Here is a 144,179-nt window from a genome sequence, read left to right as displayed (position 1 = left end):
AATATCACCCAACTTGCGCACCTTAGAACTGCGCATGAGATATGCGCATCCACTATTGGACTGCGCCCTTTTCCCTTGCTCCTCCTTAGAAGTGCGAGCTCTCCAAGTGCGAGTTGTTGGATGTCCAAATGAACCTACGCTAGGGAAAATATATATGCATGCTACTATGGGTGGTGGCCCTCCAGCCGACCCCCAAACATGCTATAACGCACACCCCAAGTGCGTACATATGTGGTCGTCCTTGCCATCGTGCAAGGCTCTTCAAGCCAAGGTATAAACTCCCTTGCCTTCCACGCATTTTTCACTAAGTGTTGCAACGCGCCTCATGTATCGTCGCACTTAGCTCGTTTGTTCGTCGCTTTTCCTCCGCACGTTGGTTATGTCGCGCACGCCCGTCGCACATCGCACGCCCGTTGCACACCTATCGCATGCCCACCGGGCGCGTGCGCGTGGTCACCCGGCACCCAACTGCACCACGGATACGAAGGCCTTACATCCTCCTCCACCTGAAATCATTGTCATCCTCGACAACATACCATCCCAGTAACCATCCACCAAGATCATCATTATCCATGATGTCAACTCCTCCACATAAGGCAAACATCCCTGCAACATATGTAGAACTCCATCTCCATCATGTCTCACCTTAGTGACCAACTGCCACCAAGATAACCATACCAAGGTATACACCTCTACGGTATGTCCTCCATCAGATATCATCTCGATCCATGATCATCGACTCCTCTGTCACAATCTCCACTGCAACATCCCGTGTCGACCTCATCATGTGTCATCATGTGAACCTCTGTCATGATACTCCAACAAAATGCTAACACATCTCTGCACACTTCGCGACCCCATGTCTGAACTAGTTGGGTAGCTAATCCAACTGTCACGCTCAAATCATGAGAGTGAACATCCTCATGCCATCATCAGTTGTTCCTCAAACATCTGCCACATCCTTGACTCATCAAGAATCTATCTCCATAATCCATGCTCAGGTCCATGGAAACTCCATCCATCTGCAACATGCCATGATGCTTGATGCCAAGCCATCCCTGCACCATCATTCATACCTGCTCCATATGTCTAAGGGACTCACTGCCATGAGCAGCTAACAATGAGCCCCATCTTCTCATCCATCTAAGAAGATGTAGAGGGAGTAGATCCTGAAGGCTCTCCCTCACTAATCATCTCGATTCATCTATCAGGATCCTCAATCTCCATCCTTTGTAGATAAGTAACCCGGTCTTCCCCCTGGACATCCGGCCTCACATATACCTCCTCATCATCATCATCATCTTCAACCAACCCTAGCCTTCTTGTCAAATCCAAGATGCTATCTGAAAGTGATCTGTGACCAATGATTGCTCGGTAAGCTTTGCCTCAACAGTAGACAATCGCTTACTCATGTCTCCCATTCTCTTCTCATCCTCCATTTGCATCACTCCCAATTTACAATCAGGCCTTGTCACACCAATGGTTGGCACACCAATGGGTACATCTTCCCTTCCATCATAAATGTAGAGCTTCTTCAAATGTGGAACAATCATAGCATCAAATTGTTTCATGAATTCCATCCCCAATACAGCTTCATAGTCATCAATCCGCACTATAGTGAAGTCCACCTTCCCGGTCCATTCACCAAGTGTAGTGTCCACCCTCTCAACTATACCAAGAATCTCAATAGGAGGAGAATTCACTGTCTTCATTTGTGCCTTTGCTGGTACAAATTTCAGCCCAATTCTTCTCGCAGTATCTTCACCCATGAAGTTGTGAGAAGCCCCACTATCCACCATAGTGAGCACATCAGCACCTCCAACCTTCATTCGAACATACTCCAACTTGTTCCTCTCAGGATCCCTCCTAGAGACCACCTCCGTAGTAGCAGAAGCACCAAGTATCTGCATCATCCCCATAGAAGCACCTTCATTCCTCACATCAGATTGTGCAATAGTAGCCACCTTTGGTTTAGAAGGACAATTCTTCATCGTGTGTGGTCCAGCACATATCCAACACTTCAAGGCTTTCTTCGTCTTCGAACTATCATCTGATTTCGAAGCATCTTCCTTCTTCTTATCTTTCGGTTTATCGGACTTCTTCTTCCTATCATCAGAAGCCTCATCATAATGCTCCACCAACCTGTCAACAGCAGCAAAAGCTTCCTCAAGTGTCCTAATCTTCTGCCTCTTCACTTCATTGCGTGCCCAAGGCTTCAACCCAATAATGAAGTTGAACACCTTGTCCCTCTCTGCCATGTCAGGAAGTTCCAGAGCTGCACTTGCAAACTCCCGCTGATATGCTTGTAGGCTCCCGGTCTACTTTCTGTACTTAATCTTCGTCCTTGCTTCCCATGTTTCATCCTAAGGACTGAAATGAGTCTGCAAAGCCTTCTTCATGTCATCCCACGAAGTAATGTCATCAACACTACCATTGGCAATCTGATCCAACCTCCTTTGCCACCACATCTTAGCATCCTTTGTTAAGAACTGAGCAGCTACCTTGACCTTTGTCTCATCATCAGATAGACCCAGCCATTCCGAGTATTGCTCCATGTCCCATAGAAAGTTGCCAAGAGTCTTTTCATTCCTTGTGCCATCATAAGATTCTGGTTCCTTGACCTTCACATGAGGCACTCCTCCACCTGAGTTATGCCTCACGGCCTTCTTCAACACCGCGATCTCATCCTTGGCTTCATCAAGAGTTTTCTTCAAGTTCACGATCTCTGCAAGACCCTGATCCCTTGCTTCTTCAACCTCCTTGACCCTTACTTCAAGTTGTGTACACATAAGATCAGTGTACTCATACTGTGTCCGGAGTTCATCATGTTGTGTTCGGAGTTCATCGAGCTCTTCCTTCGTCTTCAAATTGGCCTCTTGTTCTTTAGCGAACAAGTCCATCTTCTTATCCCAAGAAGTCTCCATATCCTCCATCTTTTCCAACACCTTTTCAATGAACCCAATAGTAGTATCCTTCACAACGTGACTAGACCCAACCTGAGATTCGACGACCATCTCTAATAGCTTCTTCCTCCTTTGCAGTCTAGTTTCGACCATCCAACAGCTTCACCAAGTCACCTACAATTAGAACTAACCCTTGTTCCACTTGTGTGAAACGGTTTCCTTCACCTGCAAGCACCCTTTCCACTGTCACGAGCAACCCTGCTCTAACACCAGCTCAAACCGAGCTCTGATACCAACTTCACTTCGGTGAAGTTGTGTAGCAGCTTCAACCTTCAATACCCTGAATCAGCTGCTCTGATACCACCTGTCACGATAGTGCAGTGGGATCAGCACTTCATCATCAACCCGAACACGAGCTCTGATACCACCTGTCACGCCCCTACACCTGCGGTAGTCTTTCAACCGCTTATAGCGAGGTGCGGCACCACCGAACACTTTCTTTTCACCAATACTAACATTTGTGGACTACGCCTACTTTCACATTAACATTACTTAGCTTGTGTTTTGCAACCAAGTAAACATACAATTATCATTTATACTTAATGAAGCCCATACTCATTCATTATCCATATAAATCATAACAAGAATATCAACAATTGCAACAAGTATAAAGGGGAGGGGAAACTCCCGAACAAGTCTGCCCGACAATATTTTATAACCAGTCTTTCTTCAATAATACAATACAAGTAATGCTTGGCAGAATCCAAGCCAATACTTAGTTTCTTTTACAAAGCAGGCATAACAGCCTTTACAAAGAACATGTGCACGTCTTGCACGAGAGTGGGTGCTCACATGAGTCACCGAGACACTCTACCAAAACCCGGCACAAATCTGCACTTTAGAACGGCCTTGAGCACACCTCGCCCAACCCACAACCAGCTCTAAATATCACCCAACTTGCGCACCTTAGAACTACGCATGAGATATGCGCATCCACTATTGGACTGCGCCCTTTTCCCTTACTCCTCCTTAGAAGTGAAAGCTCTCCAAGTGCGAGTTTTTGGATGTCCAAATGAACCTACGCTATGGAAAATATATACACATGCTACTATGGGTGGTGGCCCTCCAGCCGACCCCCAAACATGCTATAACGCACACCCCAAGTGCGTACATATGTGGTCGGCCTTGCCATCATGCAAGGCTCTTCAAGCCAAGGTATAAACTCCCTTGCCTTCCACGCATTTTTCACTAAGTGTTGCAACGCTCCTCATGTATCGTCGCACTTAGCTCGTTTGTTCATCGCTTTTCCTCCGCACGTTGGTTATGTCCCGCACGCCCGTCGCCACGCCCACCGGGCGCGTGCACGCGGTCACCCGGCACCCAACTGCACTGCGGATACGAAGGCCTTACAGCCCATGTCCTGGGTGGTGTGGATGCTGACAAGTGACGGAGAACATCTTCTGTCGCCCACAAAGCCTGCTTTCGTAGATGTGGAGAGTGTGGGCGCACCTGACTTGACACGTCCCCACGTCCATTCTGCAGCTGCTGCTCCTTCATCTATTGTTCTGGAGCCCAGGTGACTATGAGCCAATGCTCCGGGATTTCTCCATCTCCTTGTATTATTGGCCGTCTCCGTCTGTTACTCGACGAATCATGGATGTCAAGGATTGAAATTTTTAGCAACTTCATTGTCTCCACTTTCAAATCAAATCAGATTATGAATGAGACCAATGCAGAGGTTACAAATCTAATTGCAATGGGAATTATGTTAAACTTTTGAGCTTCATTATTGTTAGTCACTTTGTAAAAGTAGCCAGATCATTTATTTTCCAAAAATTATCAGAATATATAAATAGAAGACTAGAGATCTGAATACCCAGATAAAAAACAAACATTACAACTCGTCGGTCCTATTATTCAAGGTGTAGATTGGATGTGTCTTTTCACACGTGTGATTCATACTTGTAATTAGGGAGATGTAAATATGTACTATCCAAGGTGTAAATTGGACGAGTCTCTTCACAGTGTTGTTTCGTACTTGAATTAGGAGATTTAAATATATACTATCCAGTGTGTGAAATATGAGATTGCCGTAGAGGTTTGGTCTTGTGGCTAGCGGACGATTTGCTAAATCCTCCGTAAATCCTCCGTGTCGCAGTGCAGGTTCGACTGCGTGTAAGTGAGTATGATACCACTACCATTACCGATTTCTCTAGTCAACAAAAAAATATAAAATCGAAAATACAAAAACTCAGGATACCAACATCAAATATCAAACAACGCAAATCATCAGTGTTATTTTTCAAGGTGTAAATGGGATAAATCTCCTCATCGCTGTTACATAGAGGAGATAGATTTAAGTATATGCTCTTCAGTATGTGAATTTGAATTTTTACGAATTAAGTTGAATTTATGTATTTTAAAAATAAAATATATATATCCTATCTAATTCAGCTTAATAACCATAAAAATAGAAGAAATAAATATATCCTATTCAGTATGAATCTATTTTAAAAACAAAAATATATATATATATATATATATATATATATATATATATATATATACTATCTAATTCAGCATAATAACAATAAAAAATAGAAGAAATAAATATATCCTATCCAGTATGAATTTAAATTTGTATCTCTTATTTTATATATATATATATATATTACACATTAGAAAGATAAGTTTAATATATATTTTAAAAACAAAATATTTCTTATTATTAAATAATTTAGTATATTAGTATAAATAAAAATGAGTAATGAAAAAGGGATGTGCATAATATTATAATATTACTATCAATTGCAAAACATTTTAAAAATAAAATAAAATATATTTTTAAATAGCTTTTAGAGAGTATAATAAATTAAATTTAAATTATTTTTAAATTATAATAGTAAATATTTAATAATAAATTATAATATCCTTAAATTTTATATACATACAAAATGTGGTTAAAATTTATATACATATAGAATATGGTTAAAATGTATGGACATGTAGGAATGAATAAGGGTTATATTTTTTTAGATGATTTATAAAATGCTAGATGTTAATCAAATGAATATTTTTCACTTTATTTTTTTTAACAATATTTATGTTATTATTAAAAATATGGACAATAGTATCAGTTTTATATAGTATATCTTCTATATATATATTAGTAATGTTAGACAATGTCGTTAAATGAAGATGGGAAAATATTTCTATTTTTTATTAATGAGTAAGTTAAATTGTTCTGCATTATCTTATTTTTCTAAAAAATGATTCAATTTCTTTAAAAAATAAATTTGTTTGTAAAAAAAAAAATCTTATTTAAGGGAATTGATGTATATATTCATATTTCATTTTTGATAAAAATTTAGCAAAAAAGATATAAATGTAAGATTTTAAATAAGAGCACAAGCTTCCAATACAAAACTTTCAAAATGTTGCAATACAAGAAAACTTACAAAAAATATATATAAATCAACTCTGTGTAGTTATCATTACATTCATATAATTAATTTATAGTTTTTTTCAAATAAGATGTAATTATTCAAATAAAAAAATATAGGATTATTTTCAGAAGAAAAAAAATTAATTAATTAATTAAAAATTAAAAATTAAAAAAATTAAAAAAAAATTGAAATAAATTAAAATAAAATAATAAATAAATAAAAATAAAAAATAAGAAAAATAATAAATAATAAATAATAAAATAAATAATAAATAATAAAATAATAAAATAATAATAATAATAAAAACAATTTAAAAAAAATATATAAAAATTAAAATTAAAATTAAAAAACAAAAACAAAAACAAAAACAAAAACAAAAATAAAAATAAAAATAAAATAAAATAAATAAATAAAAATAATAATAATAATAAAATAAAATACATTTTAACATGCACAAAATATTGTTAATATTATAAATTGAAAGTAAGATGAAGTGAATATCAAAAGTTTACCAGATATATTTTATCTATTCAAATTAACCTTTGTGTTAATAGAAAAAAAAACAACAATTTTCCACATGCACAAAATGTTGTTAATATTCCACACTAAAAGTAAAACTCAGTAATATGATAACGGAGATAAAAGATAAAAATAAACTCTATCCACCAAATATATTATCCCCCTAATTATGTTCAAATTTGTGTTTTTAAAAGGAAAAAACAATTTTGCAACAGGTACAAAATGTTATTATTATACATTAAAGGCAAGCCAAAGTATGATAAAAGTTAGAAATCAACTTTATCTACCAAAAATATTATCCCCTCTATTTATTTTATAGTGTGTAATTGGCATGGTCAACTAAGCATGTAGTTCTTCGCTAATCAATTTCATAATTTAAAAAAAAAAATCATTTAATAAAAAAATCAATTAATTATTAATATTTAATTAGATTTATAATTATATTATCAAATTAATTACAAAATTATTTTAAACTAAATTTATTAAATTAATTAATTATATCTATATCTATATCTATATATCTATATATCTATATATATATATATATATATATATATATATATATATATATATATATATATATAGATAGATATATATATATATAGATATATATATATATATATAATCAATTTAAATTTAAATAAATGAATATACCTATTTTAAAGAAATCATATCAATGCTGATATAAATAAATGAATATGATTATTTTATAGAAATCATATCAATGCTAATATATTACTGAAAAATAAATTCATGCTTCTTTTCGTTAGTTAAAAAATCAAACATACTTAATTTCTAAATTCTATTAATTAATTAGATTTGTGTTTATGTTTTTTTCACCAAATTCTTATAAATAAATGTAAGAATTTAAAATATATTTATTAAAAATAAATGTATTTTTATATAAATTGAAATTAATTATATATAGAAAGAGAGAGAATGGAATCACATTATTTTGTAATATTAAGAAAATAAATTTAAATGTTTATTTTTTCTTAATGTTTAAGATATTTATATTTATTTTTGTGAACACAGTTTTAATAATAATTTGGATGCAAAACATTTCATTAGAAATTGATTATACACATCAAATCTGAAACACAAATCAATGGCTAACAATAACTTTTCATTGTTAAACATTAAGGTTATATACTTAATATTCATCCATTTTAGCATCATATATAGTCACTTTATGAACATCTAGTGATTTCAATTTTGGTAGAACAAAAGCATGATTATGCTTTTGCAAAATTATGGTTTGATGTAGACAATTTTTAAAGTTGGCAAACTATACATCAAAACTTGAGATAGTTTTCAACTATGCAGGATTATACATAGAGCCTTAGGTTTAAGAAAGACTAATGTTCAACTGTTGTCTATGGTCAAGTTCACACTCTAAGAAAGAGAAATTCAAGAGTGAATAAATTACAATAGAATCGACACATGACAAGAATAATATTTGTGTTTTATGATTCTTTTGTCTTACTATTTTAAGATAATAATTGGTGCATAATGGTTCCTTTTTTTATAGGCTTAAATATTTTTTCCTTTATTTATTAGAGAATGAATGTTTAGAGAGCAACTCTCTAATTGGATATGTATTTTTTATGTAAAGAAGTCATGTTGGGCTAGAGGATTTGATGTCACACCACTATGTTCAGGTTTGCATGCAATTTCATCACATTTGATGGATTTATCCATGGAAGTATTCCAACTATGTTATTTTTTCCTACAATAAAGTAACCATCAAGATGGCATTTGATGGATTTATTTATGGTGTTGTTTCAACTATGTTGTTTCTTCCTACATTAACATAACCTTCATTGTTTGATCTCCAAAAAGATTCTAAAAGCCTTAGGATACACATGATATCCAATCACCAGGTACGAAATATTTTTCTATCTTTAAATTATTTATATTGATGTAACTTCCATTGCTTTAGCTCCCAAAAGATTCCAAGCCATGGGATACACGTAATATCCACTCACTAGGTATGAAATATTTTTCTATCTTTAAATTACATATAATTACTTATATGGACTCGGATCAACATTCAACAGGAGATTGAACTCCTATATTGGAGACTATGTAATTGAAGACTATGCAATTGAGATACTAATACTTGGCATTTAAAAACTTTTATATTTTAAAAATAAATCCTAAAAATATTAGTGATAATAATAATAAAAGTTATCTTAAAATATTTTAACGTGCTGGGGTCCAACAGTATATGAACTTTTACAAATTACATATTAACAAATAATATTAGTGTTTTTACTTACCATGTAAGCAATATTATTAATTACTATATAACCTTTCACCATAAAAAATTAACAAATCCTATATGCAATAAATATTCCATCCTATCTAAATGTTTTAAAAACAATCTATTAAAAAGTAAAGGAAAAAAGCAAATAGATGCTAATGAAGTATTTGTTGGAAATATTAATCCTAACCACCACATTAAACACACTGAAAAACACCATGCATGTCCACTAACTTTTGCAGGTTGCAATTTTGTTTACAGGTGGAAGGACTAAAGTCTGAGTAGAAGTACATGGCTGACCATTCCGCAACACAGCAGAGAGTTTAAGGCATTTAACGAGTTTTGATAAATACGTATGGGCAAAAATTCACTCCAAGACTGTTACTCACACTCCACAACACCTATAAGTTCATAGAACCATTTATTATGTAAAATCACCCATGCTGTGTATTAAGGTTTCCTCTGTCATGAATTAATCAAATGCATGTTTTGTATAAGTAGTGTAGTGAATTTTGGTGGGCCCTTGAAAACAATTGTTTTATTGTGTGAAGTGTGTAAATCACAGTAAGATATTTCTTGTTTTACTTGAGGAGCAGCCTCCAATTTATCATGCTAATGTATTTTCCTATGTTTTGAAATATAATCAAAAGTATGTTATGTTGTGATGTGGTCTTAAACTTTCACAAGTAGATTTACGGCAACAATTTTGTTTTTACTCTGTTTTTTTGCGTGATTTATGTGTTCTAATTAATCCTCTCTGTAGTTGCGGCAATTGCCACAAGTGAATACTTTCCTTACTGCAACTTATTTCTAAGCCGCAGCTGATTAGCCGCCAGAGTCCTTGCCACAAGTGAATACTTTCCTTGCTGCAACTAATTTCTAAGCCGCAACTGATTAGCCTCCAGAGTCCTCTCCTCTGCCCCGTAAAATTTTTCTAACATGTTATCAGGTTAAATTCTATTAGTGTAAAAACAAGTGGTTTTTACTAGCAGTTAAAATTGTTTGAATTTCTGATCGGAGAACCCACAGTAATGGAGTTTTTACACCAACGTTTCGAATCCCAAATGGGATCCATCATCAGGGAAAAGAGAAAGATGAAGAGAAAGATGGGATCCATCTTTCTCTTCATCTTTCTCTTTTCCCTGATGATGGATCCCATTTGGGATTCGAAACGTTGGTGTAAAAACTCCATTACTGTGGGTTCTCCGATCAGAAATTCAAATAACACAAACCACAGATCTCTGAAATCCAGTTAAAATTGTTTTTGAGGGCAGATTGTTTTTTGAGCATATTTACCAGTAGGTAGAATTTTATTTTTTTTTCTCACTCAGAAATGGAAACATCAAGAACAAGCTTGACTAATCCTCAGATACCTCAGTTTAATGGAAAAAATTATGATTATTGAGCCATTACAATGAAGGCCCTATTTTCTTCTCAAGACATTTGGGATTTGGTGGAGAATGGTATTCAAGAACCAACAGAAGCAGCAGCATACAATGCCTTATCTCAAGAAGAAAGGGATTTGTTGAGGGACAATAGGGAGAAGGATGCAAAAGCCCTCTTTTACATTTTTCAAGAAGTTCATGAAAGTATTTTCCCAAGGGTCGTAACAGCAACGAAGTCCAAGCAAGCATGGGACACCCTCTAGATAGCCTACCAAGGCATGGTAAAAGTCAAGACAACAAAACTACAAATGCTAAGAATATTTTGAAACACGTTGTATGAAAGAGTCTGAGAATGTAGACTCATTTTTTACACATGTAATTGGACTGGTTACTCAAATCAGGTCTCATGGTGAGACACTTGAGGAAAGGAGAATAGTTGAGAAAGATTTAAGAAGTTTTCCAACAAGGTTTGATTCCATTGTTGTGGCTATAGAAGAGACAAATGATGTCTCACATTTCTTAGTGGATGAGATTCATGCATCACTGATTTCTCATGGACATAAACTGAATAGAGCAACAAGCTCCGCATTGCATCATGCCTTCAAGACACAAGTTTCATTTGGTCAAGGTAGAGGCAAAGGAAGATCATATGCTGGAGGAAGAGGAAGAAGCCCACACAGAGGTAGAAGAAGCAACCCTTCAAGCTCAAGTGGAAGGGGCAACAATCAAAATCCAAGTCAAGGCCCAAGCCAAAATCAAGCACAAGGTTAGAGGTATGATAAATCTCAAGTTCAATGTCATTACTGTAAGAAGTATGGTCATTATGCAAATGAAAGTAAAAAGAAGCAATATGACATTAGTAACATACCAAGTGTAAATTTACAAAAGAAAATTAGAATCATGATAGCATGTTTTTAGCTTTTAATGTAGCACAAGAAAAACAAAGTGATATATGGTATCTAGCTTCAGGGTGTAGCAACCACATGTCACAAAACATAGAAATGAACTTTCCAATCTAGATGAAAGTGTGAAATCCGAAATGACATTAGGGACTGATAACAAAGTCTCTGTCACAAAGAAAATGAAGAGTTAATATCCTAACGAAGAAGGGGGAGAAGAAGTACATCTCAGATGTTTACTTTATCCTTGGTTTGAAGCATAACCTCATAAGCATTGGATAGATCATGCAAAAGGGGTACAATGTCTCTTTTAGAAATGATGAGTGCACAATTTTTGATAGGCCTCCAAGCAGACAACTGATTGCAAAGGTTAAGATGAAAAATAATAGAATGTTTCCCCTAAAGATAAGATCATACTTGAAAGAAGAAGATGCACAAGCACAACTATCAATGAACTCATAAGAGGATGGAAGAAAAATTGTAGTTGTCACACAACTAGACTTTCAAGCAGACCAAAGATGAAAATTAGTTATGGCATTTGAGATTTGGTCATCTCAACTTTGGAGGTTTGAATTTGATACATAGGAAAGGCATGGTGAATGGGATTCCACTCATAGAAAAACCAAACAGCCTATGTGAAGGATGTATCTTGGGAAAAGAACATAGAGATATATTTCCAGAAGGAAAGTGAGTAAGAGCAAAGGCATCTTTGGAGATTGTCCATTCAGATTTATGTGGACCAATGCAAACACCATCAATAGGTGGTGACCACTATTTATTGACCTTCATAGATGACTACAAATGGAAGACATGGGTTTATCTCCTAAAACAAAAAAGTGAAGTGTTTGAGCACTTTTTCCAAAAGAAGGCTCTTGTTGAGAAGAAAAGTGGACACTACATCAAATTCCTTAGGAATGACAGAGGTGGCGAATACATCTCAAATGACTTCCTTCGATTTTGTAGGGAGCATAGAATTCACAAGAAATTTACATCAAGGTATACACCTCAGCAAAATGGTGTCGCGGAAAGGAAGAATACGACCATTATGGAAATGGCAAGGAGCATGTTGAAGGCAAAGCATTTGCCAAATGATTATTGGGCTAAAGCTATCACTTTTTCAACGTATATCATAAATAGATGTCCAACCAAAAGTGTCAGGGATGTGGTTCCTTAAGAGGCATGCAATGGAAGAAAGCATAGTGTCACTCACATGAGAGTCTTTGGATGTGTGGCTTATGCACATGTCCTAGCTAATTTGAGGAAGAAGTTGGACAACAAGGGGGAGAGATGCATATTTGTTGGATATAGTGATGAATCCAAGGCATACAAGCTTTACAATCCATCAACCAAGAAGGTCATAATCAACAGAGATGTGCAGTTCATAAAAGAGGAAGCATGGGATGGAAGTTTAGAGAAGACAGACAATGTCAAAGCATGTATGCCACATGAAGAAAAAGAAGAATTGACAACAACAAGCAATTCCTCAACAGTGACTCCCTCTACTCCTATTCAAGCGCAACAAAGCAAGCAACATGTAACACCATCAACAAATAATAGGGCAGTGTCATGCAGTCAAGAAAGTGCTTCTCCAAGCACGCCAAAAATCAAAACAGCAAGTGACATGTCAAACCCATCTTCAACAAGCAGAAGAAGACCGAAATTCAGAAAATTAAATGAAATCTATGAGCAAGATGAAGTTGATAGTAGTGCTGGTCTTAATTCATTATTTGCAATATTTTGTCATGTAGATGACCGAATCCATTTTGAAGATGCAGTCAAAGAAGAAAAAATGGTTGCGGCAATGGAGGAAGAAATAGAAGCAATAGAAAATAATGACACATGGGAGTTAGTGAACCATCCACAAGGAAAAGAAGTCACTGGAGTGAAGTGGGTCTATAAGACAAAGAGGGATGTTAAGGGGAAGATTGAAAGGAATAAAGCAAGGCTAGTTGTCAAAGGATGAAAACAACGGCATGGAAGAGATTGTGCAGAGACGTTTGTGCCAATTGCGAGGATGGAGACAGTGCGTACAATTGTGGCGATTACTGTGCAACAGAAATGTAAAGTGTATCAAATGGATGTAAAATCAATATTCTTGAATGGAGCTCTGAAAGAGGAAGTGTATGTTGCGCAACCACCTGGTTATGAGGTAGAAGGCCAAGAAGACAAAGTGTTTTGGTTAAGGAAAGCTATTTATGAGCTGAAGCTAACACCGCATACATGGTACATGAGGATAGATGCTTACATGTTGGACAATGGTTTCGACAAATTTGACGGTGAATCTACTCTCTACATCAAAGAGAGTGATGGTAAGATTCTTATTGCTATCTTATATGTAGATGATTTAATTTTTACAGGCAGTGACGATTCCATCATCACTGATTTCAAAGAATTCATGAAGAGTGAGTTTGAAATCATTGGCTTAGGGTTGTCAAGGTATTTTTTGGGCATAGAAGTGAAGCAAACAAAAAATGGTATTTTATTTCCCAAGCAAAGTACGTAGAAGACATTTTGGAGAGGTTTAATATGCAGAACAACAAGCCCTCACCAACTCCAACTGTCATGGGGTTGAAGTTGAGAAAAGAAGATTGTAGCAGCAATGTCAATCCGGCATTATAGAAAATCATGATAGGCAGCTTGATGTATTTGACCGCCACTAGGCCGGATATAATGTATGTAGTGAGTTTGGTGTCGAGGTTCATGGACACACCCAAGGAAACACATTGGCAAGCAACGAAAAGAATTTTAAGGTATGTCAAAGGGACAAAGGAGTGTGGTATTCAGTATGCCACAACAAATGATTTCAAGCTGGTTGGTTACACTGACATTGATTGGGCAGGAAGTGTCGATGACAGAAAAAACATGTAAGGATATGTTTTTCATTTGGGTTCCAGAGCCATTTCATAGGCCTCCAAGAAGCAGCCAATAGTCTCATTGTCAACATCGGAAGCTAAATAAGTTGTTGCAACAACAACAGTGTGTCAGGCAGTTTGGATGAGAAGGATGTCCAGGGATCTTCGCCATGACCAAGAGGAAACGACAACTATTTTCTGCAACAACGCTTCAACAATTGCATTGTCAAAGAATTATTTCTTTCACAATAGGACCAAGCATATTGATGCTAGATATCATTTTATTAGAGAGTTGATTAACAATGGTGAAATTGTGTTGCAACACCACAGATCACAGGAACAATTTTTTGATATTTTCACAAAGTTATTGGCACATGAAAGTTTTATTTATCTCAAACACTGTTTTGAAATTCTCAATGGTGGCACTTGTGATTAATGGGGAGTGTTGGAAATATTAATCCCAACCACAACACTAAACACACTAACAAACACCATGCTTGCCCAGTCAACTTTTGCAGCTTGCGATTTTGTTTGCAGGTGGAAGGACTAAAGTTTGAGCAGAAGTACATCACTGACCATTACGCAACACAACACAGAGTTTAAGGCACTTAATGAATTTTGATAAATAAGTATGGACAAGCATTCACTCTGAGATTGTTACCCACATTCCACAACACCTGCAAGTTTAGAAAACCATTTATTATGTAAAATCTCCCATGTTTGTATTAATGTTTTCTTTGTCATGAATTAATGAGTCAAATGTATGTTTTGTATAAATATGAATGTAAAATCCATTTGCAAGGTTGAGCGAGAGATAGGGTGAAAGTCTGAGAGGTAAAGAGAAAATCGTGGAGCAAATTTTGGTCGGTGCATGAAAACAACAGTTACTATGTTTTGGTGCGTGAAAACAACAGTTACTATGTTTTACTATGTGTTACTCTGCAACCCTGGTGAAGCATAAATGGCAGTAAGATGTTTCTTGTTTTACTTGGAGCAGCAACCTCCAATTTATCATGAGAATGTATTTTCATGTGTTTTGAAGTATAATCAAAAGTATGTTATGTTGTGATGTGGTTTTAAACTTTCACAGGTAGATTTACCTCAACCATTTTTCTTTTACTCTGTTTTTTTGGAGTGAGTTGTGTCTTTTAATTAAGCCTTTGAGTAGTTGTGATTTCCTTGCTGCAACTAAAGACTTACCTTGCCGCAACTGATTTATGAGGCAGACTCCTCTCCTCTACCCCCTAAACTTTTTCTAACGTTATTCAAAAATATCTAATTTAATTTAGCTCTAAATTTAGAATTCATAAAAATTCAATAATAAATACAAATTCATCCATTGTGGAAATCCTTCCAAATATGATGCATTTCCATTTACATTAAATCACTTACCTGGAAAAATAAATATACAACATGCTTAAAGCCATGTTAAATCAGAGTGAGATATTATCTTACCATGCTCTTTTTAATATTTTGTTGAGCCAAATATAGATTTCCAGAGGAATTAACTTTTCGTTTGGAAGTTGTATGCTAGTTGATGCTGAGACACCGAGCATAATATTACATGTTACCCATGCAATCGACGGGTTCTCACCCATGATTGGGAAATACGCACAATTCCATAGGCAAAATGGCTAACTCTGGTCCCTCTATTATTTGCATTTGGTACCTTCGACAAAGATGGTAAAGTGTATATATTCAACAAAATACCTATCAAGAATGAAGGACCACTCTGAAAAACAATCAGGAGTTAGGTAAATATAAAACGAGTTCTAATTTATATTGAGTCTAGGCAGAGTGCATAAATTTGACCTGAAGGTTTAAGGAAACCATCTGAAATCTAAAACCCTAGGAAAAAAAGTAAGTTGCAAGTTCTTGCGACCTAAAAGATGCAAATCATGGAGAACAGAAAATACCAGTTCCAATGGATGCATTGAACTACTTGTGCTGAATGAACTTCCATCTGTTCTTCTCTTAATTGCTCGGCGTAGAGAAATGACAAAACCCAAAAATCGAAGAGAGGATCGTTGGCCAAGAAATATTGAACCGATCACTGGGAAATCACAAACTAAAACCCACAACAGTGTCCCAGTGTACGTCGTTCCTGCATACCAAGAGAGAGAAAAGTGGAGCCGACTTCACAAGCTCGTTGTTTTCTTTTGAGAAACAATAAAAAAAGTGTTTTGCATACCACTAAGGGAGAAAATTGGAGCCCACTTCACTGCCTTCCCAACAATCGTAAAAGTGTTTTACGTCTAAAAAAAATCTTTGTGTCAATCCATAAAGATACAACTTGCCAAGCCCTGTACAAGATGGATGAGTAAAGCGAAGGGAAGCTGCTAGCCCCAATATTCAACAGTAAAACCTGAGCGAGGGATACTACACAAAATGGTAGAGGATAGAGTCGGCTGAAGCAAATTATGTTCATAATTTCCAAAATCCAATTTGTTACTTGATTTGTAGAATCAAACTTTTGAACATAATGAGAAGAATACATTTTCATAGAAAAATTAACCATATGAATTTTGGAAATTAAAAATTTAATTTTATAATTCCAAGCGATTTTTCTATACTCTATCTGGGATAAGGTTTAAATATTAATAATCTAAACCATTTTTATGTAAAAAGGTAATTTTATCTTTTGGGATTCAAATTTAGGTAATGCTTAAATATTGGCATCTTTTATCTTGGTTATGGTTATGAAAAACATTTTTATGGGACAAAAATATGTTTAAGTTTCTAAGTTAAATTTTGAATTTTGTATAATTTTGTTATGATTTATATATATATATATATAGATATATATATATAGCCTTATCTATAGTTTTATTATTTATATAGGTTGAGTTAACATGAAATTCTTTATCATTTTTTTTAACATTTATTATAAACAAAAATTATATTTATATGACATTTGTATGATAAGTAGGTAATGATTCTTTCTGTGTGGCATTTCAATTATTTACCAAGTATTGTTATGTACCATTTTGGTGATTTTTACTAAAAACATCACAAAATACTTCTAAATACATCTTTTGAACTAAAACACATAATAAAATATGTCAATTATACGTTAAAATTAAATTGACTTTTAATTTGACAATTTAAAGATTTCTTGACTCATCCCTTTATGAAGTAAACAGTGGCACCTTGAATCCTTTGGAAGTGCATAATCATTATTGCAACTTGGTTGTGGCAAACTTTATAACTTCAATAAAATTATCTCTCGGAATTTTTTTTGGTCAATTTGACACCCTTGCAAATCAAGCCAACTTCATTTAATTGAAAGGAGGTCTACCATTCCTATAGGTCTTGCACATATTGAAGTGGTTTTCATTCTAAATAAGTTTTGGTTCCCAAAAAATCTATAAATGAAGACCTCCATCCTCCATTAGAATAATATAAAGAATGCTAATGTTATGCTACAAAATTTATTTCAATGATTGAAATTCCCACATGCTTCAATCGTCTTCTTGAACCATGTTGGTGGTAGAAAGCCCCAACAAAAGCCAAATGTAAGCCCTTCTATACAATAAGCAATCTAATAGAATGTGTGTATGTGAGAGAATAAGATGTAGCTTGGGTGATTGGGAGAAATGTTGTTATTCTTCCCACTCAAGTTCGATTCCCACATGTGGCATGTAGCTCATAGTAAGTGTGGCATGTTGAGCTCATAGTGAGTATATCCTTGTAATGGCTTTGAGCCTTGTTGTTCGATAGTCCCTTAAATGACTAAAATATCTATATTACTCATATATGGATATAAAGATATTTCTTCCTTGTATATATATATGGAGTAGTAGAAGTATGTTTGGTTTGATATTGTATGATAAGTAAAGTACTAATTGTTTCATGTCACAAAAAGGGTTAGGGTTTGTGCATGATACTTTATCATTCAAAATATAACAAAATAGACTGAGATAAGTTCTTATGATCATCTACAGTGGGTTTTTCTTGGCATGTTAAGGTTTTTTCCACTATAAGCTATGGTTTCGTTGATTGCGATATGTTTCTGTATATCCATATTATTTCTAATTAATGTAACAGAATAGGATTTATAGTAACTCAAGGGTGTAGGAATTGCATGTTATGTTTAATTTACAATAGATTAAAGTTAATGGTTATATTTATAGGTAACATTTAGGGGCATTCAACATCAAATTTTCAAATTCTCTCTTAACTAAAAAATCATAACACTAAATACTTATCATAAAAACTTCACTGAGTTTTGAGAGAAACACCCATTAAAATATGTTAAAAATTCAAAATATTAACATAAATAAATATACATTTCTAAATAAGCATAAAATTATATTCCCTTACCTATGATTACTATACTTATTTTTTAACTCTAATAATTTACTATATTCTTAAAAGAACAATTTGTTAGTAATTATATATATATATATATATATATATATATATATATATATTCCATAAGTACATAAATGACTATTTTCTTTGCACGGGATAATTCACTATATTTTAGAAACATGAATTACCTATTATCACTAAGAGAGAACGGAACATACAATTTATTAATAACAACTTCATACACGTAAATTTATAATATGCCAAGTTGAATTTTGTAGATAATGTTCCTTATTTCTATGGGTAGAAGGTAAGCTAATTTATCCCAAGAGTACCTGCTCCATTTTTGGAAACCCCGCAGTGGAGGCGTTGACACAATGCCCAATGGAGGCTAGGTGGGTAGTAGCCTTGTTCCATGATGGATGTCAGCACTCGACATCATGGCATCCAACAATGGAACTAGCTCCTTTATTACTCAGAAGGTATATTTGTTACCGTATGCTAATGATTACATGTTACACTGATTTCATATCGATTTAACTAACCAATATAAGCATTAAAATTTGGTATATAAATGATGGGAGGTATAGTAACATGAAAAGTAGCATAAGTCATGGTTTGAAGTAGTTAAGCCAATAATATTTTCAAAGATTGGTATTTGAATATCATTGGATTGATGTTATGGGTATGGAAAATAATAGTGTATTTTATTATTTTACTAAAAGTTAAAAGTGAAAATATAAAAGGTAGTTGGAGGTGAACATGATATTAACATTGACAATGATGTCAAAATTATAGTAGTTGAGCTAACAATAACTTAAGATGAGATGAAATTATGTTTATTGTATTATCATCAATCTTAGTTTAGTGTAAGAAGTAATTACACTACAACAATTTTTTTGGCAATGGTTTAAGTTAGCAATGATTTTTGATAAAATAGTCTAAAATATTTTTAAAAATCATGATAAATAAAGTTTAGGAAATGAGCTTTTACAAACCACTTTCAAAAATTTATTTTTTTGTGACTTTAGCACTAATTTTCATAAGAATGTTCCTAAATTTAATTTGAGGGTGGTGTTTTGAAATCTACAAATTTATTTAGCTATGTCCATTATGTATGTGCATTATTTATTTGTGTTGCTTGCATGCCTATTTATCTAGGTGTATTTATTATGTGTATGGGACATAAGGTGGGGCACTTATTTACGTCATGTATTTGTGTAAGTTAAATGTGTTGTTTATGTTCATCATTCATGTGTGTGAGTTTTAGGGATGTCATTTATGTGTGTATTTAATATTATATTTATATATTATTTTAAATGGCAAGGGTTAAGGCCTTACTTTATGTGTGTTTAATATACCACTTACAATTCCAACAAATCACAAAAAAGTGTTAAGGGTGAATTTCGTGAAAATACTTTTTCAAGGTTGTTGTCATATTTTGGGCATCAATCCTCATATATTAGAATGTTAGTGAGGAATTTGAAGAGGGAGGAAAAAATTGTGACATGCGATGTTAGGTCCCTATAATACTAGTGATTCCCCCATTACTATTGTCATTGTAGTCCTTATTGTGCCCCTATTGTCCCCATATTGTTATTAGTGTGCCCCATAGAAACCCACTATTGTTATTGTTGTGCCCTTATGTTATTACTGTTATGTCGGCTTGATTATATTGTGACCCCTTAGACTCCTACATATAGAAGGGAGGTTTAGTCATTTGTATCATCCAAGAATTGTTCATTTGTGTAATGTAAAGGAGGTTGCTCCCTCGAAGAAGCTGAATTCTAAGGCGTTGTTCTATCTTTTCTATTTTTTGTGAGCTTGTTTCATAACATTTGGTATGAAAGCTTTGGATTCTAGGGTTTCGCTGCTCCAAACAGGTCATTGTGATTTTCGCTTTAACTTACGTTTCAGAAGCTAACAAACAAACCCATTTGCGTCAAAATCGTTCTGAACTTCAGGTTTGAATTTCAGAGCTTGTCTCGCTATATTTTCGTAGATATGATCTGAGGAAGTTAGGGTTTTTGCGGACTCCCGAACCACATTCCAAACAGGTGACGTGGGGAAAATCGTCATAACTTTTGTTCTGAGCATCAAATTGAAATTTCGTAAGACATTTCAGAAAGAGGACGGGCTGTAGTTTTCTGTATATCAGTTTCAGGTACTAAGGTTGAAAAAGTGACACGTGGCACTTCGTACAAGTTCGCTCTACTGAACTAGTCTACAATCATGTCACCGTGGGAGATTTGGCATAACTCTTCCTTGGAGAATCCAATCTTGATCAGACTTGTGGGGTTAGAAAGATGACTCAAAGGGCTACTTCTAGACGTGATTTGAAATATTCAAGATCCCCAATACAACAGATTCAATATCGAGCTCTTACAAAGTGAAAAAAAAGGAGTGTAGTTTTTTTTTTAATTTTGCATAAGATTGGTTTGAAAAAATAGTTTGGAGGAATTCAAAGGGAATAGTGAAGAATTATGGGCATTAATTGATGCCCCAAAGAAAGAAAATGGAAGCACCTACTAAGCAACCTGAAAGCTCTAGAATGACTCGTGAAGAAGAGGAAGAAATGCAACATGATATATCAAAATTACAAGACCAAGTACAACAAATTTCACTCTCAGAAAAGGTAACTGAAGCCATGATGAATGGTGTGGAAGCTAATATCAATGGAGTGCAAGTTAAGATGGATGGTATGGAAGCTAAGATGAATGGCATAGACGCTAAGATGAATGGCATGGATGCTAAGATGGAAGAATTGAAGATAAATTTGAATAAGTTGCCACAAGAAATGGTTACTAATGGTGAAAGGGTAGTAAAGGAAACTCATGATGAGAACAAAAGAAATGTTAATCATGATTTCATAGACTCTAATGTTGGATTGAAGACCCACCATGTTCCAAAAATTGATATGAGGAAGTTTGATGGTAAGGATCCCGGAACATGGATACTACAGATGGAGCAATTTTTCGATCTCCATAATGTGCAAAACACACAAAAGTTACGTATTGCAACTTTATATTTGGAACCAAATCAGTTTGTATGGTATCAATGGATTTTCTCTCGTAAACAAATTGTCACTTGGGCAATTTTTATAGAAGAAATGATAGCACATTATGAGGATAAGAAAAGCAACACCTTTTTTAGCGAATTGATAAATCTCAAACGAAAAGGTTCAATGATGGAGCACATTGAGGACTTCCAAAAATTGAACATAAGGGTAAAAGATATTCCAGAGGAGCATAGGATTGATGTGTTCATAGGGACTTTAAAGGATAATATCCAACATGAGGTTCAACTTTGGGAACCTGATTCATTGGAGAAGGCATTCATGTTAGCAAGAAAAATGGAAAGAAAAATTATGGTAACCAGGAAGCCTACCACTCACAACTATAAAGATGGAAGTGTTGTTGCCCCTAGCCTTCCACAACCTACAAGGTTGACACCACAACAATTGGAAGAAAAAAGAGCAAAAAGGCTCTGTTACAGTTGTGATAGCAAATACACTAAAGGTCATAAATGTGCTGAGAAGAAATTATTCTACATAGATTGTGAAGAGGAGGAATAAAAGGAACAAGAAATGTTAAAAGAGTAGGATATACTCCAGGAAAAAACCCTAGATAAAGAAGAAATGAATCCGACCATATCTTCTAATGCATTGGCTAGAATTAGCACTCCTCAAACTATCAAGATAGAAGGACATATCAAGAAGAAAAATGTAATAGTGTTGATTGATTCGGGAAGTACCCATAATTTTATTCATTGTAAGATAGCCAAGGAATTGAATTTCTTCCTATATCCAGCACCAGAGTGTTAAGTGATGGTTGCTAGTGGAGGAACCATAAATTGCTCTGGAAAGTGCCATAATATCAAGCTATCCATGGGAGAATATGTATTGAATAACCAAATGCTTTCCATTCCAATGGGTGGTGCTGATGTTGTACTAGGAGTACAATGGCTACAATCCTTGGGTACAATAGCTTTTAATTTTCAAGAACTTTTCATGAAATTTTGTGTCGAAGGAAAGGAAGTTGAATTAAGGGGTATTATAGGGAAACCAGGAAAGATAATCAACTCTAATGGTATGACAAAGCTTCTAAATAAGGAACAATGAGGCTTAATTGCACAATTATGTTCGCTAGAGGTTCCCACATCGAAATCATCTATTCTCCAGATCTCCAAAAAGTCTTGGACAATCATTCCAAGGTATTTGAGACTCCCAAAGGCCTCCCACCTATTCGTGATCATGATCATGATATTCATTTGACTCCAGGAAGTGTTCCTCCAAACATCAGGCCGTACAGATATCCCTATGCCCAAAAGACTGAAATTGTACATATGGTTGCAGAAATGCTAGAGGCTAGTATAATTCAACCTAGTTAAAGTTCTTTCTCTGCTCTAGTAGTATTGGTGCACAAGAATAATGGATCATGACGCATGTGTTCGGATTATAGGGAGCTCAACAAGCTCACTATTTAAGATAAATTTCCCATTCCTGTCATTGATGAATTATTGGATGAATTGCATGGATCAATTTACTTCACCAAGTTGGACTTCGTTCAGGATATCATCAAATCATAAATAAGACAGAAGACATTCTGAAAACAACATTTAGAACTCATGAGGGTCATTATGAATTTTTGGTCATGCCTTTTAGCCTTACCAATGCACCTTCTATATTTCAAGGTTTGATGAATTCCATTGTCAAACCCTTCCTTAGAAAATTTGTGTTAGTATTTTTTGATGATATACTAATCTACAACAAGTCTTGGAAGGATCATGTTCAGCATGTTGATAGGGTGCTCAAACTATTGAGGAGAAATAATTATATGCAAAAAGCTCCAAATGTTTCTTTGGAGTACAAGAGGTGGAATATCTTGGTCATATTGTATCTCAAGAAGGTGTTAAGGTAGACCCTAGCAAAATTAAATCCATTAAGGAATGGAAAATTCGCACATCCATAAAGCATCTGCGAGGATTTCTCGGGTTGATAGGGTATTATCGCAATTTTGTTAAGAATTATGGGAGAATAGCAGCACCTCTAACAACATTATTGAAGAAAGATGCATTTTCATGGACTCCAGAAGCAACAAAAGCCTTCGAACATCTTAAAGAGGCAATGTGCCAAGCACCGATCTTAGCTATGCCGGACTTCACAAAAAACTTTATTGTGGAATGTGATGCTTCAGGAAATGGAATTGGTGTTGTTTTAATGCAAGATGAAAGACCCATTACTTTCGAAAGTCTTCCAATTAAAGGAAATTATTTACATAAAGCTATTTATGAGAAGGAAATGTTGGCAATACTACATGCACTTAAGAAATGGAGACCCTACCTAATGGGAAGACACTTCAAGGTAAAAACGGATCATGATAGTCTTAAATACTTTTTAGAACAAAGATTATCCTCTAAAGAGCAACAAAAATGGGTCACAAAGATGTTGGGTTATGACTTAGAAATCACCTACAAAAAAGGGAATAAAAATGTTGTGGCAGATGCACTCTCAAGAAAGGATGAGGATGTGGAAGAATTGTTGTGCGCCACTTCTATTATCCAACCAGATTGGATAAACGAATCAAGGGATGAATGGAAGAATGACGAAGAAGTGTGGGCACTCATTCAAAAGTTACAACAAGATCCCAGTACATCTGATATATTTAGCTGGAAAAATGATTCATTATGGTACAAAGATCACTTATACCTATGTAAGAATTCCCAACTCAAACAAAAGATTCTTATGGAATTGCACACTTCGCCCTTAGGAGGGCACTCAGGATTTTTAAAAACTTACCACAGGGTTAAGAAGGAATTTTTTTGGGATGGACTTAAATCGGATATTCAAAATTTTGTGGCGGAATGTTTGGTTTGCCAACAAAATAAAGTTGAAACAATTAATACCCCAGGTCTATTACAACCTTTTCCATCCCAAGCCAATGTTGGGAGGAGGTTTCAATGGATTTTATCACAGGTTTACCCAAGTCTGAAGGAAAGAGTGTCATCATGGTGGTAGTTGACAAACTTACCAAGTATGCACACTTTTGTGAATTATCACATCCATTTAAAGCCAGTACAGTTTCTACTGCATTTATGGAAACAATTCAAAAGCTACATGGAAACCCAAAGATTATTGTAAGTGATAGAGATCCCATTTTCACTGGAAATTTTTGGACAAAATTATTTTCTTATCTCGGTACTTAGTTAGCTCATGGCTCATCTTATCTTCCTCAATCTGATGGGAAAAATGAGATAGTAAACAAATGTTTGGAAGGATATCTTCGTTTCTTTGTATCTGATAAACAAAAACAATGGGTCAAATGGTTGCCTCTGGCTGAATGGTGGTATAACACTTCCTTCCATACTGCAGCAAAAATGACCCCATTTATGGCACTTTATGGATATCATCCACCATCCATCACATCATATTTAAGAGAAAATTCTAAGGTTCAAGCAGTGGAACATCACATCGAGCATCAACAACAAGTTCTCCAACTCTTAAAGGATAATCACACGTTGGTGCAGAATAGAATGAAACAACAGGCAGATCAACATCACAGTGAAAGAAGTTTTGATGTAGGTGACTGGGTATTCCTACGGCTACAACCATATAAACAAATGTCCCTCAAGCAAGATAAGAAGAATAATAAATTATCACCAAAGTATTATGGTCTGTACAAGGTGTTGCAAAACATTGGTACTATGACATACAAATTGGAGCTTCCTACAGCTTCCCACATGCACCCAGTTTTCCTTGTTTCATGTTTAAAGAAGGTTATAGGTGACAAGCTCCTAGTTCAAACAATATTGCCAGAATTTGATGAGGAAGCAAAAATCATATTGGAATCAGAAGAAGTCACAGAAACAAGAACTCGATAGCTACGAAATCGATCAATTTCAGATTATCTCATCAAGTGGAAGAACTTATCCGTTGAAGATTCCACATGGGAGGATGAGAATTTTATACAGAAGCATCCAGAACTACTCAAGCATTGAGGAAGATGCTTTTCGGAAGGAGAGGGGCATGTTAGGTCCCTATACTACTAGTGATTCCCCCTTTACTATTGTCATTGTAGCCCTTATTGTTATTAGTGTGCCCCTATTGTCCCCATATTGTTATTAGTGTGCCCCATAGAAACCCACTATTGTTATTGTTATGCCCTTATGTTATTACTGTTATGTCGTCTTGATTATATTGTGACCCCTTAGACTCCTACATATAGAAGAGGTCTAGTCATTTGTATCATCCAAGAATTGTTCATTTGTGTAATGTAAACAAGGTTGCCCCCTCGAAGAGGCTGAATTCTAAGGCATTGATCTATCTTTTCTATCTTTTTGTGAGTTGGTTTCATAACATGTGATTATCTTGTTGAGGCCAAAGGGATAAATACAAGGAAAAAATGACTATTTTCAAGGTCGAAGGGTTTATTGATAAAACTCAAAGCCTTTCACATTTAAAAGAAATGTACATTAAGTAAGAGGAATTTTAGAGGGCATAACATCATCATAAATCATAAATTTTATCTCTAAATCTCATAATTGATTAGTGGGGCATCAAGAATACACTATACAATCCCTATAAATGGAATCTTTGTCATGCTAAAGAGATATGGTTTTCGTTTCAAATTAGGCGCAACAATGGTGGTTTACATGACCTAGACCATGTTTTATGGTAAACGTCCAAAGTATTAGTCCATAAATTTTTTGGCTAGGCCTGTGGGCCATTCACAAGGCCCCAATTCATCATGTTTCCCCTACATCGCTAATATTTGGCCTATAGAAGCAAGAAACAATGGTTATTTCAATTTTTTCAACCCTAAGGATGATCCTCATTACTTAGGTCATAGTGTCAAGTTGAAACTTGGGGTCTAATGCCACTCCAATTTCCTAGGGACTCACAAGTGATACAGGATGCTTTAAACCACCACACATGGCCTAAATAGGGAATCACTATCCTTTAAGTTAGATATGGCTAAGTTTGTTTAGCACTCTAAGTATGGGTCTTAATTTTAATACAATGGTTTTATACCAAAATCTATTTAGCTATGTCCCTTATGTATGTGCATTATGAGAATTATTTATTTGTGTTGCTTGCCTGTCTACTTGTCTAGGTGTGTGGGACATAATGTGTGGCACTTATTTATGCCATATATTTGTGTAGGTTAAATGTCTTGTTTTTGTTCATCATTCATGTGTGTGAGTCTTAGGGATGACATTTATGTGTGTATTTAGTATTGTATTTATGTATTATTTTAAATGTTAAGGGTTAAGGGCATAATTTATATGTGTTTAATATACCACTTACAATTCCAACAAATCACAAAAAAGTGTTAAGAGTGAATTTCGCAACAAGACCCTTTTAAGGTTGTTGTCATAGTTTGGGCATCAATCCTCGTATATTAGAATGTTAGTGAGGAATTAGAATGTTGGTGAGGAATTTGAAGAGGGAGGGAAAAATTGTGACATCAGATTATATTGTCAAGGCCAAATGGATAAATACAAGGAAAAAATGATTTTTTTCAAGGTGGAACGGTTTATTGATAAAACTCAAAGCCTTGCACATTTAATGGAAATGTGCATTAAGTAAGAGGAATTTTAGAGGACATAACATCATCATAAACTTTAAATTTGATCTCTAACTTTCATAATCTATTAGTGGGCCATCAAGAATCCACTATACAAGCCATATAAATGGAATCTTTGTCATGCTAAAGAGATACAGTTTTTGTTTGTAGTTAGATGCAACAAGGATGGTTGACATGGCCTAGACCATGTTTTATGGTAAATATCCAAAGTATTAGTCCATAACTTTTCTTCTAGGCTTGTGGGCCATTCGCAAGGCCCCAATTCACCATGTTTCCCCTACGTAGCTAACATTTGGCCTATAGAAGCAAGATACAATGGCCATTTCATTTTTTGTAACATTAAGGATGATCCTCATTACTTAGGTCATAGTGTTAAGTTCAAACATAACATCTAATTGCACTCTAATTTCCTAGGACTCACAAGTGATACAAGATGCTTTAGACCACCATGCATGGCCTAAATAAGGAATCACTCATTTAAGTTAGATATGGATTAGTTTTTTTAGCACTCTAAGTATGGGTCTTAATTATCATAAAATGGTTTTATACCAAAATCTAGGTTGTTGGGATAAAACATTTGTCTATAGGGGTAACAAACCATGTGTGATGTCCTATATCACCGCATGAGACCAATGAAAATAATCTTTGGCGTGTGAGTAAGATATAGTGCCCAATTAGAGGTTTGTTGAAACATAATTGCTTATCATAGACTAAGTTGTGCATTAAGGTTAAAATAAATAGGCTTAGGCTATAAATTTTGCTTTTATGGATTATGGGCCATGCATAGGACCCTTAGCCATCACATAGGTCCTATATAGTTAACATCTGGTCTATAGGTGAGATATGATATCTATTTAAAAGCTTGTGACACCTAGGATATGTTTCATGGGCCAAGCCATTGTCCAAGGTCTAAATTCAGGATATAAAGCCACATTGATTATCTATGGGGTTCAACATATAAATATTTGTACTACAAGTGAGTTATCATCACCATTTTGATGAGGGGTTCATTACGAGTGGTTTTCAAGGCCCATGACATGATATAAGGCCATTTTTTTGGTCTTATGTTGCAACATTTTCCTTTGGGGCTCGTGGGCCATGTGTAGAGCCCAAAACCACCACACTTTCCCTTGATAAAGAATATTTAGAATATACTAGAATATAATATCCATTTTATGTTTATAGCATCAAGGAAGGAGCATCCATGCATTCCCTATAAATGAAATATTTGATATATTAGTGGTATGTTGTGGTCATTTCAAGGTTTGAAACATTAGGTACACTTCTTGAGATCCAAAACATGCTTTGACATTGAAATTTAATATTGTATGACATATCATTTCCATATACTGCTCATGGGCCATATGTGAGGCCTTGAACAATCACATAGGACATCCCATGAAATAATTTTTTGAGAAGTAGTAGATGGTGCCATTTTAATATTTAGCACATTAGAGATTCCTTTTAGTGAATGAGAGATGATTTAGTTTGTCAAAATATATTTTCATGGGCCACAACATTCATTTTTTTCCTCATGGGCCATTTGTATGGCCTTGAGCAACCACATAGGAACTATAAAAGGAATATTTTCCATTTGATAGGTATATGGAACCTCTAGAAGAAAATTAATAGTACTGTCCTAAAAGAGACACACAAGAGAATGAAATAATTATTGATTAAACTGCGATGTAGTTCACAATATAGCAACAATCATAAAAGCAAGTAACAATGCACATTAAAAAAGGGTGCGCTTGAGAATGCATCAAAAGACTAAGCATGTTTAAGCAAGTGGCTTTGACACTTAGACTCTCACAAGAATACTTGATCACTTAGAAAAACACTAGCTGACCATAAAGTGATAGTGGACAACTTGAAATGGTAGATCACAACATCATAAGGAGGCTCAGAAATCCAAGTGCATGGAACATTATGGAGGGTGTTTGTCACAGCAACTACCAATACATGATTTGGTATTAAAATATAAATCCTACACCATGGCTTTCAAGATCACTCATCATTGCAAGGAGTCTTAAATGCCTTGTGTGATCCTTGAGCTACCACACAAGGCTTGCATAAGGAATATTTGGCATGTGAATAAGATGTAGTGGAAAATTTCATAGTTTAGAATGGTTCTCGTTATCCATGCCATGATTTACCAGAACTTAATATTATTTCATGACATCATCATTTTGGTCTCATGGGCCATTCATGGCACCCAAACAAATATAAACAAACATTTAGCCTATTTATGGGATGTGTGGCCAATTTTGAGATTTGTAACAACATGCATAATTATTGGTTCATGGAATATGGTTACAGCAAAAATACAAGATATAAGGCTATACCAACTTCCTATAAGTCTCATTGGTCATGTATAGTGGTCCACACAATAACACAAGCCCTAAATTGTATATACTTAACCTACAAATGGCATATGATCAAAACATTCAGGATTGGTGCTCCAAGGATGGTTCTTAGGACACAAGTAATGGTTTAATGTTAAAATCAATGATTTGAGGATATAATATATATCTATTAGTTCTCATGGGTCATGTGTGAGCCCTTTGTTACTCATACATGTCTTGAATAGGGAACATCCTATGACTTCAATATAGTGGTGATTTCAAAGTTTGTTGAAGTGGGGATAGTTCTAATGACCTAAGACATAATCAAATACCAAAATATAAGGTCTTATGCTACAATATCATTTAATTTTGGGATCAGTCCCTATGCATCAAGCCGAAAGAAATCAAAATAGGCACACATACAAAATATTTGGCTTATGGGAAAGATATGGTGTCAACCTTGAGGTTTAGAACACCATGGATGGTATTAGGATGAAAGCCACATCCTAGGTCATGACATTCTCTTTTGGGGATCATGAGGCATGCACAACATGATATGTTATCACACATCCCTACATAAGGAATATTTGGCTTATAAATTAGATATGGTGGTCATTTAGAGATATGAAACACCATGGTTGGGGCTCATAGGAAATGCATATGGCCTTAAGCCACCACATATCTTCTACATAGGGAATCTTTAGCATGTAAAAATTATTTGGCAGTAATTTTAGGGTTTGGTAGACTAGGGATGGTTTTCGTAACCCAAGCCATAGGAAAATGTCAAAATATAGATTCTCAGGATGCAAAATTTTCCTTTAGCACTTATGGGTTAGGTTCAAGCTTCAAACCAGCACAAAAAACTTATATATATATATATATATATATATATATATATATCTTTCACCTGCAGTTGGTACATGGTTTCCATTTTGAGTTTAGAATTAACAAGAATAGTTCTTGGGGCCAATCTACATTGATTACGTATGTGAGTGCATCATTTATGTTAGGTGTCTCACTTATGTACATGAGTGCATAAGTTGATACTATTAAGTGAACACATAAAAAATAGAATACACATTGAAAAATAAAATCATGTCATTCCACATGAAAAGAAAATGGGGAATATTTTAAGATAAAATCATAATGTCCACCACACAAAATCAAAATATTACAATTTTGGTTATTTATTTATGTGTAACAACTTCTTGGGTTAGCTTAATCATGTATCATTTAAGTACTTAAAGTGATAATATTTTGTAGGTGCTTTAGTGGGTTGGGTGCATGCATCACTAAGTGGATTAGTTGGTTAGGATAAGAGGGGTTGATGGGTAAGTGTTAGAGGGTTAAGGGGTAGTGTATGACTTTTAAATGGGGTTGATTTTATAGAGGTTAGTGGTTAGGTGTGACAACCCCAATTATTTTCCACCAATATATACAATGTAAATATTTGATTAAAAAACGGGGGTTAAGTCAAAGGGACATGGATTCTAGAGTTGAGGGGGTTACTTTCTTGGGATAGTTTAAGGTTTGCTTGAAATCTAAACTAGTTCATGGCAGTTGGCATTGGTGCAAAAAAGGGACAATTTTTATTTTTGTATCAGCTCGAAGCAAAGGAAAAAAAATGTGCTTCTTTGCAACATTGGAGAAGGAAATAGGGAAAATAATTTAAAAAGGAAAAATGGGAAATATGCCAGCTTGTAAGGTGTGCTCGCCAACCAATGCAAAAATATTCGGGGACATACAAGCAGGTGGCACCATTCGATATGCTGGCAAGATTTGGGTAGTCAGAGATAAATATTTGAAGGACTGTGTAGGGGACAGAGGGAAAAAATCGATTCAAACAACTTAGTACGATGGAGAGACTGTTGTTCTGGAGCAGGGTGTTGGCTGGAAAAAGGGAAGAAACATAACTTGGGAAGGAGAGATCAATAGAATGGATTTCAAAGGAAGGGAGCAACAAAAAGGTAGTAGAGAAAACAAATTTTTTGGTTTTCAAGAAGGCAAGAATAAATTTCTCTTAGTCTAGGAACAATGATCTCTAGATTCCCTGATAGCTAGAGAGTGGAGATGGTTTTTCTCAGGATTTCCTTCATTAATGGGGTGGAGAATTTTTCCTTGGATTCTTGAAAGGAGCATTTTTGAAGGGCTTTCTTGTTGTGGTTTCTTTTACAGTGGGTTTTGGAGTCCCCGATATGGGTAGAACCATTGTTTTGTAGCTTGAAGGGTTGAGATCTATATCATTGGATTCCCTAGTTGATGGTGGTTGTTGAACAACAGCAGAGTGGAGAAAACAAGCCTCTGGATTCCCTATGCTCTTGTTGACTACTTAAATATTAGGTGGGTAGAGGTGGAAGAACCTCTCGGATCCATGTTTCAACTAGCAGTTGGAGTTTAATCCCTTGAGAAAAATTCCCCTCAATCTTTGGAATCTTGCTCGAGGGTTATAGATGTGAGTGTTGTTGTCCTAAACTCAGTTTCCCAACTTCAACTGCAATTCAAGTTAAGTTTCATACTATGTATCATTTTCCATGAGATTTATGATTAGACTGTTAAGATAATCTTGTATTGATTGCATGAATGGTGCATGGATATATTGTGATTAAAAGAATGAAGCTCTAATGACTCTTAACATAGGAATGTGGATAAATGGATCCTTGTGATTGTGGTTCTACTAGTGTTGTACGAACATGATAAATACCCTTTTGTTGTTGGTGTGAGTAAACACTGAGGGAAGGTATAACAAATTGTGTTAGATTCCTTAAATGTTGAGCTAATTTCATGCCATATGAATGTATGAAGCATTGTTTATCCTGTGTAGATGGATTTGTAATGCCTCTCTTATTCTCAAAATCATTATAAAGGCATGGTAAATGATTATGAATGTGATTTTCTGTGCTATTGAACTCCTTGTGCAATGAGAAGGCATAAATATGAATCTAAATATGGTGCAAATGTTGAGTGAACCTAAAGTTATTTTTGGAAGAATTCTTATAATTTATGGTATAGGAAATACCATTCATATTGACTAAGCAGTTGTGTCTGGCTACAAGAATTCCTCATGGTCGTTGAATTCTTAGATACCTGTAATATATAGTTGTATATGAATGCAAATATACACGTATGAATTTGGTAGAAGTTGTTAATCATATCATGAGGTTATGTCAAGTTTCTTAATGAGGACTATGCAACTCTATATAACCATGCATACTCCCAAATAAGCTAGAGGCCATGATTAGTTATAATTTAATCAACAGAGCACTTGTGTGATGGAGAACCTAACTTTGATAAATTAGTCTATAAAAAGTTCCACAAGTCTATGTAATTGATTATACATAGTGCCAAGAATAGCACCAAGGTTGCATGCCCAAGGCTTGGATGCAACACTATATATATAGGGCACTAATCTTAATGAGTAGTTCAATGATATACATTTATGTATAATCGTGCAGATGGGTATTACGTGAGACCATTGTGAAAATTTAGCCTATATTGTATACATTGTTGCTCCATGAATTGGTTACCCAAGGTGTAGGGATAGCACTCAGTCACATGGTGAGCATGTGACCTAGCATAAATTCCAAAGAGAAAGGCCAATAATGTGCCTAGTACACAGCTTGTGGGTGACGAGAATAACCATGATGAAACGACATAAAATTCTAAGGTGTAGCCCTAAGGGTTGGGGCGTTGAACCATATAACCATGTATTTCAATTGAGGGTGAAAACCCAAGATCATAATGGATGATGGAGATTTATGTATGAAATTTAAAACCATGGACAATAACACTACTCTCCCTGTGACGTCAATAAGGGGAGGGGGGATCATGCTATTGAGTATAAACCCTCAAATTGTTCAAGTCGCAGGTAACCATTAGATCTCCACCTGGAACCTCAAATCATAACTAGGACAGTGCTATGCCCCCCCCCCGTGACGCTAGTGAGAGGGGATCAGGTGGCGCTTTCAATTGTTGGCTATTGATTTGAATCATTGACATGGGCTTTTGGAAGGCAGAGGACCATAAAAATATATGTATATGTATATACATGTGTGTGTGTGTGTGTGTGTGCATGCCTATGTGTGTGTGTGGAAAATAAACCCCCCTGCAATGCTGGAGGGGTAATGCAAACTATAGGGCATCAAGGTACAACATGTGGCTAGGTTCCACGAGATTGCCTAGAGCCTCCTTCACATGGTAGTGTAGTGAAATGCCATGTGGGTGCCACATGGTGAGAAAAATGAGGTGGCATATTTGAATCAATAAAATTATAGAGGACCCTAACTTGTAATCATGGAGTCCGAAATGGAAAAAATTTATATCAGTAGGAAAGTCTTGCTGAGGTGAATATGATGACGACATCCAAAATGAGCTATGGAAACTTACCAGAAGTAAAAAAAAAATTACCCCATTTATTTAACTGTACCAGGTATGTTGGGTTAGAATAGTAAATACATTCCTAATTGTCAGGGGTTGTGTTTATAAGTGGTATTATAGCTTCTTGGTTCAACCCTTACATTGGATTGGATCAATCGCAGAAGAAATGCAGAGCAAAGGTTCAACTCGAGACCTTTGGGAATAAATTGTTGCCATGTTACTAAATTAAAAGAGTAGTAAGTCCAAGCATTGGACCTAGCTCAACTACTAATGAAAAGTCCTCTTCCTCTTCTTTGGATGAGATCCCATCTCTATTGTTCTGCCTTATTTCTTCCTACACTAGATCGGACCATAGCCGCTCCCACTGTGGTAGTTTCTCTCTACCATTTAGTCAATCTTGATAACTGTGTCAACTCTTAGGAAGACCCAATAGAGCTAGCACTACCAAATCTTCTTTAGGGATAGTAATACCGATCCCACCAAGTTCATCATGACACTATGTAAACTTGCTCAGGTACTGTGGAATTGTGTCATTATTTTGCATCTTGATGCTTCGAATATTTTCCTTGAGTTCCAGCTTCGTGTGGTCACTACTGTTCTGGAACAAATATGTCAGTGCTTTCCACATTACATATAGAGTCTCTTTCCCATGTAAATTAGAGACAATATGATCTTGTACTCCCTCCAATATGATTTTCCTTGCCCTAGCAACACCTTTCTTCCATTTTTCTAGATCCTAAACATCAACTGTTGCTGGTTTCGAAACATCATTATCAACGAATTATTTCAACCCATTATCTTATAGTACTTATTCCATATGGTCCTTCCATGCAACATAATTTGAGCTTCCCTCAAGGTAATACTCAAGTCTTAGTCCATAGAAATCCATATTCTCAGTCCTGGAGAAAACCCGAAACACTGATTTGCAACCTCGAACCTCCTGCAATGACAACTTCAAATTCTCTTTTCTACTGTGAATCTAGCTATGATAGCATGTATAAATTCCTTGTATATTCAAACTTCTTATGTAATTTACTAAAATAAAAGTCTTGAATCTACTCTACTCATCAGCGGAAAACAATTAATTGACCATGAAATCACTACATAAACATGAGATAAGATTCAACACACATACTCAGAGATATATCTAGGGGAAAGAAACTTCTCAAAATCCCTTACTATCTGTATTGCATTAATATCTGGATGAATACAATATGCTCTGCTCAACCTTGAGCTCAACCTGCACAAGTATTTTCTTTCCTCTGCTTGACTAGCTTCCTTTGGCCAATACTTACCCAAATTTCCAAGCCTCCAAGCTCCTATTTCCTTGTGTTGTTCCTTTAGGAAATTAGCCCCTATTAAATAGGAATTTCCTCAATGAGAATTGTGCAATACCTTTAGGATTTTCTTTGACTGCATGCATGACTTGAACAATTTGGAATATTCTACAACTAATAGTACACTGCCCTTGAACTCCAATCTCAACTAGGTGACTTGAATTTTGTGTGTGCATAAGTTAATTTAGGTTGAGTGTCAGCTAACTAGTTAAATATTGAAGCTACACCCCACTGCTAGACCTCCAACTAGGTCCTCCAACAGTTGGAACTAGTTTAACTAACCATAACTCAATTTAACTAAATTAAATTGCTACAACTGAAATTAACTCAACCTAGGCTCCTAAAATTTAGGAATCACTGTACACAACTAAATTTCTCCCTCCAACTCGAATTAACTAATCTAACTGAGTGATAATAACTCAGTTAACTCAGTCAAGTTATTTGCTGATGTGGAATTTCAATTTTGTCCTAATTTAATTAAGGGCAAAATTAAATTAGGAATTTTTTGCTGCATTTTCAACAAAAAATATAGCTCAGAGGATAATATGCAGTAAACTTAAAATGTTGCAGAAGTACCCTTAAGTTTGTTGTTCAACAAATAAACCTTTTGTATGTGACATCCATCTTCTTGAATCTCACGTATTAATTCCTATTATAGTGGTAGAATAGTGGATCCATTGATGTTTTTAGCTCTCCATACATAAAATGTAGTGTCTCGAAGCTTACACTCTTGAATTGGAAAATTAATGTTTGGAATATGATACAATAAAATTCACCCAACATTTTGGCTTCATTTTCAGTGAGGGTCTTGAGACGTAAGAATATTGGTAGTATATTTTGCTCATTGATTCTCTGGACAACATTTAAGAGTTGGAGGAGAGAGACGATAATATGGAAGGTAAGAATCTATAGAAGCACTTTGGTGAGTCCCACAAACCCTTGTCGTGTTGGTATAAGCATGTTTATTTATTTTTGGGATTAGAAAAAAGGAGTGTTTGAGCTAACAGAGTGAAGAAATAACTTGATGATGGTAGGATCCCAGTAACACCAAGAGTTCATAGTGTGCTTTGATTTCTATTTGTTTGTTTGAATTTTATTTTTTTCTCCTTTCCAGGAGTTTCACAAGTAGATGTGGGCATAAATTTAAAGGTAGAGGCAAGCCAAATACTTCTAAAGACCACCCCCAATTTCTAACATTAAATCACTGGAATGAAAATCTTCCAAGAAGGATCATGTATACAGAACTATAACTGACAGCTTGAAGCCCTAAGAGAACAAGGAGATAGATTCTATGGGTCACCTCAATGATTTTACATGGGAATATAATTTAGTTGGAGGATAATAACCAAAAACAAAGTCAAAAGTTGGTCATAACCCTATTTAACATACCAAAATACCTTTAGAAACTGAGTTTGTTTTGTTTGGAGGTAGAAAGATGCTGGAGGGATAGGAAGAAGTGTTTGTAAAAGTAACACAATTGACCAATTGGGGGAAAGAGGTAACCTCCAAACTCCCCATCATGGATCCTAATGTATTGGTCTAGATGAATAATATCCCCCCTTCCATACTGCCACATTTTTATGGTAAGAGCATTGAAGGTTCTAATTCCTTTTTATTTGAATTTGATGTATTGTGTAGAATTTATGACTATTCTACGATTTCCCAAAAGTTTAAGTTATTTCCCACCACAATTAGGGATTAAACCTTGTGATATTTCATCGGCTGGGGGGTAACACCAATATAACATGGGATGGAATGAATAGAACTTTTCTTAAAAAGTACCAAGAGTATTGCAAATCTAGAGACTTAAGGGATCAAATTTTCAAAATTACACAAAAGGAGGATGAGAGCCTCGAAGAATAACTTGAAGAGTTTCTATATAATCTCCAAATATCTAAAAAACATAAACTAAATCAAGACACCATCATAACTATGTTCTTAAGGGGTGTTCTAGATGAGTCCATCAATGTATTAAATTTAATAGGATCTGGGGATGTTTCATAGTTTCCTTTTGACAAGATTTGTGACCTATGTATGAAATATTCTTGCATTCAGGAAAGATATGGTAGATGGATTAGGGATGCTTCCCATAAAATACCAAATATGCAACAAGTGGTGTGACTAGAATTGAGTTGGGACATTTATTTGAATGTTCTAAAAATTATCTTCTTGAAAATCTTAATTTACAAGTAGATACATCACAATTTAAGAGGAAACAACAACACTTTTCATATTGTTTCCTAAGTGTAAATAGAAGAACTCTTTGCAAGAATTGCATTTGTATTCTATTAATGTATGTGTTATCTGTGTAAGTTACCATACAATGGAAATTTTTCCATCTCTACCTAGTCTCAAGGCAGTTTATTGAGGAGAAATAAATAAGTAGGGTATTTAGGCATAACTTCATACCATGCATATCAACATTCTCATTCTTTATATGGACAACAACTTTCATATTAATTTATGGTTCCTCCTATGCATTTGCAAACATTTGTTCTGCAAAAAATCCAAAAGCACCCCTGGTAGGAGGAATTGTGAGGGTGTCATTATAGTAATATGCCTTCTTTTTCTTGTACCGACCACCATAATGGTCATATTTCGCACCACTCCAACAATCATATCCAACAAACCCTCAAACTCAACAATCTCAACTAACTATACCACCACAACAATTATAATTACCACAACCACCATCTTCCTAACCTCCACAACCTACCTAGTTACTTTCTGAGGAGATTGCTAACCCCAATAATAAAAAACATCTTAGTAGGTTTTTAATGTTGAATTCCCTTTGTTTCCCACATGTTCTATCACACTAATTGTATTGTAAGATATCTAATTGAGGGAGGGGAAGGTTCTCAATAAAAATAAATACTATCCTATCATCATTGAATAAAAATTGAGGGAGGAAACTCTTGATCAAATAAACAATGATTCAACAGTAAAAAGCACTTCTCAAAATTTAGAGTCTTCATAATCATCTAGTGCACCTCCCTACCCATAAAGTCTAATCTCAAAAAATCCTATCGAGCACCTTGAATTTCACTTGGTTTTAAAATTAAGAAATGTTTGTATCAAAGTACCCTTAATACAAGTTATTAAGGATATCCTTATTTATGCTAAAACTATTAGAGAGATTTTCTTCAAGAAAATAGGAAGGAAGAGGATAGAGCCATGAACCATTCATTTGGTTGGGAAAACATGTGATTTAATGTCAAGAAAATCCTTTATGGAAAGACATGTAGATCCTGTAATCTAGTTGTTTCGGTACACATTAACAACACCCTTGTTCGAACAAATATTTTGATAGATCTAGGGGATGCAATTAATGTAATGACAAGAAAAACCATGGAATAGTTGCAACTGTCTAACCTTCATCCCGTGCCTACAATTTTGGAATAAATGATCAATCCAAAATAAATCTTGATGGTGTATTTGACAATCTAATATTCTTATTAAATTATTGGGAGTATCCTGCAAACATTATGGTATTGCAACGTAAAAACCATTCAGGGGGACACCCTTTGATCCTAGGACAACCAGTGGTAGTTGCTACCAATGATTACATTGGTTTTCACTCCAGATATATCCTCATTTCACATGGAGAATCAACAAAGTAAGTGAATTTGTAAATCCCTACCAAATCCTTTCAGGAACTTGAATAAACCCTATCTTAATAATGTTATTAGTGATGAAGAGAATGCTAAAAAAAAAAATTATGTTAATCAAGTGAACCAATTTAAAGAATATGCAAAATATAGTTGGGTTCATGACCTTATTTTCCATTTAAAATCTTTACAAAATACATATTCTTTTGATCACATTTTCAACCCATATTTTCAAGAAAATTATAAGCCAAGCACCTTGTTGTCACTACAAAATTTTATATCGGCAATACATTTACCAATATCTGACACCACTCTTGTTAAAATTCGTCTACGAAAATATTTGTATATAAATTCTCCGTTGGATGTATCTCAACAAGAGAAAGTATAGTAGAATGTTGCAAAAACACACCAATGCCTCCACTTTGAGCTACTACGAAATGAAGGGCATCTCCCTTGAAACTTGTATGCACCATATTCACATTTAGGAAGGTGCCCGACCTGTTAGGAAACCGTAGAGACGAATGAATAGAACCCTTAGAAAAGTTGTCAAGGATGAATTGTATAAACTCTTAGATGCCAACTTCATTTATTATTTCAAATAACCATTGGGTCTATCCCCTCATGATAGTCCATAAGAAAAATGGATACTAGCAAACTTGTGTGTATTATAGAGAAATTAATAAGACCACCCTTAACGACTATTTTCCTCTCCCCTTTATCAATCAAATTTTGGTCACGTTAATTTGTAAGAAATATTTCTCCTTTCTCAATTAGTTCATTAGGTACAACCAAATAGAGATAGTTCTCGAAGATCAGCATAAAACAACCTTTACATGTCTATGCAAGACATATACTTAAAGGGTATTGTCCTTCAGTTTGTGTAATGCTCCTTCTACTTTTTAGAGAGCAGTTTTAGCCATTTTTCTGATCTTACTCAAGAATGTGTTGAAAGATATATTGTAATGACCCTCCTCCCACATCCACCCAAGTAACCATCCAGCCAGGGTAAACATGTGACGAGAAGTTACTATGATATGATTTGACTCCCTATGTGTCAGTTAAAGAAGTGGAATCGACATAAACACACCATACCATACCTTTTTCACCTGCTACAAGACTCCTAGAATGCATTGTAGTCATTCCCCTTACCAGCACCTAGATCACACTGAGCTTTTAGACCACTAAACCCCTGGACACCCACTTGATATGGACAAGGGTCCATTTGAAAACCTCTAGACGCATGCACAACATGGGTATGCATGCGTGTTACATGTCAATTTTCGCCATGAAACTTGATCAGTTTAGGGGTATTTTTACCATTCGTGAACATGTTTGATTGAACCAGGGAAAAATTTAAGAACCACCCTAAATTTATATGTATAATAAATGGGAAAATCCCCATGATACATAGGAAAAATGGGAGGCAATTTAATCAATAATATAATATGTATATATAATTTTTTTGGCGAATCTCTCACTATATTATATTATCTTGTAAAGTCATGGCGAATATTTCACTGAATTATAAAATCTTGTAAGATCTTGGCAAATCTTTCACTGAATAATAAAACATTGTGCAGTCTTGGTGAATGTTTTGTTAAAGTATGAAACCATATATGATAATAGGAAAACATATTCATTAAACTGTAATAAACTAACATATATGTTTGGAAAAAAAAAACATAATTTTCTCTTCCTACGAACAATGTTGCAAGTTTCAGTGGCCATGTTTGTCAAGGTTCGTATTGTATACTCTTTCATATCCTTCTATTAGTTTTGATAATATTCCACAACAAAGTTCTTGTAGGTGCTGACCTTGACCACCAGTTCTGTCAAGGTAGGAGAGATTAATATTTTCTCTACCACTTTTGTCAAGCTATCAAATTTCTTTCTTATTCCATAGACTCCAACTGGGAGATACAAAAACACACATCAAGTTTGTTTACCCCAACTCGCCAACAAGTAGCAAGCCCCAACTATATAATATAAGAAAGTAGTAAGTATCCCAAAGGCCTGAAGGGGATCTAATGGAAAGAAGTGACCATTGTCAGAAGCCTTCCAATCAATATATAAATATATAAATGTAGATTTATTATTATTTTAATTGGAAATCTTCAACTAAAAAATAAAATTTAATTATGTCTCTCCCAATCTAAATTGCTTATTAGCATAATTCACTACCTTCATGTGTCTTGCATTTTTTAACAACGTTGTAACATGTGGATTAATTTCCTTCTTAGTGCACAATCTCTGCATTTTAGGACAATATGGTGTAGTGGCCCAACCCCTACAGGATTAATTTCTTTTTTGTTGCATAATCTCTGCCTTTTAGGACAATATGGTGCAGTGGCCCAACCCCTACAAATCATTATGACAAACTAAGAATAACAGAGAAGATGAAAGGTTGTACAAACCAACATATTTTTCAAACAATTAATCCAACATCAGTACCTTAACTTTTTCATGAAGATATCATATTGAGAACATATGAAAAATGGTGGGAAATATGGGTAGTGAATAAGAAAAACCAATATTAATGGAGATATTGGTATTTTTTACTAAATTTTGTGAAGCGACCAAATGTAGCTTTAACCATTCACCTTAAGATGTTTTTTACAATATAATTTCGTAAGTCTATTTAATATATTCATTATCATAAAAACCAACCTATATCCATCTTAACTCCACATCTACCACTCTTAGAGGGATGGAATCTATTTATCCCTCTCAGCACTTGGTAGACCTGGAATTAAGATGGATCTAAGATGATAGAATTTCCCCTTTAAATAGTCTTTGCTCACATGAATACCATGGGTCAATACCATGGGTTATCATAAACCTGGAGCTTAAAAACTACTATTAGTAATTTATAAAAATTAATAAAATTAATAAATGATTTTTATTTTATTTTTTTATTTTAACCAAGTTAAAATGTTTAAGTGACATTAAATTAAAAGATCCATTTTTACTCTTGATCTACCAAGCCCTGAGAGGGATCAAATATTTTTTCACTCTATGCTAGTTTGCCTATCACGATATTTGATCCCTCTCGGCAGTTAGTAGATCCAGAGTAAATATGGATCTATGTTGGTTTAATTCCCCCCTTTAAATAGGCTACATTCTATGTGAATGCCATGGGTCAATACCATGTGCCATATTTATTTTTATTAATACTAATATTGGGGTTAATAATGTTTTTTTGCATGGTATTAATAATAATTTGGCCCATGGTATTTGGCCCATAGGCTTCACCTAAATATAACACATTTTTTGAGTGTTTGTAAATATAAGGTGACTTATGGAGTAAATATAAAAAAAATGTTTTATTTATTTACCATACCTCTAGTTTATTTATATTTTTATTAATTTACCATACCTCTTTTGTAAATATGGTATTTGGCCCATAGGATTCACTTAAATAAAACCTCTTTTTTGAGCCTTCTTAAATAGAAAGAGGTTTATGGACTAAATATAAAAAGAGCTTTTATTTATTTACCATACCTCTAGTTTATTTATATTTTTATTTATTTACCATACCTGCACTTTATTTATATTTTTATTTATTTACACCCTTGCGTGTTCGTAAATATAAGGTGACTTATGGAGTAAATATAAAAAAATGTTTTATTTATTTACCATATCTCTCATTTATTTATATTTTTATTAATTTACCATACCTCTTTTATAAATATGGTATTTGGCCCATAAGATTCACTTAAATAAAACCTCTTTTTTGAGCCTTCTTAAATAGAAAGAGGGTTATGGACTAAATATAAAAAGAGGTTTTATTTGTTTACCATACCTCCACTTTATTTATATTTTTATTTATTGGGACCAAATACAACCTCCCAAATGACCTCCCAAACCAGAAAATGGACGATTGCAAACAAATCTAACATTGCAAAGCAGGAAATTAGGCGATTGTAATGGAATATAACCTCCCAAACCAGGCGAGTCGGGTCAAATTGTTGGCATTTTGGCACAGGTGTAGCGCTACGGCACAGGTGTTGTCCTTGATGGCAACTCTCTTTGAAGACAGATCTCAGTCCAGACTACAAGAATGAAGATAAATTTCACATACGCAGGTTCATCAAGCCCAAGTTGCGTATACACGCTGGTACGATATATACTAAGTCGCGGATACGCAGTCTCGCTATATACGAAGTCGTGTATACACGCAGTTTCATGAACAGAAAAGAGCGTACATGTCGAGAAGCTTTCTTTTGGTCCGTGGTAGTTAGTCCTCGGTACTTGAGCCTATGTTTTTGGACCAAGGTATCTCGACAGTCGTGTTGATCCCGAGTTTTGAAGTTGATGGTATTGTATTACTATGGTTTTGGACCGTGGTATTGAGGAGGGCCTAAGGCTATATAAGGAGAAGAAGATCATTAGGCAATTGTATCGAAAAAGTCTTGAATATCTAATGAAGAAAGAGATCTAGTATGCAGGTTCTGGGTTGATGATACATTGCTTGATCTGAGCTAAGGAGAGATCACACCGGTTGATGGAAGACTAGATCTAAGGATAGATCGGGATCAAATTGTTTGAAATGAACTATCTTTATATGGTTGATTATGCGTATTTTTAGATCTGCATACTGACGCAATGTTATGTTCTGGGTATGACTGATGTCTGGTACAGCTGCGAAGTTTTAAGAAAATACTTTTAGATCTGTACGTATGTTGGCTTCGGTAAAAGCGCGTGTATACGCGGGTTTGTTTCATTGAAGTAGCATATATCTTTTGAAGCTTAATTTTTGGGGTTGCAGTTGGGTCTGACTGTTATTGCAGAGTTCTGTAGTCTGCTCTGTGTTCTGGTGACTGGGTGTTGACAGGGTTTCAGTGGTTCAGTGATTCAAAGATTGATGATGCTAGTATTGGTTGTTTTGTGCTTCAATGATTTGTTATGAAAAGTGAATGAATCGTGGTCTTCAGATTGTAATGTTGTGCTTCAGGAGTATCCAGTCTGAAAATTGATGAAAAGTGGTACCTGAAGGAAAGAAGATTGGAGGCCAACACCTACGTACTAGTATCTTAGCTAGTACAAGAGCAAAGGGGGTTGGAGCTCCCTTCCAGGAGAGTCTGGAAAACGAGAGAAGGTTGTAGCCTTCTGCAGGTTGTAGCCTGCGTACTGGTATAAGGCTGCACCAGTACAAAAGATTGTAAACTGAAGTTTCTGATTAAAAAAAAGGATAGAGACGACTTGCAGCAGGTGGTTTTCACCCACATTGGGTTTCCACCTTATATCTTGGTGTTCATGTGTGTGGCTTTTGTGTGATGATCTGTTCTGTTATACTGCACCTGTTTACTGTTAATATGGTTAATAATGTTCTGATGCATTTACTGAAGATAAGCTAACTGAATCATAAGATTTCTGAATATACGCTAGTTTCTTTAGACACAGCAGCGTGTACACGCGGGTTCACTTAACTGAAGTAGCGTATATGTTTCTGAGTATGAAATTGAAAAAGTTTTATTGATCTGATAATACTGATTCACCCCCCCCCCCCCTCTCAGTATTATTTCCAACAATTGGTATCAGAGCAGGTCCTTCAGAGAAGCTTGATTGCTTGAAGGTAGATCGTTCATCGTGAGCAACTACGAGAAAGAAGCATCAATCAGGCCACCGGTTTTTGATGGGACAAACTTCAATTATTGGAAGGTAAGAGTTACTGCCTATCTTCAATCTCTTGGTACAGAAGTTTGGGACATAGTAGAGACAGGCTACACTTTTCCTTCAGCTACTCCTACAGATTTGGCCGAGAAAAAGAAATATGAAACAAATGCGAAAGCAGTCAGTACTCTATTGGGATGTATATCCCAATCGGAATTCATGAAGGTAATGCACTATAAATCCGCAAAAGAAATATGGGACAAAATTGTCACGAGCTATGAAGGAGACGAACAGGTAAAGCGTGCTAAACTTCAAACTCTCAGGATTAAGTATGAGACTCTCAGAATGTATAATGATGAAAGTGTGGCTAACTATTTCCTTAGGGTGGATGAGATTGTTAATTGCATGAAAAACTTGGGTGAAGAAATAAAAGAGGCTATTGTGGTTGAAAAGGTTCTAAGATCATTGTCCCCAAAATTTGAATCTAAAGTGTCTGCAATAGAAGAAAAGGAAAATCTATGAACTCTTACTATGTCTCAGCTTCACGGAATTCTAACTGCTTATGAAATGAGAAAGGGAGGTCCATCAGACAGAAGAGAAACTGCTTTCAAGGCTTCAGGCAAAGAAGATTATTATGAAGCAAGTCACGTGCCAGAAGATGAAGAAGAAGAATCAAATTTTGTCAGAAATCTTCAAAGGGGTTCTGGAAGGTTCAGAGGTAAGTTACCTTTTAAATGCTTTGCTTGTGGAAGAGTAGGTCATTATGCTGCCAAATGTCCTCACAAAGATAAGAATGACAAGGGAAAAGAACCTGTTAAATGGAACAAGAAACAGAATGAAAAGAAGAAAAGCTATTACACTCATGAAGATAGTGATGGTCTTTCAAATAGTGATGAAGATGAACAAGGTAATAGATATAAACTTTTAATGGCTTTTGAAGATGATGACTACATGGATGCTATAGATGTAGAAGGCTTTTGTGAAGAAATGAATAATCTCAAAGTTTGCTTAGAAGAGAAAAGTGCTATTATTGATTCTCTACAATGTCAACTGGCTAAAAAGGAAAAACATCTTGAAAAATTGGAATGTGAGATTGTTTGTTTTAGAAAGGAGATTGAGAAAACAAAAGCGATTAATATTAAATTTGTTAAAGGATCTGAAACCTTGGATGAGATTATCAATGTGCAGCGTTCTCTTCTGACCAAGACAGGTCTGGGATATAATGGAGAAACATCTCAAGCTTCTACCTCTAAAAGTTATCTTGATGCAGCAAGGAGGAGCGAGCAAAGGCCAAATAAAAGTCATCAGGTGAATCAAGGACAGTTTACCTCAAGAACAAATAAAGACTATCAAGAAATTCGGGGACAAGCTGCCTTAAGGACAAACAGAAGCTACAATCAGCCACAGGTAAAATCTTTCCCAAGAATGGATGTCAATAGAAGCTACAATCGGTTGGATGATAGATCTGATTATCGCAGAAGTTTCTTTAATGGCCAATGTTTTTCTTGCCATAACTTCGGTCACAAAGCAGCTCAATGTGTTTCCTACAAGACAATCATGACTAGAGAAGCTCAAAAGAAAAGAAGTATGACTGGAACCATGAAAAGGACTTATAACAACTTTTCGGTTCTTGAAAATGAAGTTGAATGCTCTATTTGTAATAACTTTGGTCATGAAGACTCTGAATGCAGGAGCAGGTTCAGGAAAACAACTCAGAAGGAACAAACCTCAAATGTCAGAACATGGAAAATAAAGGAACCGCAACCAGAAAGATGTGGGATAGCCTTTTATGCAGAAGGTCAAGAAAGTCTATGGTACATTGACAGCGGATGTTCGAAGCATATGACAGGGGACAAAGAAAAACTTGAATCATATACCGCATTAGAAAAGGGAAATAAAGTTTCTTTTGGAAACGATATCTCTGCAGCCATAAAAGGAAAAGGCGTTGCTCCGTTGAAAGAGAAGGTCAAAGCTGGAAATGTTTTGTATGTTGATGGATTGAAGCATAATCTTCTGAGTGTCAGTCAGATGTGCGATCAAGGAACAGAGGTAATATTTAGATCAAATGGATGTTGTGTTCGTGATCTTGATACAGGTGAAACAGTAATCAAAGGAAGAAGGACTCCAAATAATCTATACATATTTGAAGAAAGACAACAACAATGCTATTTGAGCAAGGATGATGAACACTGGCTATGGCATCGGAGGCTGGGGCATCTAAGCTTTTCACAAATAAGGAAAGCATGCAGATATCAGGCAGTTCGTGATCTTCCAGATATCAAAATTCCAGACAACACCATATGCAAATCATGTCAGTTTGGAAAGCAAACCAGAACTAATTTTCCTGAGAAGGAAGGATCAGCTAGCATGCCTCTTGAGCTAGTACATACAGATACATGTGGTCCATTCAGAAAAAGAACACCTCGAGGAGAAGAATATTTGATATTATTCATTGACGATTTCTCCAGGTTTGTCTGGTTAGGACTTATGAAGCACAAAGATGAAGCATTCGAAAAATTCAAATCCTTCAAAGCCTTGGTTGAAAATGAATCAGGACACAAAATTAAGTGCCTCAGATCTGACAGAGGTGGGGAGTTTACCTCGAATGAATTTTTCGATTTCTGTGAAGAACATGGGATAAGAAGAGAATTCTCTACAGCTAGAACTCCTCAGCAAAATGGAGTTGTGGAAAGAATGAACAGAACAATCCAACAAATGGCTCGTGCTATGCTTGATGAATCAGGTACTCCCGCAACGTTCTGGGGTGAAGCTGCACATGCTGCAGTTATTATTCTCAACAAAACAAATGTCCGAGTAAACAGCACTCAAACCCCTCATGAGCTCTGGTGTGGTGAGACTCCTTAAGTGAAGCACTTCAAAATCTTTGGGAGAAAATTTTATATTAAGAATACTGATGAGCAACTTGGCAAACTTGAACCTAGAGCAGATGAAGGCATTCTTCTTGGTTATTCTCCACATAGCAAAGCATACAAGTGCTACAATAAAAGACTTGGCAGAATTGTTGACAGCATTGATGTTGTGGTTGATGAGAAGGGATACATTCCTAGTCAAGTTCATCATGAAGACATCGAAGAAGATGAATGCTACCCTCAAAGACAGAATGATGAAGAAGAAGAACCTCAAGAAGAACCAGAGGAGCAGACAAGAATAGAAGAGAAGACTCCATCCAGATATGTTCAGAAGAATCATCTAGAATCTCAGATTGTGGGGCAGAAAGAAGCAGGAGTACAAACAAGAAGAACAATTGCAGAAGCTTCAAGCTACTTGGCATTACTCTCTTCCACTGAACCACAAAATGTGAAAGAGGCATGCAAAGATGAATGTTGGATCAAAGCAATGGATGAAGAACTTGAGCAGATCGAAAAGAACAACACTTGGGAATTAGTTCCTAGACCAAAATATAAGAATGTCATAGGGACAAAATGGGTCTTCAAAAATAAATTGAATGAAAATGGAGAAGTAATTAGAAACAAGGCCAGACTTGTTTGTAAAGGGTATGCGCAGCAAGAAGGAATATATTTTGAAGAGACCTTTGCTTCTGTTGCAAGACTTGAGGCCATCCGAATGTTCCTTGCTCTCTCAAGCTTTCAAAACTTCAAAGTATTTCAAATGGACGTGAAATCAGCCTTTCTGAATGGAGACTTAGAAGAAGAAGTATATATTGAGCAGCCAGATGGTTTCATTCTTGGGAATGATCCAAACCTTGTATGCAGATTGAAAAAGGCTCTCTATGGTCTCAAACAAGCTCCAAGGGCTTGGTACTATCAGTTGGACAAATATCTTCACCAACAAGGTTTTTCAAAAGGATCAGCAGATAGCAATCTCTATATAAAAGTTGAAAATAACAAATTGCTAATACTTGTTGTGTATGTAGATGATATTATCTTTGGCAGCAATGAAGAGGCTATGAGTCAAAACTTTGCCTTGGTTATGCAGAAAGAATTCGAAATGTCATTACCTGGAGAATTGACATACTTTCTTGGATTGCAAATCCAACAAAATGAAGGAGGTATTTTCTTGTCTCAAACCAAGTACCTCAAGCAGATCTTGAAGAAGTATGGCATGGAAGATTCAAAGCCAGTTTGTACCCCCATGGTTACAGGATGCAGCCTCAGTGCAAATGATGAATCAGCAGCAGTTCATCAACCAACTTATAGATCCATGATTGGGAGTTTGCTTTATTTGATAGGTACCCGACCAGATATTATGCATGCAGTAGGAATTGTTGGAAGATTTCAAGCCAACCCAAACGAAACTCATCTTCAGGCAGTCAAAAGAATCTTCAAGTATCTTCAAGGGACTCAAAACTATGGCTTATGGTATCCTAGAGATACAGATCTCACTCTTCATGCTTACACAGATGCAGATTGGGCCGGAAGTGTGGATGACAGGAAAAGCACAAGTGGTGGTGCTTTCTTCATGGGTTCCAGATTAGTATCTTGGTTCAGCAAGAAACAGATTTCGATTGCTTTATCCACAGCTGAAGCAGAATATGTGGCTGCGGCATCTTGTTGCACACAACTTCTTTGGATGATGCAGACCTTGCAGGATTTTCAAATCACTTGCACTCCACCAGTCTCTATCTTATGTGATAATACAAGTGCAATCAGCATTTCAAAGAATCCAGTCATGCATTCAAAGACCAAGCACATACCAATCAAGTATCACTTCCTCCGGGAACAAGTGCTTGAACAAAAGGTCAAGTTGGAGTATGTTTCTTCTAAAGAACAAGTTGCTGATATTCTCACAAAACCACTGCCCAGGGAGACTTTTGAATATCTCAGACAAAAGCTGGGAGTAGTTGATGCTTCATCCTGCTGTTGAAGCCTGTCTGTTCTAAAGAAAAGTTGGTATACGCGAGTTGTGTAAGGGATATCCGCGTACATACGCAGATTTATGCAGGTGAAGTCGCGTATATGGAGTTCTGAACAACAAGGGCAGATTCTGGTTGGAGAAGGTCTGAGATGGGTATGCCAGAGTCCTTCAGGCACAGTTTCAGGGGGAGCAGCAGGCACAGTTTCAGGGGGGAGCAGCTTAAAGTCTAATAAAGCATTGTTGGCATTTAGATGCTTTTGGTTCTAGTTCACAACTATTGTTGGTTTCAGGAGAAGGAGCACAGAAGGAAATCTTGGTTGCTGATCTAAAAGATGATTATCAGATGCTGCTGGTGACTTTCATAAGTCTTGGTCCAGATTTTTCGTCTCTATGTCATGTATCTCTTTTGTGATATCTCTTCTATGGTGTCAAGGTCATGTAACGGCCTATGTTGGTTTCCCCACTATGCCTGGGATGAATGATGTAATGTAATTGGTTGTTATATGTAAATTTCTGATGTATCCCCTCTTGGTTGGGAGTATGGATGTATATATTGAGTCTTTTGGTGATAGGAAGGTCCTTTATGATGTATAAGTCTTGGTTCCTTTTTGAAGAACATCTTTTACAGATCTTGCCTACAGTCAGGGGGAGCATGTTCAGCACAGCAGAGCAGAGATATCAGCATGTACTCAGGGGGAGCACAGCCCTTTGCCCTTGATGACAAAGGGGGAGAATGATTCTAAGGATCTTGGGGTTGCCATCAAGTCCAAAGGGGGAGATTGTTGGCATTTTGGCACAGGTGTAGCGCTACGGTACAGGTGTTGTCCTTGATGGCAACTCTCTTTGAAGACATATCTCAGTCCAGACTACAAGAATGAAGATAAATTTCACATACGCAGGTTCATCAAGCCCAAGTTGCGTATACACGCTGGTACGATATATACTAAGTCGCGGATACGCAGTCTCGCTATATACGAAGTCGTGTATACACGCAGTTTCATGAACAGAAAAGAGCGTACATGTCGAGAAGCTTTCTTTTGGTCCGTGGTAGTTAGTCCTCGGTACTTGAGCCTATGTTTTTGGACCAAGGTATCTCGACAGTCGTGTTGATCCCGAGTTTTGAAGTTGATGGTATTGTATTACTATGGTTTTGGACCGTGGTATTGAGGAGGGCCTAAGGCTATATAAGGAGAAGAAGATCATTAGGCAATTGTATCGAAAAAGTCTTGAATATCTAATGAAGAAAGAGATCTAGTATGCAGGTTCTGGGTTGATGATACATTGCTTGATCTGAGCTAAGGAGAGATCACACCGGTTGATGGAAGACTAGATCTAAGGATAGATCGGGATCAAATTGTTTGAAATGAACTATCTTTATATGGTTGATTATGCGTATTTTTAGATCTGCATACTGACGCAATGTTATGTTCTGGGTATGACTGATGTCTGGTACAGCTGCGAAGTTTTAAGAAAATACTTTTAGATCTGTACGCATGTTGGCTTCGATAAAAGCGCGTGTATACGCAGGTTTGTTTCATTGAAGTAGCGTATATCTTTTGAAGCTTAATTTTTGGGGTTGCAGTTGGGTCTGACTGTTATTGCAGAGTTCTGTAGTCTGCTCTGTGTTCTGGTGACTGGGTGTTGACAGGGTTTCAGTGGTTCAGTGATTCAAAGATTGATGATGCTAGTATTGGTTGTTTTGTGCTTCAATGATTTGTTATGAAAAGTGAATGAATCGTGGTCTTCAGATTGTAATGTTGTGCTTCATGAGTATCCAGTCTGAAAATTGATGAAAAGTGGTACCTGAAGGAAAGAAGATTGTAGGCCAGCACCTACGTACTAGTATCTTAGCTAGTACAAGAGCAAAGGGCGTTGGAGCTCCCTTCCAGGAGAGTCTGGAAAACGAGAGAAGGTTGTAGCCTTCTGCAGGTTGTAGCCTGCATACTGGTATAAGGCTGCACCAGTACAAAAGATTGTAAACTGAAGTTTCTGATTAAAAAAAAAGGATAGAGACGACTTGCAGCAGGTGGTTTTCACCCACATTGGGTTTCCACCTTATATCTTGGTGTTCATGTGTGTGGCTTTTGTGTGATGATCTGTTCTGTTATACTGCACCTGTTTACTGTTAATATGGTTAATAATGTTCTGATGCATTTACTGAAGATAAGCTAACTGAATCATAAGATTTCTAAATATACGCTAGTTTCTTTAGACACAGCAGCGTATACACGCGGGTTCACTTAACTGAAGTAGCGTATATGTTTATGAGTATGAAATTGAAAAAGTTTTATTGATCTGATAATACTGATTCACCCCCTCCCCCCCCCCCCCTCTCAGTATTATTTCCAACACAAATGAGTCTTTTCATAGTTTATCCCCCCTTTTTTGGGAAAATGAAAAAAATAATTATTTTTTAAATAAAAGTTGGGCTAAATATATGAAATGGGTGTTATATAAAAATTTTGCACCTCTAAAATGAAAAACCCCTTAAATTTCGCCCTTGGGCTAAAATTCGCCCCTAAAATTTACCATGGATTGAACTCCCTTAGAAGTCAAACAACCAAAAATATCTTGAAGAAGATGAGAGATTTGGGAATAATAGCTGTCACACCTTGTCAAGTTTTACCTGTGCTAATTTTCCTAGCTTTTCCCATGCATTCACTGGAATTAACATTGAGAACATCGCATAGATGTGATATGTCTGCAACTGTAAACCGTGTAGGTTAATTCAAGAAAATAAAAATAAAAAGTACATTCTAGAAACATAGTTGGTCTAATATTTCCCAACTGAAATCTTCCAGCTGATGACTATTTGAACTATAACCCTCAGATGATGCATCTTAATCCATTTCCTCATGGAAACCTAATCCCTCAATTACGGGATATCACCCTCCCCTTTTGGATCCAAAACCTCTTCCCCTCGTCTTATAAAATGACTAGAGGGTAGAGAATTAGAGGAAGTCAGAACTCAGAGAAGATAAACTTATGCTCCTAGATTGAGATTGGAAATCTTGTCATCTAAGTAGGAGATTGAAGGCATTTGGGAGGAACTTAACGGCATCAATGCAAAGGTTGTAAGGCTCCTCTTTATCATTGATTAATACAAATGAACACTTTCTCCCATTGATTTATCTTATTGAAATGATGAATGATTTATAATTGTTTACAATGTTTATTAAGGCAAATTCAGTTCCTAATCTCCTTGATTATTATGTTAAGTTTTTTTTGGATTCTTATATCGCTTATGCTTTTTATCATTTTATGGTTTATGGTTTCAGGTCTTGATAAGCATTGAGGAGCTGCATCAAGTCACAACAAGGGATATTCATCGACCATGGATCTTCATCGAGCATTTCATGAAATAGCTAAGAGGCTTATCCATTAGCTTTAATTCTTATAATTCAAACAAGTACAACTTAGGGAAAGAGTCAGTTCAATTGTCTTGCTTGTTTCTAGTGTCCATCAAGGATCTAGGGAGATCGCTCTTGTCTGCGAGAGGGATTTTTTCAGTGTAATAAATTGGCGACTTCACTAGGGAATGTCTTTGTTCTCTTCCTTTTCCTTAATTTTTCTTTCTGATTCTTCTGATTTATCTCGACCTGATACTTTATGAACTAATGACCTTTCAGATCTGTGTAGTTGATTTATTGAATTTTTATTTTTTCTTGGGTTTATGAGATCTGCGTTGTTTTTGTTTGCCAACAGAGAGCACTTTTGTGCCAGTTTTTCCTTAGCAACCGGGCACATGCGCTCTATTTTGTATTGCTGACCTGCGCAAGCCTTATAAATTTTTGAAAATTTTGCTTTTGCTTCAATCCAGACCTGAGTTTGACTTTCTGGAAGTGTCATTATCTTTGTTTGGATTATTTTATGTCTCTTATGAACTCATTTGAGCGCTTTCTTAATATTTTTTGAGAATTAGGTCTCTTTGAAGAAACTGGTTAGGGTTTTTCCTAGTTGGTTTGTCGATTGATCAAAACAAGATAGGTTGTATTGTGATATCTTTATTTTGTTATGTCAAATACACCAGTTGACCTTAATTTTTTGCTTATATGTGATCAAACTCATATTGAATTGCAAATTAGGGTTTCTTGAGATCTAGTGCTTTTGTGAAGAAATTGTTGCTTTCAATTTTGGGAAATTCTCACAATTACACTCCTGATATCATTAAATCAAAGAATTCAGAAGGAAAATGTATTTTTCCTCCAACTCTCTTGATTGATTTCTGTGCGCTTGAAAGTTTTGAGTGATAAATGATAAAGTGTATTTTTGGTTTCTTTGATATTTGGGGAAATTAGGAACTTGGTTTATTTTCTTCATTTTCGTTGCATTAATATGGAATTGGTTGTTTTAGAAAAGTTGGAAAACTTGTGATTTTTGCACTTCATTTCGGAAAAATCAAAGAAACTCTTTCTTTCCTCGAAATAGGATTTCATCAAATATGAAAGTGGAAAATTGCATTTTTAAGTGCATTAATATTTTGAGTCATGTCATAACATCATGAGTTTCACCTTCATTACTTACTGAGTAAATAACAACTTAATAATACAATGTTAATTAAAATTCATCTAGAATTTTACATTTTTTAGGGGTTTTTCCACCTACAATAGCTTAAGTGTAAGGATTTGGAATAGGGAAGGAAGTAAACTTTCCAAAGCTACAAACAAACAATAGAATCTTGATCTAGGGAGAGAAAATCCAATTATTTCAGTTTTTCTCTGAGAAGCTATTCTTGTACATGAGTTAAGCATGAGATCATGTCGAATCTGGTGAAGTGATCACACCCACTTTATCAGCCAAAATATAGTGATTTTCATGTATTACAATAATACCGAAAGGTACTTGGGGTCACTTGAAACTAAACCTCCAATTGATCATGTGGCGGAGCCTTCAAGGGGATTGAGCTTGTTACTCTGCCCTTGCATGTACGTCCGATCTACAACTGTCTTCCTAGGTAAAATTATTGTATTTGGTAAACTTAGTGAATATAATCCTAGGGATCTACCTAAGGTGACGACAAAGGGATCTGCCTAGACTCACTTTGACTTTTTGGAGGGAAATCTTTGCTTGAGATGGTTTATACCAAAGTTACTTGCACTGGACTATTTCATTAAGCAGGTTGTGAGGGTAACTGGTTCCAAACACTCATTTCTATAAATATTTTCACCTTGATCACTGTGATGTTGGATTTCATCACCAACTAGTAATTATTGATCTCTGTGAAGAGTCAATTTGTATGGTTTGAACTTCTAGATTTTTAGTGTGTGCCACTTTCCGTGTTGTTTTTACTTTTTAGAGACTTTAGGCATAATTTGGATATTGTGTGATTTACTAATAAAAAAATGTTCACTGTGGAAGAATTACCAAGACAATCATGTAGGATACTCAGGGAACCCCCTGAATATACACCAAATCAGTTAGAAAAGATAAAAGCCGAAAAGTCTAAATCATCGGGATCCAGAACTGCGACAAAAATTGAAACTTATACTACTATAGGCTCTGATGTAAAAGGAACTAAAGTTAATCCACCACAAACATCTACTATCTTAGGCCTTAAAGTGACGAAAATTGAACTTCATCAAACTCGAAAATTAGTATCACACTTGGGAGGAATTGGTTTACAAATTACTTAACTCATTCAAACTAAAACAAATACTAGAGACATTTCAGATACAAATCCCATTTTTGAACTAGATATTGACGAACCTAAGTCTGATATTTCTGAACCTGAATCTTAGACACTTTCCACAATGCATATTCTGGTTCCTCCACATTCACTTTCTTTGAAACTCATTATTACCGATAGTCTCTCTCTTAGTCTCATTAGCATCGAAGAAATTGTTTCAGAGGAAGAGGAAGAACCAGTAATTTCTACCAGTGAACCAACATATATTTCAGATCTTTTCTTTATATCTCTTCACACTGACCCTTGGTAATTTCACACCCTTGAAATTTTTAGGACAATGGATTCCATGATACATGACTCCTTACTCTGTCGTACCAATTTTTGACTTGTCTATGATGGCTTCTGGAAGTACCTCATTAGACACATCTATGTTTTCTACTTCTTTGGAGTCAACATTATATGGTGGTTTTCTACCACCTGGGTATCACTCTCTTGATGGAGCTTATTTAGGAGCTTCTTCCTCAAATCAATCTTCAAACATGTCAATTGGTGTAATTAATCCTACTAATGAAGTTTCGACATCTGAACAATTTATTAATATGATTTCTGGTAATGTTGGTAATCCTCAAATCAACAAAACAGGTGGTTATTACCCGCCTAGGGGGAAACCATCATATCCGCCACCTGGAGGACAACTTTTAGGTGGATCCTACCCTACAGCTGCGGGGAAACTCCCTGTTGGAAATTATCTTAATTATGCTCAAATGCCTCAAACCAGTTTTGGTCAACCTATTATGCCTCAACCCACCATTGGAATGCCTTACCCTGGAATGAATACAATCTGGAACCCTTCATTAAATCAACAATCAATTCCAGTTACTTCTCAAGTGCCCATGTATCAACCTATTCAACCTATTAGACAACCTACACAGCAATTACCTTTTCAAGGTATGCCTTTTCAAGTCCAACCAAGTGGCCAGGTTAATCCATAGACACCTTCCTAGCAGCCACTCTAGCATCATGTCCCAAGTACTCTTCAAACATCGGTTCAGTATGTTGTACCAACAATTGTTCATAATCCAGGTTCAGGTTCACCTCAAACTCCCATTCTAGGATTATCACAAGCAACTGTCCCACTTACATCACAAGTAACAGTGCAACCACTTGTTTAGTATATCCCTAAGGTATTTGGTGTTCAATATATTCCTACAATTCCATCCATACCCCAAATACCTATCGCACAACCTAATTTTCCATATATGCAAGTGTCATTTCAAGGGCGACCTTTACAAGGTCAATCCCAAAGTCAGTTTGTTCAAGGTCCACCTTTTCAAACTCAATTTCTCCAAGGTAAACTTTTGCAAAATCAACCCTTTCAAGGAAAGTTCATTCAAGGTCAAATGGGCCAGAGTCCTCCATCTCAGAATACACCATACCCAGGTCATACATTTCAAGTACCTATGCAACTGCAATACGGTATGGCTAATCCTGGATATCCAGGAGGAATGAAAATTCCAACTCATCAGGTTATTCCAGCATATCCCAGGTATCCTCCTCTCAGTACAAGACTCATCCCTCAAGGTTATCAGTATACACTTCAGGATCCTAACCCCCAAAATCCTACCATTGCAACTTTGGATTTGCCTTACCTCTCTTGGTTAACTAATGATCCTATTCTTTATTTACCATTTTGGCCATCCATTCCTACTAGGTTTCCCAGTTGCATCCCTAAGTTTGAAGGTAAGCCAGGCGAAGACCCTTCAAACCATGTTATGACCTATCATCTTTGGTGCACGTCCAACAAATTAATCGATGATTCTATTAGATTATGACTTTTTCAACGAACCTTAACTAGTTTGGCAGCCAAATGGTATGTAGAATTGCCGCAACCTTCCTTCAATACATTTAATGCCCTTGCCGCAACTTTTTTGATCCATTTTCAGTTGCCCATTCAATATGATAATGAAACTAAACTTTTAACCTCTTTAAAAAAGTAAACGTCAACCAATATCTCATATCACATTCATGAATGGAGACGAAGATGTCGTTTGGTTAAAGTTTACATTAGAGACCAGATTTTGGCCGAATGGTTCATAAAATCTCATTTACCAACAATAAATAATTAATATGTTGCCAAAGCAGGTGTTGTGACTCAAGAGAAAGTAATTGCTCGTGATCAATACCTTGATCTTGTTTATACTTAGTTCGGTACTTTATATGAAAAGATCCTAGATTTACCCCACCCTGGTCAAACTAATCCAACCCTTATAGGATCACATGATGCTGATGGTATAATTGGTTTCGTGAGCCAAAAATATAAGAATAAAAAGAAGAATTCTAAGAAAAGTTAGATTTTGGCTCTATTTGATTGACCTGAAGAAGACCCTTCTCCCGAAATTACTTCAGATATTAACATTATAGAATCATCTACCGGCAAAGGTAAGCAATCCAGAAATAAGAAAAATAGAAAAGGGAAAGCTAAACAAGACAGTCACTATTAGGAGGTAAAACAAGAACGAACTATCTGGTGCAAAGAAGAAACCTCCTTATCCTTGCCTAATTTGTGATGAATATCATTACACCAAGGAGTGCCCACATCGTGTCGAAATTTCTAAATTTATCAAAGGTTCGCCCACTCCTGTTTTGAAGGACCCCTTTCCTCCTTAAGACAAAAAAAATGATTTCTCATGACTAATCCTCCTCATCCACATCGGCATATATCATGATGATGTCTTCAAAAGTTATGGCAGCAACAAGCTCCAAAGATTATGCATCAAAGAGTCTTGTTGAAGATGGAGATGACTCCCGTTCAACTAGTCAAACTTCCACATCTACTCCCCCTTCTTCTGAACCATTACATGTTTAAAAACCAAACCTTGATTTCATAATTTGTCCGCCTCCTAAGGGTTTGCTTCGAAATTCAGCCTTTAACCCTCACACTAGGGTTGCTCAGAACTATAACATCATCGAAGATTTGACTATGTCACCTTAGGTAATGTCAGCTATTGAAGTGCTGGAGACTTGTCCATCACAAAGGAAGTTATTATCATTAGCCATTGGAGTAGTAGATCCTCATGAACCCAGTTTGATTTTTTTCGATCTTGAGAATCATGTCCGACGTCTCCCACACCCACTGGCTATTCAGATACTAGTCCATGTCAAAACTCGACGAGTTTTTCGAAAAATGATTGATGAAGGAGCATCGACATGTATTATGTCCATTGCCTGTTGGAGAGCTTTAGGTTCTCCGAAAATAAATCAATCTCCCACAACTTTTAAATCCTTTGATGGAAGAGGTTTTCATCCTTACGATATTTTAAATGATTTACCAATCAAACTAGAGGGTAAAACAGTTACAATAGAAGTTGAGGTTGTTGATGCTCAACTTGACTATAACCTTTTGCTCGATCAGAGCTGGACTTATGCCATGGAGGCAATATTCTCGTCATATTTTAGGATGATCATGTTTCTTCACAAAGGAATAATTGTGAAGGTAGACCAATTGTCGTACTATACCTAAGATCCTAATTTCATTGGTAGTGTGCCTTTTGTTGGAAAATAAACGACTCTGTATGAAGAACTTGGTTTTTGTCTTCTCAAAGACTCATCTTTGATGGGAACTGTCGCATTCCCTCCACCCAATTTCCCTCATAGTGATGCCCATATTAACATGATTACATCTTGTACTTTCAAATCGGTAGATTTGTGGAAAGTACCTTAAGAATCAGAATTAGTATTATATGGCAGTGAGATGCCTTGTAGCCCTTTTGAGTTGGCTTATGAGGCAATTCAGTCATTTTCCAACTTATCAACATCTAAAAACAATCGAATGAATACGATTATTGATGAATATTCTCATTTGTCATGCTTGGAACCAATATTTATGCTTGAGCCTTTTAACATAAATTTGTTAACTGATGAAGGGATTATGGAAGTTATGACCTTGGACGAAATGGCATGGGATGATACTCATCATCGTTCAACCTTCTTGCCGTCTTTTCAAAAAATTGAGAATAATTTCTCATATATGTTTTCATCTGAGACTCTTAGCGATCCTCAATGTACAATATCTACCCTTTCTTCCGATTCTGAACAGAATTTAGGGAACATATCTACAATGATACCCATAGACATCTCAGTGAAAATAGGGATAACTTAAAATATTCATATAGGAGCTTCTTGTTCTTTATAAGAGATTCAAACTTATAAAGCCCTATTTTAGGAATTATGCGACATACTTTCCTGGTCATACAAAGAAATGCCGGGAATCAACCCTAGCATAGTTGTACATGAGATAAAAACTTATCCAGATGCTAAGCCTATTAGACAACGATTACATTTTATACATCTAATAAAAGTTGCCACTATCAAAACTGAGGTTGAAAAACTATTGAAAGCATGATCCATTTACCCCATTCCTTTGACTGATTAGGTATCAAACATTGTACCAGTTAATAAAAAACAAGGAACTATTCGAGTATGTCTTGATTACAGAGATATCAACACATACTCGAATATCCAACTCCATTTATTGACGAGATTGTTGATGACTGTGCCGAGAATGAAATTTTTTCATTCATGGATGGATTTTCTAGCTACAATCAGATAAACATACTCCATGTTGATCAATACAAAACTGCATTTATATGCCCATGGGGGAATTTTTCTTATCGCAAACTCCCATTTGGCCTAAAAAATGTTGGCACAAATTTTCAATGAGAAATTTCTTAAGCATTCCATGATATCAAGCATATTTTTCAGGCTTATTTGGATGACCTGCCAACTCATTCAATGAAAAGGAAAGATCACCCATTTAACTTAAAAGCAATTTTCATTAAGTGCAAGCATTAGAATATTCGCTTGAATCCACACAAATGTGTTTTTTGTGTACAATCAAGTTGACTTCTAGATTTCATCATTTCAAAAGATGGCATTTGTGTTAACCCCCTTAAGGTAGAGGAAATTATGAATTTTCATGCTCATTCTAGCCTTCCACAACTCTAGAGTTTGCAAGGGAAAGAAAACTTTTTGCGTAGATTCATCCACAATTATACCGAACTAACCCAAGGTTTTACTCGACTGTTGAAAAAGGGCATTCCATTTTTTTAGGATGAGCATGCTGATAAAGATTTTGATGCATTAAAACATGCACTAACCAATGCACCACTACTGCATCCACCTAATTATCATCAAGATTACTTTATGTACCTAGCTACATCTGATTCCACTATTAGCATGGTGTTAGTCCAAGAGGATTATTCTAGCAGCGAACATGTAATTTCTTATTTGAGTAGAAATATCACTAAAACTGAGATTAAATAATAGTCTTGGTAGCTATTCAAGCTGTTCAATGATTCTGTCTCTATATACTTCTCCGAAAAACAACAGTCATTTCAGATTGCAACCCTATGACGTATATTCTTACTAAGCAATTGCTAGGGGGAAAATACTCCAAATGGATAGTTATATTACAAGAGTTTGATTTAGAATTTGAAATACTTAAATCAAAGAAATATTTGGTTTTTGTCAAACTATAGTGTGACTTTCCTCATACTGATATAGAAACTGTAGCAGAAGATTCCTTTGCTGGTGAATCTCTCTTTCTTATTAGTACGTCAGATCCATGGTATGAAGATATCATTATATATCTTCAAACCCAAACTTTTAGGCCCGAGTTATCTAAAACTGATCGTCGTCTAAACCAATATCAATCCCAACAATACAATATTGTTGGTGACACTCTTTACCGTCATGATACCGAATCTATCTTTCAGCGTTGTTTGACTCTCCAAGAGGCCGAAAAAACATTAAATGACTGTCATTCTGGAGCATGTGGCGGTCATATTTATGGGTATGCTACTGCCTAAAAGATATTACGTGTCATTTATTTTTGGCCTTCAATGTTTAAAGATTGCATTATTGCAGTCCGCAAATGCACATTATTTTCTAGTTTTTAACCATAAATTCATTTAAAAATGCTAAGAATTAATAAAGTTTGGAAAAACATAAATGTGACTCAATAATGATAATGGTAAGGTAAATGTAATGAAATAGAGTTGGAGTGAAGGTGACAATATGGAAATATAAGTGAAAATGTAATGGAAGTGAATGACAATTTAAAGACCTAACGACCCCCCAACTAAAGTTATTGCATGTCCTCATGCAATCTATTACACTAATTATTTTTTATCCTTGAGCTTTGGCTTAACTTTGCATGATATCATTTGATAACTTCATACTTCTGCAAAGTCTTTTAGTTGAATTGCAACATGGTTGGTTCTTGTGTTACAACCATATTTTGTTTTTGCATTCATTTTTATCTTTGAACTTTGCATAATGATAATTTGATTATTGTTGCAAAGTATATCTTTATTGGATTTCACCATAGTTGGTTCTTGTGTGACAACCATGATTGTGTTTGTATCCAATTATGTTTTCAGAGCCTTTGTATGCTCATAACAATAATGTAATAGTTAATATCTTTTGAAAGTATGTGGGCTTTTGAATGTGATATGAATATGGAAATATGAATATGAATGTATCCCACCCCCAGTTGATGATATTGGCAATTTTATGAGATGAGGAAGAGAAATGTTTTTTTCCAAAATTATCATTCTAGATTTTCAAGGAATTTTATGGTAAAAAGTTAGAAAATGACATACCTTAACTTACCCTTTGGAAATGGATGAGCTACATGTGTGGTGGCTACAAAATTTTGATCATATTCTTCTTCAAGTGGCTAGACACGTCATGGAGAAAAGAGTCAAGATGACTTTTTATTGCTTTTATTAAAACTTGTTGAATCTGCTGCACAATAATGTTGATTCTGCTGTTGTCATCTGATTCCGCAGCTGTTATTTGATTCTATAGCTGTCATATGATTCTGCAGCTGCCGTCTGATTTCGCATCTACCATCTAGTTATGTAGCTGCATATCTTCTACATTTGCTCAAAAATGTTGATAATCATAGTCTTCATGTCTTCAAAACTCATTGGCACAACTCCTCATATGTGAATAGATGTTCTGATGTTGAACATAGCAGGAGATTGTTGACTTAGTGGCCATTAATGGATGCCACTAGTCAACATGAGAACTCTCACCATTGATGACAATGAAAGTAAAGATGCCCAAACACATCTTGCTAAGTACGAATAATTTTTGTTGTTATCGAGTACCTAGAAGATCCGATGAACAAGGGACATTGATGTATTCTCCTTATTCGTCGGCATGAGGACTTGCCATTAAGGCATGCAAGCCTCAAGGTGTTTTTGCAAGGATTTTAGACTCAAAGTACTATGGACTCAATAATTTGCATTGAAGTAGGGTTTATTTGCAAAATAAAAAGGATAGGAGAAGGAAAATGAAAATGTAATATGAAAATGGAAAATAATAATGACAATGGGCAATAAGCATGAAAGTAAGCTTCTTGCTTTTATTTGTGGAGTAGACAGAAAGTGTATGTGAATGAAGGAAAATGAACAATTGATTCTTGCTGGGAAAAATAACTGTGGCTTGTTTTGAATTGCTTGTTCGATTTATAATTCAAAAGGGAGGAAAGGTAATGGTTTTGATGGATATGGATATGGACTTGTTCTTATGTTTCTCATGAAATCGGTCCTTTGAAGACCAATTGTGTGCTCAATTAGTTTTCTTCAATGATCATTCGATCATCCCAAAGCTACAAAATAACTTGACACAAAGAACATAAGTGTGTTAAAAAATAAATAGCTAATTTCTTTCTGATTCTTATGCAAAAATTGAATGTCAAATGAAATAGATTAAGGAAAATCAAAAGTGTTATATTCAGTCCAATTCATGATATCAATAACAATCCATTTTTAAGAAATAACCATGAAAAATAAATCAACTCCATGTTGTCGGATGACTTCATGCACTGTGCTCAGTGAAACGATTGGCATCACAAAGATTTGTTTTGTCCTGCAAGTTAAAACTTCATAGAAAAATACACAGCAACAATATTAATGCCAAATGTTCAAAAATCATCTAAATAATTTTCCAACTGTTCTGCAAGCCATTATTGAATCTTCATTTGTGTTGCAAAAATAACAAGCTATTAAAAATATTTGAAGCAGCAAAAATATGAAAAAGTACTTGTACAAAAAAATTATTTCAATCAAATTTTGCAAGTATTTTTCACTTTATAAATTGTTTCAGTAAATTGATTGCATATGTAATAATCATCGCAATATATATATATATATATATATATATATATATATATATCTATATAATATATATATATATTATATATATAATTATATATATATATAATATTATATATTATTATTTATTTATTTATATTTTTTTCTCACAAATAAAATGATTTCTTTTATTCAATTTTTGAAAATTATTGTTGCTAAGTGAACATTTTCATGCAACCACCTCTGAGTTACTTATTAACCGATGCCTCCAAGATATACAGTGCTTATACAAAAATTTAAAAATCTCCATAAGGCATCCAATACATACCTCGTATCTTGTTCCAAGAACCAAAATATGGAAATGTAAATTAATAGGTCGCATAATCATTTGCTATCTAAAGATCTTGTTTGGACATCTTTCAACCCAAAGAATTTCATCTTCCACACTGAATGCACAAGATGTAATAGCCCATGCTCACATATGGCGTGAAACACTCAAAAATGTTTTTCAATTCATGACTTCGTTTCATTACTTCAAAAGTAGGGACCTTTCTCATTCTAGCAGCTGGCATTCCTGGCCTTGGATAAAACTATGAAATGTGAACATGCGAAAACTTGTACTCTTTGATCAGATTAATAGTGGCCTCGAAATTATCTTCCTTTGTTTTGCCTGGAAATCCACATATCACATTAGTCACTATCTACATGTCTGGCACAAGCCACATTAATGTATCAACCACAAATCTAAATTCACTGATTGTGTATTCACGCTTCATAGCATTCAAAACAGAATCACTCCCTGACTGCACTGGCACATGAAGAAATGAGTATACACATCGGTGCAGCATTAAGTTAGCAATTTCTTCCAAGTGTTCAAGGATGTAAGGAGGGTAAATCTGTTGAAATTTTGTAGAGGAGCAAGAGTCATTACTTGATTAGAAGTCTTAGTGAATTAAATGTGTTATTGCTAGCAAAACCTCGTGCATAAAAAAAAGAATCAGTTTTCCTCACACAGTTTGGAAACTAAGGCTCCGAAGAACCATACAATTTGCTCAAACGGTTGTGAAATTAGGAAAACCATTTCTGGGTTACCTAATTCACCATGTTCCCGAAAAAATGCATATCTTGGATATTTCTAATTCGCATAGGTTTGCTCATAATTTTCATTTTAAAATCGTGTGTTTACGCTGCTGCGTTTTCTGGGATGCTCCAGCAACAAAAATCGGTTGCTGTGGTTGGATTTTTTTCTATTTGCAAGTTTGCTACTGGTTCATGAGAATCTTGGGAAATCCTTGCAGCAATGCTATGAGCAACCAAAACTTCTCCCAAACTGTGTGTAGACGGGTTGCTGCGTCATCTGCATTCGCCATGATGTTTTTCCCTCTATTCTGTGTTGCCTCTCCAATATACCAGGAGAACCGTATACCAACATACAAAGCCATGCATGTAAAATCTAGCTAGAAAATCACACATGCAATATGTTACCTGCAAGTATTCCTATGGAAGTTGCTAGATCGTGCTCCTCCTTGCTCGATCTTTGCTTTCATTTCCTTTCCTTGTCCCTCCTTTTCTTGCTTTTCCTTTCCTTGATCCAAAGAAAACTGAGCAAAAGTTTGAGCCAAGCCTGCCAACTGATCTTTATTTTGTCCTTGGTTTGAAGCATAGCCTCACAAGCATTTGATAGCTCATGCAAAAGGGATACAATGTTTTTTTCAGAAATGATGAGTGCACAATTTTGGATAGGCCTCCAAGAAGACAGTTGATTGCAAAGGTTCAGATGAAAAACAATAGAATGTCCCCCCTAAAGATAAGATTAGATTTGAAAGAAGAAGGTGCTCAAGCACAACTATCAATGAACTCACAAGAGGATGGAAGAAAAATTGCAGTTGTCACACAACTAAACTTTCAAGCAGAGGTCAAAGATGAAAATTGGTTATGACATTTGAGATTTGGTCATCTCAACTTTGGAGGTTTGAATTTGCTGAATAGGAAAGGCATGGCAAAGGGCTTTCTGCTCATAGAAAAACCGCACACCCTATGTGAAGGATGTACATTGGGAAAATAACATAGAGAGATATTTCCAACGGGAAAGTCAGTAAGGGCAAATGCACCTTTGGAGATTGTCCATTCATATTTATGTGGACTAATGTAGACACAGAAAAGTGAAGTGTTTGAGTGCTTTTGCCAATAGGAGGCTCTTATTGAGAAGCAAGTGGACACTACATCAAAGTCCTTAGGACTAACAGAGGTGGTGAATACATCTCAAATGATTTCCTTCGATTTTGTAGGGAGCATGGAATTCACAAGCAATTTACATCAAGGTATACACAGTAGCAAAATGGTGTCGCAGAAATGAAGAATATGACCATTATGGAAATGAAAAGGAGTATGTTGAAGGAAAAGCATTTTCCAAATGATTATGGAGATGACGCTGTCACTTTTGCAGCGTATATCATAAATAGAAGTCCAACCAAAAGTGTCAGGGATGTGGTTCCTAAAGAGGCATGGAGTGGAAGAAAGAATAGTATCACTCACATAAGAGTATTTGGATGTGTGGCTTATGCACATGTCTCAAATGATTTGAGGAAGAAGTTGGACAACAAGGGGGAGAATTGCATATTTGTTGGATATAGGGATGAATACAAGGCATACAAGCTTTACAATCCATCAACCAAGAAGGTCATAATCAACAGAGATGTGTAGTTCATAGAAGAGGAATCATGGGATGGAAGTTTAGAGAAGACAGTCAATGTCAAACCATGTATGCCACATGAGGAAAAAGAGGAATTGATAGTAACAAGCAATTCCTCAACAATGACTCCATCTACTCCTATTCAAGTGCAACAAGCAGACAACAGGAAACACCGTCAACAAATAATAGGACAACATCATGCAGTCAAGCAAGTGCTTCTCCAAGCACGCCGCAAAGCACAACACCAAGTGACATGTCAAGCCCATCTTCAACAAGCATAAGAAGACCAAAATTCATAAATTTAAATGAAATCTATGAGCAAGATGAAGTTGATAGTAGCGCTAGTCCGAATTCCATATTTTCATTATTTTGTCATGTAGATGACCCAATCCATTGTGAAGATGCAATCAAAGAAGAAAAAAGGGTTGCGACAATAGAGGAAGAAATAGAAGCAATAGAAAATAATGACACATGGGAGTTATTGAGACTTTCGAAAGGAAAAGAAGTCATTGGAGTGAAGTGGGTCTATAAGACAAAGAGCAACGTTGAGGGGAAGATTGAAAGGAATAAAGTGAGGCTCGCTGTCAAAGGATACAAATAGCAGCATGGAAGAGATTGTATGGAGACGTTTGTGCCAGTTGCAAGGATGGAGACAATGCATACAGTTGTGGCGATCCCCGCGCAACATAAATGGAAAGTGTATCAAATGGATGTAAAATCAACATTCTTGAATGGAGTGCTAAAAGAGGAAGTGTATGTTGTGCAACCACCTGGTTATGAGGTAGAAGGCCAAGAAGACAAAGTGTATTGGTTAAGGAAAGCTCTTTATGGGCTGAAGCAAGCACTGCGTGCATGGTACAGCAGGATAGATGCTTACTTGTTGGACAATGGTTTCGACAAATGTGACGGTGAGCCTACTATCTACATCAAAGAGAGTGATGGTAAGATTCTTATTGTTGTCTTATATGTAGATGATTTGATTTTTATAGGCAGTGATGATTTCCTCATCGCTAATTTCAAAGAAGTCATGAAGAGTGAATTTTATATCATTGACTTGGGGTTGTTAAGGTATTTTTTGGGCATAGAAGTGAAGCAAAAGAAAAATGGTATTTTTATTTCCCAAGAAAAGTATGTAGCAGACACTTTGGAGAGGTTTAATATGCAGAACAGCAAGCCCTCACCAACTCCAACTGTCATGGGGTTGAAGTTGAGAAAATACGATTGCAACAACAATGTCAATCCAACATTATACCAAAGCATGATAGGCAGCTTGATGTATTTGATCGTCACTAGGCTGGATATAATGTATGCAGTGAGTTTGGTATCGAGGTTCATGGACACACCCAAGGAAACACATTGGCAAGCATCAAAAATAATTCTAAGGTACGTCAATGGGACAAAGGAGTACGGTATTCAGTATGCCGCAATAGATGATTTCAGGCTGGTTGGTTACACTAGCAGTGATTAGAGAGGAAGTGTTGATGACAAAAAAGGCACGTAAGGATATGTTTTTCATTTGGGTTCCAGAGCCATTTCATGGGCCTCCAAGAAGCAGCTGATAGTTTCATTGTCAACAGCAAAAGCTAAATATGTCGCCGCAACAGCAGCAACGTGTCAGGCACTTTGGATGAGAAGGACATTGAGGGATCTTCGCCACGACTAAGAGGAAACGACAACTATTTTCTGTGACAACACTTCAACAATTGCATTGTCAAAGAATTTTTTCTTTCACAATAGGACAAAGCATATTGATGCTAAATATCATTTTTTTAGAGAGTTGATTAATAGTGGTGAAATTGTGTTGCAACACTGCAGATCACAGGAACAATTTGTTGATATTTTCACAAAGTCATTGGCACATGAAAGTTTTATTTATCTCAGAATATTTGGGAATTGTCAATGGAGACACTTGTGATTAAGGGGGACTGTTGGAAATATTAATCCCAACCACAACAGTAAACACACTGACAAGAACCATGCTTTCCCAGTCAACTTTTGCAGCTTGCGATTTTGTTTGCAAGCGGAAGGACTAAAGTCTAAGGAGAAGTACATTGATGACCATTCCACAATACAACACAGAGTTTAAGACACTTAATGAGTTTTGATAAATACATATGGGCAAGGATTCACTCCTACTCCGAGACTATTACCCACACTCCACAACACTTGCAAGTCCATAAAACCATTTATTATGTAAAATCACCCATGTTGTGTATTAATGTTTTCTTTGTCATGAATTTAATGTGTCCAATGTATGTTTTGTATAAATATGAATGTAAAATCCATTTGCAAGGTTGAGCGAGAGAGAGGGTGAAAGTCTGAGAGGTAAAGAGAAAATCATGGAGTGAATTTTGGTGGGCTCGTGAAAACAACAGTTACTATGTTTTACTGTGTGTTACTCCACAACCCTGGTGAAGCGTAAATGGCAGTAAGATATTTCTTGTTTTACTTGGAGAAGAAACCTCCAATTTATCATGAGAATGCATTTTCCTGTGTTTTGAAATATAATCAAAAGTATGTTATGTTTTTATGTGGTCTTCAACTTTCACAAGTAGATTTACCTCAACCATTTTGCTTTTACTCTATTTTTCTGTAGTGAGTTATGTGTTTTAATTAAGCCTCTGAGTAGTTATGATTTCCTTACTGCAAATGAAGACTTGCGTTGCCGCAACTGATTTATGAGGCAGACTCCTCTCCTCTGCCCCTTAAATTTTTTCTAACAATATTCAAAAATATCTAATATAGTTTAATTAAAAATTAAAAATTCATAATAATTCAATAATAAATACAAATTCATCCATTGTGGAAATCCTTCCAAATATGATGCATTTCCATTTACATTAAATTACTTGCCTGGAAAAATAAATATACAACATGCTTAAAGCCATGTTAAATCAGCGTGAGATATTATCTTACCATGCTCTTTTTAATATTTTGTTGAGACAAATATAGATTTCCAGAGGAATTAGCATTTCTTTTGGAAGTTGTAAGCTAGATGATGCTGAGACATCGAGCAGAATATTACATGTTACCCATGCGATGGACAGGTTCTCACCTATGATTGGGAAGTACACTCAATTCCATAGGTAAAATGGCTAACTCTGGTCCCTCTGTTTTGTGCATTTGGTACCTTTGACAAATATGATAAAGTCTATATATTCAAAAAAAGACCTATCAGGAATGAAGGAGCACTCTAAAAAACAATCAGGAGTTAGGTAAATATAAAATGAGTTCTAATTTACACTGATCTAATCACCTTATGCTCTGTGTTTCTAGGCAAAGCGCATAAATTTCAATTGAAGATTTAAGGAAACCATCTGAAATCTAAAACCCTAGGCAAAAAGGTAAGTTACAATTTCTTGCGAGCTAAGAGATGTAGATCATGGAGAATAGAAAATACCAATATCGAACGGATGCATTCAACTACTTGTGTTGAATGAACTGTTATCTATTCTTCTATTTAACTGTTGTATGTAGAGAAATAACAAAACCCAAAAATCAAAGAGCGGACCATTGGCCAGGAAATACCGAACCTATAACCAGGAAATCACAAACTAAAACCCACAACAATGGCCAGGTGTACGTCGTTCCTACATACCACAAGAGAGAAAGGTGAAGCCAACTTCGTGTGCTCGTTGTTTTATTTTGGGAAACAATCACAAAAGTGTTTTGCATACCACTGAGGGAGAAAATTGGAGCCCACTTCGCTGCCCTCCCGACAATCGTAAAGTGTTTTACATTAAAAAATTCCTGGTGTCAATCCATATTCAATGGTAAAACTTGAGACAGGGATACTGCACAAAATGGTAGAGGATAGAGTTGGCTGAAGCAAATATGTTCATAATTTCCAAAATCCAATTCGTTACTTGATTTGTAGAATCAAACTTTTGAACATAATAAGAAGAATTCATTTTCATAGAAAAAATAACCATTTGGATTTTGGAAATAAAAAAATTAATTTTATAATTCCAAGTGATTTTCCTATACTCTATCTGGGATACAGTTTAAATATTAATAATCTAAACAATTTTTATGTAAAAGGATAATTTTATCTTTTGGGATTTAATTTTAGGTAATGTCTAAATATTAGCCTCTTTTATCTTGGTTATGGTTATGAAAGATATTTTTAAGGGAAAAAATTATGTTTAAGTTTTAAAGTTAAATTTTTGAATTTTGTATAATTTTATTATAATTTTTTTTATATATTTTTTAATATATATGTATATATATATATAAAGTTTTTTTTTTGTTTAACAAGGTCGGGTAGTTGATATATTACCAAAAGTTGTGTTGGAGCAAGCTCCTATTACAATCGACTATAGCATGATAGTAAACTAAGCAATGAGATGGGAGCAAAGTCTCATCTCCTATGCTTGAGTTCAAAATTTCATGAATTTGAATGACTATTCTTGAATACTGCCTAACAAACTGACCTACTAGGAAAGTAAATTTACAAATCATAGATTCACTGTAACTTCTTCATGGCTTGTAGACTGATCGTTCCTGAGTTGGCTAGTTCTTCTTGTCGTAATTGACCGAGTTCTCTCCTTCATTGCTCATTGTTTTATTTTTGTAGTATGCCACTGCTTCTTCTAGATGCTTGCATTTGGTTTTTAGATCCATGATCTCTTCTTTCTGCATCGCCATGCTTCATGAGTCTTATTTTTCCTGAGCTACTGCTTGCTTCACTATTGTTGTCCACGGTTCTTTTGTTCTGCGCTTCCCTGACTGCTATTCTGAATGTGACATAATAGAACTGAGGTCGAGTTCTACTTAATGCCTTATGCGGGAGTGTTTCTCCTTTGTATTCTCCGATCTCCGATCGAACGCTTCATCGGCCATCGCAGTATCGGCCCCTCGCATATTGGCACATCCATTCCCTGTCAACTCTCCAATCCAACGGTCCATACATCATCGCATTTCCTTGCGCTGCTCTGATCTCTGTTGTATATTACTCCATCGAATCTAACTCTCCGCCATTGATTTGATTTTAGATCCGACTGTAGCGACTTCACCTGGTCAACAAAATGATCGACGATCCTCCACCATTGATCATCACCACTAGATCCGATGACTGACATTGATTTCGGGTGGACCACTTGCACGGTGGTTACCCGCTCGAAAAGTTGTTTTTTCCTCTCTCCTCCACTGCTACGTGTCGAGCAGTTAAAGGAATCGGGTGCTCAATCCAAATTACCACTTACTACTTTTTGCTCACTTGAAATACCATTTCCTGTATTAAAAACCACCTTTTCACTGGCTATCTTCCTATGCCTTCCCCAAGTGATGACCATTAGATCTGTCATTTTATCGATCGGACAGCTCTCGCTCCCCTTTAACAAGTTGTAGATGCGATATGAATACTCCGCTCCATGCGAATTAATTCGCAGAGAGGCAGGAAAGGTAATAGATTTGTGTGAAGGGCTTGGAGAGGGTGATGCCCCTGATCATTGAACTGGGGAGCAGAGAAACTCTGTGTGAGCACAAATTTGAATGAAACACTTGCTTGAAATATTCGATTTCCTTTTGCTTTTATAGCATTTCTGAGCACTCCAGTGACTACCTTCGATGGAGTGGTCTGCAGCGTGATTCTTGTAACGAAAATTGTAATCTTGTTGCCTTCCTATATTCATGTGAATTTCTAAACTACTGAGTTGTTTCCATTGCATTCTCGTGACTTTCTGCCTTTGTCTGCAGTAGAGTGTCCTTTGATGATTTTTTACTAATGATTTATTTATTTTCTATGCTTGTGGAAAAACCTGTGAACAGTTTTTGAAACCAACGTTTCAGACTAGCTTAGTGAGTCCATCATCAGGGCAATGTGATTTGTATTTTGAGAAGAGAGAGCGTGAAATTATGGAGCTATTAATAGTCTAGCTCTGGAAATTCTCATCTTCTCAAAATTAAGAGCATTGTTCATTATGTCCCTTCCATGGTGGGACTTAATGGTGTTAAAGAGAGAGTCCATACAGGTTGGTAGAATTTTATGCTTGTGGAAAAAACCTGTGAACAGTTTTTGAAACCAACGTTTTGGACTAGCTTAGTGAGTCCATCATCAGGGCAATGTGATTTGTATTTTAAGAAGAGAGAGCGTGAAATTATGGAGTTATTAATAGTCTAGCTCTGGAAATTCTCATCTTCTCAAAATTTAGAGCATTGTTCATTATGTCCCTTCCATGGTGGGACTTAATGGTGTTAAAGAGAGAGTCTTTGTATTTTGAGAAGAGAGAGCATGAAATTATGGAGCTATTAATAGTCTAGCTCTGGAAATTCTCATCTTCTCAAAATTTAGAGCATTGTTTATTATGTCCCTTCCATGGTGGGACTTAATGGTGTTAAAGAGAGAGTCTTTGTATTTTGAGAAGAGAGAGCGTGAAATTATGGAGCTATTAATAGTCTAGCTCTGGAAATTCTCATCTTCTCAAAATTTAGAGCATTGTTCATTATGTCCCTTCCATGGTGGGACTTAATGGTGTTAAAGAGAGAGTCTTTGTATTTTGAGAAGAGAGAGCGTGAAATTATGGAGCTATTAATAGTCTAGCTTTGGAAATTCTCATCTTCTCAAAATTTAGAGCATTGTTCATTATGTCCCCTCCATGGTGGGACTTAATGGTGTTAAAGAGAGAGTCTTTGTATTTTGAGAAGAGATAACGTGAAATTATGGAGCTATTAATAGTCTAGCTCTTGAAATTCTCATCTTCTCAAAATTTAGAGCATTGTTCATTATGTCCCTTCCATGGTGGGACTTAATGGTGTTAAAGAGAGAGTCATGGTGGGATTTATTTTTTGTTTCTTTTATCATTGTGATTTGTTCCTTATTTTTGGGGATCCTCATACTTATGATCTTTTGTTGATTATTATGGGACTAAGTTGTGATATTCCTCCTTATTTTCACGAATATTCCCTTCAATTTTTTCCACTGCTTGATTTTCATAATAATCCGCCTGTTGATTATGTGTTCTCAAGATATGTCTGAAGATTACCTCGCCAGAGTCTTCAAGGTTCTTCCTAATTCTTCTGAGAATTCTGTTCATGAACTCACTACTTGGGTTTTTATTTCTTGCCATTACCTCTATTATCATGGCTGAGTCTCCTATTATTATAGGATTTTGTATTTCTCTTTTTTTTATCATTCTTGATCCATTCAATAGGCTGTATGCTTCAGTCTTATTATTTGAGATTTTTCCAAGTCCCCATTCATATGTGACAATTTATCTCCCGTTAGGATCAAGGATTAATCCCCCTGCCCCTGCCTTTCCTGGATTATGCTTTGAGGCCCCTTCAAAGTAGAGGTAGTATCTGTTCTGATTTTTTTTCCAAATTTCTAGTTCCTCTTCACTCATTCTTATTTTCCAAATATTTCTTGAGTTTTCTTTCCTCTGTCCTTTTTGTACATTGTTATTTATTATGGTTTTGCTGAGCCAATCTCTCTCTTCTTGTTGTAGAATGTTGTGGTCTGTTGGTGCTATTCCTTTAACGTTGAGGATTTCAGAAGTTAATCCCCACGTTTTTGATAGAGTTTTCCCTATTCTTGGAGTTTGGTTTTTGAAGATGCACTTATTTCTTGTCAACCAAATTTTCCAACATAGTACTACTGGGATGCATTTCCATATTCTTTGAATAGTGACTTTCTTCTTTGTTGTATATGGATAGTCCTTCTCTAGTGTTTGTAGAAAATCTAACAACAGCTTTTCAAAATTTATTCTTATTTCCAAGGGGCTTATAAGTTGCTGCCAACATTCTTTGGCAAAAAAGCATTCTTGAAATAAATGTTGACTGTTTTCTTCAGCCTGTTGGAATAAAGGACATCTTGATGGACCTTGGAAACCTTTTTTTTTATTTTTTCACTCGTTAATACTTCCGTGTTAAAAGAGTCCAAATGAACATTTTGATCTTAGGCAAGCTTTCAAATTTCCAAGCTACTTTCCAAGGGTCCCAATCTTGTTGGTTTGGTTGTTCTTGTAGGATTTTGTATCCCGTCTTCACTATGTAATTCCCACCACTAGGATCCCTGATGTATCCATCTTCTTCTTCATAGTTGATTGGTGCTGCCCCTTTTAGAAGCTGCCTAATTTTTCTCCATTGCCCTTCCAGATTTGTAGGTATTGTTGAGATTTTCCAGTCTTGCCAATCCTTTTGGTTCCATAGAGAAATTGAGAATAGAGTGTTAATACCTTGTCCTTTTATTCACTCTTGGATTCCTTCTATTTCTGGATGATTCTTCAGTGGTTCTTTTCCCATGACTCTGTCCTCCCATATCAATATTGTTTTTCCATTGCCTGGGGTTTTAGAGATGTAGCTACTCATTAGAGGAATTGTTTTTTACTAGCTTCCAAGCTTGAGCACATTGTCTTGTTGGGATATTTCCATTGAGCAATCTTTCCCTTGAACCATCCATGTATTTTGAGATGAGAGTTTTTTTCCACTAGCTCTCTTTTCCCGTGATCAATCTCCATATTATCTTCATTCCCAGGGCTGTGTTCATGAGTCCAGGTATCCGTATAGAAAGGCCTCCTTGTTTGTAAGGTATCACTACTTGCTCCCACCTCACAAGGGTGAATTTTTTATTTTCTTATTCCCCCCCGCCATAGAAAGCTTTTGAAGATTAACTCCATTTGTTTGTGTGCACTTGTTGGGCCCATGATTATTGCATATTGGTAGATAGGTAGTGTTGCAAGGAGTGCTTTGATTAAAATAGCCCTTCCTGCAAAATTTAACCACATCATACCCCAACTCTGAATTTTGTTTTTCATTTTTTCAATCTACTTAGTCCATATTTCTGCCTTCATGTTCTCTTTTGAGATTGGAAGTTCCAGGTAAAAGAAATGGGTCCATTTTTCCTGTACTAGGATTTCTAATATTTGTGAAATCCTTTGCATGATTCTGGGGGGGGTGTTCCATTCATATATTCTGCATTTTGTGTTATTTAGAAGCCCACCTGAAACCTGTAAAAAATAATCTAAAATTTTTTTGAACCTTCTTGCTATTATTGTTGATGCCCCTCCCAGCAGCAAGGAGTCATCCGCAAAAAGTGACTGGTTGATTGTTTTTACTCTTTTTGCTATTCTGAAACCTATAATGTTTCTTTCTTTTCTTTGTTTTTCCAAAGCTCTACTTAGAGTTTTAGCCATTATAATATATAGGAAGGGTGAGAGAGGGAATCCTTGCCTGAGTCCTCTTGTGCTTTGAAAAAATTCACTTGGCCTTCCATTTATGAGGGGGGCAATCCAAGGGGTGGAGATGCATGCCTCGATGACTTCTATTATTTCTCTTGAGAAACCCAGTTTTTGAAGAACAACCATGAGATATGGATGGCTGACCCTGTCAAATGCATTTGCCATATCTAATTTAATTATTATGCCTTTTTCTTGCCTTAGTTTACTAGAGTGTACAACCTCCTGTACAATAATTACATTATCTATGATTTGCTGTTGGGCGCAAATCCTCCTTGATTTTCAGATATGATTATTGGTAGCACTTCCTTGATTCTATTTGCAATTATTTTTGTTATTATCTTATAAGAGGAATTGCACAAAGATATAGGGCGATACCTGTTGAAGGTGAAGGGAATTGACTCCTTTGGGACTAGGGTGAGGTAGGAGGATTTTGTGTTGCTTCCTATTTATTTTTTTTGAAAACATTCTTCACCATTCTTAAGAAATCTTTTTTGATTGTATACCAATGAGATCTGAAGAATGCTATTGTAAATCCATCGCGCCCTGGGGCTTTATCCGGATGTAAGCTTCATATAGCCGCAACTACCTCTTCTTTTGTAATTTCTTTACACATTTCTGCGTTTTGATCTCTCTTTTTTTTCTTTTTTTTGTGGTGAAGGAAATCTTCATATTCAGCCATTTCTTCTTTTGCTGACAGTAAATTTTTAAAGTGCTTGTGGGTTGATTTTTTTAATTCCTCCGCATCTTTGACCTCTTGATTTTCCACTTGGATTTTTTCTATGTTATTTCTTGCTCTTCTAATCTTCATTGAGTTATGGAAAAAAATGTATTTCTATCCCTGCCTTGAGCCACAGGCTTCTGGATTTCAGTCTAACCTCTTCTTCTTCTTTCCTATTTTCATTGTATATTTCCCAAAAGATTTCCTTTTCTCTTAGATAATCTTGCTTTCCTTCTTCTCTGCCTTCTTTTTCAATTTGCATGTTGTCCATTCTCTACTATAATTTTTTTTTCTTTTCTTTTCTTTTTAAATTTCATTTGCTCTTGCCCATTCCTTTAACTTGATTCTTGCATTTTTTAATTTTGTCTCCCAAATATATTGTGGCGATCCTCATACTCTTGGCTCCCATGCTTCCTTAATTAATTCATTGATTTCTATATTGTTGTCCCAAATTGCGCTGTATCTAAATGGGAGCGGTCCTTGATTTTCCATTTCTCCCATGACTATCGCCACCAGTTTATGGTCGGATGTTGTGGTGTGAATGTTTTTGTTTTAATGGCATTGTACGTTGCTACTATGTTTTCTTGTATCAGGATTCTATCCAACCTTTCTTTTGTGTTTCTTTTGCCCACTCTTTTATTGCTCCAAGTGTATTTCCCGTTGCTTGGGGGGATGTCTAAAAGATTGTGTTGTTCCATCATTTCTTCTAGTGCATCCCTGGATAGGTCTATGTGATATATGCCTCCAAAATTTTCTTCTATACTTCTTACCAAATTTAAGTCTCCTCCTAGAATTATTTTTCCTGTTTGCATTTCTTTTAGTGCTTCTTTTATGGTGGCCCAGCATTGCTCTTTTTTCTTGTAGTGGTTTGGGGCATATATATTGATGACACTATACTTCTCTTTTGTACTGATTTGCATTAGATCCATTTGTATCCAGTGCTGTTCTTTTTTGTAGTGTATTAAAACCCATATTCCTTTCTTCCATATTGTGCAGATACCTCCTGATGCTCCTATTGCCTGTATTGCTTCACCTTCATAATTTCTGATTTTTTTTTTATATTTTCAGTTTCTTGGCTATTTGTTTTTGTCTCCTGAATCATAAGGATGTCTGGGTTTTCTTTTGCCAAAATGTCTCTTATGGCATTTTCTTTGACATGTGATCCCAATCCTCGACAATTCCAGGAGACCACTATCATTATTTGCTTGTTGGGTGGTGCATGACTCCTTTCCCTCTTTGCTGGATTTTTTCGTTGTTTCCTATGTTCCTTCTTAAGAAGGTTTCCATAGGTTGTTGCGTTCCTAATGCCATTTCCTTTGCTGCTGCTTCATCCCTCAACTCTTTGTTTGTCTTTCTTCCTTCTTCTTTTTTTCTACATTTGGGAGAGCTTCCTTTGACTGCTTTCTAGTTAGGATTATATCTACTGGGTGGGGAGGGGGCGCGTGAGATTTGGTTGGTTGGGGCCAGAGGGGATGGGGGGGTGCGAGGGAATGTGATGAGGGGATATGGATCTTGGTCTGGGGGATGGGGGGACAGAGGGATCCAGTGGCTCAAAAGGATTGAGGCTAGAAAGAGAATTGTTGTTAGCTTTTGGTGGTAGAGGATGGAGCTCAGAGGATATGGAGGGTTGTGTAGAAGAAGGATTTGGTTGTTTATGGACTACCTTCTTTCTTTTGACCTGTTCCCATTTGTTTTCCGGGTCTTCAATCTTTTCATTTTCATTATCTTTTTTTTTGTACATCTATTAGCAAAATGACCATATTCATGACATACCTTGCATTTGAAGGGGATTTGTTCATAGTCCAGCTGTTGTATATGCATCCACTGATCCACTTTGATTTTGATGGCTTCTGGAAGCCCTTTTCCTAGATCCACCTCTACACAGATTCTGGCACATGCGTGCATGTTTTCCTTTGGCTCACACCTATCTATGTATTTCCCAACTGCATTTCCTATGGCTTTAACTGAATCGTCTCCCCAACATTGGAGGAGAAGATGCGACAATCTGACCCAAACGGGAACGGCATTGGATATATCTATTTCCAGGTCGAAATCTGGCATCCATCTGTTTAGATACAAACCCCTTGTATCCATAAAGTACGGTCCATTCCTAAATATTAGATCTCGATCCTCCTTGGTTTCAAAGTGGAAGGTGTAGTATCCTCTTCCACAAAACCTGATTGAGATTTTTCCGTTTATTGATGCAGACCAGTTCCTTTCTACCCATTTTTGTACCGTTTTTGGCGATGGCCATAACCCTGTAAACTGCCCAACTAATCCACGTTCCGCCAGGGAGAGTGCTACTTTACAAGGAAGAGATGGAGGGAGTGATATTTCCGAGATGTCTTCCAATCTTTTAACAAACTTGGTGACTAATGATCGGATCTTTGTTGGACCCATTGCAGAAATGAGAGAGACGAAAGCTTTTGTTGTTCCTTCATTTTCTCGTTGGTTATCTGAGGGAGGCTCTTCGTCCTATGATGATTCCATGTTGATCGATCCTCAGCAACAGGAGGCCACTTAGGGCAGCTGCGTGCTGCTGCGAGAGCTTGCTGCGTTTAGGGCTGCTATGAGATGCTGTGTGAGGCTGTTGTGGCTATGTTACATTAGCTCATATGTATATATATAGTTTTATCTATAAGAAAATCTATAATTTTCTTATTTCTATGGTTGAGTTAACATAAGAAAAAAAATTATAATTTTTTTTAATATTTATTATAGACAAAAACTATATTAATATGATATTTGCATGATAAGTAGGTAACAACTCTTTCAGTAAGGCATTTCAATTTTTACCAAATATTGTTATATGATTGTACCATTTTGGTGATTTGTACTAAAAGCGTCACAAAATACTTCCAAATAAATCTTAAAAAACATAATAAAATATGTCAATTATACATTAAAATCAAATTGACTTTTAATTTGGCAATTTAAAAACTTCTTAACCCATCCCTTTATGACGCAAACAATGGCACCTTGAATCCTTTGGAAGTGCATAGTGACTATTGCAGCTTGGTTGTGGCAAACTTTATAACTTCAATAACATTATCTCTCATGGAATTTTTTTTTGGTCAATTTGACACCCATGAAAATCAAGCCAACTTCATTTAATTGAAAAATCATCTACCATACCTATAGGTATTGCACAAATTGAAGTGGTTTTTCATTCTAAATAAGTTTTTGTTTCCACAAAATCTATAAATGAATACATCCATCCTCCATTAGAATATTATCAAGTATGTTAATGTTATGCTACAAAATTTATTTCAATGATTGAAATTCCCATATGCTTCAATCCTCTTCTTGAACCATGCTGGTGGTAGAAAGCCTCAACCAAGGCCAAATGTAACCCCTTCTATAGAATAAGCAATCTAATAGAATGTGTGTGAGAGAGAGAATTAGAGGTAGTTTGGGTGATTGGGAGAAATTTTGTTATTCTTCCCACTCAAGTTTGATTCCCACATGTGGCATGTTGAGCTCACATTCAGTATATCCTTGTAATGGCTTTGAGCCTTCTTGTTTGATAGTCCCTTAAATGACTAAAATATATATATTACTCATAGATGGGATATAAAGATATTTCTTCCTTATATATATATATATATATATATATAGAGAGAGAGAGAGAGAGAGAGAGAGAGAGAGTAGTAGAAGCATGATTGGTTTGATATTGTATGATAAGTAAACTAATAATTGTTTCATGTCACAAAAGGAGTTTAGGTTTGTGCATGATACTTTTTCTTTCAAAATATAACAAAATAGACTAAGATAAGTTTTTATGATCATCTAGAGTGGGTTTTCTTGGTATGTCAAGGTTTTTTCCACTATAAGCTATGGTTTCATTGATTAGGATATGTTTCTTTATATCCATATTATTTCTAATTAATGTAATAGAATGGGATTTATAGTAACTCAAGGGTGTAGGAATTGCATGTTATGTTTAATTTACAATAGATTGAAGTTAATGGCTATATTTATAGCTAACATTTAGAGGCATTCAACATCAAATTTTCAAATTCCCTCCTAACTAAAAAATCATAACACTAAATTCTTATCATTATAACTTGACTAGGTTTTGAGAGAAATACCCATTAAAATATGTTAAGACTTCAAAATATTAACACAAATAAATATGCATTTCTAAAACACATAAAATCATATTCCCTGGCCTATAATTACTATACCTATTCGTTTACCCCTAATAATTGACTATATTCTTAAAAAAAACATTTTTGTAATCATTGAGAAAAAATGGAATATCATAATAACATAAATACATATTCCATGAGTACAGAAAGGTTAGACTATTTTCTTTGCACTTGGTAATTCACTATATTTTACAAACATAAATTACCTATTATCGCTAAGAGAGAGTGGAACATACAATTTCTTAATAACAACTTTATAAACGTAAATTTATAAAATGCCAAGTTGAATTTTGTAGATATGTTCCTTATTTCTATCGGTAGAAGGTAAGCTAATTTATCCCAAGAGTGCATGCTCCATTTTTGGAAACCCCGCGGTGGAGGCATTGACACAATGCCCAATATAGGTTAGGAGGGAAGTAGCCTTGTTCCATGATAGATGTTAACACTTTTATTGTATCAAGGGGTTAGATTTGATCGTGTCTTTACTTGTGAAGGAATTTTTTTTATGATGGTTTTATTTTTAAACTGCTCATCACATGACTTTCAATATTTATTTGTACAAGTTTTATCTAATTTATGCAAATAGTATTTATAAGTGTTGCAAATTTTCCATTCTTGCAAATTTTTCATTCTTTGTTGTACCAATGCACTCAAGTCTCATTACTACACTTTCTTTCGAGACCTGTCGATGAAAATTTTTTGTGATTTTTCCAGGCTGTTGAAACGTTCAACTTTTTTTCTTGAAGATGGAAATAGTGAGAAAATAGATGAAAAATATGTATATCCATATCTGTAAAAAAAAAATTATTTCTAAGAAATAATAAAAAATAATATTATAAAGTGAAAAAAAATATATTAATAATTACTCTCACATGAAAAATAGTGAATGAAAATATTGTTGCAACTAAATTAGACAAAAAAAAGCACTTAATCGAATTGAAACACACATACCATGTTTTCCATTTAAATCACTACGATGCCAATCCCATTAAAAGAATAATAGTTGTGAAATAAGTTTCAAACCAAAACATAATGTGTATGAACTATGTAAATATTCAAAAAGTAGATTCAATATCAACATGTACACAAACTAAATTTTGGATAGTTTCAACAAAAGAGGTAATTGTCAAAACACCACCATTACAAACATAAATATGAATTTTTTTTTTTTTAATATTTAAGATTCTTCTTTCTTTAGCATATTTCCAGATGTCATGTATCCTATCCGATTCCACCATCGATGAATCAAGCCCCTGGTTAAGGACACTCACATCAAGGCATCCAATGCAACTAATGATAACTTTGTTCTTCGAACATGCTTTATTATATTTTGTCTTGAGTCCTCTCTCACAAGTAATTGTACTTGTAGGAATAGTAAGTATCGCTTGCCATAACTTTTACATGTTAAGAAAATTTGTATGCAACCCTGTAACATAAAAAATCCTCCATGCATCTTTCATGGATGTTCCCTCGCAATTAACACGAAGGGTGTTAACTAATGGATGCAACTCTTTCAAACGAGCCTCAAAATCAGATGTAGTTTTGTTTTCTTCACTTTCATAATAAGGATGGTGTAAGTGTTGAAAAATATTTTCGAGCCAACACTTTGAATTTTTTTCTCAGCAATGAACATCCTCTAAATAATGGCAAGAGCTAAACAACCTTGCTGAGTTGAAAATACAAGATCATGAAATATTCTGTTCAAATTCTTTACAAGAGCTTGAACATAATCTTTTGCAAGTTGTTTGCAACTTTCTATTGAACCTTCAATACACGGTTTCCATGATTGTTTTTGTATATCAACACAATCATCATATGCATGTGTAATTTCCACAAATCATAATTCATGCTTGTGAACAAGACCCTCCTTATCACAAATTTCTAGAAAGCCAAATTTAGAGGCATCTACAAATTTATATAAATAACATGTGTCATATGCAAATGTGTCGCTTCTTAAAAACCACCTTTTCAAAGTGTTTACAGTGACATCTATGACTGCCCCTAAAGAGATGACATCAATGTACACTTCTTGGAATTGTTTAATTCACACATTATATCTGCAAGCATATGTAAACAAAATTGTACAAAAAAGATCATTGTCTTATCATACCATGAATCTTGTCTTTCATTTTTCCACAATGTTAATATGGGAGGCATAAGTACAACAAGTATTTCAATGACTTGTCCCCTTGAAAGCCATCTAACTCCATGGATTTGAAGAGTTGGAAGAGTTTCAAGTTGCATAAGTTTCTGTAGATTAATAAGTTGACTATTTCTTTTCGTAGAATTTTGCACCCAAGGATATACCTTATTTGCTAATTTCGCAACAAACAATAATTCAAGTATTCTTTTTGAAGCATCTGATGCGGCTAAAGCTTCACGATGACCAATACAATGAACACCTACAAGATTAGGTACATCTTTCCTCAAGAAATTAATAAAACCATTTTGATTACCAACCATTGAAGAATCACCATCCGTGGAAACTCCTATCAATCTTTCTTTTGAAAGACCCCTTGATTCCATTAAATGTTTGATTGCATCATAAGTTGTTTTCCCTCTTCCATCGCAAATATTTATGAGCTTTAAAATCTGTGAAATTGTTGGGCCCAATCCTTTTGAGTTTAAAAACGTGACATAAACTACAAGATATTTTTCTAAGCTATGATCTTGTTGTGGCCAGAAACAACCCCCCTTCTTATTTAGTTTTATCACTAATACCAAATAAGTGGGGACCCTTATTCAAAAGTTTAAAAATCGATTAATGCTTGTATTTCCTCTTTTAACAAAAACTTACTATCATAAACTTAGGAAGATACCCTTGAAAAATCTGAAAGACTTAAGTTTCATGATAACTTAGAATAAAACCACTCCTTAAAAGCACGTTGCATCGCAAAAAAGGGTAATGGATGCCTTCCTACAAGCAGGATTCCAAGTGCGATATCGTGATGCGAAACTATGCACTAAAAACATTCATCACATCGCATCTCTCGAATATAACTTAAAGCTTAAATATTTCAAACCACTGATATGTGATGGCGCATATCGCAAATCACATTTCACTAAAACACAATAATGGATAATTGTCATACACTACAAACTAGCGATATTGCAATTCTGCGATCTTGCGATTCCACAATATTGCGATTTGCGATTTTGCAAAGAAAATCGCAGAATCGTCTCATCGTAGATCTACGGGGCTCACCTTTCAAAAAGCTTTTTCCATAAACCAAGGCTCGGTTATGCGCGTTACTGCTAATTAATGAGTTCGTTGGCAATCATCAATGAAATATGGTTTTTGACTTAATCGAAGAGCCATTTCACGTAAGGTGGTATATTTTATATGTTTTCAGCATTTAAAGCTTTCCCGTCACCTTTTTCTTATCATTACTCTTGCCTCATTTGAAAATTGCAGGAGCGAAGAGAAGAGAGGTATACATAGTAGTGCTCAAAACATTATGGGAAAGAAGGGTAAAGCTCCAAGTTCTGAAGATAAAGAAATGACGCCCCTGTACACAGACACTGCCTATAATAGAGATGCCTGTATTACTACTTGGGAGGGCATGTACAATTTACTAGAAGAAGAAAATCCCAAGATAATGGAGGTTACAACTACTGCAGGCTCACACGGGTCTTCTAAGGCGTCTATTACAGACCTTGCATGTTCATTCTTACACCGGATAGCGGCTAGACCCAAAATTATTCCATACACAGACATGGTTAAATGGGTACTGGATAGTGCTGATATCACAAACAGACAATTTAAGACTCAAGGACAAGAACTCATGGGGTCGTTATTTCCACAAAAAATTAAGCTTTATACCCTCTAACAAAAAACGCGCAAGAGGCTAAAATCGCACCAATGAAGCTCGGATCGAGAAACGGAGGCAGTTTCCGATCGCGCAAGGCAGGCAAAACCCCTCAAGATGGAAAGCCTCTAATTGCTCAGTCGCTTGTAAGCCTGGAAATTTGTAGAAAAAAGCGCTAAAGGAAAAAAAGCAAAACTTGAACTCTAAAACCAGTGGTATTTATGGGGGATATTCTCAAGTGGTATATAGATATGTACAGCAACTGCAGACAAATTGGAGACAGAAAGCTCAAGAGAAGGCAGAGTCCATTAGAAGATTAACAAAGTTGAATTGGGATTCTTACTGGATGTACTTAGTAAAACCACACAGCCAGTGCATGACTCTCAAATGCATCATTAATTCTGCTGAAAAAATGGCGCCAGCTCTTGTCGATTCTGTTTTCACAGGAAAGCTAAAGTCAAAAGTCGGCCAGCCAACTCTCCTCAAGCAAATGCTGAACGCTTGCGATTACATGGAGCAGATACATAAATATTTAGTTGTTAGTTACAGTTTTAGTTTTAATTTTGCTTTATTTTTGCCTTAAATCAAGACAGTCATTTAAACCGCATCCTACATTTTTGTAATAGATTATTTTTAGATTTAGTTAGTAGTATTTAAACCCTTCTCATGCATTTAGAGAAAGGTCCTGAAATTTGTCAAAAATTGGTCCTCAGAACATGCACTTTTTCACCCTCCGAGGAGGTTTTGATGAATGAATGGAACACGATTTATTGATATCTGTGTTTAATATCTACTACTGATGTTGCACTTTTGTACTCTTAGTAGATGTCAGATTAAGAAGAAATAAATCATTATTGCTTGAAGCTCATGAGGAGAACTAGTTATAAATGGTACTTTTATCTCTTAACTATTTCTGCCTATGTGTTAAAGTGATATTCATGTTCAGTTATTTATATATGAATACGTGAATGCTTGAGTTATCATTTGGCACTTTTATATGGTGATAGCTATTTATTTATGTTTAATATATGAGTAGCTTATTATGCGATATGTTTTTCACAATTGTTTCGTCTAACTTTTTATACGAAATGGTTTATCTTTATTGAATTCTTTTCTCATAGCAGTTGAATGATCTTTGTTACCAATTGTTATTTGAAATCATTTTAGATCGCATAACAGAAAGATTACATCCCGGGTTAGTTTAGAATTATATATTTCTGTTTATTAGGATACAATTGCATGTTGTTAGAGTAGATTTAGAATAAAAGCATTTTAACTTAAGAATTATTAGAAAGGAAATATCAATTCTCAACACACACACACACACATATTGGGAAATTGGTCCCATATCCCTAGTCGGACCCACTACACCAAACGGAAAAAGAGCTGCTAACCAAGGTCTAGACCGGGTGGGTATCCCCTTTGTTGTTGACCCAATTTTCGGGGCTTCAACATATTTGGAGCTAGAAGGAGGGCCCTGGACTGTGAATGGCAAGTAAATCTAAATCTAAATACCATTCTGAGAGTAAATCGCCCTCACCATCTCCCCTGACTTCTCCATCGCACTTAGAATCTTTAAATCTTGAGCAAGAAGTCCAAAAAACAACAACCACTGCCACAAACCCTGACATTTCAGAGAAATCTACTATTGAACCTCCTGAAGTTGAATCTTTGATCCATAAACTTCAGCGGTTTTCTATATCACCTCAAAGATCTGATAAATCTCAAGGCAGTGTGACTTCGCAATATAACCCTACTCATCCTCTCACTAGATTAAAGAGCAAAAAGTTTGGCATAGAGCCAACTGAGTTACCTCTACCTACAAGGAGAGAGCAAGGAAATCACCCAAAGGGTCTGACAGTGAGACTCTTTCGTCATCATCATCCATCTCAACCTCTCCACCGCGAAGTCAGCCATCCACTCCTCCACTTCAGATTATTGTCCACCAGTCCACTGGAACTTCCACATCTCCTTCTCAATCATCTGGAATCATAATATCCTCATCTTCACAACCACAAGGATCATCTTCTACACTTTCCTCTATTAGTAGTTCAACAATGGCCCAAAATCCATGGAATAACCCAGGGGCAGTCTTAATGCCTGCACCCTTGAGTCAAATACTGGCCCATCCTAAAAAATGGTTGCCTAAGTTTAATCCTGAAGCAGGCATGCTAGAGGAAGAACATATAAACAACTTTATGTTATCCATAAATATCAATGGAGTTACTAATGAAGACGCTGTCGTCCGACTATTTCCTTACACTTTTCAAGGAGCAGCCGGATCATGGTATTTCTCATTACCGTCTGGATCTATCACTAGTTGGGATATCTTCCAAGAACAATTCTTGACTAAGTTCGGTGATGACAGGTCTACGGCAACACTGATCAATGACCTATCTAACCTTAGGGCTGAGTCAAAAGAACCTATCAAAGATTTTAATTCACGTTTCAATAAACTGTTGAATAAAATTCCTACTGCTTCCAAGCCTAGCGAAGAAGTGCGAAGTGAATGGTACATCTCTGCTTTACCATCAAACATAACAATCTTCGTTGATAGGGCTAATAAAACAACTTTAGCTAACAATATGAAGGAAGCAATAGTGGTAGAGAAACGTATCATAGCCTTAGAAAAGAAAAACGTTGTAGATGAATGAAGATCTAAGAAGGTTACTTTTAAGGAAGACCCCAAGAAAAAACAATCGAAAGATCCGTTCGATTTAGAAGGATTGCAGAAAGTTTTGAAAACCATGTCTAACGAAATGGTTGACATTAAGAAACAAGTAGCAGAGACTTCTTCTAAAAAATCGTACAAGCCTTATAGAAGAAACCCTTCGACTGATTCAAAGCCTCCCAATGCTATCACAAGTGCTGAATCAGAAGAAGAAGAAGAGGAAATTGCTACTGAAGAGCCTACTGATGAAGAAGAAGTTGTAGAGGTACAAGGTATGTGGGATTTCATCCTCCCAGATGAAGAGGATCAAGAGGCATCGCCGGTTAGTACTCGAAGTAGAAATCAACTCGATCCTCCTAAACCTACTCCTAAGCCAAAGAGCGCAAGCTCAACGCCTAAGGATAAAGTTGCAGCCAAGAAAACGACACCCAAAGCCACTCAAACAAGCCCAGTCCAAACAGATTCAACAACTCCATCTAAAACATTGATTGTTTCAGATGAAATGGAGTATAATACCATAGAAGATATGAAGAAGACTAGGGCTAACATCACTTTTTCTGAATTGAGAAAGTTAAAACATCAGCAAAACGTACTTTTGGAAGAATTACATGTAGTACCAGTTGCACCTTTCTCTGCCGTTGTAATCTCCCAAGCTTCCCATGAGATGGGAAAACCTCCAACTAATGTGATTAATAAAATTGATCCAAATGATATCGCTTTAATTGGAGGAAGGTCAAGATCTCATACTCCCCCATTTCTTCTTACTTATGAAGTTTTCAACAAAAATTTGCATAATTGTTTAGTGGATTCTGGAGCTTCATCTAATATCTTACCAAAATCAACATGTGCAAAGTTGAATGTTCAACCTCAAAAGTCTGTTGTGCATAGTTCAGCTGGATCGATCGCAAGTTGAAGTGATCGGTGAATTAAATCAGGTTACCATAAGGTTGTCATCTAATCCAAAGGTATGTCAAGTTATCGACATTTTAGTCGCAGATATTCCAGAATTTTATGGATTAATTCTTAGCCGAGATTGGTCTGAAAAACTACATGGATACTTTGCAACCGATTGGTCGCATATGTGGCTCCCTTACAATGGTAAACCAAATCAGATAAAGGTTGAGCAAGAAATACATCAGAAATACATAGTAACAAAATTGGAAGGAGAAAATGAACCGGTAGCATACAGCAACAATATTATTGGAAACTATTATGTTGATTCTTTCTTAGGAATTTTTAATGCTCATACTTCACCTTACTTAGAACATTTTGTTTTATCTCAAGTAGAAAAATTTTCTCAACCGGATAGTTCTAAATGTATTAATTTTATAGATAATCTTGTAAATAAATATTTATTTTGGAAGTTATTCTTTGACGATTCCAAGTCTAACGAAGGAGCAGGAGCAGGATGCATATTAATCAGTCCAGAGGGAAACAAAACTATGCTAACTTGTAGACTCGAGTTCGATTGCACCAATAATACTGCAGAATACGAGGCTTTAGTCCAAGGATTATACAAAGCAATCGGATTAGACATCAAATATCTACAAGTCTTCAGAGATTCTGAAATTGTTATTAGACAGGTACAGAATACTATACATTGTCTATCAGGTCATTTAAATAATTATCAATCTTTAGTTCAAGATCTGACTGAACATTTTATAGCATTCAATATTTCATTAATTCCCAGACTCCAGAATGCTAGTGCTAACCTCTTAGCAAACATAGCTTCGAAGCTCATTACCTCCGAAGACTATAGCCCTGATAGATTTTCAATCGAATAAATCTTTAGACCCTCAATTCCTGATAACATTACCAATTGGAGAATTTTCAACGATGATCCTGATATTGTAAGCTTCCTCACATCTGAGGGATCTTACACCAATTAGATAATTGATGAGGACCAACATGATAGACCATTGCAACAAGATAACACTAATAATGCTATACCAAAGTCAGTAGTCAAATTAGAAGATCTATATGATTTGAAAGATCGATTCAAAAGATCTACCAATTCAAAACTTCAAAGTTCAACTCTAAACTATGAATTAGTAAATCTAGGAATCAATACCAAGCCACAAAATATCAACCTAGGCCTTGGCCTAGCTCCTGAAGAAAAATTAGCGTATGTTCGTCTCTTGAAACAATACAAAAGTGTCTTTGCTTGGAACTACGATGAACTTAAGACTTATGATACTTCTATCATCCAACATACTATCCCAATGATAAACGATGAAAAACCTGTCCAGCAAAAGCTAAGAAAGATCCATCCTAATCTAGAAAACCAAATCAAATCTGAGCTCAATAAGTTATTGAAAGCCAAAATCATTTTTCCCGTTCGACATTCTAAATGGGTTTCCAACATGGTTCCCGTTAGAAAGAAAAACGGAGACATTAGAATTTGCATTGACTTTTGAAATCTTAACAAAGCCTGCCAAAAAGATAATTTTCCTTTACCTCCCATGGAGCAAATATTGCAGGCAGTTGCAGGATCATAATTAATGTCCCTCTTGGATGGTTTCTCTGGCTACAACCAAGTTTTGGTCCATCCCGATGATCAATTAAAAACCACGTTCAGAACCAAATGGGGTACTTATGCATATCAAAAGATGCCTTTTGGTTTGATCAACGCTGGTGCCACATTTCAAAGGGCCATGGACATCACATTTAAGGGATTAGTAAACAAATCGGTAGTAATCTATTTTGATGATATAACTGTGTATTCCAAGAAGCGAAGCAATCATCTCAAAGATTTAAAATAGATCTTTCAAAGCTGTTAAAGATATGGAATTTCACTTAACCCAAAAAAGTCATTTTTTGCATTAAGTGAAGGAAAACTTCTTGGATTCATAGTGTCAAAATCTGGAATCCATATTGATCCTAACAGAATCAAGGAGATTTCCGAAATAACCCTACCTCACAACAAGAAAGCTATGCAATCCTTCCTTGGCCAGATTAACTTTGTGAATAGATTTGTTCTAGATTTTTCAAGGATCGTATCTCCTTTACAAGCAATGATTAAAAAGAACTCAATCTTCAAATGGGGCCAAGATGAATATGAAGCATTCAATCTGATCAAACAAGCAATTGTTAACGCTCCATCTTTAGCAACTCCAATTTTTTCTGATCCTTTAATTTTATATACATTTGCCTCTGATAGATCATATGTTGCGATATTCACTCAAGCAAATCAAGACAAAGTGGAAGCCCCAATTGCCTTTTTCAGTTCAAATCTACAAGGGGTTGAATTAAATTATTTAGACGTAGAGAAACAAGCTTATGCTGTTTTCAAAGCGATAAAATATTTCAGACCTTTTCTCCTTAAAACCCATACAAAAATCATAGTACCGTTTCCAGCAGTAAGAAATATCTTAGTACAGAAAGATGTGGGTGAGAAAAGAGCCAATTGGGTTACCGTATTACAAGAATATGATGTTGAAATTAAACCAGCAAGTATTGTAAGAGGTCAAGGATTTTGCAAAATACTGGCTGGGGCATTGCTTATTTTTGAAATACCATCTGCAGAGATACAAATGTACGAGGTAAGCCTCAACGATGTTGATTCATTATATGCTGATATCATATTTTATCTAAAGAAAAGATATGCCCCTTCAAACCTTGATTATACAAAGAAAAGAGCTCTAAGGTTGAAGGCTAAGCAATATCAGCTCGTGAACGATGTACTTTTTAGGATAAATTATGATTCTGTTCTCCTTAGATGTCTTGAGAAATCTAACGCTGAAAAGGTGTTGTAGGAACTCCATGATGGACCAGTAGGTGGACATTACGCTGGAGATGCTACAACACATAAAATCCTGTGCGCAAGTTATTACTGGCCCGCACTATTCAAAGACACACATAGCTACGTAAGGAAATGCCAATTTTGTCAAACTGCTGCAGGAAGACAAAATAAACCATCATTGCCTTTGCAACCAGTCAACATTGAGCAGCCTTTTGATCAATGGGGATTGGATATAATAGGTGATATCGTTCCTCATTCTTCTAAACAGCATAGGTATATCCTTACAGCTACAGATTATTTCACTAAATGGGTAGAAGCAGTTCCTCTCAAGACAGCTAATGCCGAACGCATTATTGATTTCATAGATCAGTTCATAATCACCAGGTTTGGTTTACCTTCTTCTTTAATGTTTGATAATGCATCGTATTTTTCTGGAAATGCTATGACTGAATTTGCACTCAAAAGAGGTTTTAAGCTTAAATACTCTACCAATTATTACCCACAGGGGAATGGGTTAGCTGAATCTATGAATAAAAACTTAATCAGAATCATTAAGAGAACCATTGATCAAACTCACAAAAATTGGCACAAGTCTTTAATATATGCTTTATTGGCAGACTGAATAACACAGAAAGCCTCCATTGGCACTTATCCCTTTAATTTAGTTTATGGAAAAGAAGTGGTTCTTCCAACTCATCTAGCAATTCCCTCCTTGGCCTTAGTTCAATATATTGATGAAGCACCAACTTCTTCTTTACAGCTAAGGTAGCTAGAAATACTTAAACTAGAAGAGCAACGTGAACAGGCTAAGATAACTCATGCTCATCACCAAGCATTAGTAAAAGCTTCTTTTGATTCAAACATGATATCCAGAAAGGACTTTCAAATGGGAGATCTAGTTTTAAAATGGGACAATGCTCATGAGGAAAAAGGAAAACATACAAAATTTCAACGAATGTGGCTTGGACCTTTCCAAATTGCAAAAATCATAGGCCCCATCTACTTTTATGTTACAGGATTTAATAGGAAAAAGAGAATCTTTACCTGTTAACAGGCAGATACTCAAAAAATACTTTCCATAGGAGATCATTCTTCTGTTTTTGTAGATTAGTTTTTCCTTTATTTTCATAATAAAACCAGTTGTAAATGGTTACATTTGGAATTCATGAAAAATACAAGTATTTCCTTTAGATTTTGTTTTTTCGCTTGTATAAATAGAAATAGTTTAGAAAATTGGTCATTATTATTCAAAGATATAGTCAAAGGCTATAAGCCCGAATATGATACTAGTTTCAACCTTGTAAATTTTGATAAAAAGCAACCTTTAGTAAGAATTTGTTTTATATCAGTCAAATGAAAGGTATCAATAACAAAACAAAGATTTTCTATAGAAAATCTCTTTCCAAAAAACTATACTATTGTCGTCCAGAGCTATTCTTAAGGAAACAATGACTTCCTCCCCACCTAGGAAATTATGACCTTGAAGGAATAATCCAGCGATACACTTTAACTTAAAGAATAAGATGTCTCATCACGAACCGACTTATCATGATCATAGATATTATATCTTGCTGACTTTGCCAAAACTGCATACCACAACAGGGAAATGACTGAAGATTGTTGCAATCAAAAGACAAGGGGTCTCATCATGAGCCAGCTTGTTCAGCAAAGTTATAAATCAAGTGAGTGGCATTGTCATAATTTGGCTACCAAACCAAGGAATTGTTCTTTAAGGGTTAAAAGAAAATGAAAGTAATGAGTGTATATATGGATTTCTCTTTGAAAATTGTATATTTCTCCAAGCGGGATATAGGATCATTGCTGGGTAACAGGTAACCTTGTCGAGGCTATAAATGCCTGTTAGCAGCAGAGGCTCTACCTATGACAAATGAGCATTAAAACTAATTTATAAAGAAGGCTTTGTTTTTATCTTTATAAACCAAGTAGCGACTGATGTAGATACAATGACTAGCTTTAGGAAGTAAATCACCAAAATTAACATATAAGAAACAAACTATCATTGACAGCTGAAATCATCATGTACTTTATCTTTCTATAATAAAGTTTGATTTTCTAGAAAGTTTTATGTTTTGGAAGTTTAGAAAATTCAAAAGAAAAAAAGAGATAACTGGTTCTTCCAAGTGAATCGCCAATTGTTGTGGCCATTAACAACCCCCCTTCTTATTTAGTTTTATCACTAATACCAAATAAGTGGGGACCCTTATTCAAAAATTTAAAAATCGATTAATGCTTGTATTTCATCTTTTAACAAAAACTTACTATCATAAACTTAGGAAGATACCCTTGAAAAATCTGAAAGACTTAAGTTTCATGATAGATTAGAATAAAACCGCTTCTTAAAAGCATGTCGCATCGCAAAAAAGGGTAATGGATGCCTTCCTACAAGCAGAATTCTAAGTGCGATATCATGATGCGGAACTATGCACTAAAAACATTCATCGCATCACATCTCTCGAATATAACTTAAAGCTGAAATATTTCAAACCGCCGATATGCGATGGTGCATATCGCAAATCGCATTTCACTGAAACACATTAATGGATAATTGTCACACTACAAACTAGCGATATTACGATTCTGCGATATTGTGATCTGCGATATTGCGATCTGCAATGTTGCAAAGCAAATCGCAGAATTGTCTCATCGCAGATCCATAGGGCTCACCTTTCAAAAAGATTTTTCCATAAACCGAGGCTCGGTTATGTGCGTTAATGCTAATTAATGAGCTAGTTGGTAATCATTAATGAAATATGGTTTTTGATATAATCAAAGAGCCATTTCACGTAAGGTGGTATATTTTATATGTTTTCAGCATTTAAAGCTTTCCCGTCACCTTTTTCTTATCATTACTCTTGCCTCATTTGAAAATTGCAAGAGCGAAGAGAATAGAGGTATACATAGCAGTGCTCAAAACATTATGGGAAAGAAGGGTAAAGCTCCGAGTTCTGAAGATAAAAAAATGACGCCCCTATACACAGACACTGCTTGTAACAGAGATGCCAGTATTACTACTTGGGAGGGCATGTACAATTTACTAGAAGAAGAAAATCCCAAGATAATGGAGGTTACAGCTACTGCAGGCTCACACAGGTCTTTTGAGGCATCTATTACAGACCTTGCATGTTCATTCTTGCACCGGATAGCGGCTAGACCCAAAATTTTTCCATACACAGTCATGGTTAAATGGGTAATGGATAGTGCTAATATCACAAACAGACAATTTAAGACTCAGGGACAAGAACTCACGGAGCTGTTATTTCCACAAAAAATTAAGTTTTATAACCTCTAACAAAAAATGCACAAGAGGCAAAAATCACACCAAGGAAGCCCAGATCGAGAAACGGAGGCAGTTTCTGATGCGCGATTAGCGCTAATCGCGCATTGCCAAGCAAAACCCCTCAAGATGGAAAGCCTCTAATTGCTCAGTCACCTATAAGCCCAGAAATTTGTAGAAAAAAGCGCTAAACACAAAAAAGCAAAACTTGAACTCTAAAACCAGTGGTATTTATGGGGGATATTCTCAAGTTGTATATAGATATGTACAGCAACTGCAGACAAATTGGAGACAGAAGGCTCAAGAGAAGGCAGAGTCCATTAGAAGATTAACAAAGTTGAATTGGGATTCTTACTGGATGTACTTGGTATAACCACATAGCCAGTGCATGACTCTCAAATGCATCATTAATTCTGTCGAAAAAATGGCGCCAGCTCTTGCCGATTTTGTTTTTGCAAGACAGCTAAAGTCAGAAGTCGGTTAGCCAACTCTCCTCAAGCAAATGCTGAATGCTTACGATTACAAGGAGCAGATACACAAATAGTTAGTTGTTAGTTTTAGTTTTAGATTTAGTTTTAGTTTTAATTTTGTTTTATTTTTGCCTGAAATGAGGATGGTCATTTAAACCGCATCCTAAATTTTTATAATAGATTATTTTTAGATTTAGTTAGTAGTATTTAAACCCTTCTCATGCATTTAGGAAAGGTCCTGGAATTTGTCAAAAACTGGTCCTCAGAACATGCACTTTTGCACCCTCTGAGGAGGTTTTGATGAATGAATGGAACACGATTTATTGATATTTGCGTTTAATATCTACTACTGATGTTGCACTTTTGTACTCTTAGTAAATGTCGAATTAAGAAGAAATAAATCATTATTGCTTGAAGCTCGTGAGTAGAACTATTTATAAATGGTACTTTTATCTCTTAACTATTTCTGCCTATGTGTTAAAGTGATATTCATGTTCAGTTATTTATATATGAATACGTGAATGCTTGAGTTATCATTTGGCACTTTTGTACGGTGATAGCTATTTATTTATGTTTAATATATGAGTAGCTTATTATGTGATATGTTTTTCACAATTATTTCGTCTAACTTTTTATACGAAACGGTTTATCTTTATTGAATTCTTTTCTCATAGCAGTTGAATGATCTTTATTACCAATTGTTATTTGAAATCATTTTAGATCGCATAACAGAAAGATTACATCCCGAGTTAGTTTAGAATTAGATATTTTTGTTTATTAGGATACAATTGCATGTTGTTAGAGTATATTTAGAATAAAAGCATTTTAACTTAGGAATTATTAGAAAGGAAATATCAATTCTCAACACACACACACACATATTGGGAAACTGGTCCCATATCCCCAGTTGGACCCACTACACCAAACGGAAAAGGAGCTGCTAACCAAGGTCCGGACCGGGTGGGTATCCCCCTTGTGGTTGACCCGATTTTCAGGGCTTCAACATATCTGTACTTTCATCTAGCATCAATGAAAAAAAGGGCTATCTAGCATTTTGGAAATTTGTAGCTCTTCAAGATATTGAGATATAACAAAAAGGAATTCTTTTGCAACCATTTGATTTGTATATAATGCATAATCTTTATTCTTTGGAATATTTGGTGTGTGTAAGGACATTGTAAACAAACAAAGAGATTCATATTTTGAGAGCAGTACATCCTCTTGCACCATCCAATATACTAATTTCATAGTAGTGATGACTTTTTCTTTGTTCATATCATCAATGCATGCAATGTGTTTTGTAATAGACTTCATCTTCTTCTCATTTCCACATATCCACTTTGCCTATGAGAGTTTATGAATGCTTGAACTAGCATGAACAACTATAGAATTGTGTTGCAATGTAGATAAACTAGTCCCAATTCCCCATGGCCCCATTGCCTTATGAATTTCACAATATATGCATTTCATAACTATTTTTCCTTCATGTTTTGCCTCTCTCAACCACTTATACTTAGTTTTCCACTGATCATGAAACTCTCTTCTTATGTTCATTTTTTTGTTCTTTTGGGTGCTACGTTCGCTCTATTGAAATTCTTCACCAAATTCTTCATTATGCCCCAAGACATCTAAGTCTTCATTTAGATCAAAATCATGATTTTCTTTATCAGGCGATGAAACTTGAGATGTAGTAGACAATCCAGAAAAAAATTGATAGAAAGTTGATTCCCTTTGTTTGAAGACATTTTTCGATATATAATACCTATATAATAAAAATAAATTAATTGGTATATATGAATTTCATTTCATCAATTAAAACCATGTTAAAAAATTAATTTTGCACAAAAAGATATTAACGAGAGAATATACCTATTTATTCTTTATAATATATAATAATATACCTATTAATTCTTTATAATATTTAATAATTTCTCAAATCCACTTAAAAGTTTTTCAATGTTTACATAAATTGTCTAATTTTTCTATCTATTTTAGTCATTTGTAAAGGCAGAAAAGTTGAATGTTTTAGAATATGTTTTAGCATAAATACATCTTCTTTTTGCATTTAATAATCGTGTTTTCAACAACACTATTTCTTGGAATTGGAAGTGGACATATTCAAATTTTTAGTTGAGTTATTATTTCTCTTTCATTCACTTTTCGAAAGATAGAAAAAAACAAAAATTTTATTTGGTTTAAATTGTATTACAACCATATATAAATTTAAATTTTTGCTCACATATTAAAAATAAAAGAATTTTATATAAAAATTGACTTACTCCTTGAGCACTGATTGCAATTTTCCCATAGAGTAAGTTGCTCTCACTAATGTTGAACATAAAATTTCCCCATAGAGTAGGTTTCTCTCACTAATGTTGAATAGAAAATTGCTCTCATTACTGTTCAACAGAAAAAAGTTGCAACATTGTGGTCGTTGTCCTGTTATGGCCAAAATCAAAACGAAAAACACTCGTTTTAAGTTCAGCTAAGTCCAAAAAAATGAGAATGCAAACTATTGGCTAAAAATAACGCAATATTAAGATCTATATAAAACATATTTACCATGTTTGGAAATTGGCTGATACAATTATGTTAGTGTAGTAATAAACGAAATTTTTGGTTTACCAAAATTCTATATTAAAAAAATAAAATGCCAATTTCTATATTAAGTGTTTATAAAAAAATTATATTAAATATATTGGATAGTGAACTCTCTAGTCTCCACACTTAGTGTTTTTTCAGGTTTTGGTTCATATGATGCTAGTACATATAATTAAAATGTATTTTAAGTAATTAAATATCCAGATTTAATAAAAAAACTGTTTGTCCAGATTTCAACTTAAAACTCCAAAAAGTGAATCAACGCCAATGGCAAGTGGGGAATGTGACATTGAAAATATGTAGATGAGTTGTGTGAAAAAATTGAAGATAAGATTTGGAATAAATTTATTGTTTTTCTGTCATGTCTATGAAAAGATTTGTAAGTGTGTTTGTTAGCATAGTGCACAATGATTTAATCTGATTTACCATACAAAATGATTTGATGAACTTTTTTGAAATGGTTTATGGTTCACTGAGATCCTCATAAATGAGAGCTTTTTTATTTCAAATGTGTATAAAGGAAAGAGAAGATATGTACCAATTTAACTTTCTTGTAACAACAATATGTCCAATGATGATCATGGATATGAAATCAAGAAAATAAAATTTGAAAAAAAAAATTGAGCACTCACAAATACACACAAATATAAAATATACAATACAATCGTAGTTAAGATGATAAAAAGGCAAAAAAAATCTGAACAGAACATGCACTGAAAACAAATAAAATAAAGCAAAGAGAGAAGATAAAATAAGGCAAGTAGGAGCATGAAGCAAGGAAAATGGCAATGCTAGAAATGAAATCAATCTATCAGAGTGCAGTAGCTCCCTTTTATGGATGGGTCGCTGCTACTTTATTTTTTGGTAATAAATCATGGTAGGCATGCAAAAGGGAAGGAACTGGTACATTTTTAAAGAAATTGAAATGGAAGTTTATTTATTGCAAGCACTCATTTTTTCTATCTTTCTGTGTTTTCCTAGTGGCTACAGGGAAATTTTGTTTTTGGGTGTTTGTATAATTTTAGTAAAAAAATGAGTGAGCTTCCTTAGTAGCTTCCTTTTATGGATGAGTTGCTGCTACTTTATTTTTGGTAATAAATCATGGTAGGCATGCAAAAGGGAAGGAATTGGTACATTTTTAAAGAAATTGAAATGGAAGTTGATTTATTGCAAGCACTCATTTTTCTATCTTTATGTGTGTTTTCACAATGGCTGCAGGAAAGTTTTGTTTTTGGGTGTTTGTAGAATTTTAGTTAAAAAATGAGTGAGTTTCCTTAGTGGAGCTTTTCTGTTCTAATAAGTTTAGTCTTTCTGAAGTTGCAAAAAAAATTAAATTTATTTCAATTTTATAGACTTTGGACTTAACCATTACTTATTATTGATTCCCCTTGATTACATCACAAAAAAAACCAGGGAAGCTGCGAGGCAGCAAGTCCCTGCATTGAGTGGGGTAGTTATGGACTTGGAGCGAGCAGTTTAATGCCCAGTGAGAGAGCAAGCTTGTGTTTGAGATAGATACCTAAAAACTAACCTACATGTTTTCAACAGATCCATGTAAAATTGAAAATTGAAATTGACTGCAAGTGAATGTTTTAACGAATATGTTTGTTGTAAGTCGAATTGTTGAAATTGTTGATGTTTTCAACATATCCATGTAAAATTGAAAATTGAAATTGACTGCAGGTGAATGTTTCAATGAATATGTTTGTTGTAAGTCGAATTGTTGTTGGATACCAAGAAAAGAAGGAAACGTTGGGTGGTACTTTAACTAATTGCTAATAAATTGCTCTTTAGTCCTTGATGAGCTACCCTCCCTTGTCAAAATGGGAGGTTGAGATGAGTCCCATTGAGTTCTTGAGTTTGGATGACATGCCAATCATCACAATCCTGGTTGTACTGCTCCCCTGTTCCTATTGAAAGGGGTGATATGTCCGGCTGTAGAAAAGAATGTTGGTTGGGATGCAGCTGTTGAGAATCAGGTGAGGGCCTTACTTGATCTGAATCCTTATTACATTTATTACACATCTTAATGACTTTATTACATGAGCCTTATTGCCCAGTTATCTGATCAATAATTTAACAATGGTCATTACTATCTATCAGCACCAAATCTCATTGGAGCTTCTTGGACACTCTAGTTGCAGTTTTGATAGTTTGTTTATAAGGACGATATCACAAATGAATTCTTAATATACAGCTGCGGATATTTACATTATCTTTTTTTGCTGTTGTTGCTTTGCAGAATGATTCGAAAGAGCAGAAGTGTTGTGCACAGGTCCATCCTTCACAGATCATTTCCATTTCCCACAAGAGTTCAAATAGCTCCAGTGGGGGAGTTTTGACGTAAGTTGACATCTTTTGATTACAATGAAAATATGTTTTGATATTCTTAACATGATTCTCATCCCTTTGTTAGCTAGTTTCTGAACATACTCATGTTATAATTGCATGGCTTCCTTTGGATGAAGGCCTTTGGATCTATGTGATGATACCCCATCAAATTCAGAGATAGTTACCAATCCTTATCAGTTACATTCTCCACATGCTAATGGACTGGCAATGGCCAACATTCTAGGAGCATCTTTATGGATACAGCCTATGTCAGCTGGACTTACTCTAATGCAAGGGACGAACAGTGTGCAGTTGGGTTCTGGTTTGGTAGCTTCATCGGTAGGTCTGAACGTTGGAGCCACTGCAAGGTAATGTATCATTATGTGCCTAATATGGCTAGATTTAATTTCTTTCATACATTCTGGATGCACACTTATTTTTGCTTTGTTTTGTGGCAGGGATGTGCAGAGATTTGCTTCAGGAAGGTCCCTCTCTGTCTCCATTGATGAGCAACAACAACGATTGCAACATTATAACCGACTAGTGGCAGGAAGAAGCCTACAGTCATCTGTTGTCACTGTTTCTACTAGTTTTCCAATTATTGGATTACCCAATTCAAATAATTGTGCAGTGCCAACTGCAGGAAATGGCACTGGAATGATGTGTGGACTTGACAGAGGAATGGCATTGCCAAGGCCAGGATTTATAACTACAATTTCCGATGGGCACAATGTTGTTACCATTTAGCTGTAACTTAATCAATAATACCCTTAAAGTTAAAGTGGAATCTGTAAGTGCTGCTCTCTTTGATATCTCTAGAACTTGCCCTCCATTTCTGTAGGTTGAAGTTTAATATTGTAGGCAGACTTGTGATAATTCACAATTGTTTTTGTGTATGCTTGGGTTTCTAGACCAATCAAGAGCAGCAGCAAATGCTTATGCAAGAGCTTCCACTTCAGGCGAGCCAGAATAATGGTCAAACAACCTCTTCATTCAATGGCGTGAACATTGCCTACTCTAATCAGATGGTTTCTTCAACAAATCAGAGTTTTCCTGGTCAACATCATCTTCAGAAGCCTCAGCAGCAGCAAGGGCATAGTGACTACAACTTTTCTAACAGAAAGGTAAATCCTTCAAAGGGCCTGTGGGAGCCAGAACTGCACTTAGATTCCAACTGAACTATGTTTCTGTATAGCTGGTCTCTTATCATACATATAAGAATATCTCAAACGGTATCCATGAGAAATTATAAGGACTATGACAAAAATCATGACAAAACAGAGATTGATTGCAGTTGTAAATAAATTATGCGGGAAAGTAGTAAACCATGTGATTGCACTTCCTTGTAAAGAACAATTGCTGAGGCAGTAACTTTCAGGAAGGAAATGGGAGATAGAGGCCCATGAAAGGGTTCCTGCATTAGTTAAAAGTTAGATCATAGAGATGAAATTTAAGAGAGAGATATTAGAACAATTCCCAAATCATCTCAAAAGCAATAAGAGCAGTCGATTTTCATTTGAAATTAGACAGTTTCTTCCACAAATATAAAAATCAAAAGACAAAAATTTTCAAAGCATCCATTACTCATTTAACGTATATTTTTTAGTTAGAGTTTCACTAATACTTCATGCAAGTGGTTTATTCCCCTTCAGAATCAGTGATTTCTTGTAGAAAAGTTGAAAAGTTACTTAGTAAACAAAAGGTTATAGCAGATTCCCAGTTTAAAAGGTAGTGCAAGCAAGCATAACTGTTAAAACTCACAAGCAGAGATGGGAATGAAACCAATTGAACATTTCAAGGTCATTTCAAGGGTTGTAGAGAATGTCAAAGCAAATGAAATCACTATGTTTAAACAGGTGAATAAACAACAGAACCAAAACTTATAATAGTGAGATCAAACCTTCAAGAAATCAGTCAGTCCAAAGTGATGAAACCATGCCAATGATAGTCCGAACAACAAAGAGAAGAGGCCAAATAGCCCTGCGTTGAGCTGTGGAGGGCACTTCAGCAGTGTGGGGCTTCACCTGTAAATCCACCTTTGCAAAGTCCTCCACAGCAGCAACTAAACCTTGCTCAGGCACCTGGACAAAGTTTACAGGTCGTTGGCCAGTCAAAGTGAGAGCCCCAAAGTCAAATACAGAAACAGCAGTAGCAACAGGCTAAAGTGTCCAAAAGCTTGTGAAGGGATGGCATTCTATCACAGAACACATCTCCATAGACTGCTCAAGCTAATGGCCTTAGCTCAGAGCCTGGAAATGCTCTCCCGATACAACTGCAACCACAACAGGTAATGCATCCTGTTTTTGGACCAAGGACATTGTTTGGTTCAGGTTTTCTTCGGTTGGGAAAGCAAATGCCACAATCGGCAGCAAAACAAGGTCAGTTACACAGTCAGGGATTTTCACAGCAATCATTTTCAAAGAAGCAAACTTCTCGAGTGGTTCCTCAGCAACAAATATCTTCTGTGTCAGGAAAAAACCATCAAGTTCTAATATCTTCTCCATCCTCTCTCTAGCAACAGCAGTTGCCAACATCTGAACAACAAACATCATCCGGCTCCATGTTGTTAGCTTCATCATCATAGCTACAACAGAGGTCAATTCAACCTCAACAGACTACTCAACGAAGACTACTGCAACGACAAACAGGGTCTAATGTAGGATTACAGGTTTCCTCACACCTTGGTAAAGAATCTATGTAACAGCAAAGTCTGGCACAACTATATGTATATTTGATTTCTACTTGAAATATCAATCTAGGTACCTCCATTACATAAAATTAAAAGAAAATACCTATATATAGTTTCACAAGTGAGTGGTGGTCTGTAAAGTGCTTTAAAAAAATAAAAATAAAAAGACATCCATGGACCATGTGGGCCCTCCCATGAGCGCCACATGCCTCACCTCCTCCATAACATAGCATGCAGGGCTTAAACCAGGCCCAAGGGAAAAATAAATATCACTTGGCACCCATGGCGACCATTCGGAGGACCCACGTGCACCCAACTACTATGAACCCACCTGCATGTATTACACGCGTTGATGTAACAATCAAAATCAGGAAGCCGGGCAAGTTGAGGAAGGGACGGGCATTCGAATCATTACACTCGCGGGGCAGAACAACAAGCCACCATGGATTTGTCGAACAATGGAGCCACCATGAATAAGCCATTTCTGTGCACATTGATATGCTCTGTTAAAGTTGTGCGCACTCTAAGGATTTTGATAGTGTGCAGTTGGGTTTTGGTTTGGTAGCTTCATCAGTAGGTCTGAACGTTGGAGCCACTACAAGGTAATGTATCATTATGTGCCTAATATGGCTAGATTTAATTGCTTTCATACATTCTGGATGCACACTTATTTTTGCTTTGTTTTTGCTTTGTTTTGTGGTAGGGATGTGCAAAGATTTGCTTCAGGAAGGTCCCTCTCTGTCTCCATTAATGATCGATTTGCTTCAGGAAGGTCCCTCTCTGTCTCCATTAATGATCAACAACAATGGTTGCAACATTATAATCGACTGGTGGCAAGAAGAAACCTGCAGCCATTTGTTGTCACTGTTTCTATTGGTTTTCCAATTATTGGCTTACCCAATTCAAATGATTGTGCAGTGCCAACCGCAGAAAATGGCACTGGAATGATGTGTGTACTTGGCAGAGGAATGGCATTGCCAAGGCCAGGATTTCCAGGATTAGGATCAGCAGGAATTCCTGGGATGGTTTCTTCAGGAATTAGTATAATGCTTTCTTCTAATGGTCTTGGGTTGCCTGTCAGTGGTCTAGCTCCTTCTGGAACCATGCATGTTCCAGGAAGTATGATTCGGAGGCCAAGAGATGTGCAGATGTTGCAGGTAACCTCCTATATTTCACCAGTCTTTCCTTGACAAAAAAATCTTTATAATGTTTTCTCAGCCCTGTAACTTATTGTCTACCATCATGAGCATGCTGGAGGATAATGCTACTGTAATTTTAATGGAGACGGGGTACTTGAGTTCCTTGCACGTGGAGCTTTTCATTCGGATTTTTCCCGAGAAGGCAAACAAGTGCCTCACTATTCTTTTCATTCGGATTGTTCCCGAGAAGGCAAACAAGTGCCTCACTATTATTGACAGTAGAATAGGCATGACCAAAGCTGGTGAGTTCTCGAGTCATTTGATTCTCATGATTTGAATGAAATATACTCAATCTTACTAGATTTAAGGGCATGACATTTAGAGAGTTGTTCATCTCCTTTTGAATGTGGTTTGACAGTGAAATACTTTCTCGCCAGAGTGGCTTAACGAATAACCTATAAGGCAAGGAAGGCCAAGGATAAGCAATTAGTATTAGTATAGTGTTTGATTCAGAGATTTCAATTATTAGTTCACAAAATAAAGTGCTCTACTGGTTTATTATTGCAGATGGTGTTTTTATTATTGCAGATGGTGTTTTCTCTGAGTACCTTGCATATCGGTTGAAGGCATAGCTACGCCTGCAACCACTGCTCTACTCGCTTGGGGATTTAGGAATGGAAATAGCAATTTTGCGGATTTAGGAATGGAAATATCAATTTTGCAAGGTTGGAAGAGAAAGAACCTGAATTCTATCCTGCCTCTGCCACACTTAAAGAACTGTCTGCAAGTTCACATGCACATGGCCTATTTTTTGGTTCCTCTGGTTCCTCCTGCAAGTTGATTTTTTTATTTTTTGGTTCCTCTGGCTCCTCCTACAACAATTTGTCTAGTTCCTCTTGTTCCTCCTTGTTCCTCCTTTGAGTTGTATTGTTGTTCCAGTAAATTGTCCTTCAAAGCATCTAGATCGCAAGCTGTGGTAGGCGTACAAGACAGAGCATTTAGCCTACGGACATGTAGAAAGCTATCGCCACCACACCAGTCCATGCATGCAGAAAGCCACCAGTCCATGCATGCAGAAAGCCATGTGGTGTGCCATGTGTACTGACGAAAGAGAAGTCCATGCATGCAGAAAGCCATGTGGTGTGCCATGTGTACTGACGAAAGAGAAGTGTGCCATGTCTATTAAACATAGACAATGTTTTACGAAGCATAATATGAACCAAATATTATGGAAATAGTATTTAATGTTTGTTAACTAATGCTAACATTAACGAGATGTTTTAAACTGCTCTAACACATTTTCTCTAACACTGATCTCTAACACTGATTGGGAAAAAATAAATATAACCTGTGTTTTTGCCTCCCGCCTCGGGAAGAGGCCAAATAACACAGTAAATTACTATGTACCAAAAAACTTTCAGTATACTCCCTCAACCGGCACTAAGAAGCAGGTCACAAACAGGTCAACAAAAAACTTTCAGTATACTCCCTCAACCGGCACTAAGAAGCAGGTCACAAACAGGTCAACCGGCACTAAGAAGCAGGTCACAAACAGGTCAACTAATGTTAACATCGTGGTTTCCGATTACTATAGTCTGGTAATGGCCAGGACTAAAAATTATATTTCACAATTTTATTGGGTTTTAGAAAAAATATTAAACTAGACGTTCGTGAAATCATGGCACTCACATCAATGCGAATCTAATGCAATCTAATATAACCCATTCGAATGGTGTGTTTTGCTGCAAACAAATAACATCTATGTAAGAAAATTTAATGTTTAATTTTAATAACATAAAATTTATAAATCGTATTTCTTACCATATTATAACTTACACATTACATGTTTGGAAAGAAAGATCTAAGGTTATTACCCTCACTATAATCATATCCAATGGGAGGCGGACATTTAGCTCATAGTATATAAATTAAAAAGCGTACATGGGAGTCCTCATAGTGGGTGTTAATTTTGTTCTTACATGGGAGTCATCAAGGTTTTTTTTAATTAAATATCTGAAAGATATGCTCATCTTGGCCCAAAGCTCCTATTCACAGCAAGTATTAGGGTCTCTAGCCTACCATTATCGGCAGCAGCTGCTGAAACAATTGAGGGATTTATCTTTATCAAGAAATTTACTTGGGGCAAGAGCTCAACCCATAAAACTTTCTGTAAAAAATATTCAAAACTGAGTATTGCAAGGCCTGCCAAGCTCTACAGAGGAATGAGATAGACTCAGGCCTGTAAGTGGTTGACTGACTCACTGAAAAAGAGAGATGGAGAAATAAGACAAGGAAAATACTAGGAAATAAAGCAACAAGGTTTTTATACAGATAAACAGTGTTATGGTGACACAGACTCTGTTTGCCCTTATGCATTAATCAATTTTCACCTATAAACATTTTATTCTTACACACTCAACAAAGCAAGGGAGAACCATTGTGTCAACTAATGATTTCGAAACAAAATAATCAAAATCAAAAAAACAAAGTATAGGCTATTACTTACTGGCTATTTATTCTTGAAAATTCTTCGTGGTTAGACTATGCGACACTGCGAGTGGTTTTTTGAGTTCCAAGTTTCGTAGCCTTCAAATTTCTGGATTATACAGCATTCTACCTATGCCCCTGTGCCTCACGAGAATTCAGATCAAGCAATAACTTGTAGTTGATTGGAATTCACATCAAGCAATAACTTGCAAGTTGGAAGCCAAGCAAATAACCATAACATAATTGGGTAATACGTATCTGGGAGGTCACCAATCCGATCAATTTCTATGACATTGAGATTTATGACTTCTCCCTGTAAATCGTAAGTTGTAACATTTACAACATTACACACCATACGAATTCAAGAATCATTAAAAAAAATATTAATCATGATTCATACTCACTTTTAAGTTTTAACCATGTTATTTCTGCCAACTTGCCTATATATAAATATATACATATATTAAATTTTTTATTTTTTACTATGCCTATCACGTTTTCAAAAATTATTAACAAAATAACGTGTAAATTTTGAAATAGATAATATTTTACGTGTAAGTAAAAGAGCCGAGCGTCAAATTTAACCCCTAATGGCATCCAACAATCGAACTAGCTCCTTGATTACTCATAAGGTACATTCGTTACCCTATGCTAATGATTACATGTTATGCTGATTTCATATCGATTTAAGTAACCAATATAAGCATTCAAATTTGGTATATAGATGATGGGAGTTACAGTAACATGAAAAGTACCGTAAGTATAATTAGAACTAGTTAAGCCAATAATATTTTCAAAGATCGGTATTTGAAAATCATTGGGTTGATTTATGGGTACGGAAAATAGTAGTGTATTTTATTGTTTTACTAAAAGTCAAAATATAAAAGGTAGGTGGAGGTGAACATGATATTAACATTGATAATGATATTAAAATTTTAATACTTGAGCAAACAGTAACAAGATGAGATGAAATGTTAATTGTACTATCATCAACTTTATTTTAGTGTAAGAAATTACATTGCAATAAAAAAAAAAATTGCAATGGTTTAGCTTAGCAATGATTTTTGATAAAATAGTCTCTAAAATTTTTTTAAAATTTTTTAAGAGAATTTTCAAAAATTATTTCTAAAAATCATGATAAATAAAGTTTAAGAAATGGGATTTTACAAACCAGCGTCAAGATTTTAATTTTTGTGACTTTAGCAATAACTTTCAAAAGAATGTTCTTAAATTTAATTTGAGGTCACTGTGTTGAAATCCACCAATCTATTTAGCTATGTACCTTATGTATGTGCATTATTAATTTGTGTTGTTTGCATGTCTACTTGTCTAGGTGTGTTTATTATGTGTATGTGACATAAGGTGGGGCACTTATGTATGTCATATATTTGTGTAAGTTAAATGTGTTGTTTATGTTCATCATTCATGTGTGTGAGTCTTAGGGATGTCATTTATGTGTGTTTTTAATATTATGTTTATGCATTATTTAAATGTCTAATGGTTAAGGGCATAATTTATGTGTGTTTAATATACCACTTACAATTCCAACAAATCACAAAACTTGTTAAGAGTGAATTTCATGAAAATGTCTCTTTAATATTTTGGGCATCAATCCTCATATATTAGAATGTTAGTGAGGAATTCGAAGAGGGAGGGAAAAATTGTGACATGTAATTATCTTGTGGAGGCCAAAGGGACAAATACAAGGAAAAAATTATTATTTTGAAGGTGGAAGGGTTTATTGATAAAACTCAAACCCTTGCACATTTAAAGGAAATGTACATTAAGTAAGAGGAATTTTAAATGACATAACATCATCATAAATCATAAATTTTGTCTCTAAATCTCATAATCAATTAATGGGTCATTAAGAATCCACTATACAATCCCTATAAATAGAATCTTTGTCATGCTAAAAAGATATGGTTTTCATTTAAAGAGATATGGTTTTCATTTCAAGTTAGGTGCAACAATAATAGTTGACATGACCTAGACTTTAAAATCCGTAAAGTACTTTAAAATTTAAAATATAAAAAGCTTTCGTTAGTGAAAATCTTATTGAATTAAGGCAAAAATTATTCCATAAGAATTCCTCAAATCACTTGCAACCAACATAAATTTTCTCAATAAATAATAAAAGCATATTTGAAATTATCTTCTAAATCATGTTATTCCTCAAATCACTTGCAACCAACATAAATTTTCTCGATAAATAATAAAAGCATATTTGAAATTATCTTCTAACTCATGTGATTGGTGAACATGAGTTGAAACCTTACATATATGGGAAGCAATGGTGATTTTCAAGAACGTAGTAACTACATATAAAAACAACATTTGTCGACTTCCTTTCCTTTTTATAGACCGTGAAGCTACTTTGCTGCATAGCAGGTTGCCATAAAAAACAACATTAAAAGCAATACATGTCTAAGAAAATAAGTGTATGAAGAACAAGAGTAAGTGGAATGCAAAACGTTTTGATGAAATTGTAATTAATTGTTGCAAAGAGATGGATTTCCTGTTTCATAAACAAGGAGAAGAGATGAGTTTATGGTAAATTCTCATACAGATTATGATTTTAAAATTATATTATTATAATTATATATAAATTTGGTTAGTTAATAATTATCATAATATTATATTATTATAATTATACATAAATTTGATTAAATAATAATATATGATAAATGTGGTTGATATAAATTATAAATTTATATTTAAAATTATAAAATAGTAATATTAATATTAGAGTTTTATAATTTTATCAATGTGAATATGGTAATTCTTCATTTAAACACCTATTATATAATAGGATAAATATGCACTTTGCATATGGTATTGTAAATGCCTAACAAATATGGGCTTTGATAAGGTAATTCTTCATCTAAAACACCACTTTGGTATACATGGTATTGTAATAGTTTAATAAATATTGATTTTGTAATATAGTATAATTTAATATATATGTATTTTAATGAGCGTTATGATGCATGGTAATTTAGTTTTTATTGAATAGAAAATGAGTAAATGTATAATAAAATAAAATTTTATAAGTTACTCTAACTATTTTAAAAATAATATTTAATATTCGTAGAAATTTAATATATATAATTTTTAAAAAATTATATTATAATATTTTTATTATATTGGATTAAAGAGTGTATGAATTGTTAATTCTACATTTAATATATTTAAATATAATTAAAAAGAAATTAGGTGTTCTTTTTCTTTGTTTCTTAAAAATTAGATATACACCAATTGTTAATGTTAATGTTAATTTAAAACTTTTATATGTTTTTATTATTTTGTTAGATAATATTTTCCTATAAGAAAGAGCACTTATAGCTGGGTAATGTGAATGATTTCTTGTCAATGAAAATGCAAACATTTAGGTTTAGATTTGATGGTGTACTCGTTTAGAAGACTAATGTAAAGATTGAATTTGTTTGGCTATTTTGAAGGGGGAGGGCATCATATCATTAAAATTAAGTCGACTATGTAGCCTCCTCATTTAAAGTTTCAATGGGTTTAGTTCTTGAAATTGTACGAACATGATACAAAATATTTGTTTGATAAAGAATTATAATCAATTTGTTAATTCTGGAAGTTTCCATAGATTTAAGAAAATCTACAATTACTTAGGAAAATGAAATTAGCTAAAGATATCTCTTGGACTTGCAATGGTGGCAGACCTTAGAAGCGACCACAAGAATTTCATTTCTAGTGAAGGAGATTTGTTTCAAGCATGTTATAGTTAACCGAATGGGGAGGAAAAAAACTTGAGTTTTGTGGCTATTGCGCGGGCTAAAGGTGAAGCGGCTTGGCTAAGACTGATGGCTCAATATGATTGGTCTTGGGTTGGTTGACGGGAACTTGGCTAGTGATCCAGGCTTGTAAAACTGGGGATGGGCTATGGATTTCGTCGAGAGAATATTTGCATTTGCTTGTATATGATAATTCATGCCAGTGTCGTAACCAACTGAAGCTATGGAGTGGAACGCTTCTATTCCCCAAGATATCTCCAAAATCTCCTTGCCAAATGGTTACGAGTTTACAACTCCGAAAACTACCAAATAAATCAGTTCAATCTTACATTGATGTCTTCTACAAGTTGTGCATTCAACTCCATATCTCTAATCCAAAAGAGGTACTAATTATCAAATTTAATTTTGGTTTTCTATTTCTTTTTCGATGAGAAGTTGAGTTTTTTGATAATTTCATTGGACAAGGTGTTTATTCGGGCCCTAGTTGTGGAACAGAAAGTGGCTTCTCGAATTCGATCTCCCCAAGCCAGAAATGGTTTGTCTCCCTCTGGTTCTTCTAATGTAGCCTCTGCCTCTTTCCCCAGACCTCACAATCCCCCTTGGTGTACATTCTATAATACCAACTCACATGCTTTTGCAGATTGTCGAGCACTGAAAAATCTATGCCCCAAAAGATTCTTTTTACAGAGGTCGAGGAACCAAATGCCCCTACCACACTTGGAGTTGTTTCTCTTGATAATCTTACTGAAGTGGACCCCTTTCTCATCCTCATGACTGCTAATGCAACATGCGCCTCTGTTGCACTTGTATTTTCCCATAATTGTCAAATCAAACATGAGTTGGCCACTCTTATTCTCAACAATGGGAGTCAAAAGAATCTTGTGGCATAGGAATTGGTTCAAAGCCTTTGCCTTCCCACCACTCCACACCCAAACCCTTATCAGCTCGGTTGGGTCCAAAATGAAGGCCCTCATCTTACCATCTCCCAATGATGTGTTGTAACCTTTGTTATTGGACCTTTCTACGATACTCTTGTGTGTGACGTTTCTCCACTCGATTGTGCCAATTAGTTACTAGTCATTCCATACCAACAAGCCCGACATGTTGTTTATCATGTTAAAGATCACTAATACCACTTGTCACACGATGGGCACACCTATGTGCTCACATCCTTAGCTAGCACATCAACCCAACTTGATACTGTCAAAGCTCCTATTAAGAGAGTCAATATAAACCAATGTGTTTCTTTGTGCTTGGTTCACCCTTATCAAGCCAAACAACCTCACCAATTCGGTTCATCCTGCAATGGCTCCTCTACTCCAAGAATTTGCAGATGTCTTCACCCAACCCACAAGGTTTCCTCCAACACACTCTCTTGAACAAAAAATCAATCTTATTCATGGTGCTTCCTTACCCAATGCCCCATCTTATTGCCAAGCTCCTCGAGAGGCAACAGAGATAGAATGCCAAATTGAAGAATTGTTGGCATACCATCATATTGAGCTTTCATACTCGCCATGTGCATCTCCAACTTTTATTATTCCCAAAAAGGATGCTTTGGAATGGATCTCCATGACAGACTATTAGGCCATTAATAAAGCCATTGTTAAAAACTGTTGGTTCCTACCCCGAATTGAGGATTTGTTGGACCACTTACACAGGGCTTCTTTCTTCACAAAGATGGATTTGACTGCAGGTTACCTTCAAGTTCGCATGCATGCAACCACCACACAGAAAACTAATTTCAAAACAAAGTTCGGCATATTTGAATGGTTGATCATGCCATTTGGATTGACCAATGCACTGACCACCTTTATGAGATTCATTAATGATGTTTTCAGGCCACACTTGGGTAAGTTTGTGGTTATTTACCTTGATGATATTTTGGTATTCAGTAAATCTTGGGAAGACCATCTTCAACATGTTCACAACATACTTGAGTTATTGCGAGCACATAAACTTCAGGTCAAAGAGAAGAAATCTTATTTTGGACAAACACCAGTTCAATATTTGGGATTTATTATTGACAACATAGGGCTTTGCCCAAATCCCTCCTGGGTATAGGCTTTGGCACAATGGCCAATGACTTGCAATGCACATGAGCTCAAGAGATTTATGGGAGATATTAATTTCTACAAAAAAAATCTCTTATTTCTCGCAACTAGTTTTCCCTTTGCACCAGTTGTCTAATCAAGCAAAGTTTATTTGGATGTCGAATCTGAGCGACAATTTTCTCAACTCAAGAATGCATTATGCTTTGCCCCTGTTCTCTGTTTGCCAGACATGAATTAACCATTTGATATGGAAATTGATGCCTCTGAATTCGCCATTGGTGTTGTTTTTAAACAGGAGGCCACCTTGTGGCATACTATTCCGAGGCACTTGCAGATGCTAAGCTCATGTACATCATATATGACAAGGAATTCTACAGTTTAGTGCAAGCATTGAAGAAATGACGCCATTTTATTCTTGGCAAAGAGACCATCTTCCATACGAATCATCATCCACTAATCTTCATCAACTTGTAGTGCAAGATTCAAGAGCAACACCATCTACAGTGTGTTTCTTACATTCAACAATTCCATCCGGTGATTAAATTTAAGAAGGGGGTAGCTAATAAAATAGTTGTTTCTTAAGTCAGCCACCTACTCAGGTCTACACATTCTAGAGTTGTGTTGTGATGCATATGATTCTTGAAAATATATGTATGCAATGGATCTGGTATTTGGTGAGATATGGGAAGCTCTACAACAACCTAAAGTCATAAAACAAACCCCCTTTCTTGATTATACCATTTTGCAACGGTTGGTTGTATAAACTTAACCAGCTCTATGTGCCACAATCTGGTGATTGTCTCCTACTCATCTATGAAGCACATGCCTCTTCGTGTGGAGGGAACTTTGGCATAGCCAAGACCATTCTCAATCTTCAACACCACTTCTACTAGCTTGCCTTACCCAAGCAAGTGGAAAGATTCATTCAAGCATGTTCTCTCTGTTCACAAAGCAAGTCATCAAACTGTAAGCATGGTTTGTATTAGCCATTACCAGTTCCCTCTCATCCTTGGGAATCCATTTCCATGGACTTTTTAAGTGGTCTTCCTACTACCTTCCGCAAACATGATGCTATTTGGGTAGTGGTCTGTCATTTTCCAAAGATGGTTATCTTTCTCCCTTGTCATAAGACTACCTCTAGTGCTCAAACCACAAATCTCTTCTTCCAACATGTTTGGCGACACTTTGGTTTGCCGAGTAGCATTATTTTTATCAAGACTCTCATTTTCTAAGTACATTTTGGTGTAATCTTTGGCCTTTTTTGGGTTGCCAGCTTCGTTTCTCCACTGCTTTTCACCCGCGAACAATGGAGAAACCGAAGTTGTCAATCGTACTTTGGTTCACCCCCTTCGCAACTATTTTTCTAGAAACAAACAGTGGGATACATATTTTCACATCATTTAGCATAGTTACAATAAGGCCACACACTCCTCAACTGGTTTCTCGCCTTTTGAGGTTTTCTTTGGGTTTCAACCAAGTGCGTCATTTGAGATGCCACTGACTATTATCCCTTCTCGATCTGCACATCAAAAAAAAGAACAAAAATCAACTCAGGATATCATACACTCCATATCTCAATGCCAGACTCAAGTAAATGATGCTTTGCAAGTATCCCAGTGAACGCCCTTGTATTTTTAACCTGAAAAGCAGCGAATGCCCTTGCATTTTTAACCTGAAAAGCAGCGAACGCCCTTGTATTTTTAACCTGAAGATCGTGTATGGCTCTTGTTGGACAAGCAATGCTTCAAGGGCTAGCACCATAAGTTGCACCCTCTGCGATATGGCCCACAAATTGTTCTAGAACGCATTGTTGAAAATTCATATTGCTTTGACTTGTCTTCCCAAAGTGACATCCATGATGTGCTTAACGTTAATAATTTCAAGCTTTTTGAACCACCCCTCCTTGAAGAATCTGCCACAGTTCATCATCTGGTGGATAATAATCCCCATGGAGAAGAAACCTGTGACCGAAGAAATTTGTTTGCAGTGAAATTGTCAACTGCAAAAGAGAATTATTAGCATTTCTGATGGTCGAGGGTTCGAATCAGAGCTCTGACGCTTAGGAGGCGAAATGAAATGAAATGATATTTTAAGGTCCACGAGACTAAAAATAGTCTATGGACCATTAGTTCCCTGTTTTTCGCTTTTTGCATTTCAATCCTTTCACGATTCAAATTGATGATGAACTAGCCCAACTTTCCAACAATGCCCTCGCTAAAAAGACAATGCAAAGAAACTGATGCTAACATGTTCTTATAACTTTCTTTGATGTCTATGAATGCACCACATTCCAAAATGAAATGTTTTTCCAATTCCACAGCCCCAATATGCAAACTGTACACACTCGTTCTTCCCAAGCTTCTTTAGGCCTTTTCCACCGTCCCGTTTCACACCGAAGTTGATGTGAGTTGGTCCTTAATTGAGCAATAAAAATCTTTGCCCTCCACAAAATGCTAGCTCTAATGAACTCTTTTTGTTTTAGCTCACAAGTAAGGTTGAATTCCTCAATATAATATTTCTTCTTTCTACCCAACTCTACGAAACTAGATCAATAAATATTGATAACAGGTGAAAGATTATAATTGGCTGTAAATAAAAACAGTTGACAAAAATTGAGAGGTCGTCGACAGACGACGAATGGTCGGTGGGGATCCGTCCGCTAAAAGAACGCCTTCGGCGTAAATAAGGTCTGAAACTCTGGAGATGGATCCCGTTATCAGCGCAACATTCAATCACGTGGCCAAAGCAGCAAACTGTCACCGCTCACGCACCTTCGTGGGAAGGACAGTCATCATAGCGTACGGCCGCGTCATCGTAGGCAACCAATAAATCCCATGCTATTGGGTATTTAAGGCTCTTAAGAGTACATTTGGTCAACCGAAATGCATCTCTGCATTCGCATGGGCATGAACATGGCAAGCGATATTTAATGTGACTGGGCATGCACCCGATAGCAGTTCCACCATACCATGCCCATAACATGCACCATGTGTATAGTCCCGATTCCCAGGCTAATTCCCGGCGACTCGACCGCCTTCCTATTCCGGCAGGGTAAAAGCTCGTTGTACTTATGCAGTTAATACAGGTTGGAGACAAGACCGCCCTGACTCCTTTGGTGCAGACGTAATTAACGCAGGTACACTTTCACTCACGCGTTCAATATTTCAAACTGAGCACTCCCGCTAGAAAATTTTGAATTTTTTTGAAATGAACTTAATAGTGATGCGAGAGCAAGCAGGAGTTGTTGATGCAACAGAATTGCTCAGATGTGCTCAAAATTGAAGACGCTGCCCAGGCTTCCGCCACTTTAACTTCAGCAGAAAGTCACTGATAAACTTCAGCAGAAAGCTCTGATTCGGTTCGGATTCTATGGGTCACGGATTCTGGTAGTAGCGAGCATAGCCATCCAAGATTTTCGGTTCAGATTCTATGGGTCACGGATTTTGGTAGTATCGAGCATAGCCATCCAAGATTTGTGCAAGGGCATGATATGAGGACGCCTGCAGTTTTGGGAGATTGAAACATTCATTGGCTTCACTCATCTTCATGGAAGGAGATATCGACGATGGCCCCTTCGTTATACCAAGATTTGAATGGTTCGTCTGCCTGGTTCGGAGATTCTACTTATTATTGCAGCGGAGGATATGGGAATCCCAACACCTGCAGCCCTGGCGCTTACTCGTAGCCCTTCAAGGCAGTGCATCCCAAAGCCACGATTGTTTCTTCTTCTCACACCACCGACGGATCCACCTTGTGTGTGAAGCTTCGAATTAAAAAAGAAAGAATACCTCGCTTCATTTCTTTCGGCCAATAACGTCAACATAGTGACGGAAAATCTAATGTTGCCTCCCTCAATCCAGGGTTCCTCTTGGCAATCTCCATGGACGCCAAGTCTGGATACCATCGCTAAAACCGACAACCTTCTTGGAGATTTATAAACATCTGGGTGAAGAGATTGCACGCTATACTAAACATTTTCTTGTTGTGTGGTTAAAATATGATATAGTTCACAGATATTCATTTATTTTGAGAAATGTATATTGTAATGCTGAAATTGAAATACATTAATGTTTGTAAAGATATTTCATTATGGTACTAGTCAATTGTGAGGGTGTTGTAGTTGGAGAATCATTTTATCTCACTGTCTAAATTTTTTTTTTGTTCTTTGAGTAAGATCAAGCATGGACAAAACTTTCACATAGATATATGCATTGTTTTGTTCTATATACTATGTGGACATCTTGAATATATTCGGTGCACATATTGATTATTCATTTAATTCATTTCTTTGAATGTTTCTGCTCATAACTTGATAAAGTGTTTACCGAGCGTGATACATGATTTCTATATACATGATGTCTATGATATATGATACATGATATGTGACAACCCGAATATGCAACAACCTGTTATATTTTCAATATAAAGCTTGTTTTTTCTGCTTGACAGAATCCACAGCAACATGAGCCCTCATTCCTCGGATCACGATAGCACTTTCCCATCAACGAGAAACTTCCATGGCCGCTGCACTTCCGGTTCCACAATTATATATGAAGTTCAGGAACTATTTACTTCCCTTTAACATCGAGATGTAAGATATTTTTGTTTGCGGCGTGTGTAAATACGTGAGTGTTATCGCTTCGTCTATTGGTGTCTAGTTGGTATCAAATTTGAAATTTAAATGGTGTAGAGAGCCTGAATTATTTAGTTAAAAAAAAAAATAATAAAAAATTACTAAAATTTTCCATAACTTTAGCATTTTATTTATGCAATAATAAGATAACGACATTTCGATATTTTATTTTAGTCACATAAATGGGTAATTTTCTGTTTAACATTGTGAACTAGACTCCACGTGATTTTAAATAAAATAATCCTTTCACAAATTTCACTTTCACATTCTAAAATAATAACGACATTTAAAACCACAACATGGCATTCAAAACTCGAATTTGGACGTAGCTTAAAGGTCACACTTTGATAATTCAATTCACTCATTTATAATTCCAATTATTCATATTTTATTTAGATATTGATTATGTAAAATGATATTAAATTTAATCATTGAATATGTTACATAATATTAAACTTAATAATTGGTGATCATGTTAATTTTGTTAAAGATGGTTAAAAACACTCATATATTGCACACAAAGGTGTATGCACTCAACGCACACATTACATTCAAAGATTACTCTAATACATGGAGTTTCTCAGATCTAATTTATTCCAAACTTAAAAGGAGAGGTTGGTGAGAATTTCTCAACCATCTCAAACAAACATCTCAAATATAGGAGGTAAGCATTAACTCCAACATCCCCTCTTGATGCTTACATTACATAAATTAATTGAAATAATCAACAAATAACAAAATACAGAGTCATTCTTTAACTGGTTTACAACTTATCATTATAGACTCCATCAAGTTGCCTCATAACCCTTGTAAAGGTGTAGTCAGCAAGTTGGATTCTCGATTTCGACTCCTAAACTCCCGAATCAAGGACCTCCCGAAGTCAATTATTGAACAACATCCCAAGCTGTCGTAGACCACTCCCATGTCTCCAACAAATGAGGGATTCTTCCCAAGATCCGCAACTACCGTACTATCTAGACAACCATCCGTGTTGAGCCTTTTCACTGCGTTGTTCTAAAAAAGTTTAAGAGGTTCAAATTCTTCATAGAATTCATCATCAAAATTCAATGGATATTCATCTATAGGTATACTTGTTGATTCTATCCCTTTTAACAAATCACTGGCACGACTTCTGCTGAAATTTTCAACGCCACAGCTTGATCATTCAGAGTCATACCACCGAGACCATATGAATTCTCGATTTTGATATCTCTCGCTACGAAATCTGAAGCATAATCTTTTGCAATCACTCACCACACTACATAGGTTTAATACCATGTTAAAGATGGCTAAAGGAACTCATATATTGCACACAAAGGTGTATGCGCTCAACACACACACACATTACATTCAAAAATTATTCTAATATATAGAGTTTCTCAAATCTAACTTATTCCTAGCTTAGAATGAGAGGTTGAGAGAATTTCTTAACCATCTCAAACAAACATCTCAAATATAGGATGTAAGCATTAATTCCAACATCCCCTCTTAATGCTTACATTACATAAATTTATTGAAATCATCCACAAACAACAAAATTCACAGTCATTCTTTAACTGGTTTACAACTTATCATTATAGACTCCATCACGTTGCCTCATAACCCTCGTAAATGTGTAGTTAGCAAGTTGGATTCCCGAGTTCGGCTCCTAAACTCCCGAATGAAGGACCTCCCAAAGTAAATTACTGAATAGCATCTCAAGTCATCGCATAACCTCATTAAAAGGCCACTCCCACGTTTTCAATGAATGAGGGATTCTTCCCAAGATCCACAACTACCGTACTATCTAGAAAACCATCCATGTTGAGCCTTTTCACTGCACTATTCTAAAAAAGTTTAATAGGTTCAAATTCTTCATAGAATTCATCATCAAAATTCAACGGATATTCATATGTGGCTATATTCGCTGATTCTATCCCTTTTAACAAATCACTGGCACGACTTCTGCTAAAATTCTCAATGCCTCAGCTTGATCATCCAGAGTCATACCACCGGGACCATATGAATTCTCGATTGTGATATCTCTCACTACGAAATCTGAAGCATAATTTTCTGCAATCACTCGCCACAACACATAGGTTTAACGCGTCTCGACTCAGGCTCTGATACCATGTTAAAGATGGCTGAAAGAACTCATATATTGCACACAAAGGTGTATGCGCTCAACACACACACACATTACATTCAAAGATTGCTCTAATATATAGAGTTTCTCAGATCTAACTTATTCCTAACTTACAAGGAGAGGTTGAGAGAATTTCTTAACCATCTCAAACAAACATCTCAAATATAGGATGTAAGCATTAATTCCAACATCCCCTCTTAATGCTTACATTACATAAATTTATTGAAATCATCCACAAACAACAAAATACACAGTCATTCTTTAACTGGTTTACAACTTATCATTATAAACTCCATCAAGTTGCCTCATAACCCTCGTAAATGTGTAGTCAGCAAGTTGGATTCCCAAGTTCGGCTCCTAAACTCCTGAATCAAGGACCTCCCAAAGTCAATTACTGAAAAACATCCCAAGTCGTCGCATAACCTCATTAGAAGGCCACTCCCACGTCTTCAACAAATGAGGGATTCTTCCCAAGATCCGCAACTACTGTACTATCTAGACAACCATCCATGTTGAGCCTTTTCACTGCGCTGTTCTAAAAAAGTTTAAGAGGTTAAAATTCTTCATAGAATTCATCATCAAAATTCAATGGATATTCATCTGTGGCTATATTCACTAATTCTATCCCTTTTAACAAATCACTGGCACGACTTCTACTGAAATTCTCAATGCCACAACTTGATCATCTAGAGTCATACCACTAGGACCATATGAAATCTCAAATTTCAAATGGGTTTCAAACTGGCTCTGCATCAGTACTTATAGTTTTATTAGCTGACTCGGTAGCGTTGAAATTAATAAGAGCTAAATCTGAAATCTCACCATCACCAGCATCACTCACTATGTCTACCGGATTCCGTCGGTTTTTACGGCAATTACTTCCACCGATTCCTCATAGTAATCCCTCTTTGTCAATTACATCAATATGATTGATGTTTTCTGTAGTGTCTTCTCCTCATTCCATTACAATTTCTCTGGTCTTATCTTCTTCGGCCTCTACCTCTTTATTTGTTGCTTCCTTCTCCAATTGCACTGGACACTCAACTTTCTATAATGAGGAATAATCAAAAACTTCTTTTTATCACAACCATAGTCATTGACTGTCCCTATAGTAACAAATTTCTCATCTGATATTGTACCTGCATTCATCAACAAAGTATTAGTTTTTAAAATACAAGACTTTCGCCTTCTTTTAATGCTTCAAGCACCAATCTCTCATCATAGACCTTGTGGATTTCAGCAGATTCTCTTTGATGTGACTCCATTCCCTTGAGTCTCTCCTTCTCTAACAAATCAATATGAATTTGTTCAAGTTCTCTGAACTCGGTTATCAGCTTGCCATTCCACTTCTGTTGCAATAGCTTCCACATGACCCGTTTCTTCATTCTCCATCTATATCTTTGGTCTTCATTTATCTTTATTTGCAGCTACTCCGTTAATATATCTACTTCTGCTCTCACTACTACTAGACTAATCTCACACTCTTCATTCTGCTGGATTAATACTTATGTTTCCTTCATGTCTCTAAGAATATAACTTTCTTGTTGCTCCTGGTCTTTCATCTCATCTTCAAATAATCTCTGCTCAATTTCTCTGATTTCAGCATCATATTTGTTAATGTTGTCTTCCGTACCTACAACCACATTATTAATTGAAGAGTCCAAACATTCACTTAACTCTACAAATGTTAGAGACATTTCATCCTTATCATGCATGGTAACTGCAATCTCTTCTTTATCAGGTTCTGAAAACTTCATTTCTCCTTCAGGTTCCTTGAGAAATCTTTCCAAGAACTCTATTTCCATGTGAAATTTTTCTAGCATTTCATCACAACCTTCATTCTCAGCTTCATTCTTTTTCTGGCACTCCTCCTGAGTTATCCTATTTTATGTACCATCACATTGCAAAATTCTTTCATCAATTTCATTAAACAAATTCATTTGTTTACCTCCTTGGAATACCATTACAACATTTTCATTATGCTTTTGGTCTATAACAACTTCAACTGGTTGTCTTACTTCAAACAGAAATTCATTTATGAATTCTTTCTGCTGCAACAAATCAACACGTTCCTCCTCTAAAAGGCATTCTCCATCGTACTTCACCTCAAGAGATTTATTCATCTTTAGGACAGTTTCACCAAACTGTCCATTATCTTCTACATGTCTTGCAAACACACACAAACTATGAGGTTTAAAAACACAAGGCCTCATAGCCTCATCTGCTTCTCTTGTCAACGTATCTTCAAATTATTCTGAACTATTCCAATAGTCCATGAGATCTTTAGCTGATCTTCCATTATCCTCTTCACCCAAAATTTCACCCTGTTCTGGTCCACAAATGGAAACTTCCATTTCTGACTCTGCTTCTCTGAGTTTTTCCACCAGCCACTTTACTTGCCTATGTTGTAGTCTTTTCTGTAACTTATGCCACTTCACTGACTTCTTTAATACCCAACCTAGTATTTGGTTTTCCTCTAGCAGCATTATTAACATATCGAGTTCTTCTCTTATCTTAGCCATCTCCTTTTCAGGCTCCGCATAACTCATATTTTTCTTGCGGATTATTTTAGCACCTTTTTCCTTCATCTTGTAGCCTTCTTCTAAACCTTCCATATGAATTTCCATAGCCATCTTCTCTTCTGTGTGAGCTTCTACACTTACAACCAATCTACTTCCTTCTGAGTTGATCTTCTCACCAAGCTTCTCCTCTACCTAGTTTCTAAGTCCTCTTTCACTTAGAACTTGCACTAAGCAATCTTGCTCTCTCTCTGGTTGCTACACTCACTTCTCTTAAGGACTCCTCTGTCCCTGTCTATTCCAAGCCTCAGCTGGAATGAGGTTCTGCTATAATCTCTAAGAACTTCCAAAAGTTCTTCCTACAGTCTTACTGTTGTAGTCTTGTGCCAAACTTTGCTTTCTCTTGATTTAAATGACATGTACAACTCAAATACCAAAAATGACGCAAGAGGTCAATTGAACAGTGATTGAACAGAAATAGAACAGTAACTGAACAACAACTGAACAACAAATGAACAACAATTGAACAACAATTGAATAGCAACTGAACAACAATTGAACAACAATTGAACAACAATTGAACACAGATTGAACAAAAAACGAACAATAATTGAACAACACCGATTGAATAGCAACTGAACAAGAAGTGAACAACGACTAAACAACACCGATTGAACAACAAACGAACATCAGTTGAACAAAACCAATTGAACAACAATTGAACAACACCGTTTGAACATCAAACGAACAACAATTGAACAGCACCAATTGAACAACAAACAAACAACAATTGAATAGTAGCGATTGGACAACAATTGAACAACACCGATTGAACAACAACTGAACAGAATTGAACAATAACTGAACAACACTGATCGAACAGCAATTGAACAACAGCGGTCCCACGTTGACTTCCCACAAATCTTATCGGAATAATTCTCCACCGTTGTTCTCATCATTAATCCGATGGTTGATGTTTCACTTGATCAACAAAACGAATCGTTGATCCTCCCCCATTTGATCAAGGCACGCTTGATCCAATGGTCAGTAGCGATATCGCACGAGAAACTTGCGCGACACTTAACCACCCTTACGGAGTCGATAATGATTATAAATCCTTAATCTATAAAAGTTCGGGTCCGCCTTTGAAGTTAAAGTCCGATCACTTTATGGTCGATACCCATTGGATAACGAAGGCCATCAAATCCTATGATCCGCGACCTTTCAACTAACACATTACCAAACAACTTAACCCCGTAGTTGACTGTGACGTAAGCAGTTGAAAATGAAATCGACAGTTAGGATTTAGTACAATGCTTCAACCCCGATCAAGACACCCGTAGACTCCTAACCTCCGCAGTTACACATTTCACTTTGGATTGTTTCACTTTTCCACCAAACTCCCTTCTCACTTCCAGATCGACTTGTTACCAAGTTCAACTCTACCAACTCCTTTCTTCGCTTAGAAATAGTGTGCCAAGACTTCTCTGATTTCTTTTTTGTAGAGTATACCCGCTCTAATTTTCTCCCAAAAGAGCCTTTTACAGCTCTGATACCAAAATGATGAAAATCTCAGGTCAATTATCCATAACTCGTAGCCTGAAACACTAAGCTACATCCCCAGTCTTGAGATCGAGATTCTAATCCTTCCTATCCCCATTTATTCAATAATAATGCCCTTAAAATTAGTTTTCAAATTTAACAAGGAAAGATCAGATTCAGAGTTTTGGGCTTTTTACAATACCTGGGCGTGATTAAGGAAACATTAGCACATACCAAGGCTCTGTTCCTTAAAACCCATATGCTCCTTTCTCTTCAGGTTTGATGAATGCATGAGAACGTTGAGGTTGAGAATAGGATGTGATTTCATTGATGTCAATATAGTAGTGTTTGTGATTGCATCAAAAGAAGTATATATTAACTGTGAAAATAGATTCTAGTCCTAGCTACACTAGAATTTCAACACATGAGCGGGGGAACCACCCTACTTGGGAGATCCTAAAGGGAGTGGAATCCTACCTATGTGGGGGTTTTAAAGAAGTTACAATTTTTTATGTCTAGTTTTTGTTGTTTTTGGTACAATGGTTTTTCCTCTAGTGGTTTTGTGGTCCATGGTTTTTAACCCATGGTTTTGCTATTTTTATTAAGGAACTATGCCTGGATTCTTATAAAGCTTAAATGGATTAACAATTTATAAATGGAACAAGACATATGTATTGTATTATAATATTGTAAAGATAGATATATTTGAAAAAACATTTTTTATTTTCTAAATCATTTTGTTAATGTGTATATTTGTTTTGTATTGTATCTTATCTGTTTTATTAACAATCTATATCAACCTCTCCTTGTAAGTTAGGAATAAGTTAGATCTGAGAAACTCTATATATTAGAGCAATCTTTGAATGTAATGTGTGTGTGTGTTGAGCGCATACACCTTTGTGTGCAATATATGAGTTCTTTCAGCCATCTTTAACATGGTATCAGAGCCTGAGTCGAGACGCGTTAAACCTATGTGTTGTGGTGAGTGATTGCAGAAAATTATGCTTCAGATTTCGTAGTGAGAGATATCATAATCGAGAATTCATATGGTCCCGGTGGTATGACTCCGGATGATCAAGCTGAGGCATTGAGAATTTCAGCAGAAGTCATGCCAGTGATTTGTTAAAAGGGATAGAATCAGCGAATATAGCCACAGATGAATATCCGTTGAATTTTGATGATGAATTCTATGAAGAATTTGAACCTCTTAAACTTTTTTAGAATAGTGCAGTGAAAAGGCTCAACATGGATGGTTGTCTAGATAGTACAGTAGTTGTGGATCTTGGGAAGAATCCCTCATTCATTGAAAACGTGGGAGTGGCCTTCTAATGAGGTTATGCGATGACTTGAGATGCTATTCAGTAATTTACTTTGGGAGGTCCTTCATTCGGGAGTTTAGGAGCCGAACTCGGGAATCCAACTTGCTAACTACACATTTACGAGGGTTATGAGGCAACGTGATGGAGTCTATAATGATAAGTTGTAAACCAGTTAAAGAATGACTGTGAATTTTGTTGTTTGTGGATGATTTCAATAAATTTATGTAATGTAAGCATTAAGAGGGGATGTTGGAATTAATGCTTACATCCTATATTTGAGATGTTTGTTTGAGATGGTTAAGAAATTCTCTCAACCTCTCATTCTAAGCTAGGAATAAGTTAGATTTGAGAAACTCTATATATTAGAATAATTTTTGAATGTAATGTGTGTGTGTGTTGAGCGCATACACCTTTGTGTGCAATATATGAGTTCCTTTAGCCATCTTTAACATGGTATTAAACCTATGTAGTGTGGTGAGTGATTGCAAAAGATTATGCTTCAGATTTCGTAGCGAGAGATATCAAAATCGAGAATTCATATGGTATCGGTGGTATGACTCTGAATGATCAAGCTGTGGCGTTGAAAATTTCAGCAGAAGTTGTGCCAGTGATTTGTTAAAAGGGATAGAATCAACAAGTATACCTATAGATGAATATCCATTGAATTTTGATGATGAATTCTATGAAGAATTTGAACCTCTTAAACTTTTTTAGAACAACGCAGTGAAAAGGCTCAACACGGATGGTTGTCTAAATAGTACGGTAGTTGCGGATCTTGGGAAGAATCCCTCATTTGTTGGAGACATGGGAGTGGTCTACAACAACTTGGGATGTTTTTCAATAATTGACTTCGGGAGGTCCTTGATTCGGGAGTTTAGGAGTCGAAATCGAGAATCCAACTTGCTGACTACACCTTTACAAGGGTTATGAGGCAACTTGATGGAGTCTATAATGATAAGTTGTAAACCAGTTAAAGAATGACTCTGTATTTTGTTATTTGTTGATTATTTCAATTAATTTATGTAATGTAAGCATCAAGAGGGGATGTTGGAGTTAATGCTTACCTCCTATATTTGAGATGTTTGTTTGAGATGGTTGAGAAATTCTCACCAACCTCTCCTTTTAAGTTTGGAATAAATTAGATCTGAGAAACTCCATGTATTAGAGTAATCTTTGAATGTAATGTGTGCGTTGAGTGCATACACCTTTGTGTGCAATATATGAGTGTTTTTAACCATATTTAACAAAATTAACATGATCGCCAATTATTAAGTTTAATATTATGTAACATATTCAATGATTAAATTTAATATCATTTTACATAATCAATATCTAAATAAAATATGAATAATTGGAATTATAAATGAGTGAATTGAATTATCAAAGCGTGACCTTTAAGCTACGTCCAAATTCAAGTTTTGAATGCCATGTTGTGGTTTTAAATGTCGTTATTATTTTAGAATGTGAAAGTGAAATTTGTGAAAGGATTATTTTATTTAAAATCACGTGGAGTCTAGTTCACAATGCTAAACAGAAAATTACCCATTTATGTGACAAATAAAATATCGAAATGTCGTTATCTTGTTATTGCGTAAATAAAATGCTAAAGTGATGGAAAATTTTAATAATTTTTTATTATTTATTTTTTTAAATAAATAATTCAGGCTCTCTACACCATTTAAATTTCAGATTTAATACCAACTAGACACCAATAGACGAAGCGATACACTCACGTATTTACACACGCCGCAAACAAAAATATCTTACATCTCGATGTTAAAGGGAAGTAAATAGTTCCTGAACTTCATATATAATTGTGGAACCGGAAGTGCAGCGGCCATGGAAGTTTCTCGTTGATGGGAAAGTGCTATCGTGATCCGAGGAATGAGGGCTCATGTTGCTGTGGATTCTGTCAAGCAGAAAAAACAAGCTTTATATTGAAAATATAACAGGTTGTTGCATATTCAGGTTGTCACATATCATGTATCATATATCATAGACATCATGTATCACGCTCGGTAAACACTTTATCAAGTTATGAGCAGAAACATTCAAAGAAATGAATTAAATGAATAAATAAATGTGTGCACCGAATATATTCAAGATGTCCACATAGTATATAGAACAAAACAATGCATATATCTATGTGAAAGTTTTGTCCATGCTTGATCTTACTCAAAGAACAAAAGAAAAATTTAGACAGTGAGATAAAATGATTCTCCAGCTACAACACCCTCACAGTTGACTAGTACCATAATGAAATATCTTTACAAACATTAATGTATTTCAATTTCAGCATTACAATATACATTTCTCAAAATAAATGAATATCTGTGAACTATATCATATTTTAACCACACAACAAGAAAATGTTTAGTATAGCGTGCAATCTCTTCACCCAGATGTTTATAAATCTCCAAGAAGGTTGTCGGTTTCAGCGATGGTATCCAGACTTGGCGTCCATGGAGATTGCCAAGAGGAACCCTGGATTGAGGGAGGCAGCATTAGATTTTCCGTCACTATGTTGACGTTATTGGCCGAAAGAAATGAAGCGAGGTCTTCTTTCTTTTTTAATTCGAAGCTTCACACGCAAGGTGGATCCGTCGGTGGAGCGAGAAGAAGAAACAATCGTGGCTTTGGGGTGCACTGCCTTGAAGGGCTACGAGTAAGCGCCAGGGCTGCAAGTGTTGGGATTCCCATATCCTCCGCTGCAATAATAAGTAGAATCTCCGAACCAGGCAGACGAACCATTCAAATCTTGGTATAACGAAGGGGGCATCGTCGATATCTCCTTCCATGAAGATGAGTGAAGCCAATGAATGTTTCAATCTCCCAAAACTGCAGGCGTCCTCATATCATGCCCTTGCACAAATCTTGGATGGCTATGCTCGATACTACCAAAATCCGTGACCCATAGAATCTGAACCGAAAATCTAGGATGGCTATGCTCGCTACTACCAAAATCCGTGACCCATAGAATTCGAACCGAATCAGAGCTTTCTGCTGAATTTTATCAGTGACTTTCTGCTGAAGTTAAAGTGGCGGAAGCCTGGGCAGCGTCTTCAATTTTGAGCACATCTGCGCAATTCCATTGCATCAACAACTCTTGCTTGCTCTCGCATCACTATTAAGTTCATTTCAAAAAAAATTCAAAATTTTTTAGCAGGAGTGCTCAATTTGAAATATTGAACGCGTGAGTGAAAGTGTACCTGCGTTAATTACGTCTGCACCAAAGGAGTCAGGGCGGTCTTGTCTCCAACCTGTATTAACTGCATAAGTACAACGAGCTTTTACCCTGCCGGAATAGGAAGGCGATCGAGTCGCCGGGAATTAGCCTGGGAATCGGGACTATACACATGGTGCATGTTATGGGCATGGTATGGTGGAGCTGCTATCGGGTGCATGTTATGGGCATGGTATGGTGGAGCTGCTATCTGGTGCATGCCCAATCACATTAAATATCGCTTGCCATGTTCATGCCTATGCGAATGCAGAGATGCATTTTGGTTGACCAAATGTACTCTTAAGAGCCTTAAATACCCAATAGCATGGGATTTATTGGTTGCCGTCATCGTAGTGGTGGGCACTCGTCACAGAGAACCAGTGAATATGAAAATCAATTTTGGCCACTCCTCTCATGGGTTTCCTTTTGGTAAAAAATAAATATAAATTCAAATAAAACAAGATAAAAAGCAAGAACAAAATCCTCAGTACGAAACACTCAATAAAGAGTGAATTATCAAGTGCTACAGACTTAAATAGATGAGGACTGTATGAGAACCACTAAATATGAAAATCAATTTCCAGCTGTTCTCATGGGTTTCCTTCTAGTAAAAAATAATATAAATTCAAATAGAACAAGATAAAAAGCAAGAACAAAATCCTCAGTACGAAACACTCAATAAAGAGTGAATTATCAAGTGCTACAGATTTAAATACGTGTCATCCTCAATACGAAAGGCTAGTCTCTAGATAAGGGGTGAATTATCGGTCGCTACAGATTTGATAGCTGAGGACTTGAATGAATGAACGGTTTAGTATTTCTTAGACTTGAAATCACTCAAATTATGAGTGGTGCGAAACACTAGATAGTAGGTTAAAGATGTGAATACGTGTTTGGATGGTTTTCAGCACAACTGACCAAGCCTCCCAAGTCATCATTTAAAAGTGAAAGTTAGTTCAATTTTTTTTTTTATTTATAGTCTTTTTTAATACAATTAATTATATTTAAAATTAATATTAATTTTTTTTCTTCGAAATACATTATAGCTAATAGACTTAGACATGCTAATTATTATTTTTTAAATAATTTAATATAACTAAAAAATGTTTGAAATTACCTAAACAACCACTGTACATAATTTTTCTAAATCATTAACAAGTTTTTCAAAATAAAATTACTAATTAATATATATATAATTTTAAATATTTTCATTTTATTCTATAATCAAGTTAGAATTGATAAAATAAAATAAAAAACTTATTTAAAAAAAAATAACGCTCTAAAATATATATAAAACATCATATAAAAGACGAAACAAAGCATCGTAAAAAAATTTAAAATTTACTAACTGATAGGAATACGCGTCAAATTTATACCTAGATATAACCTCCTTTAGAAAAACGTTAAAGATACCTTGGTCATTTAGATAGAGTATTAACAATTGACTCTATTGTATGGACGACTGATTCTATTGTGTGAACGATTTATACCTAGATATAACCTCCTTTAGAAAAACGTTAAATAGAGTATGAACAATTGACTCTATTGTATGTGTTGGAATATAATTTCAACTGCAGCAACAGTTGAACAGAAATCGCAAACTATAACCCCATTGAAGTTCCCTGCGATGCGATCCATCGCAGATCACCATCGCGCCTTACCCTGTGGCTTCCCCAGTCATGATGCGATCATGCGACGCGATCGCAGATTGAGAATCTTAGCCAGTGCGCGTTAAGCCATCCGCAATGCTGCGATGCGACCTGTGCCATCGCAGTTCGCGCCTTCTGCCTAGATGATCTCAGTCGTCCATACGTTTTGATCCAATGGCCATTATTTGTTCTTACCTTGTTCACGCCACCGCCATAAGTGCCTTTTCGCCATTTACTTATTTGTGTTCCCGAAGGAGAAAGATAAGATCCAGTGCATTGCCATTACTTCTCAACAACCATATTAAAGAGAAGAATGACCGAAAGTGAAAAGAACCACCCTCGAGTCGTCGCAGAATTTATCAGCTATGGTTTCAACACCACCAACTCGAGAAATACAGCAAAAGATCAGATTTTGTTCATAAGTGCCTTTTCGCCATTTACTTATTTGTGTTCCTGAAGGAGAAAGATAAGATCCAGTGCATTGCCATTACTTCTCAACAACCATATTAAAGAGAAGAATGACCGAAAGTGAAAAGAACCACCCTCGAGTCGTCGCAGAATTTATCAGCTATGGTTTCAACACCACCGACTCGCGAAATACAGCAAAAGATCAGATTTTGTTCATCATGAGCAGCAGATAACAACAGAGATCCCATCAGCGAGGTTAACACGGTTGGTGGATAAGTTATGACCCCTTCCTGCACTGAAAAAAAGCATAAATGTAATGCACTATAAAAATGCAGACACAGCAGTGTAAAAATTAAGTAAGAGAGAGTTTTGTAATTTCTGAAACGCACAGCAGTGCTGAGATAGTGAAATTAGTTTTCTGGAACTGAAGCATCCCTATTGTAACCCCTCTGAAGAGGAAGACTATTTTGTAACAGTTTTTTTTGTTGTTATGATTAAGATCCTGTATTGAAATAGAGCGTTGTTCTCTGTGCAATTTCTTTTTGTGTTTGAAATCAATAGAAATTTCCAACATGGTATCAGAGCTGGTCTAGGCACTCAGTGAGTCAAAAACAGAGTTTGTTTTTCACTGTAGGAGTTGTAAGAATCTTATTGAGCATATTTTCTCCAGCAGAGAAAGTTTTTTGCTTGTTTTTATTTATACAGTCAGTATCTCTTCTTTATTTATACATGTTAAGATGGCAGATGCTGGAACTGGTTTGACAAATTCCCAACTGCCACAGTTTAATGGGAAAAATCACAGTGATTGGTCCATAATGATGAAAGCATTATTTGCTTCTCAAGGAATATGGGAGCTGGTTGAAACTGGTTATGCTGAACCTGTAGATGCAACAGCATTGGCTGCTTTGACAGTAGCAGAAAGAGACCAGTTGAAGAGCGATAGGAAGAAGGATGACAAAGCCCTCTGTTTTCTCTTCCAATCAGTACATGAAAGTGTTTTTCCACGGATAGCAGCAGCAACAAAATCCAAGGAGGCATGGGATATTCTCAAAACTGCCTATCAAGGCATGGAGAAGGTGAAGACTGCAAAGTTGCAGATGTTGAGGAGAGACTTTGAAACACTCAGCATGAAGGAATCTGATACAATAGATTCATTCTTCACTCAGGTTATTGGGTTGATAACCCAGATAAGGTCTCATGGTGAGATTCTTGAAGAAAGAAGGATTATAGAGAAGATCTTAAGAAGTTTACCCTCAAGGTTTGAAGCTATTGTGGTAGCAATAGAAGAAACAAAGGATCTCTCACAGTTCACAGTAGATGAACTGAGTGCTTCTCTTATGTCTCATGAACATAGACTGAGTAGAGGAACAGATTCCTCTTTTGAGCAAGCATTCAAGACTCATATGTCTTTTGGCCAAGGAAAAGGTCGAGGCAGACCAAATAATAGAGGTCGTGGAAGAAGCCAAAACAAAGGCAGAAATTATCCTGCAAGCACAAGCGGAAGGAGCTGCAATCAGAACCAAGATGAAGGTTCAAGCAAACAGCAAGCTCATGGAAAAAGGTATGACAAATCCCAAGTCCAATGTCATTATTGTAAGAAATATGGGCACTACGCCAATGAATGTAGGAAAAAACAAAATGACATGAATAGTAGGCAGAATGCTAATTTTGCAAATGAAGAAGATAAGAATCCAAAGATTGTGTTGTTAACATGTAACATTGCACAAGACAAACAAGAAGATTTTTGGTTCTTAGACTCAGGTTGTAGTAATCACATGACTGGAAATATTGCAATGTTTGCAAATCTGGATGAAAATGTGAAATCTGAGGTAACAACAGGAACTGATAGTAAGATATCTGTCAAGGGTAAGGGCAAAGTCAGTATCCAAGCAAGAAATGGAGAACATATGATTGTGCCAGAGGTATACTATGTACCTGGTCTGAAATGTAATCTTTTGAGCATTGGACAACTCATTAACAAAGGTTACAATGTGTTCTTCAAAGATGATATGTGTACAATCAGAGACATACCTCCAAGTAAGAAGATCATTGCACAAGTGCAGATGACCAGCAATAGAATGTTTCCTCTCAAACTCAGGGCAGATTTGAAGGAAGGAAGAACTATTGCAGCTGTAACACAAGAAGTCTTTCAGGAACAAGTGAAAGATGAGAATTGGTTGTGGCACTTGAGATTTGGACATCTCAATTTTGGAGGCTTGAATCTGTTGCACAGAAAGGGAATGGTAAAGGGATTGCCATTGATCGAGAAACTGGACAGCCTTTGTGAAGGCTGCATCTTGGGCAAGCAACACAAAGAAAGCTTTCCAGCAGGAAAGAGTATAAGGGCAAAAGCACCCTTGGAAATTGTTCACTTTGATGTGTGTGGACCGATGCAAATACCATCATTTGCCGGAAATAAATATGTTTTAACTTTCATTGATGATTACACCAGAAAGACATGGGTGTATATGCTGAAACAGAAGAGTGAAGTGTTTGAGAAATTCCGCCACTTCAAAACTCTTGTTGAGAAGTAGTGTGGGCATTATATCAAAGTACTCAGAACAAATAGAGGAGGAGAGTACATCTCCAAAGACTTTCTGTGTTTTTGCAGAGAGAATGGCATACAAAAGCAGTTCACCGCGAGGTATACACCTCAGCAAAACGGTGTTGCCGAAAGGAAGAATAGGACCATTCTTGACATGGTCAGAAGTATGTTGAAAGCAAAACACTTGCCACGTGAGTATTGGGCAGAAGCTGTCATTTGCACAATTTACATCTTGAATAGATGCCCAACTAAAACTGTCATAAACAAAATACCAGAAGAATCATGGAGTGGTCAAAAGCAAATTGTCACTCACATGAGAGTATTCGGTTGTGTAGCATATGCACATGTACCGGATCAGCTAAGGAAGAAGCTTGACAGTAAGGGGGAGAAGTGTGTCTTTTTTGGCTATTGTGATGAGTCAAAAGCATACAAACTCTATAATCCATCCACCAAGAAATTGATAGTAAGCAGAGATGTGTAGTTCATTGAAGATGAAGCTTGGGATGGAAGCTTAGAGAAGACAGTGAATGTGAAGACAATTGTGTCTCACGAAGAAGAAGAGGAAGGGACAGCAGCAAATAATCCTTCCTTGGTGGCTCCTCCTCCACCACAACAAGTACAACAAACCACACCATAAGCTGGAATTCGAACAGCCTTGAGAAGTCAAGGAAGTGCTTCTCCAAGCACATCACAGGGATCTGAAATACCCTCAAGTTCGGATGGAACTCCAAGCACACCAAGAAGACCAAGATTCAGAAATCTGAATGAGATTTATGAACAAGGAGAGGTAAGTAACAATACCGGTCTGAATTCATTATTTGCTTTGTATTGTCATGTTGATGACCCAGTTCATTTTGAAGATGCTGTAAATGAAGATAAATGGATTGAAGAAATGAATGAAGAAATTGGTGCAATTGAGAAGAGTAAAACATGGGAGTTAGTGAACCTCCCTGAAGGCAAAGATGCCATTGGAGTTAAGTGGGTCTATAAGACCAAAAGTAATGCTGAAGGCAAGATTGACAGACACAAAGCAAGACTTGTTGTGAAAGGCTACAAGCAGCAACAAGGCAAAGATTATGATGAAACCTTTGCACTAGTAGCAAGGATGGAAACAGTCAGAACAGTGTTGTCTATTGCGGCACAACACAAATGGAAGATTTATCAGATGGATGTTAAATCTGCATTCCTGAATGGAGTGTTAAAAGAAGAGGTTTATGTTGAACAACCTCCAGGCTATGAAGTTGAAGGCCAAGAGCATAAAGTCTGCAAACTGAAGAAGGCTCTTTATGGGCTGAAGCAAGCTCCAAGAGCATGGTACAGTAGAATAGATGCTTATCTGATTGAGAATGGGTTTGATAAGTGTGATGGTGAACCCACACTCTACATAAAGGAGAATGACGGTAAGATACTTATTGTTGTTTTATATGTAGATGATTTGATTTTTACTAGCAATGATGCTTCTCTCATTGCTGATTTTAAAGCAGTCATGAAAAGTGAATTTGAAATGACTGACTTGGGCTTCTTAAGATATTTTCTTGGAATTGAAGTAGACCAAAGTGAAAATGGTGTTTTCATTTCTCAAGTTAAATATGTAGAAGCAGTGTTGAAGAGATTTAACATGCAGAACAGTAAGGCAGTTGTGACTCCAACTGTAATGGGGTTGAAATTAACCAAAGAAGACAACAGCAAGGATTTTGATCCAAAATACAAGAGCATAGTTGGCAGCCTTATGTACTTAACTGCAACTAGGCCGGACATTATGCACGTTGTGAGTTTAATCTCCAGATTTATGGAAAGACCGAAAGAGACTCATTGGCAGGCAGCCAAGAGGATTCTAAGGTATGTGAATGGAACGAAGGGGTTTGGTATTTTATACTCCTCTTCTGAAAGTTTCATGTTGACAGGTTACACTGACAGTGATTGGGCTGGAAGTGTTGATGATAGGAAAAGCACATCGGGATATGTGTTTCATATGGGATCGGGAGCCATCTCATGGGCTTCCAAGAAGCAACCAGTTGTGTCTTTGTCAACAGCAGAGGCAGAGTATGTGGCAGCAACAACAGCAGTGTGGCTGAGAATAGTTCTCAGAGATTTGTGTCATGAACAAGAAAATGGCACAACCATTTACTGTGACAATAGCTCGGCAATAGCATTGTCTAAAAACTCTGTTTTTCATAAAAGGACAAAGCACATAGACACCAAATTTCACTTCATATGTGAATTGGTTAACAATGGTGAGATTGTTTTGCAGCACTGCAGAACAGAGGATCAGTTAGCTGACATCTTGACAAAACCATTGGGAAAGAAAAGTTTTGATCATTTCAGGAAATGTCTGGGTATGCAGAGAAACCCAGCAGTTGAAATTAAAGGGGAGTGTTGGAATATAATTTCAACTGCAGCAACAGTTGAACAGAAATCACAAACTATAACCCCATTGAAGTTCCCTGCGATGCGATCCATCGCAGATCGCCATCGCGCCTTACCCTGTGGCTTCCCCGATCGTGATGCGATGCGATGCGATCATGCGACGCGATCGCAGATCACAGATCGTAGATCGCGAATCTTAGCCAGTGCACGTTAAGCCATCCATAATGCTGCGATGCGACCTGTGCCATCACAGTTCGCGCCTTCTGCCAAGATGATCTCAGCCGTCCATACGTTTTGATCCAACGGCCATTATTTGTTCTTACCTTGTTCACGCCACCACCATAAGTGTCTTTTCGCCATTTACTTATTTGTGTTCCCGAAGGAGAAAGATAAGATCCAGCACTACGCCATTACTTCTCAACAACCATATTAAAGAGAAGAATGACCGAAAGAGAAAAGAACCACCCTCGAGTCGTCGCAGCATTTATCAGCTATGGGTTTCAACACCACCGACTCGAGAAATACAGCAAAAGATCAGATTTTGTTCATCATGAGCAGCAGATAATAGCAAAGATCCCATCAGCGAAGTTAACATGGTTGGTGGATAAGTTATGACACCTTCCTGCACTGAAAAAAAAGCAGAAATGTAATGCACTATAAAAATGCAGACACAACAGTGTAAAAATTAAGTAAGAGAGAGTTTTGTAATTTCTGAAACGCACAGCAGTGCTAAGATAGTGAAATTAGTTTTCTGGAACTGAAGCATTCCTGTTGTAACCCCTCTGAAGAGGAAGACTATTTTGTAACAGTTTTTTTTGTTGTTATGATTAAGATCCTGTATTGAAACAGAGCGTTGTTCTCTGTGCAATTTCTTTTTGTGTTTGAAATCAATAGAAATTTCCAACAGTATGGATGACTGACTCTATTTTGTGAACAATTGTCTCTATTATCTGAACGAGTGACTCTTTAATGCCCTTGGAAAAAAGTAGCAGCTCAACATATCAGAAATTCCAGGAGATGAGAATATAAAAGAGCGTAGAGCTACAAGAATGCCCTGCAGTCGAAGCGATGACCATGAAGATGAAACCACTAATCATGAGCCTGTTACTTGCCCTAAGTGTGCCTATGTGTATGCTTCTCTCAGTGCCTGATCCATACACCAATACCGTTTCAAGTTATTGCGGGAATGGTAGTGAATATATGAACGGTAAAGCCTTCCAGCGTAATCTAAATGAGGTTCTACAAAGACTGGTGACGAATATTTATTACAACGCATTCGATTTTTCTAGTGTTGGTGATGTGGGATTCAATAGTGTTGTTTATGGGCTTGTCCAATGCAGAGAAGATTTAGGTCCCTCTGATCGTCAACGCTGCGTAACTACAGCGAAGACACGGCTTCTTCAGGGATGCAGTGGCCCTTATGGATACATTCAACTAAACAGCTGCCTCTTACGTTACGACGATCATTACTTTTACTACGAATCTAGGGACAGACCAGGGATTTTTACTACTGAAGTTTGGTCTTATTGTGGAAAGAATGAAAATACAAACGGTATCGTCTTCCAGCAAAGTCTAAACAAAGTTTTAGAATCATTGGTGGAGAACGCTAATCCCACAGGATTCAATACTTCCAGTGTTGCTGAGGGGGCAAACAATAATAGTGCGGTTTGTGGGCTAGTCCAGTGCAGGGCAGATTTAGGTTCCTCCACTTGCAAACAGTGTGCATCAACGGCCAAATAAAATATTGGTGACGAATGCTACAATACTTCTGGGGTCATTCACCTAGATGGCTGCTTCTTACGCTACGACAATAATGGTATTTACGACTATCTAGAGAATATGCAGATTACCCCATCAGAGGTTCTTTGCAATAGTGGGAAGAGAAATCAACCACAAGTGTTCAAAAAAACTGTGAAGGTCCTGCTCTCAAATATTATCACTGAAGCTCTGCGGACTCCCAAATTTTTCGCTGCAAATTTAGTGGGTGTGCCTTCAAATTTAACAGGGCATATCTACGGCTTAGCGCAGTGTTGGGGACATCTGTCCTAGACAAACTGCAGATCATGCCTAACATTTGCCTTGGAATATATATTCTTATGCCAAAGTGGAGCTCTTGGGGCTCAAATCGCACGTGACAGATGCCATTTGCGATACGAGGTTTTCAAATTTTTCAACATTTCCGTTCTCTCCTCAACACCCCAAAGCAAAAGTCCTCGTTTGCCAGGTATCTTCCTTCATATAGTTAACAATAATAAGGAGTATACAATGGCTCTATAACGTTTTCATTTCCCCAACTAAAGCATAGCCAATTTACTGAGATTTCTTGTGCAAATTCGCAGAAAGCAAAAATGGGAGCAATCTCTTAACGAGAAAGGGCCCTCCAGCATCCAGTATTTTCTTTCACATATCTTGCAATGATTAGGGTTATATTGTTTTGTAAAGATTTCATTTTAGTGAATTAATATTGAAACTGTAATTTCACCTGCCGCGTATTGCAGAAGGCAAGGTTCCTGGGATAACACTGGGCGTAATAGGTGCAGTCATTGGATTTACTGTAACCATTGGCCTTTGGATGTGATATTTCTCATCTAGTCGAAAACGTCGGGACCGGATTTCTGAAACCCAAGGTCCTGAAATAGTTCTGTAATATTTCAATGTTATGACCCAAGATGCGGCTGAATTGTGTGTCCTTTGAATTGTTTCTCTATTTCTTTATTGCATGAATATATACATACCCTCATGTTATTATTTTTGCACAGTAGTAATCATATCTGAAACTATTATCAATTCGGAGCTCATTTTTGTTGAAATACTACTTTCAACTGCAGCACCAATTAAAACAGCAGATCGAGACTAGATTTTTCCTTACACGGTGCAGATTTTGTTTTTCAGGATCAAGGACATCAAACATTTAAGAACACAAAAATCATGGCAGAGTTGGTAAAAATAGTAAACACCAGGTTTTATTGCGGACATGGAGAATGTACCGCAACATCCAGAAATTTCAGGAATTAAACTTATCTGTCTGCTCCTCCATACCTTGTTTTAATTTCTAGTCTTGTCATAAAAATTTTAAGTAGTTTTTTTTTATAGTACACGCAATGTTTTTTTTTTGTTGACTATGTAATGTAATATGTAGTACGCAACAGTGTTGATTTTCAGCAAAAAAAACAGAGTTTTTTTTTACACACAGCAGTGCAGAGACAGTGTGTTAATTTTTCAGCAGAAACAGAGTATTTTGTAATGCACAGCAGTGCAGACACAACAATATCAATTTGCAAGCAGAGACAGCGTGAAATCTTTGGAACTGCATCTGAAGCATTCCTACTGTAATCCCTCTGTGAGAGGAAGAATTTTGTAACAGCAGTCTTGTTAATTAATACAAGTTTTTTTTTTTCGTGCATTGCTGAAACACCGTATTCAGAAAATAGTTTCTCGGCGTCAAAACAGAGTGTTGCTGAAACTCGAGTTTCAGTGTTGCTGAAACATTGTTGCTAAACTCTGTTGCTGAAACACCGTATTTCGCAAACAATTTTAATTTCCTGTGTTAAAACAGAGCATTATTCTCTGTCTGTTTGTTATGGAATTATCAGAAATTCCCAACAATTTTCAAGTACGATATTTTGAGAGAAGCTACTTCTAACTTTGACATAGAGAACAAGGTTGGCCAAGGAGGTTTTAGATGTGTCTTTAAAGTGAGCATCTAACATCATCTTAACAATTTATTCCATGAAGTATCCAATGAGAAATCATATGTTATAAAATTAGTTCGACTAACGATGCAGTAAATTAACAGGGGGTTCTACCGAACAGCCGAGAGGTTGCAGTTAAGTGACTGAATCTAGGTTCACAGCAAGGTGAAACTGAGTTTCTGAATGAAACAAATCCCATCAGTTGTGTTCAGCATAGGAATCTAGTGAAATTGGTTGGTTGCTCCGTTGAAAGCCCAGAAAGACTACTTGTTTACAAATTCCTCCCAAACGGCAATCTTGACAAGCTCTTATTTGGTCTCTTATCGTCCTTGAATGACTTAACGCTGCTGATGTTGGGCCTATTTCATTGGAGTTTACTTCTAAGTTCTATAGCTAGTTAATGCTTTTACTATAATTGGATCATTGTTTGCAGATACAACAAAACGACATTTACTTGACTGGAAAGAGAGGTATAAGATCATTGTTGGAACAACGCGTGGGTTGGCATATCTCCACGAGGAATCTGAGATTCGGATCATTCACAGATATATTAAAGCGAGCAATATTTTACTGGATCATAAGCATAGACCCAAAATAGCAGATTTTGGCTTAGCTAGACTCTTTGCGGAGGATCAGAGCCACGTTAGCACTAGACTTGCAGGGAATATGTAAGAGTTCTCTTTACCATTCTGTCTCTCGAGGTCCATAACATCATTTATTAAATTACAATGTAACATGAACAAATTACAATTCATAAATCCGAATACGGATCATATCATTATGACATGTTTAAAATTATATCGAGATTTGCCTACATATGTTTATTGTGCAGAGGCTACATGGCCCTGGAGTACGCTTTACGTGGACAGCTGACCGAGAAAGCAGATGTATTTTGCTTTGGAGTGCTTCTCCTTGAGATTATAATCGGAAGAAAGAATCAGAGTTCCGCTGAAGATGACTTTCTCATGGAAAGGGTATGGTTCATGTGGATCCCAAATTTTTCTAAATCTCTTTGCAGTATTATAATCCCCTGTTAACTGAAGTTGTTTTTGCTGATGTTGGCCAATCACCAGACATGGAAATTGCATCAAGCAGATAGGGCTTTAGAAGTTATGGATCCTACATTGGAGGGCAGTTATTCGCAAGAGGAAGGGATTCGAGTGATTAAAATTGATCTTTTGTGTATGCAAGCAGCTGCAGTGTTGCGGCCTTCAATGTCGCGGGTGGTGTGGATGCTGACAAATGATGGAGAACATTTTCTCTCGCCCACAAAGCCAGCTTTCGTAGATGTCGAGAGTGTGGCCGCCCCTCCCCTGACACGTCCCGATGTCCATTCTGCAGCTGTTGCTCCTTCATCTAGCGTTCTGGAGCCCAGGTGAATATGAGCCAATGCTCCGGGGTTTCTCCATTTCCGTATATTGTTGGCCAGCATTATGGTCTCCCTCTTAACAAACACTCCGGAACAATCTTCACTTAGGCAATTAGGGATTATGGATGCCAGGATTGAAATTTTTAGCAACCTCATTGTCCCCCATTCCAGTCGGACTGAAAACTACATAATGTGTATCAAATGAATTTAGAGCTTTAAAAAAAACACGAAGCATCTAAACGATCTCGTGGGACATCCGAAACCAAATGTCCTTTGTTTTTCTAAAGAATTTTGATTACAAAATCTAATTGGGATTGGCATTATGTTAAACTTGTGAGTTTTACAATGGTTATTTTTGTAAAAATAGCTCTATCATTTAATTTCGAAAAAAATATCAAATCTTTTAAATATAGGTCTCAAGTTTTATGATTGAGATAGTTGAGGTTTTTTTTTTTAAGATTGATAAATATTAAAAAAAAAAAAAAAAAACTATTACAATAAAAATATTAAAAAAAAAAAATGTTAAAGCATATTCCCTTAAAAATTAATCTAAGCCATTAATTAAAAAAAATAAAAAAATCTTCCACTGTAAATTAAAATAAATAACCTTGAAAAAAAATATCAAACAATACAAATTATCAATCTTAAAATTAAATTAAACTTCAAAATTTAACTATTATTATTATTATTATTTTAAAAAAATATAAAAATCCATAAATATAAATCTAAGTCTAACTTCCCATATCAAATATCAAATATCGAACTTGTAAATTGGATAAATCTCTTCACGAATGTGTTTCATACTTGTAATTAGTACATTTAAATATGTACTATCCATGTAATTAGTAATTTAGTAAATTTAAATATGTAATTTATTACATTTATTATCGAGTAGCTGAAAATATAAGACTAAAGGAGATGTGAAAGTATAAGACATAGGGAGATCTAAGTACCCATATAGAATATCAAACATTGCAAAACATTAGTCTTATTTTTCAAGGTGTAAATACTATCCAGCAGGTGAAAATATAAGACTAACGGAGATGTGAAAATATAAGACATAGGGAGATCTAACTACCCATAAAGAATATAAAATATTGCAAATCATCCGTCTTATTTTGAAGGTGTAAATTGGATAAATATTTTGACAAGTTTTAAACATAAGATTTTTAAATACATATTATTCACACTACTATATACATGGTTTCAAAACAATACTTCAAATATTTTTTTTAGTAAACTGTTTTAATTTGAGACAAAAAAAACTTGTAAATTGTTTTAAATATTGTCTTTAAGTAAGTGTCTCAAATTTTTGTCTTAAAATTTTTTCTATAAAGACAAATATAGAACACAAGTATTATTGTCTCTTAAGAGACAATTCATTTTTGTCTCTCAAAAGACTATAGCTACAATTAAAGACGTATTGTCTTTATAGAGACAAATCCCAGTTATTGTCTCTCTAGAGATAATAAAAAAATTCGCTTTAAAAACAAAATATGGAATGCAATTTTTCTTGTTTCTTTAGTGATTAATTCATGTTAGGGCATGATGGAATCGAACCACCAACCTCCTTCTTGCAAGATAAGTGCTCTTCCATTGAGCTAACACCCTTAAAGAAATGTGTTATCTTGATCAAAAGAGATAAAATCAATGAGCCAAAATGTGCCATCATATTAGTGAAGAAAACTATGTTATATGTTTCTCACAAAATATTTTGCATGAAGAAAAAATTCCTCTCAAGTGATCATAGCATGTGTCATGTAATAACTACTTTCTCACAAAATCTTTTGCATCTAGAATAAATTGCTCCTATGTGTTCAAAGCATGTGTCATGTAATAATTGACTGCAGTACTTAAATTAAAAGTCATACAAGATTACAAGGAAAAGAGGAAAACATAAACCTCACATGAATGTAGCCAAGAAACAAGGGGTTAATGTAATCATGAATGGTGGGTTCCCGAACCGATATGTAAAAACAAATTTCAGTGTGAGAAATTTCATTCATACTATATTTTGCTAATGATACCAAAAAATAATAACAAGAAACACAACAAGAATAAGGAAGATATGAAAAGACAAGGATTAAGGATTTTAAGTGATAAGAAATGAGCTCCCATGTACAAATGTGGTGTCAACATGGTAACAGAGACAAAATGAAACAAGAAATGGGTCTCCTGGACAAGCTTCTAGTAACAGTCATTTTGCTACACCAATATTGAGAATCACTAATCAGAAGTAATTGAATTGAAATTTTCAATTAATTATAAGAAATACAAATTTAGTCTAGGGGTACATGGTCAACAGAAGAAGAAATAGGGCCCCTGGTGAGGCTTTTTGTAACACGACATTTTGTTACACCAATATTAAGATTCGACAACTTTATATAACTGTTGTAGCGGCTACAACCACCCTCCAAAATTTTACCTTAGCTTCGTTTTGGACCCTCCCTACCAACCTTTTACAACAACATCTCTTGCTTCATCAAGTACACAAGCTTCAGTGATTTTCTTGTAGATATACAACCTGTCCATCAGAGTTTGTTGTACTCCCCTCATGGGTTGTTCTCCCGGACTTGGTCTAGCAACAGGCTGAGAAGCTCCCTAAAAAATTTGCGCAATTCTGGAGGGCAACCAGCCTTGCCTCCAGAAATTACGCAATTCTATATGGGAGCCTCCTGGGCTCTAGAATTGCACAATTCTACGAGTCAAGCTTCATCCAGAAAATTTCCCAATTCTTCCCAACAAGGCTGCTCAGCCAAGAATTGCGCAATTCTGGGCAGCAGTCGGCTGCTCTGTTAAAAAAATGCACAAATATCCTGGGGAGCCAGCCCAGCTCCCTCCCAGAAATGCGCATTTTTTCCTCCCAACTGAGTAAATTGTTGTATGTGCAGTTGAGTTGACCGATCCCGTCCGGGACCGAGCAAAGCTGAATTACATGCATGGGATGCTTCTCCCAAGGTAGCATGCAAAGGCATCCCTTATTTCAGGGATCTATTTTTAGTAGTTGGAGGTTACATACAAAGATTATTTCAGAAACCTCCCACCAAGTGTCGCTTCCCCTAGATTTGTGGAATGCACGTCGCAACCTCGATTTTATCAAATCTCATGAACTGGACATTGCAGAGCTCATTCCTCACATCAAACTTGTAGCTCTGACATCCCACATTGCATCTAGGAGTCGTCGGCACATTCAGCTCAACTTTTTTGGGTTAAGCCCGCCTTGCATGTCTTATGTTGCATTTCTCGTGCTTTTTGTGTTTCGCTTCGTATGAAGGTTGTTTGCTTAATTTCAGTGAGCACCTTCTGTCTTTTTGATGGATACTAGCTTGTACTAGCACCGCTTCAATTTTTGTTAACATCTCATTGCTGTCGCATGCATGACTCTATTTTTCATGAATGGTCTCCAATTCGGCAACTCGCCTCACCCACATGCATGTTGTTCCATTTTTTGAATCTTTCATTCACTGTTTCCTTGCACGATCATTCACTTATGCTTACACTCAGTATCGCCATGCATTCACATTCACTTTCACTTTCAATTACGCATCGGCGGGTCTGGGCAGCCTTGGACCATACTCTGCCTCCCCAAGACATCATTACGCAATCCTGAGAGGGAAGGCTCTATCTTCCTCTCAGGAAATGCACATTTCTTCCCAGTGACTATCCTCTAGTCTTGCATTGCGCAATTCTGAGGGACAGTGACTACTGACCCATAAAATTTCATAATGCAGTCTCTGAGCTTGTAACCATTTCCAGCTGAGATTGCGCATTGTGCAATTCCAACAGCCAGTAGCCAGATTGGACTATGCATTGCATAGTTCCAGCAGTAAGTCAGCCTCCCAATAGGCTAGACTGTGCCTTGCGCAATCTTGGTAGTAGGTCTCCCGACCTCCCGGCAAGAATTGTGCAACCTTCATGATCAATCACATAGGTATGTTGCAAGTCAGTTCTTAAGCTCATTTTGGTTTTCGACTTACATATTGCTTTCCATGAGTGTTTCCATTGTCTCTAGGTATTGTAGGTGTTCATCTGCCTCTCAGTAGTACAGGTACAACAGTTTCCAAGGGAGTAGAGTCGAAGACACCATTCAGAGCACACTTGGGGATGCAGTCGATCAAGTGTCTATGGACTTGCCTACCCATGATGACATCAAGTTGTTTGTAGACATGGACATCAAGATATGACGACAAAAGCATCACAACAAGCAGCATCATGGACAACAGCTGAAGGCAGCATACCAGATACAATGAATGCAAGAGGAAGGTTGTTGACAACACAGAGGCGGAACGAAGTTGCAAGCTCAAGCAAATCCACTAGTGATGAAAGCAACTTTGGAGACTCGGGCTATGAGGTGAAAATGCGACATGAAGATTGTGCAAAGATAGAGAATGGAACAAAGAATGAGTTCCATGTGCTGAAGCAACAACTCAAGGAAGAACATGAGCTGCACAGACAAGTGAATGAGTTGCAACAGAAACAGGTATAGTAAGGGGCGCAACATGCACTCACGGATGAAACTGTGGCTGTACAAGTTATAAATCCATCCCAACAACTGGCACGAAGCAGAAAAGGTGAGTAGTGATGTTGATCGCATGCAAGGGAATGAAACAGAATGCATGTCATTGTGCGCACGCATGTGATCCCACCCATTCAGCACACTCACCAAGGTGAAGACAAGAAGCGAGTCTGACTGGAGCTAAACATGTAGTTGACAGTTGATGCACATGACCACCAGCACACACTAGATGATCATCACATACACTATGCATCAATGTGTTTTTGGTTCAGCTGCACCCAAGAAGAACATGCGCATGTTAGCAGATGAGTTGGACGGAGGAGCCATACCGATGCATCAGATGCAATGGAGGCAAGAGTTCGCTTCATCAATATGTCACCGTTGAGCTCATGCACACCATCACGGATGACCAAGCTTGGCATTAGCTCATCATCTTCACCATCACAAGAATGTCAAAGTGTTGGTCTCACAACAATAAATTGATTGTCAATGATGTCTTGCTTGGCTTGATGAGCACATGTGCATTATAATGTAACATCTTGTCAAGTGGAAGTTCAAGTGTCCATGATTGGATGTAACAATCATAGAGTAGATGAAGAGTGATGAGGGTATATGAATTGTCACAAAGGGGAATGTCAAGGGTCACGCCACCCTTTGCTATAAATAGAACCTCATAACTCATTATAAAGGCTTTTGGTCAGCCAAGTTTTTTATAAGACTATCTTGGAGAGAGCTTGGACAGTATTGTAACGAGCCTTGGCTTCTCCACTGTGCAAAGCTAGTATATCTCTTTGGAGGAGCAGACGGTTGTGGTTGTAACGTTCCGCTATCGGAACTAGTGGTTGGACATGGATGTATTGTATGACTAGAACTTACACTTCTTAATATAACAAAGCCAACGCGTTTCATGCATATGTTGTATTATATTCTATGTTATTTGGTTTACTCTAAATGATATATGCATTTGTTTTCTTACACATGCATGTATGGACTATTCTATATAAGTATGTACGAATCTTTCTGAAATGTGTTGTTGGTTTAACCATCACTTTGGATTGCTTGCTAACTTTATTTCCATCTTATGATGCATCTTCGCTCGTGTATTCCCTTCCAAGCCATGTACTATTACAGATTTTCAAAGGGCACACTCACCTCACCCTCAGTTTGTTAGAACCTCTCATGCACCTTCCTTGACTTACTGCAGTTGTGACACCCTTTCTACCAACAGAGACATCTTACTTGCCTATGTGTGAAATCGCAGTCAAGGCGATACTGCATGACCCACTACTGGGATTCCTACACCAAACACTCTAAGGTCTAGTTGGGACTTCTTACCGAGGAGATACCCTTACATGTTGGCGGGTCCAGCACCATCAAAATTTTGGCGCTAGAAGGAGGGCAAGATGAAAAGCTGAG

At 36.0% G+C, this 144,179-nt stretch overlaps 1 protein-coding gene across 1 annotated transcript; it reads left to right on the top strand.

The window, feature by feature from the left end:
• Positions 1–135,324: 135,324 nt before the first annotated feature.
• LOC149240118 (cold-responsive protein kinase 1-like) lies at positions 135,325–138,257 on the top strand. Its single transcript, XM_089370054.1, has 6 exons — positions 135,325–135,410; positions 135,526–135,576; positions 135,685–135,713; positions 137,312–137,546; positions 137,711–137,852; positions 137,952–138,257. The coding sequence occupies exons 1-6, from the start codon at positions 135,325–135,327 to the stop codon at positions 138,255–138,257; spliced, it is 849 nt and encodes a 282-aa protein (XP_089226180.1).
• Positions 138,258–144,179: the final 5,922 nt, after the last annotated feature.

The sequence above is a fragment of the Pinus tabuliformis genome, chromosome 8, assembly GCF_031772625.1.
Source record: "Pinus tabuliformis cultivar Carrire ecotype Pingquan chromosome 8, CPIR1, whole genome shotgun sequence".
In the NCBI taxonomy this organism is placed as follows: domain Eukaryota; kingdom Viridiplantae; phylum Streptophyta; class Pinopsida; order Pinales; family Pinaceae; genus Pinus; species Pinus tabuliformis.
The sequence above is the reverse complement of the archived record's forward strand: the minus strand, read 5'-3'. Positions and strand labels throughout refer to the sequence as shown.

Bases quoted from the DNA above. Each gene is read 5' to 3' on its own strand.
- LOC149240118 (XM_089370054.1), top strand. From the start codon at position 135,325: ATGCCATTTGCGATACGAGGTTTTCAAATTTTTCAACATTTCCGTTCT. The intron at 135,577-135,684 runs GTATTTTCTTTC...CGCGTATTGCAG, and splicing joins AAAGGGCCCTCCAGCATCCA to AAGGCAAGGTTCCTGGGATA. The intron at 137,547-137,710 runs GTAAGAGTTCTC...TTTATTGTGCAG, and splicing joins ACTAGACTTGCAGGGAATAT to AGGCTACATGGCCCTGGAGT.